This window comes from Canis lupus, chromosome 17 (assembly GCF_003254725.2).
Source record: "Canis lupus dingo isolate Sandy chromosome 17, ASM325472v2, whole genome shotgun sequence".
Classification (NCBI taxonomy): domain Eukaryota; kingdom Metazoa; phylum Chordata; class Mammalia; order Carnivora; family Canidae; genus Canis; species Canis lupus.
Window position 1 is genome coordinate 4,048,223 of NC_064259.1, and position 144,179 is coordinate 4,192,401.

The 144,179-nt window shown below is 41.4% G+C and overlaps 2 long non-coding RNA genes across 3 annotated transcripts; one reads left to right on the forward strand and one right to left on the reverse strand.

The window, feature by feature from the left end:
• Positions 1–17,883: 17,883 nt before the first annotated feature.
• Positions 17,884–90,858, forward strand: LOC112664892 (uncharacterized). Of its 2 annotated transcripts, XR_003140085.3 has the most exons (8): positions 17,884–17,939; positions 24,129–24,185; positions 33,464–33,525; positions 35,228–35,431; positions 38,313–38,531; positions 69,899–70,028; positions 76,310–76,440; positions 90,640–90,858. It is a non-coding gene; the product is annotated as an uncharacterized LOC112664892 (long non-coding RNA). The 2 variants fall into 2 exon arrangements; XR_003140086.2 differs by lacking the exons at positions 69,899–70,028; positions 76,310–76,440; positions 90,640–90,858 and adding an exon at positions 43,454–44,703.
• On the reverse strand, positions 56,179–67,526 carry LOC112664893 (uncharacterized). Its single transcript, XR_003140087.3, has 4 exons — positions 67,369–67,526; positions 61,158–61,299; positions 59,748–59,817; positions 56,179–56,261 (listed from the first exon to the last, which is right to left on the reverse strand). It is a non-coding gene; the product is annotated as an uncharacterized LOC112664893 (long non-coding RNA).
• Positions 90,859–144,179: the final 53,321 nt, after the last annotated feature.

The following is a 144,179-nucleotide window of genomic DNA, read 5'->3' on the forward strand; positions in this document are numbered from 1 at the left end:
GGTCTCAGCAGCCAAGCTAAGCACAGAATTACAGCAATTATCTGAATGATTTACACACACACAAAGCCAGCCCTAAGCAAAATTGTCAAGGAGGCTGGAAGTCGGCTGTCCCTCCTGCCTGGCACGCCCTGCTTCCTTTCAGTGTGCCCGGCAGGGGCTCATGCTCTCTGCCTGCCTGGGAGTCCCTTGTGCCAACCTTCTCCAACCAACCCTCCTCCCATAACCACCCCTACTGACAGTTCTCATGTGACTCAAGCCTTTCCCTCCAAACTCAACTGGCTCTATTCCCTCAGAGCTTAAGTAGTTAACCAGCCAACTGGCTAACAAATCTGACATTCCAGTTCATGTTAAGGTATAAATCTGTCTTGCTTTTCCATCTCACTATCTGTTATTGACATTTATCCTTATTTAAAGGCCTTTGGTTATAAGTTTCCTTAACTCAATTTCAGGTGTAGAAGACTGTAAATAGATTTAGTAAATAATTAAATAGATGTTGAAGGGTGGCAAGAGCCTGATGATGTACCTCAATATCACAGATCAGGGAGGAACTATATTTAATTCAATGTTCCCCACATTAAGTTTCATGTGACATTAGTAGATGATTGAGTGAGTAATAAAGTATCTATGACCAAAGCAAAAGGGCATCTGATAGGTTAAAAGTTATTTACAGAAAGATTATTAAAATCATTATTGTGAATCTCTAAAATGTAGGCATACCTACATTTCCTAAATTTGAGTTAATCATGTACTCAATAAACTTGTGTTAATCATTTCCTAAATTTGAGTATAAAAATTCTTCATCACAATATAGCTATTACTTTAAAAAATTCTCTTCTATAGAACTCTATTTGGAAAATGCTATTTTAATCCAACTCTTTATTATCTAGGTGAGGAAACACACTAGAAAGGGAAAATATCTGACCAAAGGAACACACTTGGGAATAGAGTACAGATTACCTGTCAAGTAGATGCCCCATCACCTCATCCAGCCACTGTTCTCTTTAATTTGCTTTATTTTAACAAGAGATTTAAAGGCCTTAATTTAAAGTGTACATTTGTGACAAAGTCTGCTAGTTGTACTCCCAAATCCATTCTCTTACTTAAATGGTACAATAACATTTTTCTGGGCACACAGTCACCTTGACTACACTTCTTAAGCATCTTATTACCAGATGGGATCTTGTGACTAAGCTGTAACAATCAGATGAGAATGGGAATAACCAGCCTGACATTGTAGTTATTTCATCAAAAGGAAAGAGCACATCTTCTCATTCTCTCTTCCTCCTGAATGCTTCCTGGAATGAAGATCTATTGGTAGAAGCTGGACCAAAAAAAAAAAAAAAAAAAAAAAGGAAACATATGTAGGAAATACAGAGAACAACAACAACAAAAAGGAATCTTGCCTAACAGTTCATTTGGTTAATCCTGGCTGATTTTAGCAAAATCGTGTAAAAGAAAGATAAATTCATGTGAAATCTAGGTGATCTGTATGCAGAGAGTAAATGCAATGAAAAAAATATGGAAATGTTTTCCTTTTGCTTCAGATGGCTCCAAGTTAACCATAATTTAGTGATGAGACGTTGGGTAGACAGAATTCAGAGACCAGTAAATACAATGAGCCAAAACTACAGCTCTATCTACCAATGGGTCTTGACAATAATTACTGCATGTGGAAATTACCAGAAGAAAACAGTCCAGAAGATGCCATTATGGGTTGAAATATGTCTCCCTACAAAAATTCATACATCTATGTCTCATCCCCCAGTACCTCAGAGTGTGACCTTATTTGCAAATAGGGTTCTTGCACAGGTAATTTGTTAAAGAGTTATTTATTTGAGAGAGAAAAAAATAGAGCAAGTTATGGGGGGAGGAAGAGAGAAAGAGAGAGAGAGAGGACCTCAAGCAGACTCCCCACTGAGTGTGGAGCCTGATGTAGGGCTTGACATGGGTCTTGACATAGGGCTATATCCCACAATCCTGAGGTTGTGGCCTAAGACAAAAACAAAAGTCAGATGCTTAACCAACTGAGCCCCCCAGGAGCCTCTGCAGGGATAATTGGTTAAGATGAAGTCATGCTGAATTACGGTGGGACCCTAGTCCAATACGACTGGTGTCCTTATAGAAAATGGGAATTTGGACATATGCAAGCTTTGGGTTAAAGTTGAATTGCCACAAGCTAAAGAACTAGCAGAAACTAGAAAAGAAGCCGATAACCAAGCCTTCCCTAGAGTTCTGAGAGTGAGCATGGATGACACTTGATTTCAGAATTCTGGTCCCCAAGTTTGTGAGACAATAAATGATGTTGTTTAACATCACTCAGTTTGTGGTACATCAATAAGGCACGTTGAGAAAGCTCCTACACCTACCAAGTTTTTGAGGAAATAATATTTTAAAAGATGAAGCCTTCACAAGTGTGTAGTTGGTGACAATGCACCTCTCAGCTGCCGTGCAACAGCAGTCAGCTTGGCAGATGGGGCAGCCCTTCAGAAGTGCATATTCCCCAATGAGAGAAGGAACTGGACAATGAGGAACTTCCCTGGGGGCAAAGCTAGGACATCAAAGGATGACTCATACATTTGTTCTTTTCAGTGAAGTACCAGGATCTTTCAGATGGGTTTCCCAAAGAGCTTTCTTTGCTGCCAGGCCAGGGAGTCATTTACAAGAGTGGCCCAATACAACCTGATTATAGTGATAGATAGTGACCACTATGGGTGTGTCTCAATGTTTTTTTTTAAATATTTTATTTATTCATTCATGAGAGACACAGAGAGAGAGAGACAGAGACACAGGCAAAGGGAGAAGTATGTGGGGAGCCCAATGTGGGACTCGATCCCAGGACCTGGGGATCATGACCTGAGCCAAAGGCAGGTGTTTAAGCACTGAACCATCCAGGTGTCCCTTAAAGTTTTCTTTTCTGAATAGGATTTTATATCATGAGTATTTCTTTCCTCATATGCCATGGACTACTGGATATAAATAGTAGATCATTGACAATTTGGTTTACAGCTGGCTAAATGTGAGAAGCCACATTCAAGCCATATTCAAGCTTGGGTAATGGACAATCCTGTGAGGATATTCCATCACCCAGAGACCATGGGATTTGATCTAGATGAAGTAGTGGGGTACTTAGGTGTTCTTTAGGGGAGAGAATGAGTGTGTCCTATGTGGAAAGGGGCAAGCATAGATAGTTGGATGGCTAAAGGGGTAGACTATGGTAAATACTTCCAATTGCCTCCTAATAATCCATACAGCTAAATCCGTACAGCTAACTAATCCACACAGCTTCTATTAAGAACTATATATGGCCTGTGACTTACTTACACTCCATGGGGCATGTGCAGAAGATACACATTCAACTACAAGATCCTGCCCTCATCTTTGCCTTGTATGAGCCCATTCTCTGCAATGTGGGCATGCTGGGAAATGCTGGAGTAGTCACCATGGGCCACAGGATAGAAATCAAGCACTAGGGGCACCTGGGTGGCTCACTGGTTGAGCATCTGCCTTTGGCTCAGGTCATGATCCTGGGGTCCTGAGATCGAGTCCTGTATTGGGCTCCCTGCAGGGAGCTACTTCTCCCTCTGTCTGTGTCTCTGTCTCTCTCTCTGTGTCTCTCATAAATAAATAAATAAAATATTTAAAAAATCAGGTGTTGAATCTGGGAGCCAACATCAGAGGGCCCTATTCCAAAGCAATATTCAGAGGAGAAAAGATTAGGTCAGATGTCTCAACAAGGTTAAAAAATTGTCCATGCCAATTAGAAGTGTCAGACCTGGGTTGGACTCTGGTTCTTTTTCTTATTGATTCTCTCTACACCATATAAAGCAGTGGTTCTTCTAAAAATAACTACATCGTGAAAATGAATTTAAAGTGGATTCCAACATTTAAGAACAACAGTCTTTGAAAGAAAATATAGTCTTATATATAACCAATCAATGGTTATTTGTTATATACATGGAATTGGTGCATATGGAAAGTGCTAATTTTCAAGTAAGTAAGTGAAAATAAAAATATCTGAATAGGTAATTAACAACAGGAGAAACACAAATGGCCAACAAGCCTATGAAATATACAAAAATCTATAAACACAAAAATATCAATGTCATTGCTACTTATATTGACAGATAAATCGGAAATCATCTAAATGTCACAAAAATAATGCAATGATTAATTTGTGATTCACAGATGAATGCAACAGTATTTGTTTATTAAAAATATGCTTATAAAGACAAATCAATAATACAAAGAATCGTTTATCTTACGATTTTAAATGAAGAAATTGAAAAATAATATACATTACATCTTGTATGGAGTTGTTTTTACACCACTGTGGAATAAAAGACGTGAAGGGAAATTTCCCAAATATTTTGCATCCCCTAATGGTCTTACAAGGGGTTTTTATTTACCTCTGTCTCTATTTTTCCACATTTGCTGTAATAGCACATAATCAATTCATGTCAGAAAAACAATATTTAAACTCACCAATGCTTCCAAATTCAGAGCAAAGAGAATGTCACCCTGACATTTGGAGCTTTCACAGTCTGACTCCTACACGTTTCCCTCAGACCTGCACCAATCTCTTCCAGAACTTCCACTCCCCTGGCAATTATGCGATATTTGATCTCTACTCAGTCTGAACTGTCCATATGCTCTTGGCTGCCTCAGCCATCTTCTCTCCCCTCCTCTGAGGAAACTACTTGAAGGGTAATGGTCGCCAGGAAGGAAGAAGGAAGTAAGTGTTAAATATGGGAGGCAGGTGCCGTGGATCACTCTGGCAGCGCTCACTGTTCGAGTCCTTGTCTGCAAACCCAGCCTCAATGCTCCAAACCTAAGTGTGCAAGTGGGATTGACAGGTTAGTTTGACTCTAAACTCCAATAATGATGATGGCGGGGATGGTGATACAGTTAGTGCTCTGCCATTGTATTCAAATTTGAATTTTCAATATAGTTCATTGGGATTGTATTTTATAAGCGTTATCTGTCCACACAGACTGAAATTTAAAAATAAATAACAAAAGACTAAGGCACACACATACCTCAATGCAGATACTCAGAGGCGCAGCGATGAGAGCACCAACTTTGTGAGGCCAGAAGGAGGGAACCCTTCTGATTAGACGGCCCTGGGCCTAGAAGATGCCGCAGAGGACAACCCAGGCCAAGGAGGGCTGGGAGGGAACCAGAAGAATGTGGCTTTCTCGGGAGGCTTTTGCCAGTGGGCAAATGGGGTCTGACCAGCCATTCCGTTCAAAATAGAAATCCACTAGCAACCAAGGAATCTTTCTTTCCTTAACTCTTTCAACCACGTCTTTCTAAAAGCACTCTTTACCGTTGTTAAGAGTGAAGTGAGTGCCCAGATGTGCAGAGAGATCGGGTTACCCTCACAGCCCCCAGCACACACCCTGTCCCCTGGAAAAGTGATACCGGATGCCGTTCAGGGGGAAACACAGGAATGATTTCATGTTTGTGTCCCTGGGGCGCCGGCAGAGTAGGTGCTTCCTACGTGTTTGTTAAAAAGAATCTTCTATTTTAGCAAAAACAAGAAACACCAGCACTCTCTGTGTGAGCCCCTCATTTCCCTTGCACTGCACAATGGTTCAGTTAGAACGCAACTAAGATTGTGTTGCCAAATCAAACTGGGAGAATGTGTAAGATTTTATCTTAAAGAAGAATAGTCAGAGCGTTATGACTTAACGATGGAGGTTTTCCGGACCCCCGAGATTGGAGTAATCCCTGTATTTTGTCATGGGATTAAGTGTGAATCCATATTCTTTGCTTCCTTTGGAGTTTTGAGGCATCACAGTTTTTGTTTTTTAGTGCCTACTTTTATCAGCTAGGAAGTATTCTAATGCCTTCTCTGCTTTCCTGTCATGCTGTCACTGTATTTAAATCAGTGAATTTTGTGTACCCCCTGAAAACTGTCTGGCAAGGGGAAGGTACTTGAGATTACACACACAAGTTGGGCACCAGTGGCCCTGACCCCCAGAAATACAAAGAAAAGTGTGCTAACAAAGGGCGCCTTATAGCTGGTCTGTCCCTTTCACCAGAGGATCAAGTTAATGAGTCCAAGGTCAGGGGATCAATCACCATATGAGCCACTTAAGCTGAGGCTGGAGCAGGGCTCTGTCCCCCAGCAAGAGCTGCGCCCTGTCATAGCCATCTTGTAAATGTCAGCCACCAGCCACAAATGGAACCAGGAAAGAAAACAAGGGTACTTTTAAACAGTTTCTAGCCAACAACTATGAGATAATTATAAAATAATAACCGTCACAATCATACTTCCTCCCAGCTACGAGATGTCCCATTTTGTAAAATATACGTGTACACATTTCTTCATTTTCTTCAGATACCGGCTATCATGATAGCCCCCCCAAGGAGGTAAGTGAGGCATTATTATTTAATTTAAGAAATGAAGAGAATGAAACAAAAGAAAAAAAAAAGGTTACTCAAGTGATAAGTGTAAAATCCAGGACTCCAGTCACACACACGTGGACAAATATGGCCCAGAAATTAATGTTTCAGCAAAAGGAAAAGGAGGAATGTATTTTGTGCATTAAAGATGAATGTCTCTGGTTGGTACAGCTTTATCACAAGGCAGGTGGAGATCATCACAGAAGGTGAGGGGAATGTATGTCTGGGGGAGACCCTGTGGGCTACACGAGGGTGGTCTCAGTCACTTGACTGTGAGGGCCATGGATGGGCTGATGGGGACAAGAATTTGCTGCTTTGGCACAGATGGACAGGGGCACCCCGTAACTCCCCTTGGACATCGCTTCAGCACTCGAGGCAGGGGGATCTGGAGAAGGTGTTCTTTCTAGTACTTGTCCCTGAGAAGTAGCTATAGTCCTATTTCTAATGTTCAAATAGGAACACGCAGGCCTGGCTTGGATAAAAAATTAGTATTAGGAGAACATTAATCACAGACTGGGCTCTCTGGAAGCCAACTCAGCATTTGGACAAAATTTCAACTAGGGGTCACCTTTGTAAAGAAGGGGGAGGAGCAGAACTTGGCCAAGGAAAAAGTAACGCTCTGGGGCAAACATCACACAGCTTTGGCCAGCCCTTCAGGGAGCCCTGAACAATAATGCTCATTGTATTGAAATGCCTGGGCCTCTACACCCTACCAGTTTCAACCACCAACTGAGGACTACCCTGGGACACATGACCCAGATGAGGAAATTCTCCTTAGCTGAGGCCAATCCTGAAGGAGGAAAGAGCTGGGGACTGTCGGCTGACCACAGTCACGTCAGGTGGCAACACGGTGGGATCCAAGCTAGCATGTCTCAGTGGATTCATCCCAACTGGTGGGGCAGACCTGAAGGAACCAGGAAGAACAAAATATTTAAACTCATATAAGTGGCAGAGAAATTTGAAAGTAAATCCAGACACAGCAAGATAAAATCTAGATATGCAAATCCAGGAGAGACAAAAGAAAACAAAACCAAGATTTAGTGGCCCCAGACAAAAGTTTTGGAAGTTAAGTCCAAAGCCAAGCCATGAACCATGGTAGCAAGACAGAGGGTCCAAAGGGATGCACAGGGCTCTTCCTCAATACAAAAATACCAAGATGTTTATGAAAACAAGCCTAATTTCTTAACCCAATCCCAATATACTCCCATCTTCATTGAGACTGGCTGAATAACACAGGCGCTGGAGCCTGAAAGAGGAGACCCACATGATAGAACTCAGGAAGCCGGTGAACAATGGGATCTTCTATTTTTTTTAAGACTAATGTAGAATATCCATTGCCATATTCTTCTTTATAGGAATAGAGAAGACGAGATCCATACATCTTTACCATATTTCCTTCCTTTCAAGAAGTTAACAAGTTATGATTTTTCTACTTAAGAGACTTACTCTAAGATCTGGCTCATGTTTCCTAGAAGGATCTGTCCACAGCCTGCAACAAGTAGAATATGTACAATTGTGAAATTTCTGTGAAACATTTCTGCCCTACATTGTGTCCATCAGCTATGTAATGTCGATTGTCATGAAACAGAGTAGAATCATGGTAAGCGATAAAATGAGGCCATCAAACTGGAGTTTACCAAAGTCCAATTGGACCTCATCACAAACTAACAACTTCGTCTTCAGAGAAATTGCACATGGGTTAGAAATTTCCCCCTTTTCTTCACGAAAATCATCCAATGCTGGAGAGAATCCTGTGTCCGTTATTCTTCCCCTTGATGAAGGAAGTGGAACATGCAGATCGTCTAGATTTTGGGATAATTTGCTTCACTAGCAGACAGAGGGCTGACATCACGCAGCCAAAAGCTAAAATCCATGGGGAAAAGCTGAAGGCACCTCTATTTGATTTCCAGGCAAAAGTTAATGGTCAATGGAGCAGCCCTTTGACAGATCTCTACATGTCTCTGAGTCTTAGAATTTCAATTATTTGGTAATTTTTTAAAAATTGAATTTAGTCTCATCTCTACAAGTGGGTAGCCCTTCTATTTGTAATCAAAGAAGACTTAGAGGTCATTACAAGAAGAAAATGTGCTACCACTGAATGAGTGCTTAGCAGATGCCCTTCAGAGTGCATAAATTCATTTGATAGATGTCCTTGAAAAAGGACTCCGCTCCATGGCTTCAATTTTCTATTGATCAAGCAAGCTTCCCATTCCTGCTTGTTTTTTAAGAAGTATTTTCCTGAGTGAATTGACAGCTTCACATGAGCATACTGCTCATTCATATTATTTGTTTTTAGCTAACACATACAGAATTCCTCCCATGTGCTAGGTACTAGAATAAGTGCTTTTACAGTGATCAACACCAGGACCTACCTTTGAGGCCCTAAAACACTCGGTGCTCTGCACCCAAGAAAAAAAACAATGAAGAGTAACGTGCCTCACAAAATTTGGGTGGATCCAGACACCTGCTGATTCACATAAGTGATCATACAGACACATTCTGGTCTAAGTTTTTACAAGTCACACAAATACTTCCTCCCATTGCAGTACTTCACTGTCCTCTATCTTTGCCATAACAACTCACATCACATGTGGTTGCCATGACAAGCAGAGGAGGCATTATTAGCAAAGGTAAGAGCGGAGACCTTCACATCTAATTCAACCTTGATAGTTTATTTTTTTTTTCTCTTGAGTTCTTAGTGTTTTATGACCTGCTTCATTTGCCCATGAACTCCAAATGGTTTCCAGATGGATCTGGACTTTATCAGATATCTGGGCAACAAAGGTACTCCTCATTTTCCTGCATATCCCACAGCAATAGATAAAACCAGTACCGACACCACAGAATCTGTGGACCAATTATGAAAATGTGGTGCAAAATTATTATAAGACAAAAGAAGAACAGATTTAAGCACCATTGGCTTTATAAAGGTTTGTAAGGGGGTTTAATAATGGAAAAACAAGTAAGAAAAAATAACAAATGTTAATCAATAAAGATTTGGCTCTAGATTTAAGTAGGGAATTCCAAATAGCTCTTCTCAATTCCAATTAAAAGCACTTGGCAAATATGAATATGTCAGCTACTTTAATAGAGTAAAATTGCAACCCTGCAGCAAGGCTGGTACTGTCACATCCACCTTTAAGTAAAATAACTGTAGTTCAGGATACGTAAGCATACTTGCTCAGGATTGTTCCAGGTGACAAACAATAGACTCAGCTCTCCAGGCCCCGAGTCTGGCACACTGCACAGCATTTCCTGCTGTCTCAGCAATATTTTTCTTCATAGATTAATAATTTCCATTTGGTGCAAGGTGGTCTTTTGCCAGTTTGAATGGCATGAGCAAGATTTGCTGTTGCAAAACCATCCCTGGGGATGTCTCTGCCATGCAGAGCTGTGATATTACACTCCTTATCCAAGCTTCTGTAAGTGCAGCCAGAAAGGACCCTTTGCCTTGCACATTTTATCCCAAGTCTACTTGCTGCACATTGGAAGCACCTGTTAGGATCTAAAAATAGTGACTCCTTGGTCCTGACCTCTTAGATTCAGATTTAATTGGTATAGAGTATAGTTTGGGCACCAGGCTTTCTGAAAATTCCCCAGACAATTCTAATATGAAGCAAGGTTATGGAAGCATAGCTCCAAAAGTTTTAAGACAGGTTAGGTTCTATAATAGAAACTCAGAAGTGCATTGGAATCTCTGGGATACCCAGGAAAAATACACATTTCCAGGACTATCCTGCTGATATCAATTCAGTGGGCTTGGGATGGAAACCTGATGACTCTGATATAGCTACCCAATAGTTGGTATTTGGGAAACTAGTGATCTTTGGCTCCTAAAATGTGGACAAATTAGACACATGGATTATCTCAGATCCCTATAATCAGTGGACCCTCATAATCACAAGGACTTCTAAGCAGGTTTATTTCTGAAACTTAATAGCAATCACACATACTCTCCTCATCATAACTTGGCAGATCTCTCAGAGAAGGAGTGTATCATGTACCCACCAACCAGCATGGAGAGAAACACCCTGTGCCAGCAGCTGTCAGTCCATGGTTCCTAGTCCATCCAACCCTGGAAAACTGTATAAAATCCACATCACTGCCCAGAAATTGCTTTTTCTCCAAAATGCTTGCTAATTTCCTTTTTTTCTCTCAACTGCTTCTTTATTCTAATTATTTTGACAGGAGCTACTAGTGACATTAAATTGAGGCAAAAATTGTGGCCAAGCTCATTATCTCTAAACAAAGACTTCTAGAACAAGAATCAGTGTCTGGATTGCTACTAAAATGTCAATTGAATCCTGTCAAAACTTGGGCAATTAAAAAGGTCTATCATCACCTCTGCTTTCTTTGCCTCTTTTATTTTTAATGTTGGAACCAACACGTGCTCCCCTTTCCATCCAGTGCCTAAGGCTGGATTAACTGATTTCCCTCATCAAATTAAAATCTATTCTAAAGAAAAGAGCTAAAGCTTGATCTGTGATATGAGATCTTGAGAATAGCTTGAAACATGGCCTCTCTTGGTGAAGTTCACATCTATACTTAATTTGCAAAAAGATGTACAAGAAAGTTGAACACAAATTAAATATTTACTATGTACCAATATATACTGTATGAGAGACTAGAAAGAAAAGAATACGGCAAAGCTCTGTTTTCAAGAAGCTTACAACTTGCAGAAGATAAGTATTAAAGGAATGCATTCCATATGGTGAACTCGAACGGGAAAAGTTTTAAGGGCCGTGGTGTTTGGTCAGCAATGTCGCTGCTTTCTCACCTTGGAAACCCTTGACTTCACACTGCCTCTGATCCTGTAAGATAGATAAACAAGTTTTTCTCCATGTAGTGTTCAGCACTTGATGAGTCAAGCTGCGGTAGGCCAAAAGCTCTTTAGAGTCTTGGGCCTGTTCTCATTCCGACTTTGTCCCTACTCACCCAGATCTTTTGATTGTATTAATCAAAAGACCATATCATCCCTTGGTCCTTTGGACTTGATGTCAGTATTTGGTACCCTAGCTTCTTGCACCTTGACTCCAATTACTTCCTCATAGACTTTGCTGGCAAACTTCCTGTACCCCTCTTCTTCCAGCCTTCCTAGCTCTTCCTGCAAGGTCCCCATAGGTTCCAGCCATGGTCAGATTCAAACAGCTCCTATTGGAGGATTGCTTAAAGGGTCTAGATAAGCACTTGTTACGGAAGTTGAAATAGGTTGTCCTCCCTTGCCAATTCAATTTGCAATAGAGGATTCCACTGAGTGACCCTAAAGAGGTCATTCCAATATGGAGAACCTGGGTTCTAGGGCAGATTTAGTGACCAAGGAAAGAACTTTTATCAATTAATTCAAATGATTTCTGCCCAAAACATACACAGATGTTCCTTAAAAATCTAGATGAAGGGGATCCCTGGGTGGCTCAGTGGTTTAGCGCCTGCCTTTGGCTCAGGGCATGATCCTGGAGTCCCGGGATCAAGTCCCATGTCGGGCTCCTGGCAAGGAGCCTGTTTCTCCCTCCTCCTGTGTCTCTGCCTCTCTCTCTCTCTCTCTCTCTCTCTCTCTGTCTATCATAAATAAATAAATAAATAAATAAATAAATAAATAAATAAGTCTTTTAAAAAAATCTAGATGAATTACCATCTTAATGTTTTTTTTGAATTCAGGAAATTCATGCTATATTATTATATCCTATTACTCAGAAATGTGACAATAATAGAGTAAATTACATCTAAAGCTAAAATACTTCCTGAGAAATGAGATATCCTATAGGATGAATTGTGCCCCTCCCCCTAAGATTCACATAATGAAGTCCTAACCCCCAATGTGATGATGTTTGGAAATGGAGACTTGGGGAAATAATTAGGTTCAGATAAGATCACGAGAGTAGGATCCTCATGAGATTAGCATCCTTATAGTAGGAGACACCAAAGAGCTTGCTTTCTTTCTCTCTTTCCCCCATGTGTGTGTGTATGCGTGTGTGTGTGTGTGTGTGTGTGCAAGCCCAGAGATAGGGCCACGTGAGGACATGGTGAAAAAGTGGGCACATGCAAGTTAGAAATTGGATCAGGAATTGAATCAGCTGCCACTTTGCTCTTGGTCTTTCCAGCCTTCAGAACTATGAGAAATACATTTCCATTTTTAAGCCACTCCATCTATGCTTTTTTGTTATGGTAGCCTGAACTGACTACTACAAACAGTAAACAAAAGTCACATCTTCTGTGACAAGTCTGACTCAATTTCCAATATTCCCATTTATTAGAGTTTGGTGAAAATAGAACCTTTGGCGTTCTTTTGCTTTAGAATATTTCATTTAGGAACCAATGTACCTGTGCTCAGTCATATTGTACTGCACTCATTCATCACCTGTCTTTAATGAAAAAGAAATTTAAGTAAGTGAATGGTAAGATGGATCAAATTATTCTCTAGAGCTGTGGAGGGTGTTTCATGCTCCCTAGATGGTATATAAATGCCTGAACATTTGTATACAAATTGAGCAAACATGCAAATCAGTAATCTGAGACGAAAAAGACACAGAAATGATCTTGGAAATTGCATTTAAGAAAAAAAATGACAGTATCAAGTTGATAGACACAAAAGAATTTGATGAAAGCAGCTGTTAAATTGTTAATTTAACATAAAGATGGAGCTGATGATTCAAAAATGATCAACTAGGTTGCAGATATTCTGCACTCTGAATAGCATACACTATGCAGCATTCAGCCCCAGCCACTGCTATAATTTGGGGTTGCATTCTATCTGCATTAGCAGAACTGTTAATAAATCACAGAAGCAAGAAATGAGGAATTGAAAATCTCCAGGTGTTTGATAATGCCTCAAATATCCTCACCACATGTTCTGTAGGAGTCATGTGAGTTCATAGACATGACTTGGTGATTACTCTCTATATTGCTCTGGCTATTGCCTAGTTCTTCTCTATAAGATAAATTAAAATGCAGGTTAGGATGATTATGGTGATTTCTTTCGCCCAACTCTCAGGACATTCTTAAATCCTTTGTATACATTACATATCTGGGCCCACTGATCAATTCACTATTCCTTCCTTGATATTTTTCTTTCAATAGCAAATTCACACACACACAGAGGGATATTTTAGCTGAAAGTAGAATGGTGAAGGAGCTGGTTATAAGAGATGTGTTTGATGGAGAAGCTATTATTCAAAGAACCATACTTTGTGTTGTAATTGAGAAAGTAGGAGGTGAAGCCTGTGATTAGAATGTAAACTCAAGCCTTGGGACATGGTAGTAACTGATTAATTGGGCATCAGAAGTGAAAAGATTCCTCAATCTTACAAAGTAGGTATGGTTTTCTATGAGATCTGAAAGACAAGGGACATGGGGACATTTAAAATGTAAGTCTTGAAATATTGGGGTTTGGGTATGGTGTCTGATGAGTTTCAATATTCTAGGAGCAAAACATGGTAAGGGCAGAGATGACTGACCATTACACGAAAGTGGTCTGACCATTAGGATGATGTTCTTATTCTTATCCAACAATCATGTTAATGGTAAATCCTCCTTTTCTTTCTCCAACCAGTTTCTGAATAGAGATAATCCATCCTTGTTCTATATTTCCCAATGATCTTTATTTAATACTTTTTAAATGACCAGGGAACAGGAGCATCCTTAATAGTTCTCGAAAAATGTAAAGATATATAAATCAACATTCTTGACAAGCTACTATACATAGTGCTTTCCACCAAGGAAGTCCCCACCAAGGAAGGGGACATCATGTAATGTTAGCACAGGGTTCATCCTGCCTTTAGACAGAGAGGGCAACTGCCAAATGCCTAGTTTTGAGAAAAGACTGGGGGTCCCACCTGTCCACAGCTGTGCCTACCAACATGTAGGTCTCAGCTTAGTCTTTTTCTCTTAAAAATTCCAAGACTTATAATAGATTCAAGAAGTGATGATATTACCACTGAAGGACCCTCTAAATTAATTGGAAGTGGAAGAAGGAGTCATCCTACTGACAATAGTTTTTGGTGTAGAAGACACTCAAACACTTCTGTCAGCACTCCCAAACGTAGCTGATGCAACTACCATTTTCCTGGTGGTATGACATATATGGAACAATGAGTGAAAGGTAAACACATTTTGACCCTAAGAATATCTCACTGAGTGAAGAGATGACTATGAAGAAGTTGTCAGGAGCCCAGGATTCTGAGGCAAACTGCTGGTCTTATCTCCCAAAACCTCAATATTCTCATTTTCTCATTGTAGAATGGGAACAATAACTGGTTTTGTATTATAAAGTGGTTGTGGGGATCATATAATGCATGTAAAGTATCTACTGCAAAAAAGTACACCCAAAATATTATTGGTGTTCTCTCTCTCTCTCTCTCTCTCTCAATTTCATATATCCTTTTGCTCTATCATCTATTTATTAGGGACAGATATAAAATTCTATATTTAGTTGTGCTCTCCCAAATTACAAGAATACTGTCAAGATAACCATGTTAAGAAAAGCTAGGGTTCTATTTAAAAGAAATCATTTTGATGTAACACAGAGATGTGATTTTAGAAGTAGCCAAATATATGTGAATAGTATTACTAGCATTAGTAGAAAAATTGTATGAGAGCAATAGAAATGATAGTTCTCTTTATTTTAGCTAAACATATTACCTCAGAGTACTACATCCAATTTTGATTTCTACTTATTAAGATATATTTAAGAGATATCTGCAAGAGCATGTTCAAGAAGAACGATGATGATAATTAAATTTAAAAGCAAGATATGAAGAAACTGGTGGTGAGAATAAGCGTATAGAAAAATATTAGGAAGCACAATATAATTATTGAATTGAATGGGAGAATGGGTAGACACACTTTAAATGGTTTTATGCAGTAAATGATCTGGTGGAAAATGAAAGAAGCAGAAATGATCTTAAAATAGGGAGAATATTTCTAATATTTGAAAATATCCAAGATAATACAAGACACCTTAATGATACAACATCTGCTCATTGTCAGTTTAGGCAACAAGAATTTGTTGGATGCCTATTCTTCTCAAGGCACCAATTTAGCCACTGTAAGAATTCCAAGAAATCTGTAAGATATTGTTTTTGTCCTGAGGAAGTTGAGTCTTGCCCTGACATGGGCACTGTATGATTCTGTGATAAGGTAGGAGATGCTAACTGATGTACACAAGGTAGACAGACAGTGTTGAAGGAGTAGAAAGAAGATGCTTCTTCTTGTAGTTATTAAAATGGCATCATTCTCTCCCTAGTCCCCAAAAGAAAAGTCTCTGAATTTTAGGTGAGAAAAAAAAATCATTTTATTTGGGATAGAAAAAGATAAATGCTGAAGTCAGACATAAGAATAAGACTCAACAATTAACAAGAATAGAAGAAAGATAAGTATCTTCTATTCTACATTGTTCACTATGCATTTTCAAAGAATGCCTTTCAAAGGCTGTAATTAGGGGTAATGAGGTGCAAAATTTCATGTACAAAAATGATCTTGTTAAGGGCAGTTTAGGCAGACAGTGCAACTAAAAATGAATTTTAACTCTCTGTTAACTCAATACCAATACTATGTACTCTTGACTTTTCCAAGTCCAGTGGGATTTTAAGAAAATCAGGACTTTAAGTAAATCTGCCATACTGCCATACAAATTTTCATCTAATCACAATTATTTGTCTGCTTTTCTTCTCTTTTTTTTCTAATTTAAGAAGTGGCCAAATCTTACTACAATCTTGAATAATCACAATCTTGAATTATACAATGCCTATTGTTCAACATGTATTGGCCATCCACTTTCTTATCCACATTTATCAAGTTCAAAGACTTGGACAAAATAAATGCTCATCACAGAAATTCTTCCTCCCCAACTGCCATTATGGAGGAAGTCAGCCTGCGTAAATCCCTGGAGGTGAGCTCAACAACTTAACTCTCCATATCAAAAGACAGAATAACAAATGAGCTGACTCCACACAGGGATGATTCCAGAACTTTTAGTTTCTAAGACATGTATCTGGACTCTAACCTTGTAGCTTCTGCCAATGGAAAGCTAAATATTGCAACACATAAAGTCAAATTAGAATGCAAATAGTTTTAAGCATTTTAGGGAAGCAAGCAAGGTAGTAATGCAAGATTATAGAGGTAGGAACATGGAAAATGTTTTCAAAATACCTTTAGAATTCTCATATTAAGTTTAGTCTCTATCGTAATAAATCTAATGAAACCCAAAATGGTCCTTATTTTAACATTAATTTCAATAAAGATTTTATGGAATGTTTACAATATGCGAGGATTTGCGAGGTGCCAGATAAATTCTCACAAATGCTTTTAGGCTAAGGAGAAACAAACAAGGAGACCAATGGCTCCTCTGCAGTATGGTTTGTTGTTCATCAGAGATTTCATACAGTGTTGAGGCAACAGAAGGGAATCTAACTCCCTTGGGACTTGTATGACAAACTCTCCTGAAAGTGGTTTACACACGCTAGCTTTCGGGGGTGGTGAGGGGGAGTGACCAGAACTTAAAAAGAAAAAAAAAAAAAAAAAGACAAAGATGAGGGACTCTTATTCCTTCATGGACTATAGCCATTTCTGACTCAGAATATTCACTTGCAAAAATCACTATTTACTCAAATCAGATGGGACCCTGTCCTCTGTTTGTTAGAATGCATTACATTGGGGGAGGGTACTCATTCCAAAGATGGAGGCTGATTTTCATTTTATGATTTTGTTCATGGGATGACACACAAAACAATTGAGATGTAAGACTGTTACATTATATTTCTAATTATTTCATGTTTAGAATTACCTTATGTTTTAAATTATCTTGTATTTAGAATTATGTAGCATTCAGGATTTCTTATGTTCAGAATTATTTTACATTTACATTTATTTTATTTAGGATTACTTTGTTCTGGATCATTTTCTGTTTAGAATTACTCTATGTTTAGAATCACTTTTGGGATCCCTGGGTGGCACAGTGGTTTAGCGCCTGCCTTTGGCCCAGGGCGCAATCCTGAAGATCTGAGATCGAATCCCACGTCGGGCTCCCGGTGCATGAAGCCTGCTTCTCCCTCTGCCTGTGTCTCTGCCTCTCTCTCTCTCTCACTGTGTGCCTATCATAAATAAATAAAAATTAAAAAAAAAAGAATAACTTTGTATCTAGAATGCCTCTTCACGGCCAGAGTACAGTGTGTGCAGGACTGCTGAGAGAAGAGACTGGACAAGCAGTGCCAGGTGAGGTTGTGAAGCATTGTGGACTAAAGGTTTGGACTTTATCTAAAAGCTATGAGGAGGTAATGAGAGGAGCTCCAAGGCTGAAGAGCACTTCATGGCAAGTAAAAATAACTTCAAACTAAGACCAAATTGTGGAGATAGTGAAAAGATCAGTGGTTGCCAGGAGTTGGGGGAGGCGATGAGCAGATGAACCACAGAGGAGTTTTAGGGCATTGAAAAGACTCTGTGTGATGCCATAAAGGTGGATGCGTGTCATTATCCATTTGTCCAAACCTACAGAATGTACAACACCAGGAATGAGCCATTAAGTAAACTACGGACTTGAGGTAATTATGATGGGTCAATTTAAGTTCCTCAGTTGTAACAAATGTGATAATCTGGCAGCAGATGTTGAAAATGGGGAACCCTGTGGATGGGTAGGGCAGAGGGAATGTGGAAAATCGTAGTATCTGCCTCTCAATTTCGCCATGAGCACAAAGCTACTCTTAAAAAAAAAAAAATGTCTTTAAAAAGCAACCCTAAGGGACCCAGGGTGGCTCAGTTGATGAAGCATCTGCCTTTGGCTCAGGTCATGATCCTGGGGTCATGGAACCAAGCTCCACATTGGGCCCCCTGTTCAGTGGGGAGTCTGCTTCTCCCTCTGCTCCACCCCTCCCCTTCTCTCTCTCTCTCTCTCTCTCTCTCTCTCTCTCTCTCAATCTTTCTTTAATAAATAAATAGCAACACTAAATAATTTCAAGCTTACTAGAATATGTGCTCTCACTTTTGATTTGGAAAGCATGAGCTGCATGGCTGTTCTCCTTGACTCTTAGTCATATGTGCCCTGCTGCCTCCTTCAGATGCCCTGCTCCCTGCCCTCACCTAGGAGGTGAGTGCCATTCCCACCTACCAGTCTACCAGTGGTATATGGCTAGGATCCTTTTCCCTTCATGAAATTTTTTCCCTTGACTAGGTTCAGCTGATCATCTCCTTCACAAGCATACCTAGATGCGGTATTTTATGATTTTTGTTAACAATGGAAAACTTAGAGGGTAAAAATGTGGTTTTCTCTTCTCAACTGATCTGTAAGTACAGGTTGGAGGCTCAGTCTTTGGGGGGAAGAGAGATGGTCATGTTAAGTAGGAACTAAGATAGAAAAAAGGCATCAACAATGTCATTTCAATAATATGAAGGTCGCCATCTCTAATTTTCTCCACTTGATGTCCCTTCTGTGCAACTTGAGAAGAGGAGGAGGGAACATCCGAGCTGTTAAGAGAGCTCACCTGCCATGAGTGTCAGCTTTTTACAAATCGAAGCCATAACGACACATACAGGTTTACAGTAAAATATGTCCATCTTGGAAAGGAAAGAAGTTGACAGCCAACCTTCTGGCTGTGCTCACTGCTTGCTGAAATGTGCCTGGTATGGACATTTTCTGAGAATCTATAGAGTTTGGGTAAAATATGAAATGATGATGATTTCAAATCCCAGGAGACGATAGTCATGTGACCTGTGGATCCGTAGAGATAGAAGCCACACACCCAGTATGGAGAGGCTTGGAATGCACCAATATTTAAAACAAGCAGAGACTCAAATTGAGGCCCTTATCTGTCTTGCTCTGCCCTTCTCCCTTTTCAAGTTCAGTAAAGAGAAACAAACAAACAAACAAACAAAAAAACCAACAGGGTGACCTTGAGTTACAGACCTGGGTTCAAATAAAAGATCTGCTATACTCAATGCTATTGTGGCATTGTGCAAGTTTTTTTTTTTTTTTTTTTTTAAGATTTATTTATTTATTTGGAGGGAAAGAGAGGTTGAGAGAGAGCATGAGTGGGAGGGGCAGAGGGAAAGAGAGAGAGTCCTCAAGCAGATTTCCCACTGAGTGTGGCCCACTGTGGGGCTCAATTCCAGGACGCTGAGATCATGATCTGAGCCAAAATCAAGACTTAACCAACTGAGCCACCCAGAAGCCCCAACATTGTGCAAATTATCTAACCTTTCTGAGACTCGCCCCCCTGATCTGAGAGACAGAGATAATAAAACTTCTTTCAAAGAGTTGGTATAAAATAAAATAATGAGCTTAAGGAACTTAGAATCTAGAACATTTCAAGCACACAATAATTTTTAGTTTTCTGTCCATTTCTCTATACCTTTCTCATTTGCTATAACTGAGAACAAAGAAAGTGAAGGTTTTAACCTTGGGATATATAATTTTTTACAAGGTCTTTGCCCATTTGTTTGTTCTCGGAGGTATATAGAAAACAAAACGAAAAAGAAAGAAAGAAAAATAATTCTACTGTTTGCTTTCCTAGAAAAAATAAAATAAAATTCAAAACAAATTCATGGCTTTCTCTCCATGGGTAACCAAGTAGGAAGGATCCAGCTAGTTCTCATCTCTGGAGAATAATAGGTAGATCCACAATACCCCATAGTGACCTGGGTAACAATGGGCTCTTTGAGTGAGTACCCACTGACCCAATACAAGCAGTCATTGACCTTCAAAATGCTGCAACCCATGAAGAATGACTAAACTGTTGGGGTTTCAAGTAAAAATTAAACAAAAATAATTGTGGATATATTACATTATTCTGAGGAAAGCTATACATTTTTTTTAAGTTGAGGCATTGTTTAAAACGGACTGTTAATTATATTTTCAGTTAATCAATTGGAATATATTCTATATTGACCTAAACTTTGGGCCCCATTCCCTGGTAGCATCTCTTTGTATAAATTGTATAAATTTGGCATGTATTTAATACTACACGCTCTATAAATTCTATAAAATCCTCTTTTGCTAGCAGGATGAATGTATATTAAAACATGTATATATTTATAGCTGAATTAAGTGGAGTCTCATGCATTACCTTTTCTCTCTGGATATCTCCAGGAGGAAAATATAACATTTTTATAAACACACGCAATGTTTTACTCATCACTACAAACAATGTTAAGAATAAATACCTATTTTTAAATATTGTTTGTTCAATTAAAAAATGCAATAAGATGAGAAGCCAAGTATCTGTAGAACCCAACAGTGCTACAAAATTCATTTTGTACACAAACCACAGACCTCATAAAGGTTCCAACTATTCTAGATGCACATGCTGTGTATACCTGCCAAGACCCTCAGTGCCACTGCTTACTTGCCATCCACCTTCTTTTATGAATTTTACTTGCAAACATCAGACCTGTTTCAGTGTGAACTTTGGGTAGGGTTAAAGGTCTTTGCTATTACATTCTCTGGTTTTCTCACACACAAATTTCCAGAAATACAAAAATGCTCATGCTGAACTCTATGAATATCAAGTGCTTCTGTTAGTAGCATTCTTGGCTATCCATTAGAACTGTCAAGGGGATTCCAATAGACAGTCAGCTTTGAGGAACACTGATTTAGAAGAAGGAAGACAGACACCAGCTGGAAGACACCTTGGTACTGGTCACTCCTTCAGTCAAGTGGATCCCAAATATGAAGACCGAGCTATTTCTTTCAAAGAATGTTCACTGGTTTCATTTTTTATTTGCTTGGCTTTTAGTTTTCTAAAGGATCCCATTTTAAACCTAACCTTAAGAATCTATTTTGGTTACAAAGCTAAATTCACATTTTCCAAAGGGACTATCATGAAAGTATATTGATAGTGGTAGGCCTAAAACTAGAGATTAGAAAGAAAACTAGAGATTAAAAAAAAAAAAAAGAAAAAGAAAAAGAAAACTAGAGATTAGATGTGCCCTTGAACTGACCTTCCTGGGTAGACCAAAGTGAACCTAGACACTGAGGCCTTCTAAAAGGTCAAAAGATTACCTACCGGAGACACTGCCTCACTGATGACGAATAAGATAAAATAAAATAGAATAGAACAAACTAATTAAAATGTAAAATATATACATTAAAATCAAGTCAAACCCCTTGGGCTGCCTGCAGGCCCCAGGATGCCAGGATAGAGAAGTTCCCAAGCCTGCCACAAGGTGGCAGGTGGGCCTTGCAGGCAGCCCTCCTACTGGTCCCCGGGGAGCATCCCAGCTAAAGAAGCCAGAAGTGCACGGGAAATTGAAGGACGCCCTTGGCAAGTCCCAGAGCATTGGTAACCAAAGAAGGAAACAGAAACCCTACCATTCTGCAAAGCAGGAACGAGAGTTAGAAGCTCAGGTCTGAGCATGCTACACTGGGGGCTGCGTGTTTTGGAAAAAACAATTTCAGTGGAACCGTGGGGATGGCATAGACAGGAGATGGGCTCAGTCCCAGATTCATCGTGTTTTTAAAGAGACAAAGCCCAAATGGATTAGTTCTAACTTTACTTCAAAACATAATAATAATATTAGGTAGATCTAAGTTTTTTAAACCTTTAAAGGGAATATGAGTTTGAATCTTGATTCAAACACCATATTTTTCCAAGTATTACCTAATAATCAGCACATAACAGAAGTTTGATTAGTATCTGGGCTTAAATGAAACTAGTTCCCAAAATACTACCATAACGTAAACAATGACGAAGGTATGATTTGAGTTGTCTTGGGCCAGCCTGAGATACAATTTAAAAACACATAAATTTTAAGCCAAGGTAGATTTAGGTTCTAATCCCTACTTTATCACTTATCTAGATCTTGGGCAAGATACCTAATGACCCTAAGATTGTTTATTTAGCTTTAGAGTGTGGGCTAGTATGTGTAATAATGCTGTATCTCAGACTTGTTGCAAAAATTAAAGAAAACAGGAGGCAAAACACAATAGTGTGTAGTAAGTGCTCAAAAACCATGAGACACCTCCTCTCCATAATTTCTACCTGAGAAATTCATTCTATCATGCTAAACAACCATCTTTGACTTTGAGGCCAGAGACATTCAAAATTGTTCTGTGACCTGAAAACACATTTCCAGATTGTGAGAATCACTGGAACATATGCTATGGTCATCTGGCAAATTCTCATTATACCGCATTTGCAAGTGAGTACCCCTTTTAGTACCTCAAAGAAGCCCTGGAAGTTGGAATCACACAGGTTTCCAACCAAGCATTCTATGAATACAGTGGGGTCAGGACATCCTGTGGAAAATCATGCTGTCCCCAGCAATTTGTAAAGAGTTAACCAAAATCTATGCAACACAAGTCTCCTGTAATCACAAAGTCGGACTGAGATGATTGGTTCTGTCAAAAGTATAAATGCTGAGGCTCTTCTATGAATAAAATATACCTTCGGTAGTTTCCATCTAATAAAATATTACATTCAAGAATTTAGAGGCTCCTGCATAATTTATCATTTTGCAAGTATAAGTGATCACTAATAATATTGCATTGTTATTTATTAACATTTATGCCCACCACAATTCTATTATGTAAATAATATAACAGATTGTTCAACTACATATTTAATACTTGGGGTATTTATTACTAATAACTGAGCATATATGACATGATGTTCAGTGAGGAATGAAGATGAATGAGGATTTCAGCCTAGTGAATGTTTTATAGATGCAACGTGCATTAGGTATTTTGGGAGAGATGTCTAGGCAATATCAATGGTGGATTTTGTTTTTCCAGGAGAGAAGTAAAAGACAAAGTATGATTTGTTTAAGAGTCATAATAAGTTCTACAAATACACAGGGGCATTATGGAAATAAAATATGGACTTTAGGTCATCAGTGTTATATATTTGTCATTCGTTCATTCATCCCAGGAAGTTTTACTTGTTATGGGCTAGGCACTAAGAATATAATAATTATTAAAACAGACAGAGTCACCAGGAAACACCAAATAAAATACGGAAGCAATGACAATAAGGAAAGTGAAGAAGATATGCAGAGGAACTATGGAAGGTCTGTGTGAACTATGGAAGGTCTGTGTAAGGAAGTGGCTGACATTTGAAGCATAGCTAGAGATGAAATAATGAAAGGAATAAGGAAGGTATGTTTCAGGCCTGAGATGGAGCACAGTGTCCTTTATTATTAGGAAGATCCAGACACACTTGGTTAAATATTATGTCCACTACGTACTAGCTTTGTCACCTAAAAACATACATAGTCTCTTAGCCTCATCTTCCAAATCTGTGAAAAACAGGACTGATCATAGCAATCTTGAAGGACATGGGGGATAATTCAAGAAAATAAGATGTACTAATTTGTCTAGTAAAATGTCTGGCACATAGTATGTATCCAGTGATGATTACTCCAAGTTTTCCTCCTTCCTAACTTCTTCAACCCATCCCTCATCCCCCACTACACAGCACCCTCCTTTTCTCCAGTTATTCACGTGAATAGTACATTTGGGCAAGTATGGAATGTGGATATTTCTCCTGTCTACACTTTCTATTGAGTTTCAGGTTAACCTTAAAAAGGCTTGATTATGCATAAAAGGCTTGTGATAAAGAAGAGAATTTGCTGATGTGAATTGCAGTATCTTGTGGAAGCCCACTTCCCCAGATGTGAATAAGCCATCCCTGTGATGAAGTCTGACTGCAGTGCTTCATTTGGGGGCAGTGGAAATTCATGCCAAGCCAGAGGGAGGTTTCCTCTCAGCCTCAGTCTCTCGGCTGTTTTATCACCTACAGGTCCTCACGGAGCTTCCAAGGGGCTGGTGGAGCCTGAAAGAAGACACACCAAAGTAGGTGAGCCTCCATTCAGTAGGGTGGGGTGGCCCTGGGCCACCTGCCTCTGTCTGACTGCTTGGTTGAACACTGGGTCCTCAGCTGGCTCAAGCAAAATGATTCTCAATGATAGAGTCTCAATTATTTCAAATGATCGGACCCACACTCACTGGAATCCTGGTGGTAGATAAGAAGGCCATCTTCCTCCAGCCCCTCTCCTGGGCTTGAAGACAGAAAACTGGTGAGCCCTCTTCTTGGGCACTCCCTCATTCCTTCTTAGCATCAGGTAGACACTATTAAGCCCATGACCAAGACTCCATCAGCACCAGGCCAAGGAAAATGTGACTTGGCGGCTGCCTTAACAATAAATCAGACACCCACAAGCTGCAAAGTCCCTGAAAGAACCAAGTCTCTGCAAATGGAAACATAAAAACAAGTGAGCTGAGCGTAAGTTCTCTAACCTTTGGTGTGATGGAGGACATCTGCTGGCAGGATATCAAATTCCTTTTTTTTTTTTTAAGATTAGTTATTTATTTATTTGTCAGAGAGAAAGCGCATGTGAGCAGGGAGGAGGGGCAGAGGAGGAAGCAGACTCCCCACTGAGCAGGGAGCCCCACATGGGGCTCCATCCCAGGATGCCAGGATCATGACCTGAGTTGAAAGCAGATGTTTCACTGACTGAGCCACCCAGGTGCCCCAGGAAATAAAATTCTGCATTAAAGATTTCTCTTTGGGAGATTTTAAAGGCATCAATCCAAGGCCTTTGACATAGTTAAATGGACTTATTTTGCTTGGGAGGGAAAACAGAGGGCACTTTGGGTGACACAGCATTCCTTTGGGGCTCCGTGTGCCCCACCACACGGGACAAGCATCCTGGTGAAGGAGATTTCTGTGTGTCTACAGGGGCATACATTTGGTACTGTGCCCTCAAATGGTTCAATATGTTACGAGTTGAATTAGGACTTTTCAAGTCCTTTTAGCTATATTTTTCCAGTACTTGATATCATATAAACTTTAAGTGATATGGTTGCTTCCCCCCCATCACTTTTGTCCCATCCAGACTGGTGCTATTTCATTGTTCTTTGTATTCCTTCTGAGCTCTGGTCCTACTCCTAAGGGTGTCACAGTTGCTGTGGCCATCCTGTTCTGTGCTTTTATTCATCATGGCTCATTTAAGGGAAGTGGCAGGAACATGCATGGCACCCTAAACGTGAGGGAGATGATGCATTTATTTTCACAAACTCAATCACTTTGTAAGGAGAATAAGGGGGCTGTGTGGCCTCCTGCTTTTCCACCAGCCTCTGCCCTCACTTTGGGATCTTCCAGAGGACACTCACTGCCTCTCATAGTTTCTTTTGAGCTAAGCCATGTGCTTCCACCAGCACCAGTTCAACGTGGCTTCCCTGGGCCATCCCCTCATTTGTTAGCCTTTACTCCATTGATGAAGTTGTGTGAATGGAGCAACATTTTCTCCTCTTGCTGCTCTCAGATATTTATAGTTGTCTGCCCTCTTCTTTAGCTTTTACTGGTTCTTTCCCCCTCCTCTGTTTTTCTTACCCTTTACCAAAACTCCTGCAAATTCTCACTGCCTCATCAATTATTTGAGATTTCTGAAAAGCTGAGCAAGGTAAAGCAGTGATTTGGGTGTGGGAGGGAGGGCAGGGCCACCCAGGAAGGGGCAGCACTCTGAAATGCTAGCAAGTGGGGGGGGGGGGGTCCCTGCAAGATGTAGAGCTGCTTTGTGTAAGATTATAGCCTCTGGTAATCCTGTGGTTTTTGAAATATAATTTATTAAAATGAATAAAATTTAAAATTGGGTTCTCTAGTCACACTGGTCACATGTGGCTAAGGGTTAAAATTTTAGATAGTGTAGATCTAAAACATTTCCATCATCCCAGAGCATCTTATTGGACAGCCCCTGTCTGAAGGACCTGCCCAGGTAACACCATTCAGGGGCATAAGGACTCAGCGGCTGGGGCAGGAGGCTGCTGTGGCACCTGTGCTCTGACACCCTCAGCCACAGAGGCACAGGGATGCTGAAGGGATGAGGGGCAGGATGGATGCGGAAAGTCCTGGGGAAATGCTGGAGTAAGAAGAGGAGCTCTTCTGTATGGGTTTGGTGCCTAAGGCATTGCCCTATGGTGTACACGTTTGGGTGCAAGGGGAAAGCACACATCTTGGAATTTGTTTCAGAATTATGTCTGGCACAGAGTGGGTACTCAAAAAATATCCATTAAACACAGAAGTGAATCAAATGAATAGATTAAATGCCTATAATACATACAGAAATGCTGAGGCCCTGGGGAATTTAAGTGTTAAAATCAGTTCTCAGGGTTTCTATGATCCAGTCAGCTTATGTGCTTGTGCGCTGAGTCATCAGTGTTGAAGGATGGCTGAAGCAGACTGCCTGGCCAACAGGGACAGCCTCAGGGACTGGGTGCTACTTTTGCTCCTCTTTTGCTGGTTTCGACTTTGACCTGTTTCAACTACTTGATCCTTCCTTCCTTCCTTCCTTCCTTCCTTCCTTCCTTCCATTCATTTCATAAATATTTAAGTACTGCACTTCCATTTATACCAGATAAAATGCAAGGCGGAGCATTCTCAGTTCATCTGGGCTCACTTGGTTTCTGTTTCCTGTTTGCAGCTTCTTTGTCTGAACATCACCACCAGATCTGGATTGCTCCCCAGCTTCTCCAGCAGTGGCCCCGCTAGGATTCCCTAGAAAGCAGAATCTGGGGGAGAGGTAGCATGGTCTTAGGGAGCAAGAATGAAGGAAGAGAAACATGCAGCCAAGGAAGAAAAATTGGAATAAAGGCACATTATTACCTGGTAGCCACTTTAAGTTGTTGTTGGGCACCCAAGGACACTGAAGCAGCACGAGCTGCTTCTCAAGACCACCCATTTGAGAGCATGGCACTTAGCAATACACAACCCAGAAGTGGGAGGGGTAGAGACACCAGATGGATAAACTCTTCCTTCCTTCTGCCCTCTGATGAGTGATGCTTGCTGTTCCACCAGGATGGAAGCCACAGGAAGGAAGTGGTAGGCAGCATGTGTCCAGGAGGAAGGATGCTGTTGGGACACACATGAAGTGCACGGTGGACCTAGACCAGTGACCAGTGCAAGGTCCTCACCTACTGAGACCTGAAACATGAGCACACCACTCAGGGCTACTCTAGTAGATGATACACAACTAAATCCAGGTCTGGACTGAAAGGAGAATACCTGCTACTCCCCTACCCTGAATTCCACATCAGCTGGGCCCTCTCCTTCTGCTCTGAGGAGCACTTCATTCTCTGTTTCTGCCTTTAGGAAGTTTTGCACCATGTCACTCATGGAGGCAGTGCATAAGCCAACAAAGATGGCAGGACAGTCCATCATAGTGGTGCTGACTGACTGGTGCAGAAGTCAGAGTGGAAGCCAGCATCTGGCAGGAGACCATCAGAAGGAGGAAGGGATCAGCTGGGTGATCCCTGTTTCCTCTCTGACCTGCCCCTCATCCCAGAGGGCAAAGGGCAAGCTGTGTTCTTTGTGGACACTTCTCCATTTGCATTTTCTCACAATCTATATATATATATATTTTTATTTTTTAATATCTAAAAATAATGACTTGTTTTGCAGTGTGTCTAGGCAACTTCAGAAATGGGCAACCTTTACTTTTTAAAAATAACTTTATTCTCCATAGTTAGTTAAATGGGAATTTCAGGAATGCTAATTAAAAAAAAAAAAAAACATAGTAAACTTCTTGGGCCTCATTGAAGAAATGGCTAGATCAGTGCCCTTCTGTGTGACCACACAGCTTTGTCGGGCACACCAGGCTCTTGCTTTGTGGTTCTGCTGCCAACGGTTCTGGGATGTGTTCTGTCCCCTGAGCCACCTACCAGAAGACCCCAGGCCACTCAGAGTTGGCTCAAACTCTGAGATTTTGGGGTAAACTGAGCATGGGAAATCGTAGCGACCAGAGTGAGACGCATCAACGGAAAAGGAAAACTCTTGGTCTCTGGGCACTCTGGGCATAGGAATCAGGGAGAAATGTTTTTAAATGATTGGATCAGAAATCTTGCAGATCACTGGTGCCACTGCTGTCAAGGGTTTATTTGAATCGATAAGCCAGCCAAATTCATTAGGAACATGTAGCAAATGCTTATGAGGTGTTAGCATGGGGTGGGGCGGGGGTACTGGAGCCTCCAGCACCCTCATGGTATAGTCGGTGAATCTGAGAGTCAGCACAACAAATTTTCCAAATTTTCATTACGGCTCTTCAAAGGATCCTTCCAACATCAGAATTAAGAGATTTTCAGCCTGATGAATGGTGGAAATAGGTAACACTAAGTGCATTGAGTAAATGCTTCTTAGTCAGATTTTCCAAAAATACCACTATTCATTGTTTTTTTCTCTCAAATTAATAAAATACTATAAATCCATTATTAAAAGTTCTGGAAAATATAGACAATTATTCTTAAAACATAAAAAGACCTATAATTCCACCACCACTAGGTAAGTTTCCATTTTTTGTTTCTATTCCTCTAAATATGTGGGCATAAAACCATGCTATATGTACAATTTTATATCTTGTCCTTTTCACTTAAAATTATATCACTAGCATTTTCCCAGTCAACTAAAAATTGAAAACTTCATTTGAATGTCATTTATGTTTTAATTATTTTATTTAGCAAGGATGTATTGATCTTCACGCATGTGTGTCTGTGTGATTTTCCTATGAGCATAAAGTTCTTGGACAATGAGTCTGGTCAAGATACCACTTCTTTTTTGGAGGAAAATGTGACCCAATAAGAAAAGGCAGCAGGACTCCCTTTAGGCTAACAGAGCAGGGTGTTTCTTCATCTCACAATGAGCCTGGACAAACCATCAAAATTTGGGAGTGGCACCAGGGAGAAATGCGTCCATTAGCATTGGGCAGGCTCAGGGCATGGGCGCAGCAGCCCGGGGGGCTCCCACATGGCCTCCCGGGCCCCATGCCACCCCCTCAGGAGCTCTAACCTCGTGGGTGCGGGGAGCTGAGACGGCTCGGTGGCTTGCACTGAGGAGGTGTGGGGACAAGCCTGCAGAGCCGCGGTGGGCAGACCCCTTCCAGGAGCCCAGCAGGGAGGAGTGGGCCCTGGGCGGCCTTCAGCGGCGCTACGATGGGCTCTGAAAATACTAAGAAAAACAAAGAACCATGCAGCCCTGACTCGGCGCCAGGGACTGTTCCAAGTAGCTTTGCAGACATGAACTCAGTTAATCCTCACGACAGTCCGCTGAAGTGAGTGTTGTCATGTCCAAACCTCAGCTGCAGAAACCGAGACAGGGAGGCGGAGGCGCACAGAGCGGGGAGGGGAGGGATGCCAGAGCGTGGTCCTCCCCCGGGGTTCTCCAGGGGTTCTCCTGGCAACCTCCCCGCGGTCCTCCCCCGGGGCCCGACCGGCCCCCGCCCCGCAGTCCTCCTCCCGGGGCTCCCTGGTCCCCACCCCGCTGTCTTCCCCCGGGGCTCCCTGGTCCCCACCCCACGGTCCTCCCCCGGGGCTCCCTGGTTCCCAGCCCGCTGTCCTCCTCCCGGGGCTCCCTGGTCCCCACCCCGCGGTCCTCCTCCCGGGGCTCCCTGGTCCCCACCCCGCGGTCCTCCCCCAGGGCTCTGTGGTCCCCACCCCGCTGTCCTCCCCCGGGGCTCCCTGGTCCCCACCCCGTGGTCCTCCTCCCGGGCTCCCTGGTCCCCACCCCGCTGTCCTCTCCCGGGGCTCCCTGGTCCTCACCCCGCAGTCCTCCTCCCGGGGCTCCCTGGTCCCCACCCCGCTGTCCTCCCCCGGGGCTCCCTGGCCCCCATCCCACTGTCCTCCTCCCGGGCTCCCTGGCCCCCACCCCGCTGTCCTCCTCCCAGGCTCCCTGGTCCTCACCCTGCTGTCCTCCTCCGGGGCTCGCTGGTCCCCACCCCGCGGTCCTCCTCCCGGGCTCCCTGGTCCCCACCCCGCTGTCCTCCCCCGGGGCTCCCTGGTCCTCACCCCGCAGTCCTCCTCCCGGGGCTCCCTGGTCCCCACCCCGCTGTCCTCCCCCGGGGCTCCCTGGCCCCCACCCCGCTGTCCTCCTCCCAGGCTCCCTGGTCCTCACCCCGCTGTCCTCCTCCGGGGCTCGCTGGTCCCCACCACGCGGTTCTCCTCCCGGGGCTCCCTGGTCCCCACTCCGCTGTCCTCCCCCGGGGCTCGCTGGTCCCCACCACGCGGTCCTCCCCCGGGGCTCCCTGGTCCCCACCCCGCGGTCCTCCTCCCGGGCTCCCTGGTCCCCACCCCGCTGTCCTCCCCCGGGGCTCCCTGGTCCCCACCCCGCGGTCCTCCCCCGGGGCTCCCTGGTCCCCACCCCGCGGTCCTCCCCCGGGGCTCCCTGGTCCCCACCCCGTGGTCCTCCTCCCGGGCTCCCTGGTCCCCACCCCGCGGTCCTCCCCCGGGGCTCCCTGGTCCCCACCGCGCTGTCCTCCTCCGGGGCTCGCTGGTCCCCACCCCGCTGTCCTCCTCCCAGGCTCCCTGGTCCTCACCCCGCTGTCCTCCTCCGGGGCTCGCTGGTCCCCACCACGCGGTTCTCCTCCCGGGGCTCCCTGGTCCCCACCCCGCGGTCCTCCTCCCGGGCTCCCTGGTCCCCACCCCGCTGTCCTCCCCCGGGGCTCCCTGGTCCCCACCCCGCGGTCCTCCCCCGGGGCTCCCTGGTCCCCACCCCGCGGTCCTCCCCCGGGGCTCCCTGGTCCCCACCCCGTGGTCCTCCTCCCGGGCTCCCTGGTCCCCACCCCGCGGTCCTCCCCCGGGGCTCCCTGGTCCCCACCGCGCTGTCCTCCTCCGGGGCTCGCTGGTCCCCACCCCGCTGTCCTCCTCCCAGGCTCCCTGGTCCTCACCCCGCTGTCCTCCTCCGGGGCTCGCTGGTCCCCACCACGCGGTCCTCCTCCCGGGGCTCCCTGGCCCCCACCCCGCTGTCCTCCTCCGGGGCTCCCTGGTCCCCACCACGCGGTCCTCCCCCGGGGCTCCCTGGTCCCCACCCCGCGGTCCTCCTCTCGGGCTCCCTGGTCCCCACCCCGCTGTCCTCCCCCGGGGCTCCCTGGTCCCCACCCCGCTGTCCTCCTCCCAGGCTCCCTGGTCCCCACCCCGCTGTCCTCCCCCGGGGCTCCCTGGTCCCCACCCCGCGGTCCTCCCCCGGGGCTCCCTGGTCCCCACCCCGCTGTCCTCCTCCCAGGCTCCCTGGTCCCCACCCCGCTCTCCTCCCCCGGGGCTCCCTGGTCCCCACCCCGCGGTCCTCCCCCGGGGCTCCCTGGTCCCCACCCCGCTGTCCTCCTCCCAGGCTCCCTGGTCCCCACCCCACGGTCCTCCCCCGGGGCTCCCTGGTCCCCACCACGCGGTCCTCCCCCGGGGCTCCCTGGTCCCCACCCCGCGGTCCTCCTCCCGGGCTCCCTGGTCCCCACCCCGCTGTCCTCCCCCGGGGCTCCCTGGTCCCCACCCCGCGGTCCTCCTCCCGGGCTCCCTGGTCCCCACCCCGCTGTCCTCCCCCGGGGCTCCCTGGTCCCCACCCCGCGGTCCTCCCCCGGGGCTCCCTGGTCCCCACCCCGCTGTCCTCCTCCCAGGCTCCCTGGTCCTCACCCCGCTGTCCTCCTCCGGGGCTCGCTGGTCCCCACCCCGCTGTCCTCCTCCCAGGCTCCCTGGTCCTCACCCCGCTGTCCTCCTCCCGGGGCTCCCTGGTCCCCACCCCGCGGTCCTCCTCCCGGGCTCCCTGGCCCCCACCCCGCTGTCCTCCCCCGGGGCTTCCTGGCCCCCACCCCACGGTCCTCCTCCCGGGCTCCCTGGTCCCCACCCCGCGGTCCTCCTCCCGGGGCTCCCTGGTCCCCACCCCGCGGTCCTCCTCCCGGGCTCCCTGGCCCCCACCCCGCTGTCCTCCCCCGGGGCTTCCTGGCCCCCACCCCACGGTCCTCCTCCCGGGCTCCCTGGCCCCCACCCCGCTGTCCTCCCCCGGGGCTCGCTGGTCCCCACCACGCGGTCCTCCTCCCGGGCTCCCTGGTCCCCACCCCGCTGTCCTCCCCCGGGGCTTCCTGGCCCCCACCCCACGGTCCTCCTCCCGGGGCTCCCTGGTCCCCACCACGCGGTCCTCCCCCGGGGCCCACCCGGCCCGCATCATGCGGTCCTCAACCTCCGTCACCTTGCACAGACTTGAAGCTGGAGAAGCTGCAGGAAACAGGCAAAGGTAGACGAGATGGTCTGAAGCAGACAAGGGAGAAAGAACACCTTTCACAAAAGATCTAAAAATATCACCCCAATAATAAGGTTTAAAAATACCTTCACTTCCCTGTGGGTTCCTCTAAGTGTGCCTGTGGGGGAGGAAGGGGGTCCAGGTCCCTGGGGCCAGGCTCTGGCACAGGAAGGACGTTCTCAGCCCTCTCCAATGCTGACCGTCCTTCTGGGTCCGTGGCTCTCCCTGGGGCTGTGGGGTGCTCCCTCTTGGTGCTCACAAACCCTGCTTGCTCCCTCATCTGCACACAGGAAAGGACAGAACAAAAGCAGAGCTCCCTGGCCCTCAGTCTCCCTCCACTCGCTCTTGTCCAGGGCTCCGTGCAAGAACTGATGCTCCCCCACCCTCCGGGGGGCTGCAGAGATGCCCGCATCTCCTAAGCAGAGCACAGCTGCCACGAAGTTTTGGTCTTTCAGCATGTCAGTGTCACGGCCTTAGTTATATGTGCTCTTTCGAAATTCAGCAAAAAATATTGTCACAGTCTACTCCCAGGGCACAGATAATTCTCAGTGACAGCTAATGGAGAGGCACTTTTCTTAAGGGATTTTCTGCATGGAGGTATAAAATGATTATACCCCATTCAAATCCAGCTCCCCACCTGCATCTCTGCCAGAGCATGAGAACAGCCGTCTGCTTTTGGAGTTTTTATTTTTATATATTACTAATTACATCATCAGCACATCTCCAAATTAACAGTGCCTGGAAGCATCTAGAGATTTACGATCAGCTTCCATTTAGCTTTCAAGAACAGAGATTCCTAACTACTGAAGGCTGAGTTTAATCTCCTAAAGCTCATCCCATGAAAAAAAAAAAAAAATACAAGAATGCACCGGCAACTTTTTCCATTAGCAGCATTTATGTTGCCAAACCTGATTTCGACAGAAACTAACAGTATTGGAAAAATCAGCAAACTAATCCAGGTAGACTTCATTTTTACTGAATTATGGAAGGATAAATAAAACACAAATCCCCAAATCCTTTCTTATGGTGATGTAGTCCTGATGGTGGTGATGACATAAATGGTAGTGATTATCTCTTTGCTCCAGCTGGAAGAAGCTGCCGAGGCCATCAGGAAAGTGTGTCCCCAGACTTCTGGACAAGAACACAGGTGAGGAATCAAAGATGGACCCTTGAACCTGGGCGTGTCCAGACCACAGGCAGTATAGGAAACAGTGGGACTGAGGCAATTGCTGGGAAGGCCTAAGTCAAACAGAGTTGTCCTCCAATTGTTTCCATCTCATTCCCACTGCTCTTTCAGGGGTTTTATAATAGGTATGCAAGAGATATTCTACAAGTTAATATGCAATTTATTCAGCAAACATGCCTACCAAACCCATGGCATTCACCTCGTTCAGTCTCCATGAACATTCTGGAGGTATATAATGTGTAGGCACCTGTTATTTTGCCAAGGCCCCGGTAAGAATCTTGTCTGTAAGATCAGTGTGTGGGAACAGGTCACTCAGCAGCCGTGTAAGCCTTGGTCACCCATGCCCTTGGTAATTCCCTTCCGCTGTGGACACTTGTACACCTTGGTGGCACTGGTTAGATCAGGGTGGATGAGTCTGCACACTCCTAAGCTTTCAGGAGGCTTCCCATGAATACAAGCATTCCCCATAATCTACTCCATTCTGTGACAGAATGAGCTGGAGCCATGCTCCAGGTTTCCTTCCTGTTAGAAATGAAGTCTTGGCATCCATTCCCAAGGCCCATCCCAAGGCTCACAGGAAGGGAGCTGGACTATGTGTCTTGTGAACTGCAAGGATAAACACAGCACTTAGTTTGTCCCCCCGGAAACTCACAAATGAGTAGAAATACAACAGAAACAAATTTCTGCAACACAAAGTAAAGAATGGGTGAGGCTCTCAATAGACACAGTAGTAGGTGCAATGGATGGGCCATCCAGGTGCCCTCGACTGGGCTGCAGTGAGTGTCAGCCACTTCCTGGCTAGATGCCATCTCGTCCTCTGAAGAATATCTATCCCTCAGTTGAATATGCAGAAGGCTTGCTGTCTTTCCCAACAAGTGATGCAGAACCTAAAACCAATAATTGAGTGACTTCAACATCCGAAGACTGATACTCTTGCCTCAAGGCAGGATCAACAACGCAGTGATACAGTTAATGTTCCAGGACATCTTGTGTGACCAGGCCAGAGCCAGAGTCTTGCTGAAATCACACCTGTCATTAGCTCCTCCCCGGCTGGATCCCACCTCCCCAAGCCCTGCTTCTGCTGACATTCCCTCAGTCAATCATGCTCACCTGAATCTCCATTTCAAGCTTTGCTCCTGAGCAACCTGATCAAAGATAGGTCCAGATCAAACAAGAGTAGTTCTTGCAAAATGTTTCTGACAGTGAGATGAATCAGGGACAGTAGTTATCACGGAGGTGGGGTCTTTCTAAGATAAGAAGGATGTGGGTAGGGAGAAGGAGTGGAGAGGTCTTCCCACATTAGTCAAGAGGCAGAAACACACTGAAATCGCTGTAGAGAATGAGGACCATGTGGATTTTAGTGCTAATAGAGTGAGGATCGACGTAACTCAGTCTTGGAGCAGTGTTGAATTCGAAAGGGCACATTCTAGGAACCGAAAATGCTTTCATAACAGTTTGCCTTTTAATTGTTTTTCATAAACACCGTGAAAAATGTGAGTAGACCGGCAACCATGCTGCCTCATTTCTATTTCATTTCTCTCTTCCCTCCCCCTCCTCTGCTCATCTCCTTCCCTCTTTCATGCCTTCCCTGTACCCAAATACCCCACACCCCTTTCTATCCCAAGCCCTCCACCTCTCATTCTTATCCTCTTCCTGTTTTCAGGTTATGCTGCACCTGACCAAAGGGACCATGCCTGGTGAGACAGAGGTCACCATCGAAAACAAAAGAAGGAAACAGATCCAGGAGGTCAAGCTAACATGCTCCCTACTGGGCAAAACCAGGGAAAAGCCTAAGGACCACTAGATATGAGGCACGTTTGCTTCCTCATCCTTACTGAGCTCTGCTAGATGCCAGGCACAAAGCTAGGTAATCTATATACATCTGTACTTCATTACCTCCATTTGATAGACAACAAAACAGGCTCAAGAAAATTATTTGACGTTTCTAGGCCTTTCTGACTCATACCACTCTTCCTCTACACCAGTCTCCTAAATGTTTCTTTTTTTGTCTTACACTTCCCCCAAAAAAGTAATACCAATTTCACTGCTAGAGCTTTGGGCTGATTTTTTTCTTCAGTTGGAAAAAGAAAACAACAACAACAGCAAAAATCTATGTTAACATTTTTTAGATTAATCTGAGTAATTTCCATGTCTTAATATTTCCAAGTTTTTCATCATCACCGTTAAAAAGCTTCAACTGAGTGCCTGGGTACACATGGCAATTTAGTGAACAACAAAGTAATTTAACCCTTTCCCTGTGGAATTTAGAAATAACCGCACAATGCTCATTACGGTTAACTACATAATTCAGTTTTACCCCATGACATCAAAAAAAAAAAAAAATCATTAACTGTGATATTTTAGTAGACCCAGCATATAGAAAGCAATTGTCTTTGTGTAAAGTCAGGAAAACAGGTATAGTGTTTGATATTTTAAGTGGAGAATTTGTGTTTATTATTCTGTATTTGGTCGATCTTTTGTTACTGCTTCTATTTTTTGATGCCTACCTTGTCTCTTTTATTATATATTTCTACAAAATAAATATATATTTCGCAGTATTCTCAGTTCTTATCATAGGAATGAAACAATAAAGAAAGTACAAGTAAAGCATTTTAGTCTTTATTCCAATGTGGCATTTTACCAATATTTTCCAATATTGGTAAAATTACATTTATTTTATAATGAACATTTGCTTGTTCATCATTATTTTTACTTGGTCCAGTTTTGTTTATATGTCACAGGAACATTTAAAAATTATTTTGGAAATTTTAATATCATCTATTAGAATTTTTAGGTTCTTTTCTGAGCAATGGGTATGTTGTCATTGCATATAGAAAAGTCAATGTGAAGGAGAAAACAAATACTTTGTTGTTTTGGGTTTTTGTTTTTTTTTTTCATTTTATGGAAATCTGTGAAACAGATTGTTAGTTAAAGAATTAAAGAGTTAGGATACTTGGTTAATGAGAAGTACTAGTTAAGCTCTACTTTTTTTATCTAAATATGTCATGTTTAAATGTAGAAATCATTTTATGATCAACTTAATTTTGTTCAGAGTGAGCCACTGACAGTGGATGATGATCTCATCACATAAGTAGAAAAAACGAAGATGTGTGTGCCTCTGATGCAGAGTATTTGGGTTAATAAGACATTCAAAACAACCAGGTCCCAGCCAGCTATAGAATAACCCTAGGATATCAGGGGGGCGGGCGGGGAGTTCACATTCATTTCTAATCAACTTAGATCTAATCAAAGGAATTATAAATTCTTGAAACACACTAAGAAGTCTAAAAAAATAATATACTTCTAAATCCAACCTGAAAAAAATCTAATTTTGTCACCACTATAAGCTCAACTTATAACATTGTCTGCTTTGCCCACACCCAAGTGAGGACTTCTTTCTCCCCAGGACCCAGCGTGGCAACCACCCTGCTCTGGGGTGGGAGTTTCCTGGGTCTTAGATCCAAGGCAGGAACATCTATGGAAGGGGTCAGTGAAAGGCAAGCAGCCGACTGGTGTGACACGGACATCTGGCAAATAGTAACTGCATTTAGGAAGCTCATAAACAGCGCATTTTGAATGACTCCTGAAATTGATTCTAATATGAGCAGTTGGGAGAGAAATAAGCTTTTAGGAAGGTCATTTAATGTCATATAGAGTCTTTCTCTATAACCCAGTTAAACTGGTTAGCAATTGACAAAACAAATCCCAGCCTGATTTTGATCTGCTAATTAATTGAGCCTCTAGTTGAGCAAAGTCTGTGCACAGGAACTGAATATGGCCATACTTCTTTGACCTTAATAATTCAGGATTTGAAAAGCAGACATTGGGCAGCCCCAGTGGCGCAGCGGTTTAGCGCCGCCTGCAGCCCAGGGTGTGATCCTGGAGACCCCGGGATCGAGTCCCACATCGGACTCCCTGCATGGAGCCTGCTTCTCCCTCTGCCTGTGTCTCTGTCTTTCTCTCTAGCTGTGTCTCTATGAATAAATAAATAAAATCTTAAAAAAAAAAAAAAAGAAAAGAAAAGCAGACATTGCACCACACATGCACGGGCTGGTTAGCCTTCTCAGGAGTGACACAGAAGCTTAGTGCTTGTAGCTATACCCCCTGCAAGTGTAGACAATTGAAATTCTCGTGTTAATTTTGCAAACATATTCTTAAGATTTGGGAAAGACTGAGGACATAAAGGAGGTCACAAGATATGATGAGCACTGGGTATTATAGAAGACTGATGAATCACGGACTTCTATGTCTGAAACTAATAATACATTATATGTTGATTGGACTTAAATAAAAAAAGAAAAAAAATTAATAGATTTTTATTTTATTTATTCATGAGAGAGAGAGAGAGAGGCAGAGACAGGCAGAGGAAGAAGCAGACTTTATTCAGGGAGCCGGATGTGGGACTCGATCCTGGGACTCCAGGATCATGCCCTGAGCAGAAATCAGCTGCTTAACTACTGAGCCACTCAGGCGGCCCAAAAACTTTTATTTTTTTTATTGTTTAAGATTTTATTTATTTATTCAAAGAGACAGAGACAGAGAGAGAGAGAGAAAGATGCAGAGACACAGGCAGAGGGAAAAGCAGGCCTGTAAGAAGCCTGATGTGGGACTCGATCCTGGATCCTGGGATCAGGCCCTGAGCCGAAGGCAGACACTCAATGACTGAGCCACCCAGGAATCCCTTAAAAAAAAAAAAAAGAATATTTTAAAAAGAGTATAATTAAAATGGACTTCTGTGTGGTTTCCAGGTCCCAGTTTCAGGAGAGAATCAGATCTCTTACAGAAGTTTAATGCAAGGAACTCCCTATCTATATAGGGACTGAGTGAAGAAGGATGTCCCAGGCAGCAGGAGGATCTAGCAAACTCTATCGCCAGCAACCAGGAGAAAAGCAAGGCCTGGAGATGCCAGCAAACACGAGGAGCTCAGGAGTGAGATGTCACCATGTCGATGGGGATACCAGTGATAGGTAATGGTATTAACAATATATTCATGTTTATTAAAATACTTCAATCTGGATTATTGCTTTAGTGTTTGGGTTTAGGGAGCTCTTTGTTTTGGTTGTCCTCTCTGACTTGTCTTGCTAATTAATCAGCAAGAAGTTTTGAGGCTTTTTTTAAAAAAGCTTCATATGTGAAAATTGTTTATCTTCTTAGGGGATAGACGACAAAGTAAAATTTGAGAAAAACATTCTCTTCCATAGCAAGTCCTGGAAGGAGATGCAGGATTTTACGTAAAAAAAAAAAACATGAATTTTGGAGTGAGATAGATTTATATTTAACATTGGCTCTTCTATTTGTTAGTTGTGTGACTTTAGACAAGTTACTTTTCTTCACTCAGACTTGGGTTGCTCCTTTGAAAACTGGGAATTTAACTATATACCTAATTGGATGTTGTAAGTACTAAAATGGGAAAATTTTTAGCACATGGCATGTGCTAGTTAAGGAGTTCATAATCTCTTTAACAGACAAATGTAAATTTTTTAAACTCCTGGGTCTGGAGCAATGGAGAAATGGAAAGCATTGAATTAAAGTTAATATAAAGAATGTGTGAAGTTGCACTTTTAGTATCTATATTGCAATACCATTCTAACACTGAATACATTCATTATTGAAAATAGGTCAAAATGACATAGAGACATATAATGAACTCTCAGGTGCAAAATATTTCAAAGAAAGTGTAGATGAAGGATTTTAGACATAAGTGCTAAGCACAGGAAGCACAGGGTGCTAAGGTCAGTTTTACATTTTCAAGGCTGACATACAGTTGGTGTTTTGTTATGTGCATTTGGACTGAGACAATGAAGAAAAAAAAAGAAGTCTCACAATTTAAAAAGGGCTGAGTATGAAGACAGAGCCAAACCCAGGCTGGGAGACAGTGCTGTTAGAATGACCACCGCCTGGACCAGGCTCAGGGGAGGCCGAGGACATGCAGCAGCCCTGCTCGAAACAAAGCACAGCTCAGTGTTCCCTCGTCAATCTTTTACGGCTCCAGAGAGAACGACCTTGCTTAATACCTTATTTCGCCATAAAAAGGGGTCATCCTAAGGTCGGATCATAGAAATCCCACGGCCCACTGACACAGAGGCAGCAGCCTCTGACGAGAAATGGTGGGACCCTCTCTATGATTCATCAGCTAGCCTAAAGCCCTCGGCTTCCTGAAACTGCTGATCAAAATTCTAAATCCTTGGCAATATTTTGAGTGTGTAATACTGTTTAATGTAAAGTATTCAGTGGAACAGTCATTACCATTCTGTCTGTAGTACATGTGGTAGTCACTTGTGATTTAATCTAAAAATAATTTGTTATAAAAATAAAGAACAGTTTATGAATGGTAAATAGTAAATTAGAAAATATTTAAATTTATTCCTATAACAGCATCCATTACTTACATTGTCATGTGCTTTCTTGAGTGGGAGAAAAATGGATGGGGTTTTAGATAGCACTGCAGGAAATGCACATATTCCAGAATCATTCTAAATGGAGCAAGTTGTGAAAGTAGAAGTGTTTTCACATATATGATTTGGTGGCGGGGAGGAGATGAAGGACACAATCAGGGCCTGTGGCATTTGTTATGGTTATTAGGCCCGCATAATTTTTTTTTAATAATGTCTTAATATCACTGATGATTTACAGGACTAGATCAAAAATCATGATAGTTTTGGTTCATTCCTTGGAAATGATGCCTAAACTACTTCTGATAAAACACTGACAAGGATTTTACATTTTTACAGCTTTCAAAGAAGTAATAAAATCTAAAAGGCCAGAATTAAATGAGGCAAATGGGGCATCCAGGACACAGATGAGAAGGAGGAGCTCATTGTTAGATTCCTACAGGTATAGACCTTGAGCTTACAGGACCCCAAGAGAGAGCACCTTTTAAAATTTTGTATCCTGGGTACCTCTCTGGCCTCACCCTCATCTTCTCTCTTCTTGTCCCATCATAATGTAGAAGGAAGAAAGGGAATTCTGAATCAGGTCAGTATCAAAGCAGAGAAGAAAATACCAGCCTGGGGGATCATGAACCCTATTGGATTTAAATGTGCCTATTTGCTTGAGGCTTTCAGGTTAGCGGTTTAGACACTACAGTATAGACTGCTTTTCCGGAAGATAAGTGGCCTCAGGGAAAAAAGTTTTTCTCCCTGTAAAAAGTGAGATGCTATCAGATGATAATCAGTCCCATCTCTCCTGATGGGAAGACATCATTCACGTAGGGCAGTAAGGTGATGGAAGGGAGGGTGAGGAGGGCCACTAGTATTCACAGCTTTTAGAGTAAAGCTGGAAAGTGACATTTATAAAAATGGAAAAATTCCTTGGAGGACACAAATGACCAAAGATAAGTCTACAACCATTAGATAAACATTTTATTTATTTACTCATGAGAGACAGAGAAGCAGAGACATAAGCAGGGGGAGAAGCAGGTTCCCAGCAGTGAGCCTAAAGTGGGACTCAATCCCAGGACCCTGGGATCACAACCTGAGCCAAAGGCAGATTCTCAACAACTGAGCCACCCAGGCAGCCCAATAATGTGAGTAATCTTAACTCCACTAAATCGATTTAATTTGGAGTTAAAAACATTCCATAAAAGAAAACCCAAGACCCAAGATATGGATGAATGCACTGATGAATGCTACCAAACTCTTCAGGTAAAAATTACAGCACTTGTACACAAATTCTTCCAGAATATGGAAGAGGATGGAATACTTCCCAACTTGTTTTTTGAGGACCTCATTCTGCTGACACCAAAACCAAATATATTTCAAGAAAGCAAAACTATAGGACAAAATCACTTATGAATTTATTGGATGCAAAAATGCTCAACAAAATGGTAATAAATTTAATCCCACAAAATACAAAATAAAGGAAATAAATTTTTAAAAGAGACTATAACGTGACCAAGTGGGGTTTACCTCAGGAATGCAAGGCTGGTTCAACATTCAAAAATCAATCATACAGTTCACCATATTAAAAAAAAATAAAGGAAAAAAACTAGAAATACATGATTATCATGATACATGCGGAAATAGCCTTTGATAAAACTCAAAATCCATGTACTAAAAAGTCAGTAAGTCAGACATAGAAGGAAACTTCCCCAAGCAGAGAGAAGTCATCTCCAAAACAAATAAATTGAAACAACAACAAAGGTGAAAGAACAGCACTTTTCCCCCAGAAGATCAGGCAAGTACGCCCCCTCTCACTACTCCTGGTAAACATGGGATGAACGCTTTACTCTCTGAACTCTACCACGGTTGGGAAACTCAGCTCCAGTGCTATCTTCCCATGTTTACTCTGTCATTTATTTTAGTTATCAGTAATGAAAATTATAGTAATTAGAATCACAGAATGCAAGAATTAGTAGGAATCTTGGAGTTATAGGACAACTCCAGTATTTTTTTTAATAGATATGGAAACAGGGACCCGGTGGAGGAAGTGAAGCCTATGTTTTATTTGTTTAGATGTCTTTGATCTTCTTGCTACACCCACAAATGAAAGAAATTCAAAATCATAATAATTTTGTTTGCTACATAATTAGTTGAATATCTCTGAGACAAAGTCATTGCTGGACCAGCGTTGGTTCAGTTTACTTTTCTTTGGGCAAGTAAGGAGAACATGTGGAGAGAAATCAGTCAATGATCATAGAGTCTATATCCTAGAGGCAAAGTGGATTAAATGTCACTAAATCCAAGCTTTTCTCTCCAGCTATTATCCTTATAGAAGTTAACTGATAGTATGACTAAACAATTGAACCCATTGATATTTACCTTTAGGAATGTGGGTTTTTTTAATTATTAGAAATAAAATATAAACTGTATTTTAGGTAAATATGAAAAAACAATCTTGACATACCCCCACCAGGCAAGTTGAATTGTTTTTATCTTATGCATTTCCATGTATAATGGGACTTCTCTTTTTATACTTCATTTTCAAGGAACTGTATGACACAAATATGTCTCTTATTTTTATAGCCATTATACTTTTGGATAGGCATGTATTATTTTTTTCAAGATTTATTTATTTAGTTTAAAGAGAAAGAGGGGATCTCTGGGTGGCTCAGTGGTTTGGTGCCTGCCTTTGGCCCAGGGCATGATCCTGGAGTCCTGGAATCGAGTCCCACATCGGGCTCCTTGCTTGGAGCCTGCTTCTCCCTCTGCCTGTGTCTCTGCCTCTCTCTCTCTCTCTCTCTCTGTGTCTCTCATGAATAAATGAATAAAATCTTTAAAAAAGAGAGAGAGAGAGGGAGGGAGAACATGAGCTGGAGGGGCAGAGGGAGAGGGAGAGAGAGTCTCAAGCAGACTCCTTGCTGAGCACAAACCTCTGATGCAAGTCTCCATCCCAGGACCCTGAGATCATGACCTCAGCTGAAACCAAGAGTCAGATGCCTAATGAACAGTGCCACTCAGGTGCCCCTAGGTATCTATTATCTATTTGTATTAAAATTATATAATGTACAGTAACATTCTTGTAATGTAGGACTGGAATTTATTGCTAACAGTTTCTTGGCATTCTAAATAGTGCTACACTGAACATTCTCATTCCTCGGATGCCTGGGTGGCTCACAGGTTGAACATCTGCCTTCAGCTTAGGGTGTGATCCTGTCCGGGGATCGAGTCCTACTTGGGCTCCTTGTGAGGAGCCTGCTTCTCCCTCTGCCTGTGTCTCTGCTTCTCTCTGTGTTTCTCATGGATAAATAAATAAAATCTTTAAAAAAATTCTCATTCCTATAAAATATGTAATTTTCAAAGATCACATTTGTTAAATAATAATCAGGAAAAAAGGAACATTATCCTGAAGGCTCAGAGGAAGTTCATATATATGAAAATAATTTGATGCTGGAATCATCCTCTCTCTCTCTCTCTCTCTCTCTCTCTCTCTCTCTCTCCTTTTTTTAAAGAACATATTGCATTGCTCAGTATGAGGAAAAACAAAAAGAGCTTCTCTTTGAAATTGGGATCTAAAGTCCCAAGGAAAGGAAAAATAGTAGGGGCATAATGAAAGCATAAAGAAAAGCATGAGAATTGAAACCTTCAGTGAAGACACCCAACAGTGGAATTGCAAAAATAATGAATCATTGATGTAGAGGAGAAACATGCTACTCTCCCTTCAAATATGAAGAAAGAAGGACAAAATATAGGAGATCCTCAGATAAAATGTGATAGATTTAGAGATTGCAAATGAAGATCCAATCTAAAAATTGAAGTTTTTGAATTAAAAGCCAGAACACAAAGAAATGAGAGTCAAAGGCGTAATGTAGAACTTTTGTAAGGAAATAAAAATGAGAGCTTTGAAAGTGGTGAGTGGTTAGAAAGCACTTAGGGCATTCTAGGGAAATTAAATAAACTCACTTGATCGGACTTCCCTCTCCAAAGTCTTGCACAATATCCCTCAGGTCCCACTGAAGTCAGGCACAGGTGGGGTGGACAGTTCTGTGAAAAACCAGCATTGGGGGGTCTTTCTGCTCTTCCCTTCTCTGACCTGCAAGCTTGCAGGGCCTGAAGAGGAGGGGGTGCTGACAGCTTCCTGGGGGCAACCTCAACAATGCGGGACCAAGACGGTGGTGCTGACTCCTCTGCATAATCCCCTGGCACAGGGTATTGAAAGGCCTCCAGGACTCATTCTGCAGAGGGAAAGCAGTCTGCCAAGTCGATGTTCAACTTGGGAATCGTATAGTAATGGGTCTCAGGACATCATCAGCTAAGCAAAGCTGCCCAGAGCCAGGAGCTGGGCTTTAGACATGGAATTGGCAATTCTTGAGGACTGGCCTTTGATCTGGAGTCATCTTCCCACTGATGAGGTTGGGGGTTAAGTGGCAGCTAGGATTTGCTGATTATCCTGACTTTATCCCAGAATGCAGGTGGCTTCATCTAGCCTACCCACAGGACCAAAGTCACTGAGCTGTTCTTTTTGTGTGCTCTCACAAGCCGGATGGAAGAAGACTCGCTGAAATCGTAAAATACTGAGAGGTGGTAGATAGTGCAAGCAGAAGATATAAACCAAGAAGATCAAGAGGACTTTCTCTGCCCTGCGAGTGCTGAAAGTGTGACAGACTCTGTTCTCAAACAAAAACACAAATCACACCTGACCCCTCTGAGCTCCTCTACCCACCGAGGAATCATCAGAGTTGTTTTACTGTATACCTTTAGACTGGAGTTGGGACTTATAATTGTTTGAACAAAGAAAATGATATATGAATACACATAATAAAAATCGAAATTCTCAAATATTGAAGTAGGCATCTCACAAATTGCCTCTTTATCAGGTCGCTCTGGCCTCATGAAGGTTGTTGAATTTGGCATTATTCTGAAAATCAAAGAGAATGATCTCTTTCAGGAGAATTTGAGTTTCTAATTTGTTTAACAGTTTCTAAACTATTTTTAATCACCCATATTTTCTTTGGCATCAGGCATATGGAGCATCCTTTGTTTCCCCAGTTTTTCAAGGAGCTCGGGAGCCCCTGCTGGTTCTCCTGATGTTGAGGTTCATGACCCCCAGATACCTGTGGCCCTCACCTCTCACCCCACCTTCCAGGTGGCACATTCAGAGGGCGAGAGAGATGCAGAGTTTTGCATTTGCTGGTCTCCTGCAATCCAGCGCAGCCCGGAACCTTTTCACAGTTTGGTCTGTCTGTAGATTTTGCCAAAGACACATAGCTATTAATCCCATGTTCCCAACAGCGGCCGGCAAAACTATCTGGACAAAAATATATGTTTCAGGCAGCCCGGGTGGCTCAGCAGTTTAGGGCTGCCTTCGGCCCATGGTGTGATTCTGGGGACCTGGGATCAAGTCCTGTATTGGGTTCCCTGCATGGAGCCTGCTTCTCCCCCTGCCTGTGTCTCTGCCTCTCTCTCTCTCTCTCTCTCTCTCTCTCTCTCTCTCTCTGTGTGTGTGTCCCTCATGAATAAGTGAATAAAATCTTAAAAAAAAAAAAAGATGTTTCCTGCTTTCACCTCTGTTAACATGATTGTTAGCAAATCCCTATGTACAGGATGCTTTGTATTTTTCTTGCTTCTACCTGTGTAGCCTTCTAGATCATAACCCCTCCTCTCCTAGGCTCTCCCCCCAGATGCTCTCCCCCTTCCTCCTTCCATCCCATCCCTTTGCTAGGCAAGGACAGCCTGGTACCCCAGCCCCCAGCTATGCCCTCCCACATTGAGAGGGGTGTGCAGCGCTACAGAGCCCAGAGGGTCTTCCACAAGGGCAGCACTTAACCTCTGTGTGCCACACCCAGCATCAATCAACACTTCCTGCCCTTCCTTGGTGGAGCCAACTTTAATTTGGTGCCCACAGATCTGTCCAATTCACGTGCATTCCGCCCTCCCCAGCTGTCTCATTTCCCATCAGAATCTTCCCATCAGACATCCTCACCAACGCACTCAGGTAAGCAACGTTTGACTTCTTATGTTGGGGACTCGTCCTCCCAAATTTGGGAGTCCTTCAGGTGTCCTGGCCACACAGCTTCAACCAGAGATTTCCTACCATGAGACCATTCCGCCTCCTCATGTATATCTCTGCTCTTCTCATCATTTGGAAATAAGCAGTAAATAATTCTTCTGAACCCTCCTTTCCCAAGCACGAAGGTTAATGTCAGCCTCAAGTCTATGTGATGATCATCCTCTTGCTTGAAGTTCTTTCTGTCTTAGCCTCCCCCAAAGGACTCCTGCTCATGTCTTCTCTTACCTCCCACCCATCTTTCTTCTTCCTCTTCCTTCACTTATCACTGAAATGTGGGGAGTCCCACAACTGTTTCTCAAGCTTCTCTCAGACATCACAAAGGAATCCAGACATACTTTCATTGGGGTGAAAATATAATCTGATAATGTTAAGGCAATTTTTCCCCAATCCATTGCTTGCATCTTTGTTTTCCCAATAATATTGTATTAAGTGCCATTTTAAGTTTGATGAGATCTAATTTATTTTTTTCCCATGGGCCCTGTTTTGGTGTTGCCTGTAAGAACTTTGCTCAACTCAATGTCTTGAAGATTCTATCCTGTTTTTTTGCAGAAGTGGGGTCATTTTAGCTCTTTCGTATAGTCATGTGATTAAGTTAATTTTTGTGATTAATATAAAGGTCGAAGTTCATCTTTTTCCTTGTGAGGATCCAATTGTCCTAGTACCATTGGTTGAGCAGACTATCTTTTTCAAAATGAATTGCCTTGGCACCTTTGTCAAAAATCAATTGGTCATCAATATATGGTTTTATTTGAGGACTCTCAATTCTCTTCTATTAGTGTCTAAAAATTCTGTTCTATTGATTTATATGTCTGCCCTTACTCTAGTACCATGCTATCTTAAGGACTGTAGCTCAATAATAAGCTTGACATTATGACATGAAAGTACTCTAATTTTGTTCTTTTTCAAAATTGTTGAGACTATCCCAGGAACTATGTATTTTTTTTTCAAGCAGGAACTGTATATATTATATATGTTTCAATACAAATAATATGTTATATATACACTAAATATATTATAATATAAATAATACATTACATATATACAGTGGATATATATATATATATATATATATATATATATCCCTAGAGAATTTAAATAAAAAACCTCTATACTTCATTTTAGAGGTGTTAGAGAATAGAATTAAGGAATATTTACTCAAAATCCCCACATTTTATTCAAGAAATAATAAAAAAACAAAGGCCTGCCCTATCCAATGTACCTGAAGCCTCAAGTCAATAGACATCACTCCCTCCCTTAACCTTGAGCTTCCAACACATTCATGGGCTCAGGAAGACTGTCCTCCCTCCTCCCAGACTCTGGAGGGAAAGAGACTCTTAGAGGAGGTCTGCTTGACCAAAAGAGAAAAATAAATAAGCATCATTAAACTAATATGTGCATTAGAGATTATTTAATGGCCTTGTGGTCAGGGAGCCATGAGTATACAAAACTGAGCACCCAATAAATTCATGTCAGTGATGTAATTGGAAGGAGTACACCAACTTCTGAAGTCATTCTTCTCTTCAGAACTGGGGCCTAAATATTTTTTGATCTAGGAAACTCCTAGGTCCATGGAGATGATCTTTTCCAGTGTGTGTGGCCAGATTATAGTGTGTAGCTCCTTAGGCATGCACTTTTTCCCTATCCAATAAAGCCCTGTCACCCTAAATTTTCTGTTCTCCAGATAACTAGAGAATCAACTCTTGATAGCAGCAGAAGTCCTGCATCAAGGATGTCTATGTCTTTCCAGTAAGAAAAGTAAAAAAAAAAAAAACAAAAAACAAAAAACAAAAAACAAAAAAACAATTTATTCCTGAAGGCTGCTAGAGCAAAGGTAATGACTAGTATGGTATGGCAAAAGGAACACTAGGATTTCTTTGTCTGTGGAGATTGATTGTTCTAGGAGCTGATTTTAGGAAGTGCTCATTGGCTAGAGATCCCACAGCACAGCCAGAAAGAGGAAGTTCATTCACCTAACCAAAGGAGCATATGGGTAGGAAAAGGAAGTGGACACACATTTCATTGCTAGCTACGTGAAGGTTACCACCATCGGTAGACGTCCTTTCTGCTTCCAATCCATGTTTGGTCCATTCTACCTGAGAGGCATAGCTCTGTGAAGTATTAGTCTGTTAACCTCTGCACCCCTGAATTTCACAGCACATGTCCTAACACTCTGCTGCTAGTGTTGTTATGGACTATGTTATGGACCGTGTCCTCCCAAGATTCACAGGTTGAAGCCTTAACCCCTAGACTGGATTTATTTGGAGACGGAACCTCTAAGAAAGTAATTAAGGCTAAATTGATATCATAAGGGCTAGTGTCCTTATAAGAAGAGGAAAATACCAGAGGTTTCTTTCTCTATCCACACAAGTACAAAGAAGAGGTCATGTGAGCACATAGAAAGATGGCAGCTGTCTACAAGCTAAGACAAGAAGCCTCAGAATAAAACCTATCCTGCCAGGAACCCCAGCCTTCAGAACTATAAGAAATTAATGTTTGTTGTTTAAACCCCCTAGTCTATAGTATTTTGTTATGGTAGCCCTAGCAGAGCAATGTGAATGTTGAGTTGAAAAAATGGAATTGTCCGAATTCTGATGTCTGTACTTTTTCCAAACCTGAAAATGTCCTTCACTATCAATACCCAAATGCAAGAATATATTATATGCAATGAGCAAATAATTAATATTGATCTTGTATACAATTTTAATCATTTTGTAGTATTTTGTCATTGGTGTGAATTTGGCTCTCACAGTTATGTTTTGTTTTTTGTTTGTTTTTTAGTATCTTTTGTCATGAAGCAGTGTTAGCACTTATCTAGCCTGGAATTTCTTTTTGAATGATAAAATGAAGTATTTGCAACTGTCCTATTAAAAAGAATAAGAGACCAGAATCAGGTAAACAAGATTGAAAGCACAAGTTTTAAATGGGTGTTTACATAGACTTTAAACAAGTATACATGCAAGAGATGTAAAAAAAGGAAGAAAAAATATTTCAAAATTTCAAGTTTGAGCAACTGACAGGATGATAGCACCAGTGGCAGAGAGCTGTAGCTATGCAGTGTGATATGCATCTGTCAATGGGCAGGGGAAGGTTGGGAAGGAAAGGTATGTGCAATGAAGTTGCCAGTAAATGGGTGGAGATGTGACATTGACGCACACCCCAAATTATTAAGGATAGAGTTGGACTTTGCCATTAGTAGATCTTAAAATTAGCTGTTGTTAAAAAAGAAAAAAAAAAGTCTAAGGAAATGAAGAATCAGCCCTGGAGGATTCTGATATCTGACCTCTAGCAAGAATGGGAACACAATACAAAGGAGTAAATCATCCACCAAAACTAAAAACAGTTGCTTAAGGGAAGGGGTGGAGGACCATGAGCCAATGATAGTAAGAACTAAGAAAAGCTCTTTGACTTGGCAGTTCATTCATCATTAGTGCCCTGGAGTATGCAGACATGGCCAATGTGGGCATCTCCAAACAACTCTACACAAAATGCAATGTTGTCCTCTTGAGTCACCAGTGAGGTCATCCCGATGATGGTGGTGGAAGTCATTGCAAAGAATTTATTATGAAACCATGTGTAATTTATGTGTGGGCTATGGTCTCAAGACATTTGGTAACTTTTTTTGTTTTTTATAAAAAATGGTGAGTAGTTGGAAGCAAGAAGAGGGGAAAGATGTCTCACAGGATAGAAAGTATAAAATGCTTTTAAGCTGTGTGCAGAGAAATGAAGAGTCAGATATTTAAAACTTAAGAAGAGCAAAAAAATATGTAGAAATCTTACCACAAGTTCTAATTTAAGGTGTAAAGAAATTTACATCTATATGTATTTAGAGCCTATTTTTCAACATTACAATTTTCCTCTGAAAGGTCTTTCTCTTTTAGGGAGGATTTCAGGATCCCTCAGTTCTAATATTTTAATATTTTAAATTCTTGCTGTGATACAAGAACTTTGAAAAATCTCTACAAAACATCACAGAGAGAAACTATACTGGCAAAGAATTACTCTTGAACTCAAATGTTGCGGCTATTTAGGGATCCAGTCTATAATTGATAATCAGCTCAAAAATTAAACCACTTAGAAGTACAACACAGCTCACATTTTCCAAATAATCAGAAATTCTGTGAAGTAAAAATATGTGAATGCAGAACTAGGACCTTTGTGAGCTTCAAATGAATCTAGTCTGAACAGAACCTGGCCAACATGTATGCACTTTAACAAGGACTACTTTATTAGATGTTCTGAGTCTTCTTAATTTGATCATGCCTTTATGTCAATGACTATAAGACACTAGTGTATTGTGTCTTTGATCACAGCGTCAGGGTCTCAAAGATCTACGTGGCCTTTACTTTTAGAAAAGGCTGAAAGCTCTTCCCGGGAAAAGGTATCCCTGTAAACCAGCTGCCTTTCAAGTCAAAACAGAAGGGATTGTTTTCAGGCTGCACAGATAACAAGCCTCCATTTTTCCCTTTCTTATGGCCGTCCTGCCCGATAGCACTTAAGTGGTATAAAGAGTTTCTCCCGGGCTATATTACCTTGAAATGAATAAAACTCAATGCATTATTGTAAACATGGAGATGTTCTGATTTTGGTAGCATGAGGGCTCAGTGCAGAAGAATAAGAAAGAAATAATGGTAAAATGAGAGGGCTGGCCATAATGAATGAAGAGTCTAGCAAATTATTGTGTGAGAGAGGGACACTTTAGTGAGACAAAAGAAGAATTGTATTGGCTGAGTCACTTCAGATCTCGAGAGTAAATCATTACAATCAGGCCTCTGTCAGTGGATAATGTACCCAGCCTGCCTCAGGTCCAGGCAAGCCAGGAAACACCGTGTCTGTAAAACCCGTTTACTGTGGGTTTATACACCCCTAAGGCTAATTAGCTCAGTCCACTTGGTTATCCCCTACAAGGTGGCTATTTGGCCACTCCTCCTACTGGTAGTCTCCACCTCTTGCCCTTCACTACCTCTTGCTATTGTAGGTCTGACATGCCCACCCACCATTATGTTCCAGGGAGACTCTAAAAAGCAAGACATTCATGTTTCTCAAAGCTACCTCATTCTTGGCTTCATCCTGTGCAGACCTGGTTTGCTTTATCTTCCTGGTAGCACTCTTGACTCAGTTCACTATCTTCAACCCCGAATTAGCCACTCATCTTGACTTTTTTGCTTGTTTTCTTTTTTTTTCCTTCCAGCTTTAGTGACATAGTACTGACAGACAATACTGTATAAGTTTAAGGTGTACCCCATAACCTGACATACATATTGCAAAGTGATGATAGCATTAGCTTACTTAACATCCATCATCTTACATAGTTCCAAAAAAAGTGTTGGTTGTTTTTTGCTTATGATGAGGATTTTTAGGATCTACTCTCCTAGCAACTTTCAAGTACACCATGCAAAGATGTGAACAATAGCATCCATGTGGTACCTTAAATCCCCATGCTTGCTAACCTTATAATTGGCAATCTTGCACCTTTTGACACCTTCACCCAAACCCACTGCCTCTGGCAATCACCAATCTATTCTCTGTTTCTTTGAGTTCTGTTGTTTTTGATTCCACATTTAAGTGAGGTCTTGAGTATCTGTCTGACTTATTTCACTGTCATGGCGCTTTTCTTGCATTCTGAGCTTTAGTGGGCTTCTAACTTCCAGCTTTGTTTCTCCCTCTGGCTGGGAGGTGTAAGCAGCCAAAATGAATTTCCTCACAGTTTTGGAGGCTGGAAGTCTAAGATCAAGGTGTCAGCAGCTTTGATTTCTCCTGAGGCCTTTCTCCTGGCCTTGCAGACAGCTGCCTCTGTGTCTTCAAATGGTCTTTTTTGTGTGTGTATGTGCCCCTGGTGTCTCTCCCTCTTTTCATAAAAACACCAGTCATATTGGATCAAGACCCATCCTAATAGCCTTCTGACTTACTTATCATTTTCAAGACCCCTTCTCCAAATACATTCACATTCTGTGGTTCTGGGAGTAAGGGCTTCAGTGTATGATTTGCATGGATACAATTCAGCCCATAACAGCGCCCAAGGTAAAATTCGAATTTTATCTGCATCTAACACCCACATGTTCTACCCATGATGCTTGGCTCCAGTGGCTAGAGACAGGTTTCTTCCTTTAGAGTTTAAGACAAGCAGATCTAGGGATGTCTGGGTGGCTCAGTGGTTGAGCATCTGCCTTTGGCTCAGGTCGTGATCCTGGGGTCCTGGGATCTAGTCCCACGTCAAGTTCCTTGCAGGGAGCATGCTTCTCCCTCTGCCTGTGTCTCTGCCTCTTTCTGTGTGTCTCTCATGAATAAATAAATAAAATCTAAAAAGAAAAAGAGAAAAGACAAGCAAGTCTATAGATTATCCTCTCTATTCCCTAAAACCTTCCCAATTAGTAGAGGAGGGAAACAAGCTGACATGTTATTCTAATGCAAAAGAAAATAAAATCATAATTAAATAGGAGTACTCAGAATATAGTGCAGCATATAGATCAAAATCCTGCATCTGAAGTCAGAATACTTGAGTTCTGCAATTCATGACAGTGAGTAAAGTGAGAATCAGATCAATTTATTCAAAAACTATGCACTGAGAGCCTCTCATGTGCTATGTGTTGTTCTAGGCTCCTGGGACACATTATATCATTTTGAGTGATCATTCAGAGCACTGTTTGGGGAAAAAACGAGGCAATTTATACAAATGGTCCATGTTCCTATCATCCTTGTACACAATCTTTGTGGATAATCACAATTAGCTGATTTTTTTTTTCTGAAGTTAGCTGTTTATGGGTTAAGACAGGGTGTTTAGAGTATTTATTGTTAATTTTAAATCCTTTCAAAGCAAAAATAAGATATCCGCAATTATACAATTAGAGCAGGTGAGACTAACCAAAGCATTTGTAGGAAAGTTTTCTGGCCAACCAGCTTTTAAACGTGTATAAAGACTGACTTAATATTGGTTCCAACTATGAAGAATTTGAACAAAAGGAAACAGAGATCTTTGAGATAAGTAATCTGGTATGGCCAAGAAAATCCCGATCTGGTTCTCCATTCAGATCTGTGGCTCTCTCTCTCTCTCTCCCCGTGAAAACTCCAGCTCTTGGGACAGTCCTGGGGCCTTTGAGCACCAAGAACATTGTCAAAACGTTCTATAAAATGGGAGGCTTCATTTGATCAACACAGTAGCACAGTACACAAGTGAGTGGCAGTCCAGAGGCCTCTCTATGTGTTGGATGTTTATCAGTTTTGAAACAGATGCTAGGATTAAGATGTTTCACTAGGTCACTCTTTGGGGATCACTGTAGCCACCTTTTGTATGATTATAAGGGTATGAGACACCAAGCAGGTTTCCAGAATTTCAAATAAGAACATAGAGCCCAGGAGCTCTGCACAGCATTCAATTCAGCCATCTAATAAAACACTCTTCATAGTTGTCATGACAACATCCTCATTTTTCCCATGTGAAGTGTGCTTCTTTCTTCTAGATGGAAGTGTTTACTTGATATCTACTGGGAGGCTGTAATTTTTTTATTGGAAGATATCGTTAGAAAAGCACGGAATCGGAATTCACCGAGCTTTCTTTGAGATGACAGTATATGAACCACGCTCAGACAGCACACTGCATCTTATGGAGGTCCTCGCATTGTGTCCTGTCACCTCTCATCTGAAGGCTTTGCTTATTCTCTTAAGAGTATTTTAAAAGGCCTAATTCAAAGCCCCAAGGATTAGTTAGCCTTGTTTTCAGTACTTTCAGGACCAGGTAATTCAGTTCTGGTTAATTAGTCTTCTACAGCTTTTTTTTTTTTTTTTTTTTTTTTAAGATTTTTATTTATCCATTCATGAGAGACACACAGAGAGAGGCAGAGACACAGGCAGAGGGAGAAGCAGGCTCCATGCAGAACCCAATAAAGGACTCAATCTGGGGACCCCGGGATCATGCCCTGAGCTAAAGGCAGATGCTCAACCACTGAGTCACCCAGGTGTTCCAGGCTTCTACAGTTTTATGAAGAATGAGTCTTTGTGATTGATGCTGGCAAAGGGATCCCTAATTTATTTATCTGGAAATAAGCACCTGTTCTTACTCTTTACACTTCCATCAAGGACTAGATTCCTGCCCTGACAGAAAGATGGTTTGTGCTGGTAAATGTAGCTGGTGCTTGACACCGTGCACACCACCATGGGGCTCTCAGGTGTTGCCTGTTGGTCTATCCACCCTCCTTTAACTTGCTCACCCAGGAAACTTGCTCACCTAGGAAAACTTGCTCACCCAGGAAAAACTCAGTGTATTCAAAAGCAAATGCTAATCATGGAGGATCTTGCCCTGATTCCTTTTTAATTGTTGCACGTATAGTTAAATAAAAATAGTAAAATGTTATAAGAACAAACATCATAAAAAGAAAAGAGAAAAAATAACAAAGGAAAATTTCCATGTAGCAAATAAAGGTCTCAGGCCTTATAACTCAAATAACTAAATGAAATATCCACCTTCACAAAGTCAGCATGGAAACCAAAGATACAGCATTACAAATGATATTTGCCCTAGGACTTTTGTATAAAATAATAAGACTTTTATGTATAGTTATTCTTCATTCAAATCTTCTGAGGTTTATTTTAAAGGCTGAATTTTATAAATGCTTTCTCCTGCCTCTCTTGAGATCTTTTATCTTTTACTCCACTAATCTACTAATATATTGACAGAACTTTCTGGTACTAAAATGTTTTATTTGAGGGCTAAACTGTATTGGATAATTTATGTTCTTATGCACAATTTATTTAGCTAGATAATATTTTATCATACATATTTTTTTTGCTTCCAGGTATATTTAGACTAAGTTTAAATGTTCATACTTGACCTTATTTTGAGCTAGTTTGAAAAATAGCTTGTTGTGTATTTATGTTCAACGTTTCTGCATCTCTGGAGAGTTTTGGTAGAAAATACATTACCTACATGAATGCATTTTTCTCTGTTTCCTTTTCCTTTACAAATATGTTAATTTTATTAAGGTATCATTGCATGTCATAATATGAATACTTTTTAAGTGAAGTTTAGTGAATTTGAAAATCTATCCCTTCTTGTGACCACCACAAAAATCAAGATACATTCCCTCACCCCAAAAATTTCCTTCATGCACCCTTGTGATGAAACTCTCTTCCTCCCCCCAGTCCTGGGCCACCACTAATCTTTCCATCACTATGAATTAGTCCCTTTCTTATAGAATTTCATTTCAATGAGATAGTATGGTGTGCACTTTTTATGTCTTGCCTCTTTTTTTAGCATAATGATTTTGGAATACATCCATGTGACTTTTATCATGCTCATTGCTAAATAACATTCCATTGCATGGACGTATCACATTTTGTTTATCGGTTTACATATTAATGGACACTAGGAATTTTCTAGTTTTTTGGCTGTTGTGAATAAGTCAGATATCAACATTCTTTGTGTGGTGTGGGGGCGAAGGTACCATTTCTCATAGGTAATAACCTTGGAAAGGTTTTATGCTCTAAGTGTTTGTTTCACTCTAAGAAACTGATGTGTTGTTTCTGTGATTCTTCTAGAGCATCCTTTGAATAGGTTTAGGGCATTATTGCTCTCTCCTGCACATATTTTAACTTTTTATGTTTGTATTTTTGTTGTTTTATTTTACTCTTTCTCTTTCTCCATGCCCTTGGGAAAAATTGTAGCTAGTATTACAACTTGCTGATTTGTTCTTTGACTCTTTAATAAACTCATCTATAGACACCTTTGTTTAACTACTATATTTTCTATACGTACTGTATTCTTCCTACTTTATAACTACTTGTTCTTGCTTCAAATATAAGATATTCTCCTTAAGAACATTTACTGTGAATTCCTAATCTCCCTGCTTTCATAATTATGCTATCTTTGGAATAGGGCATTCAGTGAATTATCCTTAAAATGCCTCATTATTTGTCTTCGAAGTTTATATTCACCTGAGATTTTTATTTTTTTTTATTTATTTTTTTTGTTTTTTTTTTTCACCTGAGATTTTTAGTTATTTGGCTGAGCACCTATGACAGGGAAAAAGAGAAATGCTAGCGTGTGTCCTTCCTCGTCTAGGTCAGGAGAAGTGTAGGCAAACACCTGTGCGAAAAAGCCTATGGAATGAGCACCTGCTCCTGAGACTTCACTACTGTGTTCTAGAGTCATTTATCTTACCTGTAATCAAGTCTTACCTGCAGGCTTGATGCTCTTGGTGCTGAGGAGCAAATGCTCGGAGGCTGCAGGTTACAAACAAAATTTCTTTTTTTTTTTAAGTCTTGAAAGAATAATAAGATTGTCAGTGGCATCTCCAAATAACATCGTAAGGGAAAGGGACCCACCCACAAAGTGTTCTCTCACCTACTTCCCCACTGTGACCTGCTAGCCAATTATTCTCCCCTAATACCTCCCAGCCCTCGACACACACACACACACACACCTTCACACTCACTCACACTTACACCAGAACCAGAGGCTTTTTTCTGACTTCTATTTAGTTTGTTGTACCTTAACTGACTGGCACTCATCTTTCCTTTGGAATTTCCAGAACTGAATGAAGGAGGTGATGGGGAGGCACTGAGATTTGACCTTGAAATGCACAAGCAAACTGCTTTAATACCTTCTTCACTGTTGGACTCATGTTTATCACAGATGTGACATTATGCTAGGACAAGTTTCAAATCTCTTCAGTTTTCTGGAACAATTTTTTTACCTTCCTCCTTTTCTTTTTTCCTAACTTGTCCATGAAATTACCTATTTTTTTTTAATTCAAAACCTGGTTTCAAGAGCTGCCCCTGTCACCACATAGCTGTGTTACCTGAGTGTGAAATAATGGCCTCATATATATTCCATAAGTCCAGAATCCCTCCTTTACAATACGAGATTGATAATGTCAACCTCATTGTTTTGGTAAAATAATGCACTGGGCAAAATGTTGTGGTATGCTATTCAGACCTCCAAGATGAAGGTACGTATTTCCTCAGGCGCTGGAAGAACTGGCTCATTGCTAACAGGTAACCACCAATTCAGGAATCGCTGGGTCCCTGGGGTACAAACCTCTGGTGTTTTGCCTTGATTCAGGACGACTCCCTGGGCCACACCAGCTCCTGAGCTCCCTACATTATTAGCTGAGGTCTCTGTGGCACTGCATTGTAGCTCAATAGTGCTTTCTGTCCAGTATGCTCCCCTAATTCCCTGAATGATGCTGTTTCTGAATGCACTTCCCCAAAATCTCTTGCACAGAAATCTCTCCTCCCAAGTTCATTTTCTGGAGAACCAAACATAAGTAAGAAGTCTATACATATCAAAGTGCCATCTTCTATAAAGACAGTGCCACCTCCTGCATACCAACTGGCAAGCATCAGAAACTAGACATAGGAGAATCTATGGGAATATTTCCATGAAAGAATGGCCACTGAGAGTTTACGAATCCAGGCAGAGTTCACTAGGGATGTGAATCATGAGTCACAACTTTGAAAAAAGGTGAAAATCTAGATGAAGAGCGGAAAAAACAAACCCATGTTGCATCTACTTTTGAAGCTATAGTTCTAGCTACTTTTTTTTTCTAGCTTCTTGTTTCAATTACTTTGAGTATCTGACTCCTTTAAGCAAGATTGTGATCATTGGATTCATGACTTTAAGTTTGAACACCCCCTTTAGTTGAGAGCCAGCAAGGCTTGGACAGGGTCCTGTGAATATGACCTTTTTGTCAAAGCCTCAGATCTCAGCTAAATCTTGGCTACCATAAGTTTTTATTTTAATTATCCAACAAGCTGAACAGTATCTATCACAGCCCCACCAGAGCTCCCTTAAGCTGCTGCGTTGGTACCAAATCTGTAGGAGGTGGTGTCAAGTAGAAAGACTAACAAACAGTCTGAGCATCTGGGACTAATGAGCGATCAGCAAACACTTGGCTTAAACATGACCAATCTGTTTTTGAATACTGCAAGTGTTGACTGTATCAATAAAGAGAGGCCATGATGGGAAACATTTGCTATTATTCAACAACATGCTTGAGTACTTAGGTCAGAAGGAAGGGGACCACGAAAAGGAGGGCAACAGTGGAGTGTAAAAGGGGGCAGGATTAATGAAGGATGGCAATGTGGGAGGACAGGTGTGCGAGAGCTCAGACACGTTCATTCTTTCCTTCCATCATCTCTCTGTTCTTCCATTCTTATTTTCTTTCAACATTCAAAGAACATTGACAAGGCACATATGCTCTCCCTCAAGGAGTTTAGAGTATAGTAACATGATTAATTCTATATAATTTAGTTTATTTTACATAGTTGCTTTAAATAAGCATTCAAATCCTTTAATAGGTGATATTCAGACATAGTTGTATGGTGCTAACGAGGCAAGAGACTAAAAGAATCATAACAATGACTTCAGAACAAATACCATTTAGGAGCGCCTGGGTGGCTCAGTCCATGAAGCATCTGCCTTCAGCTCAGGTCATGATACCAGGGTCCTGGGATTGAGCCCCAAGCAAGGATCCCTGCTCAGCGGGATGTCTGCTTCTCCCTCTCCTCCCTGCTTATGCTCCCTGTCTCGCTATTTCTCTCTCTCTTTCAAATAAATAAGTAAATAAATAAATATAATCTTAAAAAATATTATTTATGTTTATTCAAAATACACACTCTTATTATGAAAGAGCACATAAAAACAAAGTGACAGGCAAGAACCACATTTGAGTGGTTAAAAAAAAGTGGGAGGGATGAGAATAGATCATGAGTATCAGAAAGGATAAAAATAGAATTTTAAAAAAGGACTTTTGCACAAATCGATAACAATAGAGAACCATGAACTGAAGAGTATTATGAGCTCAACCTCTAGACCTGAAGAATACACACACACACACACACACACACACAGGAGGATTCTGCAGAGTTAAACCCAGATCCTCCCTCCTCCATGAAGCCAAATGCTATTGTTCTGTGTTGTCAATCCATTTCCAGGGAGGAAATTCTGTCAGAGGGATCAAGAAAAAAACAGATAATAAGGAAACAATAAAGCCACTGGGATAGGGGAAGGAGCTTCTCCAAAGAACACAGATATTATAAGACAACTAGAAAATATCCCTTAGCTCTCTTGCTTTTTCCTTGACCAGTCATTTATACTATTTTTTTCCTTCATTTGTGTTGATGCAACTTGTGGCCACCTCCAACCAAGGTCTCCCAACAAGGAAGGGTCCGAATTCAGATCACAGAGTGGTGAGCCCAGGAAGGTATCTCAAGCCAGATCCTGCTCTAGGGTGACTCTTCCGCCATTCCACTCAGGAAACTGTGCTAGCTAGTAGGGCTGGAGAAGACCCTCATCGTAGAGTTACTCATCTTTTCTGTTGTTGGGTTGGAGTTTCTTTGAGTTTTGTTGTGGTATAATTCATATGACATAAAATGCATCCATTTAAAGTGTGCAGTTTAGTGGCTTTGAGTATATTCACAGAGTCATGCAACTAGCACCACAATATAATTCTAGGATATGACCATCACTCAGAAATAAGCCCCTTTGCATGATCAGGTGTTCTTTCCACCTCTTCCTACTCTTTCTACCTACCCCAGGCAACCGCTAATACATTGTCTGCATCTGTATAGGTTTTCCTGGTACCTTCCATATATGCAAAATAATGCGAGATATGGCCTTTGTGATTGACTTCTTCCATTTGGCATGATGTTTTCAAGATTCTTTATTATCGTATCTGCTTAATGAGTAGCCCAATGACAGGACCAGCAGGTCAAGCACAGACTGTGTTTCTGTAATTGCTTACCTACTTTGTCTTTGTAACTTTGCTCTCCTTTTCCAATGATTTTGGTTATTTATGCCTCTACCCAGCCACTCTGAAAGAAGGAGAATACTTATGCTTACCAGCAACCCCAGAATCAAGCAACTTACCCTGGCTCGTATAATCCCTTTGAGTCTGTTAATAGCATGGCACATAACCACTTGGTAGAGGGGAGAAAGAAGAGGGAATTTAAAATCTGTTTTAAGTCATGGTTCATATATTGGAGATGTTTCCCTAGTCTCTCCATTCATGAGAAAACCAATGCTTCTATTTCCTCTGTTCCTTAGGCTAGGTTATATACAAAACACAGGGTTATTTTGTCCATCATGAAAGGGAATCTCTCGGTTTAATTTTCCTCCAAATGTGTTTTTTTTAAGACATGCTATAAATAAAGCCAATAGAAGAATCAAGTGTGTGAGGAGATGGAGTTCTAGTTATGTTCAAATGCTGAAATCATTTGCTACATACCTTTGACTTCACCCTTTATCTGCCAAACACACTCTTTTATCATAAATGCACACATTGAAACTAACCAAAAATCATGTGTTTCATTTTTACTCTGAATTCAAGTGACTGTGACCAATATGTTGTCCCAGGGCCTAAACATTGTCCTGTATTAAGCCTGGCACGTAGTAGATTTTCAACAAGTGTGGAATGAAAGATGAGGGGAAGGAGGAGAAGCGAGGGCAGGGGAGTAGATGAAAATAAAGCCTCAAACCAGTCAGCAACCTGAGACTGGAAGAACTCTTAAATTGGCTTACATATGAACATACACAGGTCTCATCTCAATGTTTTAGTTGTATTTATCTGGATGCTCTTAAGTGAGATATTTTCTCTTTCTTCCTGAGAAGTGTGAGGCAAATTAAACACTGAATATAAAGCAATTTGGTAAAGTGAATGCATGCAAACTACAAAACATGCATTTTTATGGAGTTGATTCATCCATGGCCTCTAGCTTTTCCTTGGCTACAAAGGCACTCAGAGATGTCTACACTTCCTAAAGGGTCCCTAGGTGCTAACTTCAAGTTCCCTTGCCTGCTCACCATTCCACTATGATATTCAGCTAACTCCAAGAGATCTCATAATTAGCATCTTTACGTGGATGGAATTTGTTTCAATACTGAATTGTAAGCACCACAGGTTTAGAGTTTGTGTTCTCAAATCTCTAGGGCTGCTAGTCTAATTGATTTTGCATGGAAGGTACTGAAAGCTTATTTTTAACAGCTAATATATACTCACCATCAACATTGTGCCCATTTTAATAATAACCTGAAGGGTTAACTAGAACGATTAGAAGCAAAACTGTTAATTTCATTTTAAGATCATCTGACAGCATTCATATCAGTATGAGAGTTATTATTAAGCTATTATCTTAAATAATAAATATACCCGGACCTCTAATAAATGTGGTGGAACCCTCAACTCCAGTGTTGATGAGAAGTGGACATTAATCTCAGCTCTCATGTCACGTACTACCTCCATAACTTTGAAGTGACATCAATGCTTAACCATTTAGTTCCCAGATATGTTAAGAGACCTAAGAAGAAGAAAGAAAATGTTTTAAAGATAAACTAAATGATACTATTTCTAGGCATAATGGGTTTGAAAATTTAATCTTATTTTTATCATCATCAGTCTACAATTAGGAAAACTGTTTTGATCTGACAATTGGCTCAAATACTTTAAAAAAAATCAATGAATACTGTTAAGAGAAAAAGAGGCTGAAAAGTATATATAATGTGCTCCCATTTACTAAAAAGTAAACAAAAAAAAGTGAATGATAACCTTTTTTCGCAAAGCTTAAAATAAGAATAGCTGAAAAAATACTGTGTAGAGTCACGTATGATAAAAGTATTAAAAAGGAAAACAAGGTATATAAATATAAAATCTGAAACAATGATTACCTTTGGTGGGAACACAAAAGTGTGAGCTCCAGGAGGGATAGAAAGAGCGTTGGTAGGATTTTTCATAAAGGAATGCACAAGCACACATATTTTGGAAGGTATATAAGTAATTGCTGACAGTGATTGCCTCAGAGGGAAGAAGTTTGGAGGGTAGAGTAGAAAATTTAAGGTTTGGTGTATATTCTCAGTATTGTTCAAATACTCACATTTAAATATATGTGTTTTCAAACATTAAACAAAGAATATTAACCCATCAATCAAGGGAACTAAGAATCAGCCAATAATTATATTGAGCCAGGAATATAAATTTGTGCTAGTGGCCATGAGATCATAGGCATGGCAATGATACAACAAAACAAGATAGAATATCTAAAAATTGTTGAGAATTTATTCTGCCTCAGACATTATTCTAAACACATACTACGGATTAATTTTAAAAATCACCAAAACCTTTTTAGGTAAACAGTCCTTTTTTTCTCATTTTACAAATAAAGAAACTGATATGGACACAATCATATAATTTGCCCAGGACCATGCAACTGGGAAATGAAAACACTGAGATGCTGAACTTGCCTGACAGTAACCATTATGCCAACACTCCCTTTAGACAAGGAACTGAGTTTCTGGAAAGTCATTTTTGTTGTTCAGATGCTCTGATAATGCTGTTGATTTTTCCACTTGAAGAAATGGCAAGGACCATTCCTCTCCACATTGTGTTCATGGGCCCCTCCCCAGTAGTGGAGAATCCAATCATTAAAAACAAAACAAAGGTAGAGAAAATCACCACAACATTGGCAAGCGTTGTCAGTCAACTCTGTAAACTTCCAGTGGAGAGCGAGCTCTACATCCTGCAAGGAATTTGTCAATGAAATGCTGTGGTTTGGCTGAATAAGAAAAAAGAAAAAATGCCTGTGGGTAGGGGGTGATTTCCACCAGTTTGGGGAAAAGAATATGAACAAAAGTGTGGTGTGAATACAATGAATACATCACCATAGTAATTCATCAGCACAATCTTTGCCCTCCTAGAGTGTGTTTGGTGGGGAGGTAAAAAAGCATCACTGAATTTGACAAACTCCAGAAAATATCAACGATGTCTTTCAAAGATGTAACATTCTGGAGGCTTTACTATTACTCTATTACTGTCAGCTTTGCTTTAGCTTATTTACTTTTTTAGCTTCATTCTGCTAAGAATTTCCAGGAGAGAAATGAGAAGCCAGGAGAGGGAAAAGAGGTAAAGGAAGGAAAGATGTTGAGTTGAATGGTGACGGTTGGCCATGGTCCATGGCATTGCCGACTTCTCGCCAACTCAGCCCCTCTGCCAGCTGGTAGCATAATTTGTGGGGAGGGCTAGAAGGTAACCCATGTGTCAGAGCACTTCCCAGACCAGATGGAAGGAGGGCAAAAGAAAAGAAAAGAGTCATGCATGGCTGGTGTCACAGTCCCTGTTCCATTTGGCGTGGAGCAGACATGGATGGATGGGAGGCGGACAAGGGTGGAGGGCCCCACACACATCTTAGCGACTCCCCGTTTCCCCGACTGGCCATCTGGGCAACCATCATGAAAAATCTGCCCTCTGTTCTCTAAGAACTGAGATATGAGGGGTGATTATTTCTCTGTTAGCACCTCTTCGCATTGCTCATACTCTAATTTCTATAGCAGCCACATACAGAAGAGACTATTAACATGTGTACTTCCTCAATTCTTAAGAAAGTCATATTTGAATAATTGACTGCAATGTTACTTTTTGTCACATAAACAGTTTTGAAAAGTATATACTGTTTAATCACTACCCCTTGACTGCTTCCCTGAAGCTGATTTAGTCTATTGAATTCTAAATACATATGCAAGAACTAATTTAAAGAAATGGGTCCTTGACACAATGGAGCTTTGACGGATTTTCAAGTCTCCAGGGCTGATCTGCATATTGAAACATCTATGACAAACATTCCTGAGCATTCTTAACTGGCAATTCTCAATCCCTGTAGAAAGTGGCTTGGGTGGGGGTCACAGGGATTGCCTGAAGAGGAGTCTGAACTGGTAATTACCTCCCAACAAATGTACGCACTGGGGACGGCCGCGCCTCCTTGTGCACGGAATCGTGATAATACTCCACAAAATAGGCAATTCTGAAGAGCCCTGTTGTGGAGCTGTTCATGGAAATCCCTTCTTGGCTTCGTCACACACAAGCTCCCTCCTCGCCTCCTGCCCCACGTGAGTCCTCGTCCCAGGGACAGCGGTGTGGCCCTGATGCTTCACTCCACCTGTTCCCTGGAACAAAGTCCCAGAAGATACAAGGAAGAGCGAGGTGGCTGGAACCGCCACGCACCCAGGGCCACCGTGTGGGTCTCAGGCTTCTGTTCTCCTCTTAGCCTGTATCTATTTTGTCTCTGGGGGGCAAAAATGCTGGCAATCAGAGATCAAGATTATTGAATTCAGGGTAAAATAACTGGGGCACTTCAACCTAAAAGAATTGAGTAATTTTCTACTGTTGGGACAAATGATCGCATAGAGGTGGCACAGACAAAAAACAAAACAAAACAAAAAAAAAAAAACCAAAAAACTGCAAATACACGCCCCACGGTGGCCTGTCCTCTGTCCCTGTGATCAAGGGCAGCTGCTCAGTTCTACGAAGGCTGTGATCACCGGTGTTGTCCTGTGTTGCTGTCACTGGACCTGGGTCCCTGCTAAGGAAAGGATGTGGCACTTGAAGACATGAAGCAGATTTCTAGTTGCTAAAAGCACCGATAAATTTAAGGAGAGAGGTTTTGTGACTCAGAAAATGCCTTAATAGACGTCAGATTCACGATTTAGTCCGTTGCAACTTTGGGATAAAACAGGAGCCTCGGCCCGGTGTCCTGGGGCCACCTCGATGGTCTGCATCTGGACACCTGGCCTGCAACAAGCCAAGGGTGAGTGGTGGCGGTGTTCTTGACAGATCTGCATTCAGATGGGCTGTCTCTGTGTCACCATCTGCCTCCTCTCTCCTTCTCCATCCCTATCTCCTCCCTCTTCTCCCCTTCTGAGTCCCTATCTCCTCCCTCCTCTCCCCTTCTCTGTCCCTACCTCCTCCCTCCTCTCCCCTTCTCAGTCCCTACCTCCTCCCTCCTCTCCCCTTCTGCGTCCCTACCTCCTTCCTCCCAGCCTGGGCGCCTCTACCCTGCTGCCTGGCCCTCCCTCCCCGGGCCACCCTGGCACCTCCGTCCCACCCTGTCCCTGCACTTGTGCTGCCGCCCCGCAGGCTCCTTCCTCCTCCTTCCTCCCCTCCCCCTAGTTCCTTAGTAATCGTGCTGCTTGGCGAATGTCTGCCATTCCTTTCCTGGAGGCCCTGACCTTCAAATGATTGGGGCACTTTTCCTCCCGATTCATCTGGATTCCCTCTGATCTATTCAAGATGCTCAGAAATCCCCAGCCTCTTTGTAGTTGCTGCTTAGGAAAGTCTGTGGGAAGGGGAGCTGAAATAAGGCCCTGGCCCTCGCAGAAGAAAGGCTGTGTGTGTGATGTCTCAAACCCTAATAACCCCGGCTTCCTTTTCTCCTGACGCCTCCCTTCTCCCAGCACCCTCGTCTTCTGTTTTCTGACACTTTGGAGGGTTTCTTTCTTTCTTTCTTTCTTTCTTTCTTTCTTTCTTTCTTTCTTTCTTTCTTTTTTTTAACTGTAACACATGTTCTAAATAATCTTGATGAAGGCTGGACTGGGAAGCAGGGAACTTCTCTGCCCGTGTCTTCACTAGGTGGGGTAGTGTCTTAAAAATAATGTGCCGTCTCTGAAAAGGAAAATCACAATGATTTTGGAGAGCAAAAGATGCTCCGGATGCCAACTTTTTTGTTCATTAAATGCCTGGGCCCAGCCTGGAGCAGCTGAGTGGCTCTTGGTTTTTGGAGAATATGGAACTTCCTCACCCCTGTGAGCCTATTCATCTGTGTCTAAATTTCTCTTTAATATGTGGTGAAATTTGAATTTTTTTGATGGTGCTACTTATAGCGGTATTGGTACAGCATCTGCTCTTGTAGGAGACAGCTAAGAATGTGTTTCACAGTACTGGCTACCCTGCCCCATTCCGCTCAGGGCTGCCTTCCAGCATGTTTCTGGGTGCAATTACAGGATTTTTGTCAACAAAACTCTATGTATTTAGATATCCTGTTACCTTCTTCTTTTTATTATTAAGATTTTATTTATTTATTTGACAGAGAGAGAGAGCACAAGCAGGGGGAGCACCAAAGGGAGAGGGAGAAGCAGACTCCCAGCTGAGCAAGGAGCACGATGTGGGGCTTGATCCCAGGACCCTGAGATCATGACCTGAGCTGAAGGCAGACACTTCACTGATTAAGCCCCCCAGGAGCCCCCTAGTTACTTTCTCAAGCACTTGGTCCACTCACGTGGCCAGAGAGCCACCAGAGACCACCTCTTCAGCTCTGCCAAAAGGGGTCATGAGAAAGGAATAGGTGCTCTTAATTTTTAAAAAGCTGCTATATCTTAGAGTTTGAAGATATTCGCACCCATATATGAATGCATGTGGTACCTCCACACATATAACTAATATGCAATAAATACAGACACATTTTCATCCTTTGGTTTAATTCAGAAGAAATCATCACTTCTCAAAACAACTGAAGCCAACTCTTGGTTATCTTAGTTTTTGTAAGTTAACATTTGAAGGAAATGTTTTTGCCTGGAATTCTGAGAATTTGTTGATTTCTCAGTTGGTAAAGATGTTAGTGAACACACTTATTTAATATTAGTAATAGGCACACTATCAAAGGACACATAAGCATGAAGGTTATAGAATGCTAGATCTTGAAGAAATATTGAGAGCAAAAAAATTATTTCAAAGTCAATATTTTAATGTAATATCCATATAATAATAATATGATGAGTAAGTATCCAATTATAACAAGATATAATAAATTTCTTGGTATTTTAATGTACTTTTTTGCAGCTTACATATACATTTTAAAACATCGCTATATAAACATGTATGACATGTTTACTCCAATTCACAAAAAAAACCCTTGATTCAAAAATGCATTTTAAAAGCCCATTGCAGGGGTGCCTGGGTGGCTCAGTCAGTGAAGCATCTGCCTTTGACTCAGATCATGAACCCAAGGTCCTAGGATAGAGCCCTACACCAGGCTCCCTGCTCAGGGAGGAGTCTGCTTCTCCCTTTCTCTTGTTCTCTCTCTCTTTCTCTCTCTCTCTCTCTCATAAATAAATAAATAAATAAATAAATAAATAAATAAATCCCATTGCAGGGGTACCTGGGTGGCTCAGTCAGTTAAGTGTGGAACTCTTGATTCTGGCTCAGGTTGTGATCTCAGGGACCCTGGGATCAGGGACCTGGGATCTCAGGGTCATTGGGCTCCATGCTGAGTGTGGAGTCTGCTTCTCCCTCTCCCTCTGTGCCCCACCCCCTGTGCACACACACGAATGAACTCTCTATAAATAAATAAATAAAATCCATTGCAATAACTCCAGATTCCACACTGTACTAGGACTTTGCCCACCGAGGAGTAAACACTCCCATACAAAAGCCAACTTTGCTCCTGTTTACTCAGAGGAATAGAGGAGGGACCCTAAGCCGCCCCCAGCCGGGTCCCAGCAGAGGTACAGGTCTCAGGAGAGGGCTCCACATCAAGCAGATGCAGGAGTTGCCCTGTTTTAAAACCTTCTGGGTTTAAGCCTCAGGCCTTCGAAGAAGTCAGTACCTTTCACAATTCACAATTTCACAGGCATGAGGACAGATCAGTTACAAGAACTGACATGGGAAAGCCCAAAGCATGGTATCCTTCAGGTATTTAAGGCTGATTTGTTGTTTCTTCTCATTCAGCTGCAAGGTCCAGTCAGTAGCCATTTTATCCTAAGGAGGTTGCTTAGGAACATAAAGGACAATTGTACTCCTGCCAAGTTACCAGGGGAACTGAGCCAGACAACATAACCAAAGGTCAGCCTGGAATCCTATCAGTGAAGATCCCACGGGGCTGAGGAAGGAGCTAAGCCCAAGCTTCCTGCAGTGGGGTCGCCCTGCCAGCTAGTGACAGACAGGGACTGGCTCTGCAACTCTGGACTCCTTATTCTGAACTTCCGTTAATGCATAACATTCATATGAAATATTATATCAAGAGTTACTACCCAAACAGCACCCACACCAAAGCACAGCTACCTGAGTGTGACTACATTTTTCAAGTTTATTGATGAGCACATCTGCAGAGATAGAATCCAAGGCTTTGCTCTCTTTGAGCTAGATTACATTTCTCACTTCCCTCTGATTTATCAGAGTTGTCACCTGGTTGTATAAAATTAGATCTGAATTTATTAAATCTCTTACTTATATTAAGACATTCTGAATTTTAACAGGAATTTGCCAGCCTATGCCACGCTTGGTGTGCACATTCCAAAGTGGTTTTCAGCCCATTAAGAAATGAAGATTTATTTAGCTGTTACTATGAGCAAAACATGATCCTAGGCAGTTTGTAAAGGAAGGTAGATATTATATTAAAAATCCATGTCTACACAGAGCTTTCGAGTTTCAGTTTAGGTGATAAATTAAAACATATGGGGGGATTGACTGAATAAAAGAGAATATATACTGAGAACTAACAACAAACCTTCTATGATAAGATACTATACCTACAGCAAGGATCAACTACAGGAGAGCACCAATGACAAGTACTATAAGAATCCCTAAGAGATAGAGATTTTGATCAACATGCAACAGAGAGCCCTTCGGGGGGGAGGGGGCATGAGAATTGAGGTAAAGTTTAAATAACGCATACGAGTCCATCTCAGAACCATATAGATTTTCTCTAGGCAGTAGGAAGATGTGGTTTTTCCAGATTCAACACGTAAATGAAAGTGAAGCTTCAGGCTTGAAATCCAGAGTGTTTCCTTTCTTCCTACTAAATAACAGAGAATTGATCACCTGTCTCCAGGAAAAGTGAGGAAATACTGGGGGATACTAGCCTCCACTCTGTCCAAATACACCATAGGGACAAGAGAGCATGCCTGCCCTTCCATTCTGAAATCTCAGGCTTCATGACAATCCTCCATGCCTTATGAAATATCTCTGTTGAGCTTACCAAACTACCCTGCCAGGTCCTCCTTCCTAGCACCTGTCACAGTGCTTATCACACAGCAGGCATTAATGCACATAGACATACCAGAAACAGCAAGGTCAGGATTCAATGCACAGCACCTCCCCCAATACCAACCTAAGAGTCAGGTTCTGCTCATGACCAGGGGTTCTCGAAATGCTAAGGATACAGTGGATGACCATATCTCCTGGTTTTCTAGGGAGAGTTCCAGCTAATGCCCATTTCCCTGCAAAACTAATAATAATGCCCCTCTTCACTCTTAAGGCTGTTAGAATTTAGAAACTAAAATATGTGATCACCTTAATTAAAGTTAGTTCTAAGATGAAACGTGCCATACATCTAGAGATAACTGTTCTAAATATTTTAATGTGATATTTCCCATTAAACACATATATATGAAAAAAAAATCTAGGGTGATACCTTGTGTATAGTCATGTGTAATCTTATGTTCTCATTTTCTCTTGCTGTAAAATATCCTCCTGTTTGTGAAAGAAACGGGTGTGCCAGTGGTATGCTAGAGGCAAATAGGGGTGTCTCTTCCTAGTGATCCATTCACTGATGTCATGTTGATAACAAAATAAGCCATAGTTGGAATATTTACACCATGGAAATTGGTAAACACTACAAATCTGAGTTTGCTTTTGTTTATCTGTTTAGAGAGTTGGTGGTTAAACTCTTACCAGCATAGTACTAACAAACAATTTTTAAAAAATTGCTCATTTATAAGCACAAAAAATAAAAAATCACCCATAATCCTACCATTTGGGGAAGCCCCTTGTCAATGTTTTGATGTTTTCCCTCTTATCTTTTCTATGCTAACACATAAACACACACATCAAAACACATAACCATTATAAAGCAATGGGATTTGTTTTGAACAGATGTCATAAAATATACCCATGTAAATGGGTATCATCCTTTGAAATAATCATCTGATGAGTCTGAATGTTTTTTTCTAAGAATGATTCCATTGCTCTAAATACTTTTTGGATCTCCTCTGTTTTGACTGTCGGAGAACCAGTTTAAGAGACCCACAATGAAATCACATCTGATTTTCTTAAGCCTAAATTAGAATTCCCAGATTTATCACTTAATTTATACATGAGACTTGACTCTAAATGAAATTTGATTTTTCCAAATATAGCCATAAAATGAAGACTGAAGCTATTCAAAATAATATTTCCAAACCCTGAAGACAACTTCTAAACAAAGAAGGCATGCTGTTTTGTGGTGATGCTGGTGGTGGGAGGCAGAGTCATGCAAGATCTTTCTTTGTAAGTTGTCCATTTCGAAAGGAATATCCTTTGGGATGTAAATTTCTATCCTGAATCTTGAAAATCTACCACATTATTTTATAAGTTCATCTTCTGTATGAGTATATTCTTGTGTATAAACAGTTATATATTTTAAGAGATAATTTTAGCCATGATTTATATATTTAATGCAACTCAAGTTATGTTTTACACATTTTAAGTTAAGTTTGATAAAAACTCAAATGTATTTTCCTAAAGCCCTTTTCTCCATAATTCTTAATCCCATGTGCATTTTAAAGGAAATGAATTCCGTGTGTTTCTTATTCCATACACTTAACTCGTCAAACAATGTTTTGTAAGGACCCTTTGATATCCAAGAAGCCCTTTGAGTCTTTTTATGAGACTTTTTAAGCCTTTCTCCTCAGAAACAGGAAGTCATGTTTGGCCAGGACCAAAAGAACTTGCATACCAAATGGTTTAAGTTCAATTTGAAAAGGCCACACCACTGGGCTTGGATGGGCTCTCAACATGGCCACACGTGTTCTCCAGGCCCAGAGAAAAGGGCCGGTCAGGGTTTGATCTACTCAGAACCGTGCACTGAAGAGCATCTATGCACCATGTTGGAGTCGCTTAGAAATTTTAAGAGATGGCAGGATCATTTTCAAACAGAAAAAAAAAAAAAGGAATCTTTCTAAATTCTATTAGCTTGCAGAATTTTTATTTACTTATTTTTGTGCGTTTTACGGAAGGTGATGCTGGTGAGCATTGAGACGTCCCCTGCGTCTGGTTATCTACTGCCATCTGATTACATTTAGGCAGATTGCATCATCTAGTATTTCTGATTCTTTTTCTTCCCACACACTGCTTTCAACTTTCTGTTTTTCTGCTGCAATCACAATCCAACACCCGATAGGGGTAAATTCTTCAGGGAATTGTGTTCCTTAATCCATGGATTCCTATAGCTCATTTAACAGAGACATCTGTGCCCAGACGTCAAAATGTCCCTATTAGTCTGTGGTTCCATAAGAATGCTATAGGATGTTGGGAAATCTTACAGGGATATGCACATAAACTAAGGAAAGGTACTTTCTCGAAGCCTAAACCACGCTGAAAAATAAAGTCTGTTTCTCTTCATATTAGGTGTCGAAATAAAGCATATGCTCACATCCTCAAAGGGTGAGGGATACATAAATAAACATATGTTCAGTTTAATACCAAATAATACAACAGATTTAAAAGGGAAGATTTATGCAATTTTATCATAAAAGTTGTATAGCAAAGGAAGAGAAAAGACTACATGACATAACAGGCAGAAAACTTCATTTGAAGTTGGGAGGAAAAATCCATGAGGTTCCTGTTTTATACCTATATTGACAAACAGGAAGAAAACCCTGTTTTTAATACAATAGCATCACTGCAATTACTGCCATCCCTGGAGTAGAGCAACAACCAGTCTGCTTCTCCCCAGCGCCCCCTCTCTGGTGTAGTTACAATGGCTGTCATTAATCCTGGCAGCTTACATTTGGATATTTTCCAAATGCTTTCAAGTGTATTATCTCATTTGACCCTTATAAAAACCTCTAAGTGTAGATAAAACAAGTATTAATATTGCTACTTGACAAGAAGAAAGCCAGTCACAGAGAAGTTAAGAAACTGCCCTAAAGGTCACAAAGCTAATTAATGGCCAAAGGAAAAGGCTTTACGGAGTATGAGCACGGGGCTAGGCCCTCTACATGATTCCTTCCAAATGATCCCACACGACAGATGCTGTAGGCCTCAGATCAGGAGGCTGGCACTCTGAGAGCCCAAACGACTTGGTCAAGTCTAAGTCACTACAGATGACACCCTCACCCACGGCGACCTCACATCAAAGCTCGTCACCACATTCTCTATCTACATCTGGAAATAAGAACCTGTGCTCTTAATCTAGGAAGGTCTAGCTGACTTTTTACACACAATCGGCCAGTTCTCCTTCCCACTCGTGCCATGAAGGACCCAATACAAGCTGGTCAGATGGAGTTTAAACTGAACCCAGCCATGTACCCAGATAATGATATCAATTCCTTCTATCAGCTCTTAATAAAACCAAGAGCAAACCAAGAACATTTTTATTCTTTAAGTGTGAACTGATACAAAACTATGTAAAATATATCATTAGATAAGCAATTTAGAGGAGAACTAAAGTTATATAAAATCATGAGTAACAAAACAGGCCCATCAGCTTAAGCTGGGGTGTGGGGCTGTGGCCAGGTCTGAGCTGGGGCGACTCTGACCAGCTTTGGAGTCCCTGCACTGCCCTCCCCAGCCTCATGTTACAGGACAAATCACCCACCTTATTTTGCTCTGCAAAATAAGAATTAAAAACATATATATATTTTTAATAATGACATTTTCTCTTTCTTTTTTGAAAAATATTTTATTTATTTATTCACAAGAGACACAGAGAGAACAAGAGAGGCAGAGACACAGGCAGAGGGAGAAGCAGGCTCCATGCAGGGAGCCCGACATGGACTCGATCCCAGGTCTCCAGCATCAGGTCCTGGGCTGAAAAACCACTGAGCTACCCGGGCTGCCCTAAAAACATATTTTAATAACACATGGTAGGGTTATTGACACCTTTAAAAGAGAATTTAACTCTGTCTGATACAAAGAGAGTTCTAAAATAATTGTTACCAAAAGTTTTTTTTTTCAAGTGAAACTAAAATGATTAGATATCATAATATTTTATCCTTATTCAAAATAAGATAAAAGAAAAGGAACAGGGAGGTGGGAAGGAGCCAATCATGCATCTTACACAATTAATGCAGGTGATGGTCATCTGAATATGATGCGATCAGCCTGCATAACTAAGTAGCCAAGAAATATATCTTTAGGGAAACCTAAAATTAGGGTCTATCAAGGAATTTTTCCGCCAATTATATACAAGATGTCATCTCTCATGAAATAGAAATTAAAAAAAAAAAAGAATAGTCACAAAGGTGAGAAAGGATATCCTGTGGATCTCCCAATTAGGGTCCAGAGTAAATAGATAACTTATGTTTGGAATGTGTAAATAGGGGCCTTCTAATCCCAAAGTAGAACACAAAGGCACACATTCCAAAATATTAAAAAGGGGGAAAAAAACAATTTGAAACATTTAGAGAGGCCAGTATACATTGGTGACAAGTCTTAAATATGGATTATTCTTTTTAAGGAAAAAAAAAACACTTAAAAAAAAAAACAGGAACTAAAAGTTTCCCAGTGAAAATCTCATGTAATTACTATAAAGAGAAGGGGAGTGTGATTGCTTTGAAAGGAAGCTCTGTGTCGTGAAGCTCTGCGTCGTGCTGCATCCGTTCCAGCCATGAGCATCCAGAGTTCCTATGGGAAGCCAAGTCCTGGACCCAGCCTCACTGGGCGCAGAGGAAAAGGGTACAACAGGCCTTATGAGGAGCAGAACCCCTTTCGAGGAGCCCATGGGAAATGGGAGAGACAGACGAAGGAACTCAGGTGGCAGGTAATAAGTAGCCTCGTAAGGGTAAATTCAAAGTACTCAGGGACTCAATGGAAATAAAATCTGGTGTGAACCTTAAGTACAGAGCAAAGGTTTCCTGGGTTAGAAGGAAGGAAGGAGCATTTCAAAGGGAACAGTGCATAAAAAGGTACAGAAACAGGGAAAGGCATGGTGCGGCTCCTTCACAAAATGAAAAGTATCTTGGTATTGTTAAAAACAGGGTATCTGACAAGGAAAGAAGATAAAGAAAAAGTTATTCTGACCCTTATGAAGATAATAAAGAAGAGTTTGGTCAATACAATGCAACAGGTGGAGGGACTGTGCTGAGCTCCTCTTGGGGCAAAGAGGAGGAGGACTGAGCCAGGGAACAGTGAGAGGGGGCCTGCCCACGCAGAATTGCTAATGGAGGACATCAGGGTGGAGGGTTCTTGCTAAGGCAGACCAAGGACCTAGACATGATGCAAGAAAGAGCAGAGCCTTCGCTGGGCTGCAAAACAAAGACGGGACAGAAGAATGCTCAGAGGGGCCTGATGGAAGTTTCCCCAATGTTGGCCAAACAGCAAGACTTAAATGTTGATGGAGAAAGTGTGCAAGGTCAGCGTCAGAAAGGCTGGTGTGTTAAGAATTGGATTTAATCATTAGGGGGAAAAGTGAAGCCATTGCAACATTATGGGTTTTAGAAATATTTTTGGAAATTAATTTTTAGAAATGCCTTTCATATTTAAAATTATTTTCTTCCCAGTGATAATTGAGAAAAAGAAGAATTTACTAAACGCAGGTCAGAATCCATCACATACCATTGGAAACCTTTGATTGATTGAGAATCAAGCCTTTCCCATGTGTGCACTGGGAATTTCCCCCAAAATAAGCTGAGAAACTTTTCTGCAAATAAGTAAAAGTCTAGTCTCCACAGCTCTAAAATCCCAATGACAACTAACTCTCCACTGGCACCCTTGTGGGAACAGTTTGTTGCAGGCACAGGTCATCTTGGAAGGTTGTCGAAAATTCATCTGGGAAGTGCCCCTTGTAAAGGCTCAGTCAACTGTGTGCAGAGGGGCTGTTAACTTGCCTTGATCCTACTGCTCCTGCCACTTTCATTTAAAAAGAAAAATGGAGGGTCTTCCCTGATCCTCTCAGTCCTTCCCTGAAGGTTATCCTTCTCACATACTGACTTTGACACCCCAGGTTCCTGGACAGTGGGAAGGTAGATGCCCACCAGTCTAGGAGGGCCAGACCAGAAGCCCATGTTAGTGGAAGCAGCTCACTGGATTAGTGCAAAAATGTGACCACCGAGGACACATACTGAACCCAAATGCATGAAGATGGACTTTTGCTGGCCACACTAAGGCTTATTCAGTTATCAGAAACAGAATATGTAAGGCAGCATCATTGGATACATCTATCTATCTATCTATCATCTATCTATCTATCTATCTATCTATCTATCTATCTATCTATCCATCATCTATCATCTATTTACATAGTATTTCTGATCCCTTATGCCATCTTCCAGCTCCACACCAATCCCGGCTGTGTGAATTACAGGTCATCAGCAGCTCTGAAATTTAGTTTCTTGATCTGTAAATGACAATAACTACCCCCAATTTGTGGTGTGTTGTGAGTAAATTAGATAAGCCTTCTAAAACCCCTACCACCTTGCTCATGATAGGCAATGAGCATCTCTTATACGTGGAGCTGGGCCAGATTTGAATCTATTAATCTTTTTGTTTGTCTCTTTTCTTTCAAGGATTGCATTAAGACTGGAAAAAAAAATCTCCTTACTTTTTTATGCAGGAGCCCAGTTTTCTTGTGTTCAAAGCCCATAGGACCCTGACTGAATCCTGGGGGAAGCAACTACTCCATTGTAAAACAATCTTCCCTCCTGGCTCTCACCCAGGGTGTACTTGTCCTAGAAAACAGACAAAAGGGTGCACCTGGGTGTCTCAGTGGTTGAGCATCTGCCTTTGGCTCAGGTCATGATCCCAGGGTCCTAGAATTGAGTCCTACATTAGGCTCCCCAAGGGAGCCTGCTTCTCCCTCTTCCTGTGTCTATTCCTCTCTCTCTCTCTGTCATGAATAAATAAATAAAATCTTAAAAAAAAAAAGAAAAAAGAAAGAAAGAGAGACAAAGCTCTCACAACAATTGAAAACTACTTTTAAAAAAGAAAATAAACCAACCAACCAACCCACCAACAAACAAATAAATAAATATGAGTGCAAAGAGAAAGAGTCTGCACAATGCAACTGTGTAAACTGTAACAAGCAAATGCAGCATTAACTGTATGGATAGTAAAAGTATGAGCCATGCTCTCCATACATTTTATTTGTCAGATCTCCCTGAAAAGGCCTATAAAAAGCTGGGAGCTTGGGCCACTTTCTCTAGGGGATCTGTAAGCTGTGGCAGCTGACACTGGTAAAATAGGTTATATGGAACTTTAGAAATTACAGCTTGATTTGGCTGGTATTTATTGCCTGGGTAATGCACAGAAACACTAAAACAGAAAAGCACACGTTTCCATCTGTGCCACATTATAGCACCATGCGTGAGGAGAAGAGACATTTTTCATTTAAAATGGCGGCAGTGGCCCCTCCTCCTCTGATATCCTACCCTACCACATATGACATAGCAAAAACAGACTGACTATAAATGTGAGTCTACCATCCTGAAAGCGGAAATATTCCAGCACTCACGTCTCCCCCCCAGTACACCTTCCAAAAAAGGAGTTGGATCAGGTGTTCCCATTCTCTCTCCTTCTGAAACTGATTCCTTGTTGCTTGCTTGCTTCTCTTCTTTCTCTCTTTTTCTTAGGGACAAAACAGCTACAACAACCATGTCTCCAAAGAAACCTCTGCAGTACATACTTCCCTGTGATACTTAAGGTGGAAGATAAATCGTTCTTCAAAACAAGGCAGGGGAATAGAGATGTGGTTCCTGGCCATGTAAGAGTTAAGCCTTCATTTCACATTCTAAAGCTCTGCTGAGTTCCTGACTTCTCAGATTCCCTCTAAGCCTCAGCCCGAGAGATAGGAAAGGAGCCCTATCCTGCCTTATCAACAGCCATTTGAAAGGTGATCGAGCTGGTTAAAGCAGATGGCCATCCCTTCTCAACAGGGATTTTAACAGCTTTTTTTTCTTGGGGTTGTTTTAGCAAGCCTGGAGGCTAGGCGGAGATTGTGAGCTTTGTTATTCCATCTGGGATTTCTCAAGGAATCCAGTGAAAATGAGAGTCAGGTTAAAACAAACAAACAAACAAGTTAAAAAGAAAAATCCAATCAATTAAGTTGCTGGGAGTGAAAGAGCTGGGTGGGGGCCTCCTCTGCTTACCTCTCCTTTTACCTCCGTCCTTCCGGAGAAGAGCTTCTTTCTTTTGCTAAAATGTGCTTTGTCTTTGGAGGAGAAAATCCTTTAATGTGTTTGAGACCTAAGATTTCCATTTTCATTCAGTTGAGTTCATGATGGCCCCTGAAGGGAGTTATTAGACCCAGGCTGTAAATGTCCCTGAAGATGGCCCCTGGAACTGAGGCAGAAAGAGGTTTCATTTACCCAAGGGCACACAGTTGGGAGTAGCAGAGCTACTGAGTTTTACAGCGACAGGGAAGAGGGGCAGAGGCTCTGGGATCAGTTGGAATCATTGGGTTAGCATCCACTGGCTGTGTGATCTCGGGGAAATGATTGAAATTCTCTGAGCTCTCCTTTCCTGATGCACAGCAGTGGGAGGTCCCTGCACTTGAGAGTTTGTTCTGTGTTGACAGGTCTTGGGACTATCTTAAGGCTGCAGAAACAGCTTTTAAAAATATTTCGGGTCATTCTAGTATTCTAGGTTGCATCTTCTAGGTTATTATAATGACATCTGTGCCTTTGTTCTGGGAGAAGGAAGCACGTTGATGGGCTGTAGCCTAATCACTCTTCTTTGGAACACTCTTTTTCTTGGGTTTTCATGACAATCCCCGTCCTGTGCAAAGCTGTCTTAGAACTAAGAACAAGGAAAATGGAAGCCGAGTTTAGCTTGTGAGTCCTAAAATCGGGAAATCTGGAAGCGGCTAGATGGACTGTCTCCAGTTTCAATGAATATGGCTTAGAGTGAAACTGTACCCGCAACAGCTGCAATGGGAGTGCCGGTCCCAGGCGTGAGAGAAAACAAGGCAGCCATACTCCGCAGGTGAGGACCCAGTGAGGACAGCCATAGGAATATTTGGTATAGAAGGAATGGGACCACCAACCACTTGAAGGACACCAGGAAAGATAGAGATGCCAAGAACCAAGGAGCTGAAAAGCAGAAGTCAACCTGCCAGGAAAATAGAAATGTGCCCTAGGGATTCCCATAGGGGTCTGGAAAGAGTTTGGTAATCTCACCAGGAGATGGGAAGAAGTAAGAAAAATTGTAGTGGTTTCTAGGTTCCACTTTATTTATAGCATGCAGTATCCAGACACCCACAAAGTTTAGAGGGCAAGGTTTTCCTTAGTTTATTAGACTTTAATTACTTATTCTATATGAATAACATATAACATATGGCAGCATATGAAAAACCTTCACGTATTTGAAGATGACCAGGCACAAAGGAAGTCCCTGGCAAGAATCAGCAGGGAATATACAGAAGAGCAAATCCATATCCCAGTCTTATGCCACCTGAAATCAGTGTATCCGAATGTGAGGGTTCCCATCCTGGTTCATTAATATACTGTCACTTTTGGACTGAATGCTATTTGGTGAATTTCGCAGGTTTATTGCATCGCAGTCTCCTTGACTATAACACAGAGATTAATGGGAATATTTATCTCATAAATCTTAAGGATTAGATAATTAAGACATATAAACACATGTTAGGTCAGTGCATGCACTTGGTAAGTACAAATGCCCATAAAACCAGTTGTTTATTAAAATATATTTCAGAATCATTACTGGCATCAAGGGATAATACCTTTCAGCAGCAATGGAAACAATAAGCTGAGGTCTCAGGTGGCAAAAAACCTTCTGCCTCAGGTCCTTTGCAAGAGGCACATAGAACGACTTCCTGACTCCCCTTGGACACTACTTTTTGCCCCTCGAGAATGAGCCGAGCTAGTTCCTCCCAGGACACAGAAAAGGTCTTCTCCAGACACCTCTGGCACTGCTGGTCTCGCCCACTAGCCTCAGTAGGCTCTTGACTCATTGCCCCATTAGACTGTGATTTTTAAAAAATATTTTATTTATATACTCATGAGAGACAGAGAAAGGGGCAGAGACACAGGCAGAGAGAGAAGCAGACTCCCTGTGGGGAGCCCGATGTGTGACTCGTCCTGGGACCCCGGGATCATGACCTGAGTCAAAGGTGGACGCTCAACCACTGAGCCACCCAGGTGCCCCTAGACTGTAATGTTGAAAATAAAAGTTGAATCTCCTTTGCATTTATTCCTAGCACATATTCCAAGGCTGACCAGACCAAGTGCTCAATAATATCTATTACATTAGTGACCAGTAGTATCCAAGAACTGAATACAGAAGATGGTGATTTTGTGTATGTGTGTGTTTGGGAGATGTTGTATTCATGCACTTCTGTGTGCAAGTTGTTTCACTTTTCTTTTTGGTTTTTGTTTTCCACAAGATGTTAGCAGAGACATGGTCTGTTGTCATTTATTTTGTTTTGTATAATCTGTATATCTTTTACTGATTCTGGTATAGTACTTTTCTTTTTTAAAAATATTTTATTTATTCATGATAGACACAGAGAGAGAGGCAGAGACATAGGCAGAGGGAGAAGCAGGCTCCATGTAGGGAATCCAATGTGGGGCTCGATCTTGGTACTCTAGGATCACACCTTGAGCTGAAGGCAGATGCACTTAACCGCTGAGCCACCCAGGCATCGCTGGTATAGTATTTTTCTTATGCTTACTGGCACTTAAAAAGCGTGGAGTGCCTTCATAAGGTATATATACATGTATTCCTGACATGTTCATATCAAATAAGCAATTAAACTGTAATTATTCTTTTCCTCCAAAATCTGTGCATGTTGTAGAGTTATTTGCATATCCAAGGATTAACTTGGTTAAAGTAGCATTTTGTCCACTCATCACAATTTATCGGTCCCTTATGCACTATGGTAAGATAGGAAAGAGGCAAAAGGATGAGTTGATAACCACCATTCCAAATGAAAGGTAGATTCTTAAGAAGCATAGACTAACAGATACATTACATGCACAAACATCATTGTGTTTAAAGAAGAAGCACTAGTACCTCCGGCCTTGTGGTGGGTGGTGTGGGAAAGAATCACAGGGATTATGATGATTAGGATTTTTTTTTAAGGGCTAAGATTCTGTTAGGTGGTCAAGTAAAGGAGGCATGGTGTGTCAGGAGCACTGCCAACATGTGAGCGACGTTAGGATGCATGGTGAGTGGGATGAAGGGCTAGGTGAGAGCACAGAGGTGAGACCTCACATGGCCCTGTGCACCATGCTGAGGGCTTGAACTTGACTTTCTATGGCAAGATGAGTGATGCGCAAGTTCTACATGATGAAATTATGTAATCAGTTTTGTGTTTTAGAGATATCCCTACTTTGTGGAAGGTTGTGTGGTGGGAAACAAACTGAAGTTAGGAGACCACCCAGGAGAGCTCTGGGATGCTACTGATGCCAAAAATTAACACCTCAACTGAGGTAGATGGAAGCTCAGAACCTTAATGTCTGGATAAATATTTCATGATAGCAGTAAAGAATCTTTTCTCTGGACCCTAAATAATGCTAGATAGTCCAATACCCAACAATTGCACATGGACCTGCACATGGACCCTGGCACTAGGACTATGAACATTCCATTCAAAAAATTCTGCAAGCGACCTCTGATTTGAATGATATAAAATTTACTTAAATTTTGGTTTACAAGTGGAGCACATCATATCATGGTCTTACTATAGAAATAGAGTAATTTTGTGATTCTCTATAGACAAAGCTTATTTTGTTTTGGTTCTACTTTGATACTATTTAGAAGAATTGTATGGACAGTTCTAAGGTGAGATCCGCAGACATGTTCTAGAATAAATAATATTTATGTTGGCCCCAAGCTTTCTTTTGTTAACATTATTGACAGGATCTGTCCCATGTATGCCACATGTCTAACAGGTATTTTAATAAAAATGTGTGTATCATGGCCTCAGTTTAATCAAAAGCCTAGTTCCTCTCCTGGTCCTCACATCTCCTTGACCCACTTGGAACAAAATGCTTCCTCATCCGTGTGCAATGGGAAAGACACGAGGAGATCTTCCCTTCTTCCTCACATTGGACTATGTAGGCAATTGCTCTTACATTGACCAGAAATAGTTAAGAGGAATCTGCTGACTGGTGTGAATGTGTCAAGATCACCTTCTGGCCTAGGATGAGGCAGGATACTAGAACAAATTGGAGTTCTGTTTGGAAGGAAGGAAGAGAAGATGTTGAATAGATATCACCTTGGACCACAACCAAGTATAGAGCATCCTAGACTACATTTAAGAAGGTCAGTAGGATAAGGACAATTCAAGAAGAGAGATCTAGCTAGACAGGCAGGCACAACCCTGTCCTAGGTCCCCAGCCTTTAGAGAGGAGGCTCTGTGGCGCCCATGGGAGCTCTACTTTGGACAGGATGGAGCTCCATTGTAAAATGTGCCTCTCACTGTACAGGGTGGATTCACTGTTTTTACATTTTGTAAAATCTAGATTTATGAGCCTTGTAAATATTAGTTTAGGCAGGTACATGGAATTGATGTGCTCTACCTAAATCCTAGGGTCAAAACACTGGCACTCAGCAGGCAAACAATCAGAGAAATATAATTCTTTATAGAACTTGTAAAATTCTGTAGGCACTGCATTCCCTAACACACGCAGAAATGCAGTGAATGACATAAGATACAAATAGTCTTACCACCTTACAATTCATTGCCTCTGTTTTATAGTGTCACCTAATGTAAACATTAGGTGTTTACATAACTCACTTCTGTCTACACTGAATCCACTGTTCCCTGGTTTCAAACAATGGCATTTAGAATATTCAGTATATCACCAGCTACAGCAGAAGTCTCCAAGAGCATAGCACCAACTCAGTTAAATTTTGCCTTAGGAAAACCAATTTTTCATTAAGTCGCCAAGATCACACACATTCCAACATAGAAATAGTCTCTAATTTTGGACTTTGGAAACATTAGGATATAGTACTTTGGCTGCTATCAGATCTATTTAGATACCTTTCCTGCTTGCAATGACACAATTTTTATGGCAACACACTCAGGGAGCATATTGAGGTTTCCCATCCCTTTATTCCCCATCAGCTGAATATATTCAAATATATTCAGATAGTGCCTAGGCTACTCTTGCTCTCTGCTCGAAGATGGGAATCCAATGATGCAAATGGTACAGGGCCCATGCCCTTATCTAATCACGTGGTCTCTGGAGTCAGATGACCTGGAGAAACGTGAAACTTTAGAGCTGAGCAATCAAAGAGCAAGGACCAGCTCTCTGCAAGCATGGCTGTGAACTCTTCAGTTGTCATTCTCAGAGCAGAAACTATAAGCCACCAAGGACTCTGGTCATATCCTCATTTCTCACAACTGAACGGCACACATTCTTTCTTGTTCTTTCTCCTCATCCAATTCTGCAAAAGCTAGCCAACATTTTTTTTTTTTTATAACAACAACGCAAAGAACTTTACACAGGGAATTAGCAATTCTCTTTCTCTGTGAAGGACATAGCCTAGCTTCTGAGAGGAGTTGAACTTTGTCATAACACCTAGATGAAGAATAATAGACCCAGGTTCAGCTTTCTGTGGGAAGAAAGTCTCATTACAGGATGATGTCAGAGGGCCTTGGTTCTTACACAGAATTTTCCCTTGACGATTGCATCATATTCCCCTTACTCATTTATTAATTAATTAGCTTTTCTGTCAAGCAGGGGACCAAGCAGAGGAGATATTCTGAGAAATAACACTGCATCAGACCTGGTCATTCAAAGTAAAATGAAAATAGATCCCGGTTTTTATTCTCCTTGCTTAAATTATGATTGTAAATTTAGGATACACCAGCCAATGAGCAAAAGAAACTATCAGGAGCAAAAGAAGAATTTCTCCCTAGCAAACTGAAAGACATGACCCACAGTCTCAGATTGGTTCCCCTTTTGACCAATACAGTATTTAATAATTGTTGTTGATAAATTTTCAGGGGTTTTTGTGGCCTTTAATTCTTTAAAATTTTCAGGGGTTTTTGTGGCCTTTAATTCTTTACTTTGTTACAGAAACAACTCTTGCACTGAGGTAGGCTGCATATTATTTTGACTTGTATCCTGGTCACAAGTTTTTACCAATTTTTAAAAATTCTTTCTGAAGTGTCCTAAGAGTATACATCAGATACCCTCATGATTTCAACTTCTTTATTAAAAGTTTTATGATTGGGGATCCCTGGGTGGCGCAGCGGTTTGGCACCTGCCTTTGGCCCAGGGCGCGATCCTGGAGACCCGGGATCGAATTCCACATCGGGCTCCCGGTGCATGGAGCCTGCTTCTCCCTCTGCCTGTGTCTCTGCCTCTCTCTCTCTCTCTGTGACTATCATAAATAAATAAATAAATAATTAAAAAAATAAAATAAAAAATAAAAGTTTTATGATTAATCACTTGTATTAAACATTTTACACCTAGTTATATCACCAAATATTTAAAGAAATGGTTCCATGAAATAAAATACAATAATTTTTAAGGAGATAGCTTGTACCTTATTAATTTTGTAATTAATTTGTAGCCATACAGCATCGAATGTGAAAAATATTTCTGCAAAAAAGTATTATTATTTTATTTTATAGGTTAAATAAATAAGGTTAGATAGTCTAAGTGATAGGCTAGTAAATTCTAGAAATTGCATTTGATCCCAAGTCTATCTGACTCAATGATTCAAAACCTCCCTGTCTTTCTATGAAAATCAATGTTTCTGTTTATAACTAAGTACAGGAAAATCAAGTGTTTTATTTTGCTTTTTAATTCTTAAAAAGTGCTCTCTTGGAATACACTTTTTAGTGAAATATTTAAATTTTTTCTCAAGTTTAAATGGTGATAAAATGTTGATATACCTCAAAGGGATATAATTGCCCAGTTTTCTTCTAAGAATCTTCAAGTTTATACGTCATGGTTAAAGAAGTATGAATACATCATTGCTGCTTTTCCAGAAGAGGTTGAAGGATTTGGCAGCCACCAAAGGAATGTGTGTTTCTTTACTGTGAAATCTCCCAGTCATCCAATTATATTCAATAATCACTTATAAATTTGAACCATTTCAAAGTGAGCAATAACACTAAAACTATGGCAGAAAAACTCATGCAATTTATCTGACTTCAACACACACACACACACACACACACACACACACACACATCACTGCCTGGATAAAGGATTGGCTAAATAATTAGCAGGACCCAGCGAAAAATGAAAACGGAATCCCTTTGTCTGAAAATCATTAAGAATTTCAAGCGAGTGAGAGCAAAGCATTATGCAGTCCTCAGGGATGTCTGACCATGGGGTTTTGCGTGACTGCAGGTCACGTATCTTGAGGCAGACCCTGCCGTGGACTTGAGGTCCATGACTAGTTCTGGCTCCAGCGTGACCTCCCCCTGGCTCGATGACACTATCAGGTCACCAATCCCCTCCAACCCTCAGTTTCCTTGTGCACATTCTGAAAATAGAAATGTGTCCCTCTGAAAGTCAGTGTTAGGACTAAAATAAGGTAATGATGCAATGTTTGCTCATCAACACTGATGCTACACCTACCATAACTTTTGTCCTTCACACATTTTGTATATGTTTTTTTTCATAATTTTAACACTAACCAAAGGAAAAGGCCAAAAGACAAGTCAGTGTTGTGTTATTCTTCTTTTCATCCACTGTCGGACTTATACAGTAGTCAGCAATAAGTCGGCTTGACAGAGTATTTGCTGACTTTTCACATGGCTTTTAGAATCTACTTGGTATCTCTATTTTTATAAAAATAAATATAGACCTAAAAGTTGAAATCCTACTCTAGCAATCAATTTTTTTACTTCATTGCTGACCTTTATAAAGTCACATTTTCTCTTCTACCCTCAGCACGCCTTTGGCTATCTTTCCAACTCTATTTTCTACCAATAAGCACAGTTATTTGAAAAGAAAGATCAGCAGACATACACAATCTCTCTGAGCGCAAAACCAACTACATTTCCTTTAAACCAAGCTTTTATTGAGAAATAACAGCTTCTGTAGATATGTGCACCCTGCTTTGTAAGAGGCAGTCCTTGTTTCTTTCTCTAACTACACTCTGAGAAATGCCGAGCTTTCATGAAGTCCCCCCTAGAGACAGCCTGCACACCAAGAAGATAGACAGCAGTGGAGACCAAGGTGGCAGATTTTAGGGTTTCCCACTCTAGCTTCAATTCATTTCATAGGGAAAATACCTTGAAATGTGAGCTGGAATCTTCCAGTCATTCAGTTTCCCTGGACCTATATACTTCATATCCCAGGAAGATACATGGATTCATCTGCTAGAGATGCCATGGCAAAGCACCAAGGGCTATTGGGCTTACACATAGGAACATGTTTCTCACTGGTTTGGAGGCTGGAAATCCAAAACCGAGGTATCTCAGGGCTGGTTCCTTCTGAGGACCAGGAGGAGGACTCTGTTCCAGGCCCCTCTCCTTGCCTGTGAATGACCATCCTCTCCCAGAGTCTCCACATCATTGTCCTCTCATCTATGTCTGCCTCCATATTTCCTGTTCTTCTAAGGACACCAGTCATATAGGATTGGGGCCATCCTCATGACCTCATTTTAACTTGATCAGATACAAAGATCTTTTCTCCAGATGAGGTCATGTTCTGTGGTACTAAGGATAAGGATTTCAACTCATGAATTTGGGGACACAATCCAGCCAATAATATGTCACAACAGAATCTCCAAAATTGGAAGGAATCAACATTGCTGTAAAATTTCAAAAGTCTAGTCTTGGATTAGAAGGAAGTGTAGGAGGGAAGGAAATTGGGACACAGGGTAAAAATTAAAATAAAAGGCATGGCTGGGAGAAACAGAAATCATTACAAAGCTGAGATTTGAAACTGGCAGGGTGCACAGGTGGTCTGCAGGGTCTGGGAAATCAGCACACTCAGGCCTGAGCAGAGCCCCCATGGATGTGGCACGCTGTCAGCATAGAAATGGTTATGTGAGAGGGTCTTCAGGAGTCTCTTGGAATTTCCCTCAATTCATCATGACTCAGTGGCTGTCAAAAGCACCCCAAAAAGAAATATGTTCATCTCTTGCCCTTAATTTCTTCCTCTATTAGATGAAACAGCCACTTCATAAAGTGCTGTGATTCCAAATGTTCACTGTGTCCTATGAAGAAAAGTCATGCTATGTGTCACCTGAGCAATCAGGTGTCTCTTCCCTTCTAAAACTAAATGCCAGTGGAATCATCTTTCTATAACCCAAGCTCTCTCTGATGTCAGTCTAAGGAATGGGAACTGCAGGTAGAAAAATATATCTATTAAAGGAAGTATTTAATGAACAGATTTAAGGATTCTGGGAAGATGCAAAGAGAATGGCAGATGGCAGGATGGAGAAGTAACACCTAAAAATAAAACAAGACAGGCAGAGGGAAAGAGAGACTAGTCAAGAAAAAAACAATGAAAAAATTCAATAGAGAAAAACCCTTTCCATGAGAGGTAGCAAAACTCTCTCTTGACCAAACTTTATCCCATTTTCACGGAGCTGTCTTCTACAGGAGGCCTCAATCTTGACCTGTAAAGACCTAAACAAATAGGAACAGTTTCTAACAGCTGAAGGGCATGTCCCTAGGGCCACCCCAGCCTCCCTTAAATTGCCCGAGAAAACTCAAGGCAGACAGATGACCCACTATGTGCTGCAGCTGACACCTGAAGACAAGGTCTCATTGCCCCATCTCTGTAGAGGGCAGGAACCTACTTCAGTGAGCACCAGTTAGCACACCCAAACCACCCCCCTTCCAGCTCTTAATATTTTTTTCTTTCCTTGGCTCCATGGAGCTCCTGTTCACTTCATCCCCTCTATTCTCAATTTTCTCTTTAAAAAGCCCAGTCATCTCGGCACCAATGGAAGTTGAGTTCAGCTCACAATGGACTCTTTCCCTATTGCATTAGTGTGCTATTGATTAAAATCTATTCAGTCAAGGTGCCTGGGTGGTGCAGTCAGTAAGCATCGAACTCTTGGTTTCAGTTCAGGTCATGATCTCAGGGTCATGAGATGGAGCCCAATGTAGGGCTTTGAGCTCAGTGGGGAGTTGAATTCAGATTCTCTCTTCCTCTCTCTCTGCTCCTTGTTCTGTGCTGTCTCTATCAAATAAATAAATAATTTTTAAAAAAAAATTGTTCTGTCCACTTTAACAACTGTCCAGGTTTGTCTTTGGCAGTGGTCATAGAAAATCAGAGGACATTATTCTGATGGGGATGATCAGCCTCATAGCATCCAGATCTCTTCTTTATTTCTGTTCATCATCCGAGAGAGCAGACAGTGGGAAGTGGGAATTCCAGCCCTCTCTTGGCTATGACCACAGAAGGCTTTGCCTTTCATGCTAGTGACTCAGGGTGCTGGTTTCTCTGTGGTCAGCAGCTCAAGACTTGAGTTATATTGAGAAATTAACACTAAGAGTTGGAAATAAATCTTACAACTTCTGGTGTTTTCATTTTTCAATATCTTGATCTAACTTCATCTTAAATAAAGTGAGACATAAACCTGATTCAGGGTCATGTTTACATCATGCTTACATTGATTTAATACAAGTCAATGTCTTACATTCAAAAAGCACAATATATTTGGAGAGAAGATAGAGAAATATTCTTCCTCTAGTCTTTCATGCCTAAGAAAAACATGGTTCAACCCAAAGATATCAGCCCCACACCGTTACCACACAGCCCTGCTTACTAGAGGCCTTGTGTGCCCCAGGCAGTAGAGGCTTTGTAGGTGGGGAGTCATGCCCACCCTGGCCAGCTTCATAGGAGGAGTCACAATGGCTAGGTGACAGCCAGCTTCAGAATACTGGTCTCCAGATCTTCATCAGAATGCAAAGCCTCACAATTGCAAATGTCTCATTTCTCTTAAAGAGGTTATTTTTCAATAGTATTTTATAAAAAAAAAATGTAGGATAGTCACACCTAGAAGCATGTTAAAAAAATAGATTATTTAGTCAGATAGGAGAACTATCACACACACACCTGACTACCTAAAGAGATGAAACCCAGGGACAGATCTATAGTCTCCAGTGGATGGAGACATTAGACTAAGCCTAGAATATCAGAGAGTGCTGGATGTTTCGAATTCCCACCTCCTTGAGGATAAAAGTTCCAAAACAACCTTTTAGAACAGGTTCTAATGACCTAAATTATCTTAACCTTGTTTTCTTTGGTGGTGGTGATGTTACCAAAGCAGCAGAGTATCTCTGTGTCAGTGCATTTATATGGTGGTTTTAATTAATTCCATGTGTGGCTAATCTGATGATTCTTGCACATCCCACTCTCTCTCCTAGCACAGAAATATCTAAGAGTAACCGTCCAAGTCACTGTACTGTCATCATTCACCTCTGATGTATAAAGATGAGGTGGTAAAAACATATTGGACCCACAGAGGCACCACCTCAATGATATTGCTGACCATGAATGGTCTGCATCTAACCTCAGTGGATTCTGCAACCCAACCCACAATCCATCCTGCTACTTCCAGCACCTTCTTGTCTTTTATCATTAGTTTCAGAGGTAGAGTTTAGTGATTCATCAGTTACATATAACACCCAGTGCTCATTCCATCACGTGCCCTCCTTAATGCCCATCCCCCAGTTACCCCATCTCCCACTCCTCCAGCAACCCTCTGTTTCCTATGATTAAGAGTCTCTTATGGTTTGCCTCCCTCTCAATTTTCATCTTATTTTATTTCTCTTCCCTTATGTTCATTTGTTTTGTTTCTTAAATTCCACACATGACTGAAACTATATGATAATTATATTTCTCTCACTGACATATTTCATTTGGCATAATACCCTCTAGTTCCATCCACATTGTTGCAAATGGCAAGATTTCATTCTTTTTGAAGGCTGAGTAATACTACATTGTGTGTGTGTATATATATATATGTGTGTGTGTGTATATATATACACACATCTGTGATATATATAACACATCTTCTTTACCCATTCATCTGTCGATGGACATCTGGGCTCTTCCCCGTAGTTTGGCTGTTGTGGATATTGCTGCTACAAACATTGGGATTCAAATGCCCTTTCGAATCACTGTTTGTATCCTTTGGATAAATACCTAGTAGTGCAATTGCTGGGTCATAAGGCGGCTCTATTTTTAATTTTCTGAGGAAACTCCATACTGTTTTCCAGAGTGCTTTGCATTCCCAGCAGTAGTGTATGTAGTTTCCCCTTTCTCTGCATCCTTGCCAACATCTGTTGTTTCCTAACTTGTTCATTTTAGCCACTCTGACCAGTGCGAGGTGGTATCTCATTGTGGTTTTGATTTGTATTTCCCTGATGCCAAGTGATGTTGAACATTTTTTCATATCCAGCGCTTTCTTTTAATATGAGGTTTTCTGCAGATCTATTCCTAGGCAACCAAGCCAGGGCAGTAGTCCAGGGCTATATTCTGGAATCCTTCAGTCATTGCCAAAACCAAGTGTTTAGGAAAAAAAAAAAAAGGAAAAAAAGTCTAAGAGTCTAAGATACCACAGTTTCATAGAATCCAAGTATTGTGAAGGATCTCAGAAACCACCTATTCCGTAGCCCTCTGATCCCACCTGAGGCTAGAACCTACCACACAGCAGTGTGCCTAAGGGACCACCTGCTTCTGCTGCAATGGACCCCCTCCAAGGAGGCGACAGCCCTGGCCCCAGAGAAAACAGATGTGGTCAAGAGTTAATTACTTCCAGATGATGCTTTCCATATCATCTTCAGAAAGAAGCTTCCTACATCCCAATGGCTCATTGTCTCAGAAAGAGAGGCTTGCCTTTTGGTGTATTGGGGTACCTCAAAATTAAATGTGAATGAAGCTGGCGTAGGTGTACTATAATGTAGCCCTATAGGGTTAGTGCACTGATTGGGTGAATACAGAGCCAGGGCAAAGGTCAGAGGCATGCCACAGCTGAAGATTTAAAGGTGAAACATTCCTGAAGTCCACCTGAAGTACAGCCCTGCAAAGGTGGCTCCTGTGGTCTTATGAAGGCTGCTGCTTTTCGGTTCTCCCTGAGATCTGTGGTATGCAATCTGGCCCTGGCTCAAATAGTATTGATGTGGAGCTAAACTTTGGTATATTTTGGACTAGAACTCTGTGTTGCATCAATTCCTAACTGCATGACATGAGACTACTCCATCAAGCTTACTTCTAGTGGTGGTAACGATGACCACAGGGCCACAGAGTTGATTAGCGCACTGGCTGCTAATGCCTCCATTCCAACTGTGCTCATTTTACTCCTAATGGTCAGCGCAGCTTCCTGTGCCTTCAAGATGAGTGTGCTATCTATTGCTGGTGCACCACCCTCCACCTCTCTCTCTCTCTCTTTCCTGTTGAACAATTGTTTTTAATGTATAGTCCTGGAGGACTGGAGACAAAAGTCCACTTGTAAATAAACAATGCAATTATTTTGGGTTCATCCTACTTTGCATTTGGAGTGTGATACACTAATGCACAATCTGTAGGTTCACCTGCCCTAGCTTTTTGTCCTATGTTGGTCACTATCATCTATGGGTCTGGTTGGCAATCAGACCTTCTAGGGGGCCACACTTGAGCACAGGAATGTGACATTATCATTCCACAGAGTCACTCAGCATCCTGACTACAGAGCTGCATAGGAGCCATTCCCTTTGTCTCTAGGCAGCTTAGAGGACTGAGCCCAAATGACCTCTCTTCACACTGGGAGGTTTGGAGGGACAGGGAAAAAATTTTCTAGATGAAGCTCAGCCCTTGGGAGACAGCCTTTCTCTGTTGCCTTGTCCTATTTCCTAGGAGAGCCTTTCCTTCCCTGATAATTTCATCTGAAGGATTCTGTAACTCCTCTTCCAGAAGAAAATAATAATAATGTCACTCATTCATTCATTTTATAAACATTTATTTTTTTTCAGACTTTCTTTAATGCTTCCTAAAATCTCTGATTTTTGCCCACTTCCTTCTAGTTAATCGTCTTCAATGGGTTTGTCTCGATCCTGACACTAGCTTGCCTCACCTTCTTTATACTGCTGAACAAGACTGGCAACACCACTCTGCAGGATGAGCGATGCTGTCTGTGATCATGACATGGTGTGTCCCATGTGGCACAGGAAGGCACATCCAGACAATGAGTCTAGTGTTTTCCTTTATAATGGCAACTTTAGAATCAACTATTAAAAAATAAGAATGGGATATACAAATATTACAAGCAATCATTATTTCTAGCTTTTTCCTTTTGTCCTTTCTGTGGCAATATCCTACCTAATGAGGCCCAATGTGCTACAGAACTTTCACTGTCACAAACAAAGCAACAGTTCAATACCACCCTTTCTTCCTTTTCTGGCCTCAAACTCAAGTCATGCACCATATTAACTGCAAACAGCAGGGTCTTAATCATTCTTAGTTGCCAAATAGCCTAGCAAATTACATATTGCACTGGCTCTGGGTACTGCTAGAGGAAACAAATGCCTATGTTTATGTGGAAAATATGACCATATAACATAATTGGGGGTATTTAAATTTTTTTCATGAATATATAATTTCAACAATGAGTACGATGGGTGTTGCTTGAGAATTCTTCAGATAAAATGAATAACAGATCTACCAAAATTGTTAGAAACTGATCACTGATTAGTGGCAGTTGCTTTTATTAGTGGCAGTTGCTTTATTAATGGAGCAAAATAATCAAGGTATTCATTTGTTTTCACTCATTGAGTACCCATATGCTATTTCCATTAGGGCAGCCTAGAGTTACTTAGTATTTGATTCTGCATTGTGGGGCGAGCCATGATCCTGGGTAGGCACAGCCCAATGGTAAGGCATATGGGAGAGTCACTCCTTTTCTCTGAGCAGATGGAGACTAAGCATGTCATAGAAATAATGTGTTTTGTCTCTAGAGGGAGGATGCTGGCTGCTTCGTTCTTACAGGACATTGCTTGCCAAGCCTTCTGCTCAGGTTAGAACTTGTACATTTTGGGTTTCCACTGACTTTGCTTCTTTTGAAAAGAGTTTCCACAATAGAGATCCAGAAACACAAAACACTTGCTTCACAAAGTTCCAAGAGTCTGAAGTCCATGAACGAGCTTCGAACATTCCAAAGAGTGCAGTGTTTTCCCAAGAAAGGCCAATTTCATCTCATATACCCTCCGGAGGTTGGTGTGGGGGAAGGGAACAATGGGCCATCCTGGGGATGCAGAAGCAACTCTCCTGTCTTAGTCTCTTCTGGCAGATATCACAAAATAGCACAGACTGGGTGGCTAATAAACAGCAGACATTTATTTCTCAAGGTTCTGGAGCCTGGAAATCCAAGCACATGACATCAACAAATCTCGTGTCTGGCAGGAGCCCACTGAAGCTACTTTCTCACTGTAACTCACATGGGTGAGGAGGTGAGTAGTGTCCTTTACAAGAGGGCTAATCTCATCATGGGCCCTGCCCTCAAGACCTGATCACCTCCCAAAGGCCCTACATCCTACCACTCTCACCATGGGGATTAGGATTTCAACATAAGAATTTGAGGGGGACAGGCAGCAAACATTTTAGGCCACAGTATGACCCAAGGTCATGTAGCTGATCTGATCTAAAAACTTAGATTTCATGACTCTACTTACAATGTGATAAGATAAATTAGGAAAGAATGAACAACCTGCAAGTTGTGAACTCTTGGTGTAGGATGAGTGTGTGCAGATTGGGGCCCCAGTGGCTTTGGGCTGTCTTCTGCATGAAGCCAATGCACCTGCTACCAGTGCTCAGCTTTTGGACTGCGTCAGATCATATATACACCAGGCGTCATGTTCGCAGTGGCCTCAGTGCTTAGACTTCTGAGGTTAATTTCAGTTACAAACAGAATCACAAAGATGCATGGCATGATGCAAAGCAGAAATCACTCATGCAACTTTAAATGATGTCACATTCCCTTTGGTGAACACTTATTTGGGTTTCCTGGGGCTGAAGTAACAAAGTAATACAGAGGGAGAGGTTTCAACAACAGGAATGTGTGGCCTTACAGTGCTGGAGGGTGGGGTCTCTCTCTTTGTCTTGCAGATGACCGTCCTCTCCTGGTGTCTTCACATCAAACTCCCTCTTTGTATCTCTATGTACAAATTTCTCTTCTTCATAAGGACATCAGTCAGATTGGGTCAGATCCCACCTTCATGCCCTTATTTCAGCTTGATTCCCTCTATAAAGACCCTTTCTCCAAATATAGCCACATTCTGAGATACTGGGGGTTGGGGCTCCAACATATGACCTTGGCAGGGGGCACACTATTCAACCTAAAACAATTGACTCTGTTTTTAAAATTCTTTGCTATATGAATAGTTTTGTGACAGATACTCCGAGTGGATTAATATCTTCTGCCCCTAGTTGACAAAATCTCCCAGAGAAGCTACATGGCACAGAGATGATGGTGGGGTCCAGACCTAAGGTCGTCCCCTGTCTTAGGCATGCTATAACACAGATTGGCTTTAGGTGCATTTCTTACCCTTTGAGGAACGCAGTTTCTCATCTGTAAAAGGAGGTCCCAGTGACAGCTGCAAGAGCTAACCTGTCAATGCCAGGTACAGAGCACACGTTTGACAAGAATGGATTCCTATCCCCATGCCTCAGTAAGTGGAATAATCGCAGCTACCTTTCATTGTGCCTGCCAGTTGCCAAGTGCTTTATATGCATTATCTTATGTAATCTTTGCAATCATCCAGCAAGATATACATTATTACATTATTATACATGAAGAAATTCAGGCTCAAAGAGATAATACATAATAGCTTATTTTCACAGATGGAGCTGGAAGAGGAACCTTGGTTTATAAAGCTGATGGTCTTCCCAAGAAGACCATCAAACCGAGGTTTGTTTTCTTTTTGTTTGTTTGCAAATTTTTGTTTGCTCCCTAGACCATGGCTTTCTAATGACCAATGACCTCTTTAGATAGTACCAACTTAAGAGAGTGCTACCCATTACAGGAGATTATATAGGCAAATTACACTACTAGGCATTTTAGGATAAGTACACTTTAAATGCACACACGTGCACCTGCCTGCACATATAGACAGACAGACAGACAGACACACATACACACACATGGACATTTAAACAAGCTTACAATACAGGGAGCTGATTTCCGGATGTGATCAGGAAAGCTACACACAGGGAAGATCCTGGGTGCACAGTAGGAATTTGGGAATGGGGAGTGGGTATAGGAGGTTTCAAGCAAGAGAAATGATGTGCATAACAACATCATTATTTAAATCTGCCTGTGGTCTGCAGATAAAACATAAATTTGGGTCAATTGGTGCAATCTTTTGAACACTAGAAACATTATAGCACATTTTTTAAGTGTGGGGAGCCACCAGCAGGTCCTACAGCTGCTCAGACCAATGGACAACGTTGCCCTTTCCTTTGAGACATCCACACACACTCCTCAACAGCTACTTTTGTTTAGTTCTGTAAACCAGAAAGTGAGGAAGCCCCTGTGTTTACAATTGTGGAGGTAAAATACGAGCCTCCGTCAGCTATATCATGCCTGGCACATACTGTGCCTTGTTTTAATCTTAACAATGATCTGGGAGGTACATTTTATTAATTTATTTTCTATTAGATTGTAAATTGTGCTTGGATATGCTATTTAATGATATAAATAGCTCGACAAAGGCACACACAAATCCTTCAAGGGGGCATATGTTGGAAGCATGAAAGCAAGCATACCAAAACATTCTCATGCCACTACCTATGAAGTTACCAGACAACCAACTCTGGCAGCATGTTAGTACGTTACAGAAAAATGATGTAGAAAGAAGATGCTACATATATACATGTAGACATGTCTTGAGGGCCCAGGAATTCTCCAAAATGCATACATGTACCATGAGATTGTATTTATGATACTCAATTCTGAACAAAGTCTTCCTGCTTTTTTGGGGAAGATAACAGTCCAGAAAGAAGCATTGTTTCCTAGTTTTAACTGGTTCTATGACTACAATGGGAATATAGTCAACGGTGGCTGAGACAGATGGAAAATGAGGCCATAATGAAGCCTCCTCATTATTCCTTGTCACTGCTGAGTTCCATTAGGAAAATTAATATATTGACTATTTCTCTTGAGATGAATCCTAAGAAAATGATCCATGCAGAGGGAGGTTTCAGAATGTCAAATATTTATGATATATTCAGTGGTAGTTTTGGCATATTCCGTGTCCAGCAATCCTGGAGTCCTGGTAATCTTGACTGCAACGTGCTGGTGCTACCACCAGCTCTCCTCCTCAGAATGCCCCTAACAAGCAGGGGTGGAATTTGATCACAAGAGAATACGTTATAGTTGCTTAACTGCCACCAAAACCTCATTTATCATTTTAATAAACTTTCCAAGGGAGAGGAAGGATTTCCCCAGATCCTCTTTATCTTTGGCATGGAAGCGTAATGGGTAATCAAGTGTGGATCAGCATGGACCTATGTTAATTCCTCTAAATCCCCGTGTGAATATTTTATTTTTATTAATAATCACACTAAAACCACCGAGCATTTTTTTATTTAATGATGTGTTTGTTTGGGGAAGGAAGGGCTGGCCAAAAAACCCCCAAAATTTAAACCCAAAGTTCAGTTCAAATAAACAGAGGAGATCATGAAAAAAAGCAAAAACAAAAACAAAGATTACCCCCATACACGCACTCTGAAAAATCTAATAAGAATGTGGAGGAGGAAGAAAAGCTTGTGTCCTTCCCAAGCACCGGCAATGGATCATGTGCCTTACCATGTGACTTTATACCACAGTATTGTGGGGTGTGTATTAGTATCCAAATGTGAAGGTAAAGAGGTTCAGCTCGTTGAGCTGTGGAATTGACGTGTCACATTTGGACAAAGGTGTAATACTTCAGTCTATGCTCGTTCCGTTGTGTCTTGCTGACTTTTCAAGGGATGATTAAAAATATAGTTTTATTTCATAGCTATGATACCTTTTTCTTTCCATAATTTCCATACCCTGCCCCACCTTCCCACCCCCTCCATCCTGCTTCAAATGAATCATACCTCTATTCCTGTGAAACCATATCTGCTAGACTTTCTGGGTTTCATACTAATATATAGATCCACAAAAATTGTTAAATGTTTCAGAAAACTAGGCTGAAAAATGCAAAGCATGGTCCCTGAAAATTAAGAGCTAGTCCTATAGAAAGAACACAGGCTGAAAGGGTCTGGTACCCAAAGGGCCTTCCTTGAAAAATTAAAGGACTGGGTTTTCTGGGAAGTAAGCTGCCCCCAGACTCAGGAGCTTAGGGTGGCCCATGAACTGGCTGTGCCTCCTCCATTCTGCTTTCTAATGGCCAGGACTATTCTTGGGTGAGCCCCTGGTGGTGGATATTCTCCATCTCTGCATCAAGCAGGTGTAAAGAGAAAGTCAGAGTCAAACCTAGGTAACCCTAGGTAACTGAGAGTCAGTGGTCAGGGCCAGGAAAAAAACAAAACAAAAAAACAAAACAAAAAAAAAAACAAGCTTAGAAGAAATTAGAGGAATAAGAGAAGTAGCAACAGTGGAATGGAGTGACATGGAGGAAGCAAGCCGTTGACATGACCAAGAGGGGCCGGGCCTCCCTGCAATCCTGGCTGGCGCACGTCAAGGAGCTAGCACAGTCCCGGGCTCTTCGAGGCCCCCCAAAGAGGAGTGGGTCAGGAGGGGTTCAGACAGTGAGGCAGAAAAACCAAGAAGACAGGGAAGATAACAGTGAAGAGAATAAAGTGGTAGACCCCAGGTGTACTTTAGATGGCTGAGCCTCTCCCTTGAAATGCTCCATGCTGGACATTGACTCCTGCTCCCCTGGGAAGCCTGGGTCCGGGCTGTGAAGTGTTCTCCAAACTACAGGTGCCTCACTAGGTCCACGTGTGCTCTGTGAAGAAAATTCTCAGACTGTTTCAACGCTCTCTGTAATACCAGCACCTTAGCAGCTGACAAATGAGGCCAGCTCTACTCTGTTACAATGAAACCCTACATGCTGTGACCTCCCATTTCCCAGCCCCCAAATAAGAAGAGGTTGGTCCTTTGCCTGTGAGCTACTCTGGGCAGATGGCTCCCTGCCACGGGTGCCGTCACCAGGCATCATGGAGGCAGGTCCTCTACCCTCCAGCGGCCTCTGGGTCTCCATGGAGCTCTGCGTGCTTGTCCTTGGCATCGGACGGCCTCCTTTCATACATGATAAGTTCGACTGTGTCTTTGGCCCCTGCCATTGAGAGCCGCATTTCATGGGGCTAGAAAAATAAATTGACAAAAGGAAGAGTCACATATCCCTTGCTGGCAATGAATCTTGCAAAACCAAGAGAAGAAGAAGAAAAAAAAAATGACCCCATTGTCCTGCCAATCAAGAAAAAAATTGCCAGTTTCCAAGCAACATTTATTATCATTTAATTAATAAACATTTCTCATTGAATTTGCAATCCTTCCCCAGTTATTCTTCATAACAGCACTCTGATATAAGTCACCACGATCACTGCACTCTACAGCGAGGGAGGTAGTTCCTCCCTTCCTCATCCTAATGAAAGCAGACAAAGGGTCTTCCTCTCAGGCTTGCCATTCTCTTCCCTGATGCTGCTCAGACCTCATCTCAGCAAATGGGAATCAAGGCTTAGCTGAATGACGAGGATTCAAAGACAAAAGGAGGCCAAGGTCCTCCCGACTACGTGTCCCGTCACTGCTTTCTGAGGGAGCAGCCTCGTGTACACACAAGGGGGAGAACATGACCTAAGCACAATCCCGAAAGCCTTCCTGAGACAAAGCCTCACCGTGGGCACTATTGTCAATTGTGTGCTTGGAAAGGTGTCCTTCCTCTTCGGCACCTGTAAAGCAGTAGCACAAAGGGGAAAGCACAGACAGCTGACGGAAGAGCCCACCAGCATAAATATTTCCCCGGTGCATGTCTTGCTCACTGTCAGAAGAGAACTCTCACTCCATGGGACCTAACTAATTCTGAATTTGGACTTTTCTGGTAGTTAGCCTTTTGTTGCCGCTATTTTAATGAAGCTCTGAATGCATATCACAATGTAACACATTGGGGTGTTTAAGTATGCGTTAGCACATTTTAAATATACACATATGTCCATCATAAAAAGCTGTGAGAAAGTCATGTAACAAAAAAATGGAAGTAAGATAAACAGAGAAAAGAAATCTGTACAGATGTACCCAAAAAAGAGGTCTTTTCTGTACAGACTTCCTCAGGCAGCTAGAAGCGATTTGCTTTGGATAAGGCTGTCCCCCTTCATCTTTATTCTCCAGTGTAGGTTGATGAGATGCTTGCCAGACTAATTCTCTACTTAAATCATGCTGATGTCTGGGCCCAACCTGCAAAGGTTGACACAGGGCCTCCGCAAAATCTGTAAAACCGATACTTGGTGAGTCTATAACCAAGGATGAACTCAAAACAGAAACAGGCCACAGAGATGAAATACAAGAAGGTGTTTTAAGACCTTAAAAGAAGGGTTCTTTCCCTTTTTCATCTATTTCTCTGGTTTGTTTTGGTGATTTATAGCTTTTCTCTCTAGCCAGGAGGATTTGGTATTTATAGAGAGAGAGGCCAATTTAATGTTCATAAAAAGTTCGGAATAGACTTGTGCAGATAGCGGAGCTCTTTGCTCTGACCAGAAGAGTATATGCCATTGTATGTGTGGTCCCTAACTTACTCTCTGGTCTTTGCAGTGACTTGAACTAGCTGTGAGGGCTCTTCGTCTTTAAGGAGTATAGCACTTCTCATTCCAGAGACGCATGTTGTACCTCCTCCATCGTTGGTCATTGGCAGCTCTGCTGAGGTGGAGATAGGAAGTCGAAGTTAGATACTCTTGGAAACCTAACCCACCGCCACCCCTGAGACCAAGAACTGAGCTTGATATTTAGCTACCAAGTCAAGCCTACATGATTTGGCTTTATTACTAATTCTACCATAGGTTTATTAAAAACAATTCTTCAGGATCCTTTTACGTTAAGAATCCAGTGTCAAGCAGTAGTATGAAAAGTGGATTGACGTTGGTGTTCAGTAGATGCTTCATGCACGACTAGCCCAATGAATAATAATATGTCACCGTGGAAGCATTTGGTTGGCACTTAACTGTGAGTAAAATGTTAGGTAGACACTGAGGTAATACTGAGATAAATCATTTACACCTTCTGACCTTGAGTTGCTTACAGTTTAGTCTTGGAGGCAGACCCAGGTGAAACAGGGAATTAATGAATGTTCAGGAAAATGTGGTGTGCGTGGTCTGAAAGCCATCGTGAGTTGCAGCCCGGGGGACTGGACAGAGAATGCCAGGTTTTAATCACAAGGTGACATGGAAACCTGGAGGGTGTGCTTTGAAAGAAGTTGAATGAGCAGCAGGAGTGGCTGAAGGAGAGCCAGAGGACCCCGCCAATCTGTGATCACCTCCAGAACAAACCTGTGAACTCTGCCCATATGATCTTATTAACAACTTTTTAAATGAAAGTCAGTCCTTTTCTTCTCTCTTTCACAGATGAGGAAACTGTCAAAGGTAGACAACTTGCCACAGTACTAAGTAGTAAGCCTGCAAGCGAATCTAAGTCTCTCCAGAAGCCTGAAATGCCCCACAGGGGAGGGAGAAGCTCTCCTGTAGACTGGCACATGCTGGGAGAGAGCTGAAAGGGAATCCCTGGGCTCAAGAAGCTTCTGGTACAACTGAAGGATATGCACACGACGGATGATTTACTGCAAGGGCAGGAATGATGAGTGCCAAGCAGACAGGTGTGCCACATTACACCTCGCCAGCGCTCTGTGCCCAGAGGGCGGGAACCACAGCAGAGCAGGGTGTCTCCCTGTCCTTCCGGTCCTTCTCTTGGTCTAAAATGAGGAAATCTGACTAATCGAATTATATGGGTCTTTCCAGTTCCAGATTCTGAGTCTAAAAAATTTTCACTTTGGGTTGGAAGCAAGAAAGAAGGGTATGAAGGAAAGATGAGGCACAAGACACCATTCAGGGATAAGCAGGGAAAAGAAAAGAATATCAAACACCAAGAAGTCAGAGTATGTGCAAAACCTCACTTTTCTCTTCCTTCTCCCTTCAAAGCAAGTTTCTTCCAACTGACTCTTCGACAATAATATACTTGAGTGGCTGATTGTCAGGCTTCCCAACAAGGCTGGAAGCACCCGGAGTGACGATCACATCCTTCCTGCTCCCCTTCCTAGTTAGAGAGCCTAGAACGAATTTGGCCAGATATGGATCAATAATTCAACAAATCGTCATTTGAATATGGAACGCAATAATAATCATGGTAGTTTTGACTAAATGTAAGTGGACAGAAGATTAGCCACCTGATTCTTCAGCCATACAGGAACACTATTGGACAGACACAAAGTTCATTCAGTGAGAGGAATTCTGGAAAAGACCGGGCTATGTTTGCTGGGTGATAGTTGACACAGGTTGGAGAACTGGGGAAACAGCAAAGCTTTTTATCAGACATGCAGGAGAGGACTTGAGCGAAGGTTTTTGCAATTTGGCGGGGGGGTGTTGCAGAATTCCATCTACCTAAACTGATCTAAGTTGAAAAACAAATTCTGAATGAATTAATTACGTTACGATTTCAACCTAGAGATAATGTTCGAAAGAAAGGAAAAGAGAATAAAAAAAACTTAAGAGAAAGGAGGTGGGGAGGCTGGGCAGAAGGGAGAAAGGAAGAAGGAAGGCGGAATGTGATCCTGAGCTATTGCTGCTAATTTCTCTTTTCTATGGTGGAAGGACAGCACTTCACCTCCCCATGTAAGGCAGGAAGAGAAATAACAGAAGAATATTCCCTGTGCTTGTCACTGAGCTCTTAGGTGGCTGTGATGTGTCCCCACATGTGCCCCAGGAAGAGCCTCTCTCTGGTTAGTTTCTCAGACGTTATTATTTTAGAGACCAGATCCCTTGCAGATTGTGCTGATGATTCACCTTCAGAACCAGACTCTGCAGCCTCCTTAGCAGGCACTTAAACGCTTGGGAGAGGGGGAAAACGTTTGCAAATTACAAAAGAGAGATTGCTACTCTCAAACTATTAGAAGGTCTTTTACATTTTCTCAGAATCTATATGACAAAATCAGAGTTTCATTTAAATATGTTTCAGTCACTGTATTGAAAGCTGAAAACTTTCCAAATTTCCATTCAGTTCTTTATATCTTCCCTTTTCTTTTTTTATCTGCTGAGACTTTCTGTTTCTGGCTAAGATTCTGTGTTTATTTTATTTTATTTTTATTTTATTTGTGTGTGTGTGTGTGTGTGTGTGTGTGTGTGTGTTTTCTTATTCCCAGCATATTTGTAATTGGCTATTGACGTATTTTAACAATGGCTGCTTCAAAATCTTTGTCAGATAATCCTGACATTATTTCTGTCTTTTCCCTCATCTATTGATTGTCTTTTGTTTGAGATCTTTCAGGCAGGTGGTATGACCTGTGATTTTCAATTAAAGCCTAGACCTTGTAGGAATTGTGCTGTGAGACTCTGGATCTTATTAAAGCCTCTGTTTTAGTAAAACAGAAAATATACCAGTGACAAATAAAGGCATTATATATTGGTTAAAAAGAGAGAGAGAGAGACAGACAGACAGACAGACAGACGGAGAAGTTATAACTGTTAAGAACTTACATGCCTTTAACAATACAGATTTAAACCCTATAAAATGACAACAGAAATTCATAGGAAAATAAATATGTCCCTATTTTTATCTGAAAAATTTAATATATGCTTCTCACAAATTAATAAAAAAAGACAAATATGTATTATGCTAAGCAAAATAAGTCAATCAGAGAAAGACAATTATCATATGATTTCACTCATATGTGGAATTTAAGAATCAAAACAGAGGATCCGAGAGGAAGTGAAGGGAAAATAAAATAAGATGAAATCAGAGAGGGAGACAAACCATAAGAGACCCTTGACTCTAGGAAACAAACTGAGGGCTGCTGGAGAGGAGGGGATGGAGGGCTGGGGTAAGTCAGTGATGGGCATTAAGGGGGGCACATGATGTGATGAGCACTGGATGTTTACATAGCTGATGAATTACTGAACTCTACCTCTGAAACTAATAATACACTATCTGTTAATTAATGGGATTTAAATAAAATTAAATTAAAAAAGACAAATATAAGAAGGAGAGATAAAATTATCTAAATGGTATATAAATTATGAAATTTCAAATTTCAAACCATCGGAGCCTTTATGAACTCAAAACCAGTATCACACAGGCAATGTGTCAGGGCATAGTATAATAAAACTAGAAAACAAGAGCAAAGGATAGCCTTTCATGAAGGTACAGCTACCTGTCCACCAAAAATCCTTTTCCCTGCCTTCCTGTGTTCATGATTTATATTTCATATTCCTGTCTCCTCTGTAGGGCATGATTAAATCTCTAATGAGATAGAACCAGATATGGAGCATGCCACCATGACACTTAGGGCCTAACCTTGCAGACCTAAGTCTACTGTATGTCCTTCACTTTCACCTTCTTAAGTGGCCACAGCTCAGATGTGGGGGCTCCTGGGTAAAGGGATACCTCAAGTTCAGTCATGCCACTGGTAGCCCTGCCACAGTGGATGGTGGAAGACCTGAAACATATGCGGGTCTTGAAAAACTCCTGGGAACACATGAAAACCAGATTTGCTTGCCAGCCTAAAATGTTCCACTTTGCTGCTATGTGAGAGAAAAGTAAGCTCATCAATTCTTAAAGCTACTGTATCTTTCAGACTTTTTAAAATGAAAAATAGCTTTACCCTAACTAATAGCTATAACTAAAAAATCTAATATATGTCCAGCAATTAAAAAATCAATAATGTACCATGACCTAGTAGAGTTTGTCTCTGTAACACAAGATTCAATCAATCATTCAATGTAATGCACAATCTCAACAGAATAGAGAAGGAAGGAAAAAATATAGTTATAACAATCAATATAAAAATGGTGTTTGGCCAAACCCAACACTCTTTTATATAAATCTCTCAAGGAACAAGGAATAGAAGAGAAAAGTCCTCAAATTGAGAAATGGCATTGGTGAAGAACTTACAAGTAGCAACATACTTAATGTTGGTAGACTGAACACTGACTTCCAAAAATCAGCAACAGGACAATGATACCTGCTGTTACTATGTTTATTCAACACAATACTGGAAATTCTAGCAAACATGATGCAATAAGAAAAATAAATTAAAAAAATAAAATAAAAGGCAAACATATATTTTCCAGTATCTCAGCAAAAGACATGATTGTGAATATAAAAAAGTCCCTAAACAATATATCCATAAAACCTACTGAAACAAACAAGGGGTTTTAGCAAGGTCACAGGATGTAAACTCAATATGAAAAAAAAATTATGTATACACTAGGAAGTAACAGTTGGAAAATATAACTTAAAATATGTTTACGATGGCTTTGAAAATATGAAACATCAGATCTTTTTTAGATATATAAGCTATCAAACTACAGAAAACTGTTGAGAAAAATTAAAGATCTAAGTAAATAGGTGGGAAGTAGATTAGTGTGTCCGGGGTTAAGTGTGGGAGGAACAATAGCAATTGTTTTTATGTTGTTTGTGGTAGTATTTACATGAGCATATTATTTTATCAAAGATCATCAAATTGAGGAGCTCCTGACTGGTTCAGTCAGTAGAGCCTGTGACTCTTGGTCTTGGGGTTATGAGATCAAGTGCCATATTGGGCCTGTAGAGCTTACTTAAAAAAATTAAAGGTCATCATATTTTATACTTGAAATACATGCCCTTTATTTATAAAAATTTTACCTCAGTATCATTGAAAATCAGTGCAGCAGGAAATCAAACACTTGAATAAAAAGGAAGTATTAAAGAAATAGAAATAGTTAAGAAATATATCTACTTCGTAAAAGTCCCAGACTTGTAAGAGATTGCTACCAAACCTTGAACCGAAATTTAACACTTGTCTTATAGAAAAAGTTTAAGAAAATGGTAAAAGAGTAAAAACTAGATAAGCTTGAATCCAAAACCATGGATACAATGAAACAAATATATATCTACTTCAATTATGAACCAGATATACAAATCCATAATAAACTATCAGTTAATCAAATCCAGCAATAATATGTTTAAGACACAACAAAATGTTAGTAGGATTCATCACAAGAATAGATATGCTTTAATATAACATAAACCTATTGGTATAATTCACTGCACTTATAGACTAAAGGGAAAAAAGAGTTATGATTATTTTACTAGATGCTTCCTGTGTATTTAATAAATTCAACAGTTGTAATAAAAAATACATGTGAAATAAGAAATAGAAGATTCACTTGCGGGGATTGTATTCAGCTGAATGTAAAATCAAGGAAAATAAATAAATAAGCCATGATATAAACTCCATAGAGCCCTCCTCCCTCCCCTAAAAGGGATCAGGCAAAAAAAAAGAAATGGCAGCTCATGATGCCAGGGACCCAGCACTCCTATTTTGTTACTCTGATGTTGTTCTATTCCAACACAGCACTTAAAAATAGACTCGGAAGGATGAATAGCAGTGGCTCCAGTCCACCTCTTCTGCTCCCCAAATAACCATCCTTCCTCTTGTTTTCACACAGAGTATGTATATACCCTCCCTAAGGGAGACAACCACAATTTCCCATCCAGGTACTTGGTAAAATCATCTGCATTTGCAAGTAAAATGCTAACAAGAAGAACTTAAAAGTCCTATCTTTTAGATGTTCAAAGTAAAACATCTGTTTCCATGGAACCGCCATATTATTGTGATAATGTGTTCCATCTTATTTGAGCTAACTGTGTCTTTCTTTATGACATTATTTAAAATGAAAGGAAATTAACAACTCAGTGGTTGAAAATAATTTTGACTATAAAAACAAGGTAAGTACATGTATAGTTATATAACTTCCATTTATGTAAATTTTAGACTGAAAAGACCTTGGAAACCATGTAAAGTCTGCTCTATATTTATAGATTAGGGAACTGAAGAATGAGAAAATTACATTCCAAAATTCTACACAAGTTAATGGCATATCCAGCACTTGGGATTCAATGTTCTTAATCTTCGTTCATTGCTCTTTCTCTTAAAATCAAAATAACACTTTATAACAGAATTAACAACCCATTTCTGGACTTTCCAGCCAGCAACATGAAGTACAGTGAGCAGATTCATTAGTTTGCACTACCATTGCTAGTACTTAGGAGTGGCATTCAGAAAGTTAGGTCAATTATCACTTGTGTAATTTGCACTAAGTACAATTTTCCTTATAATTCCATATCCATGTCACACAAACAATTTTGCTTGGGAGTATTTATTTTCCTTTTACAGCAGTAGAGGATTTTTTTTTTTAAGATTCTATTTATTTATTCATGAGAGACACAGAGAGAGAGAGAGGCAGAGACACAGGTGGAGGGAGAAACAGGCTCCATGCAGGGAGCTCAATGTGGGACTCAAACCCGGGACTCCAGAATGATGCCCTGGGCCTCAGGCAAGAGCTAAACCGCTGAGCCACGCAGGGATCCCCTACAGAAGAGAATTCTTGAACATCTTTACAGACTGATCTGATCCTATGTGAAAGCCCTCAGTAATGATTTGATAAGTAATTATTGCTAATTTAAGAATAGACATTAATGACTTAAATGGTTATAATGATGAGAGGAGTTGAGGTAGAAGACACAAAACCTTCTCTCACAGGTGCTGCAAAACACAAAACATTTTCTGTAGAAATAAAGAGAGTGTTGTAAATTCCATGGTGATGATCATAATGGTTTCGAGAGGTTTCCAAATCAGTTGAACTCTGAGCTGTTGACTTTTCTCATAAAGAGAAAGGAAGATCTTAGTACATAAAGAACATGTATTTCTAATCAGACAGATTTTTGAAATCTTGGCTCTGCCACCAATTAGCTATGTGATTTTGGAAGCATGTCTGAACCTTGATGTCCTCATCCTGGATTTGATATATCACCACCTATTCAAGCTTGTGATGAGGATTAGAAGAATGTAAAGCACTTACTGGAGTGCCTGTCACCATTTGTGTCTGATAAATTATATTAATTGAATTCACAGTAGAGAAGTGATCCACACACCATCAATACAGAAACACTCCTCGGAGAGGAATCAAGACTTGAGTTCAAGAACCTGATTTAATAAGAAAGAAAAGAAGTATAGATTGTCTGAAATCACATTTCTTAATCTCCTCACACCCAATATATACTCTTTTCCTCAGAGGGCATGGGGTTAGGAGGTTCATACACATGTAGAATAGCTGAAGGCAAGAAGTTCTGAAGATCAACTGACTTCTGTTTCTAGTCCACAGTGACTACCTTTTGGGAAAAAAACAAACAAACAAACAAACAAAAAATAAACAAAACAAAACAAAAAAAACTTTCCAGGCCTTTGCCCCACCATCTTCCTATCCACATTAGAAGGGCAAGATGACCTTCCTTAGGCCCATTCTCTCCCTAGGCTCTGATGCCCATCCATCCTCTACATGCCCATTAAGGGGTAGGGGACCTCCAGCCGAGTATCTGAGTATTCAGTCCCAAGCCTAATCAGGTTTGAATGTAGCAAATCAACTTTAGCACCTGGGGTGTGTTGCTGAACTAAATCTCAGGTTTGTAACCTGATCTCCAGATTTTACTCGATTGCTGCTTTAAGTCCAGGTTTTGGTAATGATAACATTTATGGTAACTGTCCTAGTCCACATGGGCTGCTGTAACAAAATATCACAGATTGAGTGACTTATAAACAATAGACCTTTATTTCTCACTGTTCTAGAGGCTGGAAGTCCAAGATCCAGGGTGCCAAGTGGTTGGGTGAAGACCTTCTGGGTCAGACTTCCCACCATGTCCTCACCTGGTAAAAGAGGCAGGAAGCTCTCTGGGATGGCTTTTATAAGGTCATGAATCCCATTCGTGAGGGTTCCTCTCTTATCACCTAATCACCTCCCAGAGACCTCACTTCCCAATACCATTACATTGGAGTTAGGATTTCAACATATGGATTTGAGGGGGATACAAACATTCAGACCATAGCAATGGTCACTCTTATTCTAGAACTAGGGATCTGATGCTGAATCCAACCATGAGCTTTGGAATCGAACTTATATGAATTTTTATATTTGCTTTACAGCCTTACAGGTTCCTGATTCTAAGCTAATTTACTACAATGGGCTTCTGCTGGATAATTTCTAAGATGGAATAAAAATAACTGCCTCAAAATGTTTTGGAGGGGATTGTGATACTCCATGTAAACCATCTGGCATATCGCAGGTACTCAATAAATATTAATAGCCAACTCTCCTAAAGCTGTCACACACCTCTTCATGTTCCTGTGCGATGCCACCCCCACCTGCTGGAAAGACCAGGACCTTTTTTGATATTCCTGATGTCACTGGAAGGTGTGTTCCTTTTCCCCAACTGCTCTGTCATGCAGATGCCCTCATCTGGTAGTCAGATACCTGGCCATGTCATGAAGTAAGTACGAGGCCTGCCACTGGAACCATCACAATATCATCGGCTGCTGGGTTTTGCTTTTTTTGTTGTTTTTTTGTTTCTCTTTTCTTTAAATTCTCTGCGTCTGTATCAAAAACTTGCATCCTGTTTGTGTTGGCACACTTGCCAACAACTTCTCTGTGGCTGAGATAAGTCGCAGTGTGGTTTTCCAAAGTGTTAGGACATATTTCCTTATTTGGACGATCTCTTTATTATTGGTGTTCTTTTTTTTGATGATCAAGTATAATTTGGGGGCATAAGAATATTCTAGGCATCCTTACTAACACTACTTTAACTTCTCACCCTTTACAGTATCTATGCCCTTTGAAGTGTAACTTGGAGTTCCTCCTCTGTAAGTGGAATATATTTCCCTGCCCTTCAGCTGGGGCTCTGTTCTGTGTCTTGCTCCCTAGAAAGGGGGAAGTGACAGTGTGTCAGTTCCACACTGAGACTCTAAGAAGCCTTGTGTTTTTCTATGTGCCCTCTTACACTGCTACCATCACCATGGGATGCATCCACTTGGGCTACTCTGTGAGTCTGAAGAGGATGATTAAAGACTCCAGGGCAAAGGTACTCTACTAAGCCCATTGAGATCAGCCACCTTCTGGTCAACCTACCAAATCTTAAGCAATAATAATATTATAAAATGTGATTTTAAGACACTTACTTTTAGGAAGGCTTGTTTAATAGCAAAAGTTAACTGACAAAACCAATATAGATAAAGTACAGTGTAGATTAAACATAATGTGCCAATTATACAGGAACTCTATATACTTTGCATCTATTATTGTTCCCACTAGTTTGGAAGGTAAATATAAATTTTGCAAGTATGATTGGGTTTGGTAGGCCAAAACAAAAACAAATTGGATTCTAATGGTCCTTTTTAACAGGAAGGATTTTCCTAAACAGTCAAGTCTTTCCTGTCTTTTCATTTCACTTGTATCTCCTGTCATGTTTCCTTCAGGAACACATTGAATGAACATAAGCTGGGGATGCATCTTTAAGAATAGAGTAGTTCTCCAAGGGCTCCCTAGAAAACTGAAGTTTTCCAAAGTGCCAAGCCAAGCTGATTGAATTGCTGAAAAGAGAAATGGGCTAGCCTGGCACTGGCTGCCTGTCTCCACCGAGTACAGCCATGATTGTGAAACAATGAGGAACAAGGGGACATCTTCGATTTTATTCTGTGCACAATTTGTCTTGAGGTTACAGTGATCACCCGAGTTCCAGCATTTTATGAGGACTTGCAGGAGGATACGTTCAAAGTGAATTCTAAATGACCAAAAGCCACTTGATCAGAAAAATTCAATTTATAACAAGATTCACCACTTCAAAGTCAATTCTATACCTTTTATTATCCAGAGGCTATGGAATGAATCATTTTCTCTGGATTGCAGCAAGTTCATATGCTGGATACTTACAGGGTTACAATTATTAAGATCCACCGTCTGAAACAATTACCCCTAGAAACACATTTGGTTTCTCTCCGTGGCACTGTTGTGGTCTCAAAGCTGAGGTTAGTTTTAATTTTAAGTTTCCGCACACAAATTACTAGCCACTCCCTTGCTCATTACAATTCAACTCTCATACACACCCTTTCAGATACAGTCTATTTGCTTTACAGCCAATCCCCCTAAAATTTCTGACATTATACCAGATTTGTTCTTGCTATGTAAATCATGGCATGCATGACTGTATGCTTCAGTAGAACCTAAATGAAAATCCCTAAGGGTCACAACACCTCCCCACCAATTCCCTACCACACCTGACCCAAAGTCTTTGTTGCAAATCAGAGGACACACAGGGAAGGCAGAAGATTTAGACCAACAGGAGAACTGCGAATTGATTGAAATTGCTTGACTTTATACTTTTTTTAAGTCCTAGGTAATTGGGCAAAATATCTGTTGTGATTAAATTAAATCCAGTTACAGATACATAAAGTTAATATTTTTGCACATCGGCCTTGGTGTTTGAGCACTCTGCATCCACTAAACACATGATTCCAATGAGAATATCCTGGGATCACAGTTATTAATAGGAACATAAACGTCATTAATGCAGCATAGAGGAGGGGTCAGAAGTAGAGTGGTCAGGGAGGACTTAACTTTGGAAAAGTGAAAATTCTTCAAGTGGAAATGTGGCCCGGGAAGATTCCAAGCAGATCAAGCAGCAGGAACATATATACAGAAGAATGGGATCATATATTCTGGAAATAACTAGTAATTTGGTATATCTAGAGAGTGATTCTCTCCTTTCAATTTCTTCCTATCTCATTCCTTCCTCCATGCCTTAAGAGGAGCTGGAGCCAGAGCATCCCTCACAACTTACTGCTAATGAGTTGTTAAGGTTGGTGAAAAAATGCTATTCTGGGAAATCTAAGGCTTATGCTTTCACAGCAATATCCAGCATGCCTATACCTACAAAATTAGCTTTACTCTATCTTAGAAAGGCACAGGAGTATGCTCCCTCAAGGTTGGAAAAAGGAAAAAAAAAAAAAGGAGAGATCAGAAAGCTTCATATGATGGTTCTCAAGTTTTTTCTTCTCAAGTACACTTTATATTCTTAAAATGTTTTTGGGGTCCCCAAGGAGATTGTGTTTATATGACTGATATCTATCGATATCAATCATATTCCAAACTGAAACATATGGCATAATATGGCTTTTAAATGCTTATTTATTAAGCAATTTAAAATAATGACATATCCATTACTGATATAAATAACATATTTTAATAAAAATATTTTTCAAATATAAAAACAATGGTGGAAATATTGGCATTGTTTTACATTGTTGCAAATGTCTTTAATGCCTGGCTTTATAGAAGACTGTTGGATTTGTATGTATGCACTCATCATCTTGTGATAGGTTGTTTTGGTTCCAATGTAAAAGAAACCCAGGCTCATGTAATATGTAGAGGGGAAGGAATATTTTAGTGGTCTTTTCAGAGAATGGTGGATGTTCTTCTCGAAAACCACACCTAAATTTGACAACTGGTAGTTTCTCAAAGGCCAATTCCTGTGTGGAATCTGAAACCATATCAATATATTTTTTGCAATAAAAAACTTTGTCACAATGAAATTCGTTGGTCTGTCTTGAACTTTGAATCGATCTTTGCCCTTGTTTGTGGGGTCATGCACTAGTTATTTGAAAATTTTCAGCTTATACAGAGTTTTAAGTCACATTAAAAGCATGTGGATTAATAACATTGTTAATCTCATGAGAAAAGACTCCCCAATACTTATGGGAAGCAGAATCAAGCATTATTTAAAAATCCTAATTTTCACTGTAGGGCTCAAATTTTCTTACCTGAAATACCATAATTTGTTTTCCTTGAAATATTAAGTTCCTTCTACTTATTTGTAAGGAAATGTCCCCCAAATGCTCTAATTTTAACAATTCACGTTTTTTCTACTGTCAATTGTTCCCTCAAATAAAAATTGAATTTCATGTAAAAGATAGTTTGGCTTGCAATCCCGATTGCCCACATGCTTTTCCTTGAAAGCACTATCATATTTCAGTATGTAGCAAAGCGCTTCAGGTATACCTTCCATTTCATCACATAGAATATTAAAAAGACATGCCCAGAGGGTCAAGATTTAATAATAAAATTCATCATTGTAACTTTTTAAATCAAGAATATTTTTTTTTAAATTTTTATTTATTTATGATAGTCACACACAGAGAGAGAGGCAGACATAGGTAGAGGGAGAAGCAGGCTCCATGCACTGGGAGCCCGACGTGGGATTCGATCCCGGGTCTCTAGGATCGTGCCCTGGGCCAAAGGCAGGCGCCAAACCGCTGCGCCACCCAGGGATCCCAATCAAGAATATTTTTGATAAAACATTTCTCTTTTCTGTGTATCTGTCATGAAAAATACAACTGTGATTGCAGTTTGCTGCTACTGATTGGTTTGTGCCAAGACACCAACAGAGTGCCCGTGCATGCATTTTGCATCATGACTGCAAATGTCAACATAGTGAAAAGGGACAGTAGGTACTTAGTGGTGTCAGGAGAATCACTGTGGCCTCAGGTGTCCCCTGGAGGTGTGGTCTATGATCTGTGGACCACACTTTGGGAATTCTCTTTGGTGTAGAGAATCTAAAGATCAAGGATTTTGGTGTAAGCACTGTGATGTACTGATGGGTAGAACATGGATCTGCTTCTCACCAGGACAAGCATGTTTGGCAGTGTTTTTTAGAGGTTAGAACTAATCGTTTTTGCCTTATCCAGTGGATCTCAAATTGAGCTGTGCATCAGCCTCATCTCAGGAACTGTAGAGGAAAAAAAATTAGGGAGTGGTCTTCTCCAGTGGATTTAAATGTAAAGTCCAGCATGTGTTCTTATTGTGTCTTTGGTGATGCCATTCAGTCAGATTATGAGATATATTTGGAACCCCTGGATCACGTGGCTATGGAAAGTCTACTGGGTGTTACAGATTATGTGTTGTTGTAAGAGTACTCATAGGTACATCCAAGATGCCAGCTTGACTTTTCTATTGTTTCTAGCGGTCTTGGAAACTACAGTTACCAGGGAATCAACCACAGGCTTAAACTGCAGTTTTTAGAAAATGTGAAGAGGTTAACAAGAAGGAAATTTCTATTTATTTTCTAGCCCTAGCATCATGTGAGTTTCCAATAAGACCTTGTAGACAAGACAAGATTATGTAGACATCCTTTAAAGTCTTTTGGACAATATGGTTTTGGATTTTTTAAAATATCTTCCTAAAGTTTTGTGACCCTCTTGTAGGTGTTAATTGGGATAAAAACAACGTTTCAATATAATAAGGGGAATGGCTACGTCAAATACTGGAAAACAAGTGACAGATAAACATAAGGTTAAGATCATTAAGGAAGAAATTATATGAGTGACAGAAAGGGGGCAGCTTTGAACAAAAGCTTATTTTTGTTTTTATTTTTGCTTTTTAAGATTTTATTTATTGATTCATGACAGACATAGAGAGAGAGGCAGAGACACAGGCAGAGGGAGAAGCAGACTCCGTGCAGGGAGCCCAATGATGGACTCTATCCCAGGATCCTGGGATCACACCCTGAGCTGAAGACAGACGCTCAACCACTGCCACCCAGGTGCCCCAAAAGCTTATTTTTAAAGAGATAAAAGTGGGAGAAGGAAGAGCTGAACCTCAGAGAACCATGACCACTCCCTTAAACACTGAAGCTGCCAAGAGATCCTGTGGAATCAGCCGGGGAAGCCACTTGTGTGTATCAGGGGAGGGCTGGTGGTCAGTTCCCAGCTGTACCCATGTGCCTCTGTTTTCGCTCATGGCCACTAAAGATAAGAAGAGTCACAGAATTGCTATAAAGTTTAAAGGAAATAATGTATATAAAAAGCTTAAGACCTTTCCTAGCCTGCTGTAAACTTTGAGTATTTTTTAGCTGTGATTATTTTTCATGAACTTTCCATGTTGAGATACTTATCTCAATCATCCTTTTATACCTAGTGGCTATCAAGCAAAAGATCCTTAGTAAATTTGTTTAACACTTATTGGGTAAATTAGAGCTGGTGGGCCAAGGAGGTACTGTAGGAAGTAGATCATTGCTTAAATGCCAGAGATTTTCCCTGTTCTCATTGGGGCTTGGTAGATTTTATTGAATAAATGTTTCTTTATGTGCTGCATGCCCTCAGGACAATTTCCCATGACTTTAAAGTTCTTTTTTTAAAAAAATAATTTTTATATATTATGGCTGTTCCGTTGGGCATCACATCAATGAGAGGAGCTCCTCATGCCAGTGTACTATGTATCATCCTCCTGACACGTATCTTTAATGATTTAATGTGTCAAACATTCATCCTGTTTCTTCCTCCTCTCCCTTTTCATTAGGAGACAGTGGGAGAGACAGGGTGAATAAACTGATACTAATATTATTATTCTTAGGAATGAGTAATATATTGAGTAATGTTACATGGCAGGAATTGTGCTGATGACTATCCTGGACTCTCGTGATTTCCCGTTGCTCTGGAGTGACTTATTCTTGCTTTATGACATCAGCTCTTTACTGTGGATACTAGTCCCTCCACTGTCATTTTCAGGATCTTCGACAATCTTATTTTAAAGCTGTCTTTAGATTGCTTTGTTATTTTAAGAGAGTGAATTCTCCTCTTCTGCTGGTAGATTTTTTCTTCTCTCATTAGGGCTCTATGCACACTCTAGGCACCTGGAGGAGGGTCCCTGTCTTTCTCACTCTCATTTAAGGTTTCCCTCTGAAATCTCAAATCTTGTGGTTGTCTTCCTGGTTTAGATTTAAATTTCTCCTATTGCAATGTGGGGCTCCCATCTCTGAAAATGCTTTAATTCGAGTAGCTGAGGGGAAGAAGCTGGGCCTGGTGGCAACCAGGACAGCTTCACACTCACCCTTCACCCCAAGTAGGCAGCTCACTTACAGCCATGGGGCTGGTCACAACTTCCTCCATCCTTGATTCAAGAATGGAAAAACCCCACTCGCCACCCATTCAACCAGGGAGGGGCTTGCATGAGTAATTTGTCTCAGGGACCCATAGAGCTCTGTGAGTTGAATTCCATCTACCACTGACTGGTTCCAATTTCCACATTCAGGGCAAGATAAACTTCAGGGCTCCAGACCAAGCTTATCAGTGGATTTGCACTTTTTTTCCTGGTTGGGAAGATGTGTATCACTTTGTTTTTCTTGTGTGTGTGTGTGTGTGTGAGTGTGTGTGTACATGTACACATACATATACATATATGCGTGTGGATTAAAGTGTATTGATAATGGTTTGACATGCGGTAGTGGGATACCTTCTATATGAATTTGGCTGCCTCATTTTGACTAGAATTTTCACAACTACTGTATATTTATCATTTTCTTTAATGTTTGTTAAAAAAGAAAACAACAATTTGAAATGGGTGATGACCTGCCTCTTTTACAATTGGATAAAATGAGCTGAGAATAAGTTGTGTAACTTTCCTGCAGTTATAATGCCAGTTTTTGCTAAAGCTACTATTTAAAGCCAAGCAGGTTTTAATCAAATACCCATGTTCTTTCCATTTCACTATGCTGGGGTGAAGTCTAAAAATAATCTTTTGAATTAACACATATTTGGCATTTAAGTATTTTGCATTTTTTTCATTCAACGATACATATAATAAATATTTTCAAGCCAGTTTTGCAAAAGTCACTTTCTCCAATATAGGCAAAAAATATGCTATTCCAGAGCTGATCTTTCATGAATTGCTTCACTCATAATTTATTTACTTTTATTAGATACTCTTTATAGCTGTCTCTGGACAAGGAGGCGAAAAATCTACTGTTGTCTTCTTAACACGTTCTGAAGAAAACTAATAAAATTCAGGAGTTGTCAATAGTCCAGGAAGGTTAGTATTAACTGCTGCAGAAAAGAAGAATATTGCAAAGAAAAGGCACCAGTATTTATAACTGTCAAAGCCACAGAAGCAGTAATTTGAACAGCAGGAGCTATAGCTCAGTCACACAGTTTGTGCACCTCTCTATCCTGGCAACTCTGTGATCCACATGGTCTCAGCATTAAACTCAAATGGAGATGGGGAGGAATTTTAATGCAGAACTGAAGTCATTCTTCACTGAATTAGGCCTGTTGTTTAATCAAGAAATTAAACTCAAGGAGAGTGCCAAGAGCCTACACCTCGTGCATTTAAAATTCCCTTCTGAGGTGAAGTGGCCAGGTGTGGACTCACTGGCTGCTCGCTGGGATTCAGGGTCATAGGAAAGGGACACTTAGCATAATGGTACTCAGGGAGGCAATTATTGCCGCTCACAGGCTTCGATGCTGAGAAACCACAGTTTTAAATCCAGACTCTATAGCTAGTAGCTGCAAACATGAGACAAGCCAGTGAAATTTGCTGAACCTCTATGTCCTGACCTAGGAGAGAGGACTGCAGCCTGTCGTGTGCTCATGCAGAAGCTCGAGAGCCATTACTCTATCGTCTAGCAAGGGTGGCACTCAGAAGGACTCAATGCATGGTAGATGCGCCACAATCACCGTGTTCACTTACAGGAAGAGGATTTATCCTTCTGCACACCCTTGACCTTGGAAATTTTGTGGAAAAAGAGTGAGATATGTTTATTTATCTGTCAAATAATAATCTCAAAGATGGGCTACTTGTTATTTTTATGACTCCTTTATAACATAAATGGATATAAGCAAAAGAAATGCCATCTCATTGCTATGATTAAAATGATTAGAATATTCCAGAAAGAGGAAGAAAATATCAAACTACCCAAAAGACACACACACACACACACACACACACACACACAGTGACAAACAATTTTAGAGGCTTCTTGGATAAGGGTCATAGCCAGTTGCTCATTCATTGGTTACCAAGGGCCATGTATGTATTTTTTTTAAAGGTGACGCATTTTATTTTATGTTCCTTTTATTTTATTATTATTTTTTTATGTTCCTTTTAAATGAACACTGGTGTTCCTTGCATTTGAGATGATTGGAATGTGTTGGTTATGTAGGCATCTCTGGAGTAAGTGACAATCGCTTTCAGGTAAGCAAAGGAAAACAGCCAAGAAAGCAGACATATAGTGACAAGAAGCACGCTTGACCCCAGCTATGAGTTCCGAGCCCACCAATCTGATGAAAACAACCCACACCTGCAGAAACGTGACCCGAACCAGAGCCAGGTCATGGACTCCTGCTTGGACAGAATCACCAAAGGCACAGTCAGAGGGGGTCGGGGATGAGGGGCTGTCCTTGGAGAAATCACCTAGGACATAAAACGTTTTGCCTAAATCTTCTAAAAGAAAGGAAATATGCTGCTGAAATTGTTGCCACTTGCCTGTCTTCATCCCAGGAATTCCCCTTTAGAGGATTTCAAGCTTCTAGAAATCATGAAAGAGAATGAGAAAATGCAAGCAATATGCAACCTCTCCCCTCCCCCCAACCGGTTCCAGTGACAAGCCAGGCCCTGCATTTCAGTGTTTTAACATCAAAACAAAAGAAACATGCTGTTTGGAGAATGGTGGGGATATCCATAACCTTCCCCGCCCCAGATGTACAAAATTCAATGTTGTAGATTTTTTGCTAAATGAATGGAAATTAATTTGGAGCTCCAGAGAAAAAAGGAATCAGCACAAGCTACTTTGAAAGGAGGAATTTGGCCGGGACACAGGCTGTTTCTCCCTCTTCATGTGCTGCTTTCTCGGTTTCTAGAGTGCAATGAGCAAAGAGGGTCTTAAATATCATCTAAATAACAACATTCCACACTGAACCCCCCATTCTCAACAGATACCAGCTTTTGCACAAGCCCTTATTGTCAATCAAATGCTACCATGAAATTAGTCTGAGTAACAGCAGTTTTATATACCACGTTTTCACAAGGCACCATTTTATGATTACATATCAAAGACATTCACGATGCCAACCAATCTGTCAGCATTTAAATGAGGCATTTTGGAAAAAAAAAGTCAGACACAGCGTAAATGTGAGTAATGCTGCAGCATTATAAACCGTGCTCGGGTAGGAATTTAATGTACCTGCGCTCCCCATCGGTCCCATGCTATTTCTTTTGATGAAGCAAGATTAATTCCTCAACGTTACCTGTGTGGGAGAGATTGCATGTCCTTTTAAGAATATGCACTAGAAGTATGTCTTAAACCTAGCCCATCCCCCCACCCTTCTCTTTAAACACCTACATCCAGAGCTTGATTCAGGCAAAACCGTAAAGGGGACAAATTTGGCTTTCAGGACCATGTTTTGAAAGCAAGTGGCAAAATGTTTAGGAAAGGGGTTTGGAGCCAGACAGACCTGGGCCTGCCCATCATGTACTGTCCTATAGTAGGTGCAGCGTATGCTGAACAGACGGCTCAGGCAGCCCGCTGGAGCCCTCTGGGCCCCAGCCTCCTCTGCTGCAGAGTGGAAACAATTATGTCGACTCCATGTGGACAAGTCCAAGTTCCCGCATCCTGTGGCTGGGTTGTTGCCTATGATCTTTAAAATTAAATTTAAAATCTACATCCTCCTTTTAGGAAACAACCTTCTTCATTCTGGTGAGTCTTCCATCATCAATTTCCACACGTTTAATGCATTTATTTTACCGTGTTACCAAATGTCATCGTCATTCTCTCACATCCACGTGCAAAGGGAGAATGTGTAAATAAAGGGGAATGACATGCCCACAGGTTCTCAATCCGCAGATCGGTGTAACCCCGTGTGGCGTGATTTACCAGTGGGGTGTGCATTTTCACCAATCATTACACCTAAGGGTTAAGTTCTCCCTAACGTTCTTAGGGAGAAACTTTCAGCAAACTTGGAAAACGTGAAAATTGTAATAATGGACATGTGGGTAAAGGGTGAGCAAGGAGAGGCATCTGGGTGTCTCCACCGCCTCTGAAATGAGACCATATGGGAGGAGGTTTGCTCACCCTCGAGTCAGGCCAGCCCTGCCAGTACATGACACGGAGCCCACTGAGATTTCATCTGCCCAGCTGGATCAAAACGGAAAGGATCCGTTCAAAGCAGATGGACCTGGAAGCTGCAGCCATTGCCTGGGGGGGGTCTCTGTTTGAATTTAAAGAGCTTGGTACCAGCAGGGCATGAGGGGGCAGAGCAATCCCTCCTACTGCCCTCTAGTTGACCAGCGGCCCCCAAGACCAAGCCTCCTCTTGGGCAAAGGCCTGTCTGCCACCCTGCTGCCTCCCGAGGCCAAGTTCACAGCTTCCAGAGCCTGGCTTCTGGTGCGTTTCCGAGCGTGAGCAAGAACAGGATGAGCACGGCATGGGGAAGCCCTGGCAGCAGCCAAAGCAACGACTTTCGGGGCTCAAATATTGAAGAGATTAAAGTCGAATTCTGAGCTCGTTGGCCAGGGACAGGAGACGGGCATTGAACTCAGAAGCTGAGAGAGGATCAGAGTGGATGCAGGACGTGGGTCCCAGACACCGCAGGTGCCACGACCACGCAGGTGCTGCAAAGCCACTCTGAAATGTGCTGGAATCATTAGGAAAATACATATGCTCCATATGACCAAAAAGAGTGTCCGTGAGTGAAAATACAGTTAACGAGCTTCATTGACCCATGTCTTCTTTCTCAATGTTGCAGACTGTGATCATTATCCCTTTTTATGGATCAGATGGTGTAAGAAATGTGGGGTCCAGAGAGGTTGAGACACAGGCCCAAGTAGTCACCACTCAGCCTGGAACACGGGAAGCTGCTCCGTGGTCCTTACCAAGCTCCTTGAATTGGGGTTTGTTTACTCTAGCATGCTAAAAGTTTACCATTAAATTAGTTTTTTTGTCAGAAAATATAAAACCATCGTTCTCTGAGTTCTCTATTTGATGAAAGCACCAAAACAGAGATATAACTTCAAAACGTAATGGAAAGAAAAGTAAATAAATATATTTAGGGGCACCTGGTGGCTCAGTAAGTTAAGTATCTGACTCTTGATTTCAACTCAGGTCATGATCTCAGGTCCTTGGATGGAGCCTCAAGTCAGGCTCTGTGCTCAGTGGGGAGTCTGCTTCTCCTTCTCCCTCTGCTCCTCCCCCTGCTCTTGTCTCTCTCTCTCTCTCTCTCAAATAAACAAATACATATTTTTTAAAAAATAAAATAAAACTAAATTAAATATATTTATGGTCAGTGTCTATACACAAATTATTTTCACAGTATTTGCATCCATTCAGTTTTTGTCGTAGATCTTTTTATATATTTCATTATTACATCAATTTCTAAATCTTTTGCTTGTTTTCAACAAACAAATGAGTCTTATGAAAATGAGCTTTTGGTAAGTTACTTAATTCTAAACTTCTAGGTTCTTCCTTAATATAGCCTATTAATAGTATATGAATTCAGGAAATTTTTTTTAATTAAGTGAAATATTGTAGAAATCAGTAAGACCCTGAGTGGTAAAGAATAATGGAATGCACTTGCTATAAATCATGTTACCCAAATCACCTATCTGGTTTCATATATTAAACCACACACCCATAATCATAAATTTAAGAGTGATACATTTTATTATCTGATTTTAGAGATATCAGCTAAAACTTACCCTTGTTCCTGTGACCACATTCCCCTTTATTAAGTCAGTCTCTTAATATTTACTATGAAGGGTATGTGGCTTTTCAAAAGTGGTATTGTGGGTTGCCTGAGTGGCTGAGCCAGTTGTTTAAGCCTTGGATTCTTGGTTTCGGCTCAGATCATGATCTCAGGGTTGTGAGATCCAGCGCTACAACAAGCTCTGCGCTGGGCGTGGAGCCTGCTTAAGATTCTCTCTCTCCCTTTCCATCTGCCCCTCCCCACATGCTCTCTCTCTCTCTCTCTCTCAAAAAAAAAAAAGTGGTATTGTGTTATTTTGGTTATCACTCAAAGCTGGTCTTTTAATGGCTTTACTAAGTCAAATAAGTTAGATGATAGTAATATACTAGATATAGGTCATTTGTGATTTTGTGTGATTTGATTCTGATCTCACACATTATGGTGTATGCAGAATTCCTTCAAAGCTTTGGGGAGGGCACCTCTCCCCCACCCAGCCCCAAGCATCCTGCCATGGGCCTCTGTGGCTCATCGCTGGCTCTTCCACATGTGCTAGAGCTTTGAGAGACAGACTTCAAAGTTCAGGGACAGGAAGTAGAGGAAAGTAGATTGAGGCAAATTGCCCCAAACTGAAGCCATAACAAGATAAAAGGAAATGAGACTGCGGCCAGATCTCGAAAATGACAAATGTCTCGCTTCCCTGGCACCATCATAGCTTGCTCAATGCACCTGCTTCCACATTGTGTCTATGCGCCAAGAGGTCAGTCCATGTATCTTGTTTCTTGTTTGGAAATATTAATCATCGGGATCCCTGGGTGGCGCAGCGGTTTGGCGCCTGCCTTTGGCCCAGGGCGCGATCCTGGAGACCCGGGATCGAATCCCACATCAGGCTCCCGGTGCATGGAGCCTGCTTCTCCCTCTGCCTGTGTCTCTGCCTCTCTCTCTCTCTCTCTCTCTCTCTCTCTCTGTGACTATCATAAATAAATAAAAATTTAAAAAATAAAATAAAAAATAAAAAATAAATGAAATATTAATCATCATTTTAGCCATTCCAGCTGCTTTCAGCTTCTTCACACAATTTCACCCGGTGACAGAGAAGAGAGAAAGATTTCTCCTTATAAAAGACAAAATCTTGCTCAAATGCCCCTGTCATCTTTCCTCCTTTGCCATTGGCCAGCACCGGATCCCAAGGACACCCTTCGCTGCAGAGCGGCTGGGCAAGGTGAGCATCTAGCTTTGACACCTTGGCCCCAGGTAGAAGTTCCATCAGTAGGAAAGGAAGCCAAGGGAAGGGCTCCCAGAGTGTTGCACACCCTAGAGAAGGTCTTATGGAAATGGATGAAACCCCCTTCACCGGTGGGGCAGAAGAAAGACCGTGGATGGGTACAGACACGAAAACCACTGCTCCGAGTAAAGGGGCAGAGCTAGGGACACCCACTTCCCCTGTGGATGCCACAGCATGTCACCTCCCCACATACCTGTGGAGATATTACAAATCTAATCAACCATCTTCACGTGCTGGGGAAACGTCATGGTTCATATCCCTGTAATGCACCTGGTCTTCTTGCAGGAATAAGACCCTACAAAGTTTAGGCCGGTCCTGATTTAAATCTCGGTATGCCTTATTTGCATAATTTGACCTTAGGTTGTAGATTCAGGTGAAGGTTCTGACTGTTAGATCACTCTCTTCATTCCATGCTTTTCTCCAGGAAGGTGTCAGATGCCCATGGAACATGTTGCTGCCTCCCTTGGCACCGATTCCTGGTGAATATTTCTGGTTACGGCTTCCTCTCACCACTGATTGGACTGCCCTCTACCCCTCTACCCCCTGGGTCTCCCTGTTTGGCCACAGTGACGATCTGCACCCCTAAGAAGTGCTGAGACCTATGAGGCTGCGCAACAGGAGCTTTGTTGAGGGAACCGGTGGTGAAGGATAAAGGGGGGAGGAACAGGCAGGGCAGCCTTCAGCCTCCATGCTGGTCTCCCCCTGTGAAAGGAGACAGGGAAAGAAGGAATAGGTTAGAAGAGCCCCCGGGGAACAGGGGAGCTCTGAGGAATTCTCAGCCAAGCTAGTGTGGGTCCCTGCACAGGATCTGCCCATTAGGGGGGTTCCTGGTCAGTATCCTGCCCCCACCATGCTCGGTCCAGGAGCAGCCTAGGAGATGCAGGGATTCGGCCTCCGTGGGTGCAGTGGGTGCAGACTCTAAGCTCTGGTCCCTGCAACAGCTTTTCCTGAAGATCTGAGCGACCAACTTTTACACTTACCACACAGTCTGTATCAAACTAGTACTAATCCCAAAGTCTGAACACTTCAGTGTTTAGTGTCCCACGTGGGCTCTCAAGGTCCACTCTAGGGTTCCCAGGCCAACCTCATGCCACACACCCCTTTCTGCCTCTCTTCACAGAGTGTATGCATCAGTCAGGTTAAGAAAACAAGCCAGTAAGAAAACAAGCCAGACAACCTCAGTCGCGTACCTGAATCAGTTTTATTTCCGGTTTATAAAAAAGTGCTGGGGAGGGGCACCTGGGTGGCTCAGTAGTTGAGCATCTGCCTTTGGCTCAGGTCATGATCCCAGGGTCCTGGGATCGAGCCCCACTTTGGGCTCACTGCAGGGAGCCTGCTTCTCCCTCTGCCTGTGTCTCTGTGTCTCCCTGCGTCTCTCATGAATAAATAAATAAAATATTTTTAAAAGTCCTGGGGCAATTATCCTCTAGTCAGGAGGTTCAGTGGATCAGTCTGTTTCACTTGTGACATGTCACATGGATCCACACCTTGGGGATCACCACGACAGGGGCAAGTGTACAGAAGGGTCTTCAGCTCAGAAGTGGCACATCCCACTTTTACTCATATTCTGTTTTCCAGAGCTAGACCCATAACTAGCATGGAAATATGGGAGCAAGATGCATCTCTGCCTAGTGAAAGAGATGAGAACTGAGCTCGGAAGTCCCCACCACTAGATTCAAACAACCGCGGGACTCAGTTTGTCCCCCAGGACAGCCCTATAGATATTAAATGGGACTCGTGAGTGTATCACATCCCCCAGAGCTCTTCTAGAAAAGGTCTAGAAATTTCTAGAAACACCTGGCTTGCCATGGCTAGAAGGGAGACATGGAGGTGCTTCGGGGCAACAGCATGCACATACCATCAGTGGGGAGTATTGCACAAAATATATATTATTGGAGAGCTGAGAGGAACAAAAATTTCCATGCTAAATGCCTACTATATAAAAATATTTTCGTAAGTTTGTCCTGCTTTTAATTTTGAGAAAGCTAATTGGTATTTATATAGTCAAAACACTTTTCAAAAGATCCCCACTAATAATGGTGATGTAAAGAGGAGAAAAGTGCTCTGTGTTAGGAATACCAACCACATGTTCCATATTAAAAATAATAGTAATAATAATCCTAAATGTATCTCTTTCCATTCACATTTCCATTCCAGTACTCAGTGAAGAGAGGTGAGAAAAGTAATAGCATAGCCGGAGAAGGGCCCGGTGTGCTCTCTGCGCTGCAGGCTCTGTGTGCCTGGCTCCCGCCGGGCCGCACCCTGGTCAGGCGAGGCTCACCAGGCCGCCTCCTCCCTCCCGGTGCCCCGACATGGCCAGCACCCCACAGCACCGCCTTCCTGACTGCTTTACAAGCTGTTGTCAGGAATTTAGTACCTTAAGGCTGACTTCAACACCTTTCTTTCAAGTTTTATGTTTTTTTTCCAGGTTTATAGTCATTACACAGCTGCAGAAAATGTGTACAAATCAGACGAATGACTTCACGCGCCGCAGGGAGGGGAGACAGCTTCCATGCCCTTCTACAGGGCGCTCTCAAAAACTGGTAAACGTTTATTAAAACAATAAGTAACATTCTGGCCTGGGGTGGGATGCATATTCTGTTTTCTGCTGACCATTTGCTGTAAGTGCAATGAATGTCTTTTCCCGCCGCCGCCTCCGTGTCGCTGGAGGGGAGGTGACAACACGGGCTCCCTGGGGCCGGTTGTGGCTAGGGAGGGCCTCCTCTGTCTCCAGGGGCAGGTGGCTCACTGCAGAGCAAGAGCACTGATTCCAACGCCTTCCACACTGTTGGTGGGTACCCTACCCTTCAAAAATGTAATGTCCTCGTCTCGGTGTCTTACCTGCTGTGTGTCTAAAATCCTTTGTTTTCCCAGAAAGTGGGATCTGGACATGACCATGCACCCATGGGAACCTGGTGCAGCTGGCTCGGGCTGGCTTCTTGGCCTGAGGATTTAGGGGCTTCTAGCGGGGGAAAGGCTGAAGGAAGGAGCCAGGCATAAGCTATTCCAAGGGAGAGGACAAACCTGAGTGCAGCTCAGTGTCTGCCGCTTGAATTTATCACTTGGCCAGAGCCTGGTGCAAAGGCACTGACTGTGGGAAAGTGCAGAACTGCATCCCATCCACGGAAGGGGAGATGGAGCAGGGGACACAGCGCCAGTCTGGGGCTCTGTGTACACGTGCACAGGTGTGAGCAGACAGGGCTGGGCAGGCCTCGGTGTCCAGCAGGGCCGTGCAGGCACCAGGGGGATACAGGTGAATGCAGAGAGCATCTGCACTGCCGGAGCTGTGGCCCCGACGGGACCCTGTGCAGCCAGCACGCGGCAATACAGGCACCACAGCAGACAGCGACTCCTCTGGAAGAGAAAGCTCAGGATGTGAGAAGAGGAGCCTTCTGCCGGTGTTCAGGGCATGGGGAGTAGGGAACTGCTTCCGGAGATGCGGCATTGATGACTGATGGCAAGACCGCGCAGGTGAGAAGTTTGGGGGCAGGAGAGGAGCCTTTTGGGCAGAGAGGGTATAACTGGCTAAGTCCCCAGGTCAGGAAATGCCTTTCATGTGGTTCAGCAGTGCTTTCTACCTTGACTCCTGCTTCTCTTCCTTTTCTTCTTTCTCCCCCCAAAAGGAATCCAGTAAGGAGCTTGAAGCAGGAAAGCCATGACCCCAACCGCTTGCTTCCCATCCAAACAGGCATCCAGTGAAGTGTGGGAGGCTGAGGCCATCGATGAGCATTATTTTCCTACTCCTGCCGGAATAAAGTGTCACAGGTTTAGTGGCAAAAGCAGCACAAATTCATCCTTGGAGTTCTGGAAATCCTAAGTTCAAAATCAATGTGTCAGCCGAGCTGTGTTCCTTCTGGAGGCTTCAAAGAAACCTTAAAATGTTTCAGAAAAAACATACGTTATCACACAAAATTGTAGAGAAGAATATATCTAACATGGCAATGATAAAAGCAATACCTATGTGCCCATCATCGGTCTCAAGAAATAGAAAATTGCCAATAGATTTGAAATCCCTTCTTTGCACTTTCCTTCATTTCTCCCTCCTTCATAATCTGGAATCACTACTATCCTGTTTTGTGTTAACTCCCTCTTCTTTTTCCTTATAGGTTTATTACACAAATAATGATATAGTAATAATGCTGTTATTTTCCAAGGTTTTGACCTTCATGTACATGAAACCATACTCTATGCATACTTCTTTTCCTGATTATTTTACCCAACACTACATTTTCTCAATTTGTCTATACCCATGCACCTAGAAGTAGCTGATTATATTCCATAATGCAAACAGTCCACCATGTATTTATCGATTCTAAATTGGATAGGGAGTTGAGTGGTTGTGTTCTGGTTTTTTGCTGTTAAAAGCAATGCCTTGAGCATTCCTTTACAGACCTTCATTCTCGTGAACTACAACTTCTTCTGGGCATATACGTGAGAGCGTCATCTCCAGGGCTCGAGTCTGTGCACCTTGTAACTGTTGAGAGAACTGATTTATACTTCCCTAGGATGGGTACAAGAGTCCCGCTGTTCTGTATCTCACCAGCACTTAATACTGTCACACCAGAATGTCCCTGAATCTCTTGGGTGTTAAATAGTAACACGTTTAGGATTTTCGCTAGCATTTTCATGATTATTAATGAGGTTGAACACCTTTTCATGCATTTATTCATAATTTGTGTTTACTTTTCTATGAAATGAAATTGTATGTTTTTGCCAACTTTTTCTGATGCGTTTGGTCTTTTTCTCATCGATTCATAGAAATTTCAAATATACATTCTGATAATAATTCTTTTTGGGGGGTGCCCGGGTTGAGCGGTTGAGCGTCTGCCTTTGGCTTAGGGTGTGATCCCAGGCTCCAGGATCGAGTCCCACCTTGGGATCCTGCATGGATCCTGCTTCTCCCTCTGCCTATGTGCCTATGTCTCTGCCTCTCTGTGTCTCTCATGAATAAATAAATAAAATCTTTAAAAAAAAGTATTTTGGTTATATATGTCAAAATCATTTTCTCCCAAGTTATAGTTTGTCTTCCATGTGTTTTGATTAACGAAAGTTCCTCATTTTAATGTCATAAAATACAGTTTTCATTCTGTTTATGGCTTGATATCATAAAGATATTCTAAAAGTTTCAACATTTTTGTCTTTTACATGGAAGGTTTTCTCCATCTGAAAGTGATTAGTATGTGTGGTATGAGGTAGGGATACAACTATTTTTTAAAGTTTTATTTATTTAAGTAATCTCTACATCCAGTGTGGGACTTGAACTCATGATCCCGATATCCAGAGTTGCACACTCTTCTGACAGAGCCAGTCAGACTTCCCAACAATTTAATCTATTTTTCATATAATTAACCAATTTTCCCAGCACTATTTGTTGAATATTTCTTACTTTCCCCAATCTCCATTAATGCCAATTCTATAAAATGTGGCTTCAAGTATGAAAGAGGATTTGGGGTGGGGAGTTAGATCTTCATCTTGTTTCGTTAAACTTTGTGTTATTATTAATATTAATTAATGAAATGATATCAGTTTATAATAGATCTCAACACTGAGGGAAAAAGCAGGACATCTCTTTTCTTCTAGCTACTTATTTTTTAGAAGGACCAAAAGTAGTAGGTTACATCACTGAGAATCCTTTTGATATGGAAAGAGCCATAGAATCAAAAACAGAGGCTTGAAGTCTAGTTTTCCACTACATAATCTTGAAAGGTTGAATTAAATTCTTGGATTTTAGGGACATCTGGGTGGCTCAGCGGTTGAGCAGAGTCTGCCTTCAGCTCAGGGCATAACCCGAGTCCTGGGATCGAGTCCTACATCGGGCTTCCTGTGAGGAGCCTGCTTCTCCCTCTGCCCGTGTCTCTACCTTTCTCTCTGTGTCTCATGAATAAATAAATAAAAACTTAAAAATCAATCAATCAATCAATCAATCAATCCTTGGATTTTAGTGCTTCCTCCATCGTGAAATGAAATTATGCTTTCCCATCTAGGTTTTAAATTGCACATCTCCTGGAGTGATATCTTTCATACAGATAGGACTCTGGATATGACCATTTCCTTTTGTCTCCATATTAAATGTAGTATTTTTCTGCCCACAGGGTCACATAATGTCACCATGCACACGATAAACTAACTAAATAAGAGTTTCTTTAAGCCATTTCCTGGAATAAGCCAGGTCCTTGTTGGAATTACTCCCAAGAAACTGCCTTCTATCCTTTTCTGTAGCCTCTGCCAACATGATTACATTAATGCTATCATTAAAATATTTTTTAAGTCAACATGGAATTGACCTAATAGGAAAGATTTAGTTAATAAACAGATACATGTGCTATCTCTTTCAGGAAGACAAAGTCTTCTTGTAATTACTTTATACATTTTTGAGAAAAGCAAAATTATTTCAGGTCAAAATATGACAAAGAAAACTGAAGACATTCTTGCCATGAATGTTTCAGTTACAAACACTACTGGGAAACACACAGCACATGCGGATTCCAGAATGGAGAGGATATTTACTACCATGTCCTTGTTTGTAAAAATAGAGGCAGTTGCTGTTTTTCCTATTATCCTCACAGATGGTGAGTGGGCTGCTGTAAACCCATGAAGGGAACTTCTACCCACACATGGGAATAGAGACGCTCTCTGCGCGGCCTCCCCACTCCCATAGTCTGTAGGTTGAGAGAGAGAGAACTAACACTCATTGAGTCAGATTCTATGTGTTAAGAATAGCGTGAGATATTTTACATATTATATTTCATTAATCTTTATAACAGCAATGCATTTGTATTCCCATTTGAAAGATGATCTAAGTAGGTTTGGACTGATTACCTTCTCCAAGCCCCATAGTTAGTTTATTCATTTCCTAGGGCTGCCATAGCAAACCACCATCAACGTGGTGACTTAACGCAGTAGAAATGTATTCTTTCACAGTTGTGGAGGCCAGACCTGATGTCAAGGTGTCAGCAGGGCTATGTTCCCTCTGAAACCTGTAGCAGGGGGTCCTTCTCTGCTTCTTCCCAGTTTCTGGCCTTGCTGGCAATCAAGATTGTTCCTTGGGTTGGAGACACGTCACTCCAGTCCCTTCCACCCTATTGGCATTCTCTGTGTGTGTCTGTGAGTCAAATTTTCCCTCTTAAGGAAGCCATTGGGTTGGTGTCCACACTGATCAAGGAATGGCCTCATCTTAACTTAACTTGATTACGTCTGTAAAGACCGTATTTCCAAGAAGGGTCACATTCACAGGTACTGGGGCTTAGGAGATATCTTTTGGGGGACTACAATTAAAACCACAACAGTTAGTGAACAGCATCATTTTTCTCTGTGTGTATGAATCAGATAGTTCTATAGCTATTTTTGCAGTGAACTATGAGATAATGTGCATTTGTGTTCCTGTTTCTTTGAAAAGCAGGAAAGAGAGAGTAACTAAACCCTTCCAAATAGCCAGCCATTCTAAAAATGACTAATGTGAGAATTATCTCATGCCAATTTGCAGAAGTCCAAAAATCTAAGACTATAATACTATAGTGGAGAAGATTTTATATAGTAACTTTTGACAGGCAGGCTTATGGATTTTAGTCAACAACAAGCTTAGTAGAGATCAACAGTGTGATTTAACTGCCTCCACAAAGTTTAGATGATGTTGACATTAATAGAATAGCTTCTGCTGTTCTAACTCAGTAGGGAATCATCCTATTCTGCGCTACACGGAGTTAACCATATCAGAAGTAATATGCTCATTTTGGAGCATGTACTATGTAGAAAAAAGGCCAAGCTGTTAAAATAAATAGATGCAAACACATTATCCCAAGTCAATAAAAATTTATCCTCTATCATATAACAAGTCACAATGTTAATGACTGAATATGTCTCCCCTAAATTCATACGCTGAAGCCCTAACCCTCAATATATAGTATTTTGAGGTGGGGCCATTGGGGGGTAATTAAATTCCAATTAGGTCATGAGGGCGGGGACTCCATGACGGGATTGGTATCCTTACAGCTCTCTCTTTCTCTCTGTCACTTGAGGACACAGTGAGAAGGCAACCATCTGCAAGCCAGAAAGAAAATTCTCACCAGAAACCAAATCCTACTGAACTTTGATCTTGGACTTTCCAGCCTCCAGCACCATGAGAAAATAAATCTCTGTTGCGTAAGCTACCTGAGCCCGAGCGAACTAAGACAGAGGTAAGATCATGCTACAGAGCCAATAAGCAACGGTACTCCACATGGGTGTACAGAGACCCAGAGCCTTTTTCCTGTGTTGCTCTATTATTTCCAAGAGTGTTGACATCTTTCTGATGGTCAGAGCACAGATCTTTCATTGTTCTTCAGGATCTATTCTTCTCTTTTTCTTTTAGTAATATGATCCCACTCATTTCAGCAAAGGCAATGAATATCCAGTTACAGACTTCATCTCCAAGCCCCGAGCCAAATGATTAAATATGTACCAATGGGATATGAGTAGAAGTGATGTGAGAAACATCTGTGTGTCTCTCTGAAAAATAAATAAATAAATAAATAAATAAATAAATAAATAAACTCACCCCTTCTTTGCTGAAGCATGAATGTGGTAGTGAGTCAGTTTTGATCGGCAAAGTGCAACACTAGATACACTACTTATGGTTGGGGCAGAAGGGTGTCATCTTTCAGAAAGAAGAACAATAGAAAATTGACCACCATATGCTTTCAAAAAGGAATGTTTATTTTTCTTATTTTTTTAAATATTTTATTTATTCATTCATGAGAGACACAGAGAGAGAAAGGGGGAAGCAGAGACATAGGCAGAGGGAGAAGCAGACTCCATACAGGGAACCTGTTGTGGGACTCGATCCCGGAACTCCAGAAACACGCTCTGGGCTAAAGGCAGACGCTCAACCACTGAGTCACCCAGGCATCCCAGGAATGTTTATTTTTGAAACATTTCAAAGATAGGCACAAACCGGTTTCCCTTTATCCGCTCCCTTTAGGCTATCACTATACTATGGGTAGACTTTCTCTTCCAATGAATTGGAAAAAAATAATAAATTAATGTATAGTTGAATAATGTGGATTTTATGACTTTCCCTACCCTCCTTTCCACAAAGCAATCTTAAAAATCAGATATTTAATCCAAAAGTCAAATAAACAATGATGGTTTATTGAAAAGGAAAAGAAGGGATCCCTGGGTGGCGCAGCGGTTTGGCGCCTGCCTTTGGCCCAGGGCGCGATCCTGGAGACCCGGGATCGAATCCCACGTCAGGCTCCCAGTGCATGGAGCCTGCTTCTCCCTCTGCCTGTGTCTCTGCCTCTCTCTCTCTCTCTCTCTCTCTCTGTGACTATCATAAATAAATTTAAAAAAAAAAGGAAAAGAAGATCTCCTCCTTTCCTAAAACATTATGAAAAATAATCCATGTTTATGGAAGATTTAAAAAGAGAAAGAGACAGAGATAAAGAGAACCAAATCTCAGTTGAATATATAGAAATACTACATGTGACCAGGCAAGGAGCTGGTAGTAAATATTCTGCTTATACATGTCTTTCCAGATATTCTGGAAAGGCTATACTTCCATATTTTCCATCCAGGGCAGACTAGCCACTACATTAGTTTTTCAGTAATTGTTATTCATATTCATGAAGACAGTATACTGTCCAGCATGAAACATGAGTCTTCTGATCTCTCCTTAGCCACACAACTAGGAAAGGCTGATGTCCTCAGCTAATGTTGTTTCTGCAACAGCTAGCCCATGAGGTTTGCTATGACGTTCAGCAATGAGACTCAACTTGACCATCCTGGATGGAGAACAGAGAAAGTGACCACCTAATGCCAAAAGAGACTCAGCCAACCTCATTCTCTCTACTTCTTGCCCCAATTTTTCACACCCAGACAAAGCAAAGTACTGGACGTATAGTCCCATTGGAGCAGAAATATCTGTTCTCTTCTATTTAATGATGCTTTCTCCTTCTTATGAAAAGAATTTCACTGAAAAACAAGCAGAATTAATAGGAGAAGAAGCATCCAAATGTAACTAATGAAATGATGCCTTCCAATTTTCCCTTTAAAGAGTTATTCTTTAAACATTTATGTTCACAAACAGGTGAGTTAAAACTCTTGTTTTACAGGTAGGTCTAATATGATACCTAAGAAATGATGGTCACCATTTGAGTTATTGTTGTCTCATACTAAACTCTCCACAAAACCTAATGACTTAAACTAGCCATTTTATTTGACTGGCAAATTTTCATTTTTGGCAAGGACTGCAAGAGCTGTTCTTATGTGGGATCTATATATAGTGGCAGTAAGATCAAGGGGAAGGCATATCAACACCACTTCTTCACAGGAGCAATGTCAAGAGATTTGTAGCTGTCTTTTAAAACCATCCATCACTTTCCTTGAAGACCTTCCCAAGAAATAGAACTTCCATCTTGGCTCACATTTGATCAAATTTTTAAGTCATTTGGCCCCAGCCCAAGGGGGGGGAAATGATGTTAACTCATTTATCAGAAACATATATGTCCCACAGAAATTTCACTCTTCTTCCTGGATGGACATAGATATTTTATAGCAATCCTTACATAAGGCTAGGAGTAGGAAAAGTAAAAACAAAAACAAAGCAAAACAAAAGCAACCAGTAAATAAAATAAAAACTCACAAAAATCTTCCTATTCCTTTGTGTTTGATAGAGACAATTATAATGCAAGTTTCCCAGGTTAAACTACATCCCAAGCAAGACTTCTGATTTGCATCTTCACAGAGTCTATTCTGAGGGAAGCTAGAGGAGACATCACACTTGAAAAGCTGGTGTGTTTTGTTTGCCAGATTATATCTGGAACAGCAGCTCACAACTTAAGGCATGCTGTGTCTCCCTCTGAGTCATTTTCACATCTATGAGGTAGAGATCTGAAGAAGGGTCTTAGCGAATACACAAGACACTTAGAAGAATGCAACAGACAAATTGGAGCCTTTGCCAAGCAGCCAGCACTGTCCACCAATGAAGATCCACTTATTTCCTCATTAGTGAAAATCAACATACACATGCTTTGATTTCTGACCAGATTCTCATTTTACCAAATAGCAGAACAAAAAATTATCTGGGGTAAATGCGTCAATTCTGAAATCTTGGGAAGTCTGGCCCAGAATGCATTCCTGTGATTTTTATCTTTCTTCCCTTTAGAAGATGAAGAACAGGGAAGTGATACTTATTGGACGCCAATGGTTTTTGAGGGTTCTTCATGTTGTTCTCATACGGTCACAGCTCTGTGAGGCAGATGGGGAGTCAAGACAGGAACTCGTCCAGTGTGACTCACCCCATGTCATTACGTGGCAGGATCAAGCAAGCATTATGCTGCTACCCAGTTTCAAAACCCAAACCTTCATTTAGCACTATTCAAATTAGCACTTCAAGGAGAAGGTGATACTCATTATCCTCTGAGACATTAGGAAGATGAAAATACTTTTTGGAGTAAGTTTGGTCTAAGAGGGAAAATGTGCATCTGTCTCCTCATCTATATGAATTAAGCAGCATGAAGATAATAGTATCATGCAATATATTGGCCTTCTTGCCCTCTCCCTCAGAGATGCATCAGGGAACAAGAGTAGCTTTCTACCATGGCCCCGTTCCCTCGCACAAGGGCAGATCACACATCACCCTCAGAGCTCACTCTCACTGCGCCAATGTACATTTATTTCCATCCGTGTGTTTTGCATCATGGATGTGCAGTTCTGTCGGTTAGAATTTCTCCATGCCAGGCACCGTGAGAGCACTCAGCCAAGAGAAGGGAATGTGGGCTTTGTTTTCCAAGAATGGGAATACGAAAGACAATGTGAACACTTCTGTGAGAGAAGCTTGTGCTATGTCATCTGGAAATATATTCAGTCACACTTGGGGTAGTCAGGGCCACTGCCAGGACACAAAGCCTGAGCTGGGTCTTGACACATAAACAGGAGCTGGCCAGGTACACAATGTACCCGGTGTGACATGGTGTGATGTGGAGTGGTGTGGTGTTGTATGGCATGGCATGGTGTGGTAAGTAGTGTGATACGCCATGGTGGTATGCAGTGTGGCGTGGTGCAGCAGGTGGCGTGATGGGGCGTGGCGTGGTGTAGAGTGGTTGGCAGGAGAGCTGGCAAATGTGAGAAGAGTCCCAATGGAGCAGCATTTTTCAAAATGTTTGCTCCTATGCTCTGAAAAGTGCTTTAAAAATCTACATAATTTGTTATATATTTTCAGTTATATTTAAATTTTCATCATAAATTATGTAATTGCAAAGGACACAGTTTCCAGTATATTGAAATATGGGTACTTTAAAATAAAAAGAGTACCTCACGCTAAAAAGGATCCAACCATATCTAAGACTCATAGACGTTTGGTCCTCAGCAAGCTCTTCTTTGGCAGTCTGATATTTGATCAGTCCTGTTGCCCCTGGAGCTTGTATCTTCCTTTCACTTTGATGAAAGTATGATACACTTTTGTGCTTGACAGATTTTTATTGAGACTTTTTTCATATATATGTGTGTGAGTGTGTGTGTATGTATGTGTGTATATATATGTATACACATATATATGTAAGTCTATCTTCTATTGGTTTTATTTCCACTAATACGGGAGTCTTGATTTAGGATGCCTTATTTCACACTCTCTGCAACATGCTAATGGCATATCCTTGGGCAAGTCACTGAGTTTTTCTGAGTCTCACTGTCCTCATCTCAAAATAGTAATAATTCTGATGCCCACCTCATTGTATTATTGTAACAGACAACTGAGTTCATACAAATATCAGGAAAAATAGGAAGTGGTTGGTAAATGCTAGAATTTCCTACCTTATTTCTTCCTTCTAAAAAGAATTAACAGGTTTCCTATCACCATCCACGGGGTTCCTCAGATCAGCTCATGGTGCGTTTTGTGGAATACTGTGACATTTGTGTGCTTAATTCCATCCTCTCAACTAGGACAATGTTAGTGTGCATTAAAAAAAAGGCACATGGTCCCACAAAACAAAACAATAATGATGACAAAAAAACCTGTCTAAATAAGTATGATGCATTATTTATGGTTTTTCATTAATATTCATTTGCAACGTGTTCATTCATTTGTCATCTGCTAGCACAGAGAAGTAGTAGCAGGTGCCATGATTAAAAATATATTATGGAAGGAAAAACTAGAAGTGAGAAAATCCTCTCCATTCATTAAATTTGTTTCTGCCAGTTGGGGAAAAAAAAAATCAAACTACTCCATTTAGGAGAACATGTCTGCTTTATGTAGCTCATGCTGCAAAGTACTTTAAAAACCATTGCCCATTCCATAAGATACCACTTCCTTCCAGAAGCCTTTCTCAATACTCCAGACAAGACTTTTCTGATCTGTGCAATTCTATCTTCATGCCTGTAATGACATAATCGTTTCCCTGTTGTCTATTTTCCTCACCAGAATATGAACTCCTTATTTGTGCTCACTCTTTTTTCAGGGAATCCCACATTATACCCCAACATTCCATAAATATTTATAAATACATGAACCAAGTGTAAACCTCTTTGTTTGACTTCCAAACTACTTCTAATTTTATTAATCCCACGTGGTCCTGGGGGCACATCACACTTGCTCCACCTCCATACATTTCCTTAGAAATCCCTTTGTGCCCTAATTTCCCTCCAAAATATCCAGTCATCCTTCTATGCCTAGTGGGGCTGTCAGTATGATACAGTCCTCTCCTGCTTGTAGAAAGAGAAGCTCCAGAGATACATACAGAGGTGTCTCAAGTGTTTAAGCATTTGACTCTTGGTTTCAGCTCAGGGGATGATCTCATGGGTTGTGAGATCAAGCCCCACTTTGGGCTCTGCACTCAGTGGGGGAGTGTATTTGGAATTCTCTGTCTACCCCTTCTCTCTCTCTCTCTCTCTCGGTCTCTCTCTAAAATAAATAAATAAATAAATAAATAAATAAATAAATAAATAAATCTTTTAAAAAACAGAAAATAGCTTAGTTAGTAGAGCATGCAACTCTTGATATGGGGATTGTGAGTTTGAGCCCAGATTGAGTATAGTGATTACTTAAAATCTTTAAAAAAGAGAGAGAAAAAGAAAGTAGATACTCCCTTCAGATCAGGTGCTCTTACCTGGTTCTTGCTTCTGACAGATAGCACTCTCTGATGCCAACAGCTAGACTACTTGGCTAACTCCCTATAGATTAAAGCCAGACTGTTCTGGCATCACAAATCTAGGAGAGAGCTGAATGTGAAGTCTTCACTTGAATATTGATTCCACTTTCTGATCTTGGGAAAGTCATATCACCTCTCTGATCCTTGGTTTCCTTAACTGTAAAACAGGAATCATAACAGATAACTGTATTAAATCAGGGATCTCCAGGGAAACAAAACCAAGAAGAGATACATATGTATAAATAGATAAATATATATAGATATGGATATACAGAGAGGGAAAACATTGGACAAACTGAAATATATATATATTATACATAAATATACAATCGTTATATATTTATCAGTTTATCATATATGTCATATAATATATATTTGATTATAAACATGTCATTTATGTTATGTGTGTACTTAGTATATGTATACTGTAAATATAATAGACTGAATCAATCAAAGTATAAAGCCACAATTCAAGTTAAAGAATGTTGTTTGGAAAGGATGTATAGTGACTTGCTTTTAGAATTTTCTAGATTTTTTCGATGTTTCTAGAATATCTAGATTATGCTCACCAAAGACAGTACTGATACACCTTTAGAGGAACCTTGATTTGTGTTCTCTGCAACCCACTTGAAGAGTGTACAGAGTGTCCCTCATGCTTTTGCTAAAAACTGTGATAAACTTATATCTGTCTTGAGTCAGAAATAAAAGCAACAATGGTGATCCCCTTTTTCTCCACACATAAAAATTGATAATTTCAATTAAGAAAGTAGTCCTGCTATAATTTTCCTGGATCTGCAAATTAGTGGCTGCTAAAACCTAGCAACAATTTTAGGAATATGGACTTTAATTTTGTCAAGTGTCACTTGGCTGCCATTAGCCATGCTTATACTCTGCTGTGTGCAAAACCATGAACTATGGTCGATTTTTCTGAAAGAGCAAAAGTGTTAGTAATAAGAGCTCTTAGCAGTGTGCTTAGCTATTCAACCTTTTCTGGGTTTTGGCTATTTGGCTTTCAGAAGAATTATAGGGTTTTTATGTCAATGAAAGGAAATTTCTCTTGCTTCCACTGTAAAATACGCTAGAATTATATGTGATGGCGCCTCTTCATGTACTTAGCAATTCTATCAGCCATTATAAATTCACTGACGTTGAACTCACTCTGAGTGCCCTGAAAGTACCATTGTTAAATTAGGATAAAATTGGATGGCCATTTAAATATGGATGTAGTCGAATAAGAGAATAGGGAAGTAATCAAATTAACTCAGGAAGGAACATGTGATATTAACATGGAAGGAAGTTAAAGCTTGCAGTTTAAATTTTTTCTATTATGGTTCACTCTATTGATATCTTGACGGCGGGACTCCTGGGTGTCTCACTGAAAATGCAGACATATAGATAGAGCTTCATGTCCCAGGCAAGTCTCAAGCTGTATCAACTAAAAACAAACAACAACAACAAAAATCATTTCCAGAAATATTTGACATTAGATTCACTGAATCTAAAGGTAGGTATTATTTGTCGGTTTAAAAATTACACCTTAAACTTACACAGTGGTCTATGTCAATTGTATCTCAATAAAGCCGGAAGGGGATAGATTTTAAAATGCTGTTAAAAACATCAGCGTCTATGTTTTTGACTGTCAGCAGAAATATGTTGAGTACATTCTTTTTTTCAAAATCACATAGCACAAGTGTGTTTATAAAGAGGATATCACAGGAAATGAATTCTGCTCAAATGGGCTCCCCTCCTCTACCTCAGTCTTCCTCATGCATGGGGTAGCAGCCTCTGGGGCTCCGCAGGGCTGAAGCCCGACACCATAAACCCATACTTGATAGAGTGGAAGGACACATCTTTGGATACGCTCTTTGCAATCCTGCCCTGTGTGCCTCTATTTACAGCAGTGTGGGGAGATTTTGGTCCTCTAGGAAGACTTCCAAAATGTCCCGTTTCATGTTCAGAAAAGTGTGCTTCCTCCAGTAAACTTTAGCACTTCTTTTCAGACATAGTTTCCTAAGATGCAGAGAGTCATAGACAGCCAAGCCCTGAAGACTGAGATTACCCTTTAGGCCTCTTGTATTTATCAACTGCCTAAAAGGAAAACAGACAAATCCTGAAAGTAAAGGCTCAGTTTTTTTAGCCACTTGAGGGAGATTTCTGTGAAGGCTGCTCACTACCAGGAGCCCTGTACAGTCAGCATGCTGTGGGGGACACAAGGGCACAGGGCAGACCAGGATGAGCTTGTTCTCTTGCCCAGGGAGGCGGTGCTTGAATGACACGTCCCCTTGCCCCAAGCCAGAGCACAGAGACCTGACAACAGGCTCCATTACTTACTGATTTACCAACATTTTGATATTACATAAACTCTCAAACTCAGATGCTCCTTTTAGGCAAAATGGTGCAAGAATAAATACCTACTTAATGGAAATGTTGTGAAAATCAAATCACATAGGGAAAGGTGCTCTAATTGGGAACTCCCTTTGGATAAGTAGGGTTTTATAATTATTATGATCATCATATTGGTAATCTGTGGACACAGGGACAGAACCATGCCTAGGAAATATGCATTTACTTAGCTTATAGGTCTGAGGTGGGAGGAGTCATTGTGCCCTCAGTGCGGTCCCCCATGGGTCTGCAGTCAACCATGTGCTACCAGACAGTTCCATGGACAGGGCTGGGCTGGCTGGCCAGGATTTCCTAGTCTGGTCTGAGTGATCAGTCTCTACTCCATGTCATTTCCCAAGCCTGAGCTTGCCTTCATGCCAGTGGTGGTTTTTCAAGACAGTGAACAGAAGTCGGCAAGACTCCTGAGACTGAGAGCTGACACACTATCACCTCTGTTGCACTCTCTGGCTAGAACAAGTCTCAAGGCTGGCCCAGGTTCAAGGAGTGAGAGAGAGAGAGAGAAGCCACCTCTTGAGGACACAACCTGCAAAGGGGGTGGAGAGGTGACATGGGCTTGAAGAACTGTGGCTACTTTTCAATTAACCTACCACAATGCAAAAGACAGGACTGTCTTCTCCCCCAAATTCATATATTGAAGCCCTAGTGCCCCCCTCCTAGTATCACAGAATGTGACTGTATTAGCAGATAGATTCTTTAAAGAGGTCATTAAGTTAAAATGAAGACTTTAGGGTAGGCTCTACACCATTATGACTGGTGTCCTAAGAGGAGAGGAAGGGATCCCTGGGTGGCGTAGCGGTTTAGCGCCTGCCTTTGGCCCAGGGCGCGATCCTGGAGACCCGGGATCGAATCCCACGTCGGGGTCCCAGTGCATGGAGCCTGCTTCTCCCTCTGCCTGTGTCTCTGCCTCTCTCTCTCTCTCTGACTATCATAAATAAAAAAAAGAAAAAGAAGAGGAGAGGAAAACACATGGGGACACTTGGGGCAGGCATCCATAGCAGGACGACCATGAGAGTACATTGTGGGAAGGCAGCCATTTGCAAGCCAAAGAGCGAGGCCTCAGAGAAACTAACTCTGCTGACACTCTAATCTTGGCCCTGCAGAAGCCGGTTCTGTGAGGTAGTAATCTTTCATCATAGAAGCCTCCAGCCTATGGTACCCTGCTCTGGCATACTAACACATGCATTTGTAAGTGTGATTTGTACCTGGAGCACTAATATAATAATATGAATTCCAGTTGCATGGCTAAGGTCAAGCTTTCTTTCTGGTTGTACAATGGGTAAGTTTAGAACAAATACACTAGCAAGAAGAAAAATAACATTTTAGAGGTGGTAGGGGATCCTGCATCTGACACACCCAATGACAGAACCCAGGAGATGTAAGGAATGAGCACAGAAGTGAAGGCCCAGAATACATCATAGTTTTATCACTTTATCTGGCACTGGAAAATCCTCTGGTTTCCACATCGAGCATATAGATGGGCAGTGACTATTTAATGCTCTATATTTCTGGGTGTCTTAAAGTCAAAATAAACAATATTTTTAATACCTTCCTTCCTCATATGGGGCTGCAACTATATTTCACGGAGCAGAAACAGATTCCTCTTTACCATCATGTATTAGTCAGAATTGTTTAGTCTATGCTGCAGTAACAAATAAACCCAAATCTTACTGTGGGGTTGTAATAAAAGTTTATTACTGCTCGTATGAGTCCAGGGCAGGCCAGATGACTGTCTTCTGTCTTGGAGCTATGCCACCCAGCCCTTTGTGGAGGGAAGAATTGGAAAATAGTGTAAGATTAAGGGAAATAAAAATAAATGGGATGGTAGTTCATGACCTCCAATTTTTCTACTGTTATCACAAAAAGTTTTGTTATTTTTTCATGTCTGTATTCTTGAAAGACAAGGAATGTAGAGGCAACCCATTTAGGTTTCCTCTGCCATATGGGAAGCAGATTTTAAAGAGAAGAGGGAGGACCCTTGGCTGTAGCTCTACTGTACATGGCAAGACTCCAGCCAGTGGCTAGCATACAAGGGAGACGGGGCACCAGGGGAAAAGGCCAGCCTGAGTTTCTAATTAGAAAACGATCGTTGTTTCCACTGCCTGCCCCTGCCTCCTCTGGCTGACCCGAGCAGGGGCCTCTTGATTCCAGGCTCATGGGGCTTTGGTGGAGTGTAAGGATGGACACTGCCAAGTGTCTGAGATGTTTCTGCATTCAAGAAAACATATTTTGGTTCCAGTGTCATCACATTAGTTCACATTCAGCTGCTTCCAATCTCTATTGTCACTACTACCCCATCTGTGCTAAGTGTGAATGACGGGAAGGACCAGGCAAAAGGGCAGATACTGCCCAACCTCCTCTCACCTGTGCCTTCCCCTCCACCTCACTGTGATAATGGCAGATGCCACACAAGGGTAGAGCAAGTCACTTATCCATTGGACCAAAGGAGTTTCTATTTTTGTGAACTTGAAGTCGCACAACAAACATCCCAGACCCTGGGTTCAAAGCTTCATCCTTGAGATAACACTATAAATCAGGTTCCCTAACTGTTTTTGTAAGTGCACTAACTGAGCCCTAGCAATGAGCCAGTGCTAGGGTGCTAAGGCATATCTGCCTACTGTGTCCTTTCTGTTAGAATATTTATGACGTGACTGCCATATAGTCATGATGGGACAAGTGATGAAGTCTTAAACACTGCAAAAACAATGAAAAGAGCTTCTTTAAATCAATTCCCTCCCCCTTCCTCATTCACATACCCTTGTGCACTTTGAACATGGCATAACCTTTGAGCCACAGAAGCAAGCGAGTTCATCAGTACATTAGCAAGAGGACAGGCAGATGGGGGTCCACTGAGTTCACCACCATTTCCCTGAATCGGTAATTCACCATTTAGCCCAGAAGACACCAATTTGCTAGAGCATAATCTCCTCCAAGACATCTTCCCTACTCAATTACTGCTACTCAGTGACTGGGTCCAGAATTAGTGCACAGACCAAGTGACTCATGCCTGCAGTACTCATGGCAATAAGGATTGATGTGTTCAAGGCAAGGACAAGATTTATGGATCTCCTTACTGATATGATTTACTGAAAGCCAGCTTTTATTACCTAAGAGCCAGCCATGGACATGTGCTGGGTGCACTCCAGATAAATGCCTGGGGGTGGGGGGAGCTCTGTGAGTGGCTGCCAGGAACAAGGAAGAGGAAAGGGGGAAAAATAAAGAAATGACTTTACAGACAAGACACTTGTCAAAAATGCAGGGGTCCAATGCTCCAGGAATAGCTGGCTATGATGAGAAAAAGAAAGGGGAGGCACCATTTGCAGGCAATGGACAGTCAGAGGCCTTGTCACACTAACTACTGAGTGGGCAAGACTGATTTACGGATGGGCTGATAATGGTAAAGAAATAAAGATTGATTTGTTCTAGAGCTCATTTGGAGAAAAGTGAAGATAAAAAGGGGGAGAGAGACTGTGTTCTGGGAAAAGCCTCATCTTGAAGGTACACACACAGGGCTGATTTGAAAATAAGGGGATGCTGGGGAAATTCATTACTGTGTGGGTGTGGCCGGTGTGCCAGGGACATTGTGATGCCTGCATTGCAAGCAGCCACACGTATGACTGTGCCAGTCCTGTGTGAATCTGTGCCCAGGCCTCAACTAGTACCATGTGGGAGAGAGAAGCTTCAGACTCAGGCCACTTCCTCAGAAGACAGGAAAGTTGAGAGTGAGTCTGGACAAATAACACATGCAAAGCTCACAGCAGTAGAACAACCCTAAAGTTCAATACTTCTGGGAGAGATCTCAGCCCCTCTCCCCTCAGTAGTCAGTGTCTGTTTACCCTTGGTCTTAGCACAGTCAATGCTTCCTTGGAAAATTCACAACAGATTATGGAAAATAATCATTTCCTACTTGGCATCATGGCTGCTCCCAGACCCCTAGTGAAGCCCTAGATCATTATCAAGAGAACCAAGAAGTTCAGCTGGTACCCATCACACCCATGTGTCAGAATTGAGTGTAACTGGCAGAAATCCAAAGGCATTGACCATAGGGTACACAGAAGACTCAAGAGCCAAATCTCCATGCCCAACATCAGTTCCAGGAGGAGCAAAAAAGCAAAGCATGCACTGCCAGGTGGCTTCCAGAGCTCCTGGTCCACAATATCAAGGAGCTCTAAGTGCTGCTTATGTGCAACAAGTCTTACTGTGCTAAGATTACTCATGGTGTCTCCTCTAAGAACCGCAGAGCCTTTGTGGAAAGAGCAGCCTGGCCAGCCAGCCATCACAACCCCAATATCAGGTTGCACAGGGAAAAGAATAGACAGATAGCTTGTGAGCATGTTGTATTTTGTTAATAAAACCATACAGCTACAAAAAATACCTGGAGAAAGTCATCCCACCTAACACACTTTCCTAACAATGTGTGCCACTCCTTAACAAATGCAATTAACACAAATAACATAATTGTTATTTCACACTGATTGCATTTTGCTTGTTTATTGTCTGCCCACATATACATTATACTCTAAGGTTACTGACAGCAAAGACTTTATCAATAGTTCCTCACACACAGTAGATGCTTAATATGTATCTGTTGAAGGAATTATCTGGGCTATTCATGTGTCTATTCATTAAAAAATATTTATTAAGTGGCTCTCATGTGCTGGGTACAAAAATAAAAATACATGCAGTGGTGACATATGCACTGTAGAGAAGTAAAATGACAGATAGAAAGGGGGAGGTGAGTGGCTACTTTACTTTGAGGAACTGGGGAAGGCCTGTGATATTTGGGCTGAGGCTTTACAAGAAGTAGGAACCTTTCTGGAAAATAGCAAAACATCCTAACATAGAAGCAATCTTCATCTGTTTGAGGAACAGAAACAATACTGTACAGCTACAGCCAAGTTCATTCACTCATTCATTTCTTCATTTACTCACCCACTCACTCTTTCATGCGAGGCTTCTGGGCAAGGTTCTCAAACTCAGACATACCTAAAGATAATCCTGCGGATGGGTTACTGGCAGCACAGCTCACAGGAGCTCAAGAGAACAGAGACACTGGTTTCTAAGGTGAGGTCTACAGACTCTGGTCATCTCTGAGATGCTTTCAAGGAGGCTAGGAAGCCACAACCATTTCCATAATATGCTCCTATGTTAACCACCTTTTTCATAGTGTTAACATTTGCACTGGTGGTTTCAAAGTAACAGTGGCAAAAACTTTAGTATGCAACACACTGTATATCTGTGATAATGGAAAAATACCAGTAGGAAAAAAATGTTTTTTTTTAAGATTGTTCTTAATCAGTAAAATTACTAATTTTATGAAGTATTATTTTTGATCTCATATCTTCTAAATAGCCTTTATAAAAGATTCTCTTTATTTATTTTAGAGAGAGAAAGGGAAACAGTTCCCATGCATACATAGGCAAGCAAGGAGGGGAAAATGGAGAGAATCCCAAGCAGACTCCACACTGGGCCAGTCTAGGGGCTTGATTCCACTATCCTGAGATTATGGCCTGAGCCAAAAACAAAAATGGGACACCGAATGGACTAAGCCACCCAGGTGCCCCTCTTTTAAATATTCCTTTTGATGAAAAGGGAAGTATCCATAAAGTACTTCTGCTACATGTGGAGGTACAAAGTTTATCTCAAAGAAATCATCTGCGTGACTATTTGAGTTGCAAGCTGAACTAGCCAGTTTTTTCATGGAACACCATATTTACAGGAAAGAGTCTTTGGCAGCAAACTGATCATGCAGACTTGAGAAGCAGACATATTCCTAAAAATGTGCAGCATCAGCCTGTCAATTTGAGGAAATCAATTGGCAATTTCTGTTGCCAACTATAAAGTTCAATCTCAAAAGAGAAAATTTGAATTTTGGAAAACTCAGATCTGTCCCTGTAATCCTGACAGCTTCCCAATCAGTAAAGACTTTTCTGATGAAATTGGTGATGAAAATGGTAAATGTGATTTTTGTTCATGTAAAATAAAATGTGTTAACATTTGCAAGAACTGGGTAACTCAAGTGAGTTATAAAATTTATAAAATGACCAATGCATAATGTTACAAAATCATGCACAGAGAAAAGATGCAAAGTGCAAGAAAGACCAGAGAATTCTAATGTACAAGAATATGGATATTTGTACACAACAAAGCCTTCTGCATTTACTTGAACAGATTACTAAAATACTCTTCTCCTTTCCAACTACATATCTGCATCCAAATATGGAAATCTTACTGTATATATGTAATATATATTATTAGATATAGATAAGATTTATATATATTATATATATGCAATACACTAAAAATGTCACTCTTCTTACTAATTTTGTGTCTTGAAAAAGTTATTTTTCCTCAAGAAATGTCATTTATATTAGCATGTAATAGATTTATTATAGATAGATAAATCCATAAATAATTTTTAAATCTTCATTTTAATTTCAAATATGGTATACATTGATTGATGCAATAGATTCACTATTTATACTTGTAAATAAATTCTTATTTTTGTGAATTTCTGTTTTAATTTCTAATATGGTGTACATTGGTAGATGTAATTGACATAAACAAAATAAAAAATATATAATTTCTAATTACTTGGATTTGTAGGCCCATCTAATAATGACAGTCACTCCCTGTGATATCTATATTGATATTAAAATAATATTTATTCTAAAAATAACAAAACATTCTCACAAATAATTCCTAATAGAAATGTTTTACTGTCATGTATATCATTCATTATTTCACTAGAAAACCTATCTAGCACAAATGAAACGATCTAAATGGGCATATGCATCCCAATGTTCCAAAATAACCAAGGTATGGAAAAAGCTGAGATGTCCATTGACAGATGAATGGATAAAGAAGATGTGGTCTATATACAAGGGAATATTACTCAACAATCAGAAAGGATGATACTTACCATTTACATAGACATGGATGGAACTGGAGGGTGTTATGCTGAGTGAAATAAGTCAATCAAAGAAAGACAATTATCATATGGTTTCACTCATATGTAGATTAAAGAAACAGCACAGAGCATTAAAAGGAAAGGGAGGGGAAACAGAATGGGAAGTCATCAGACAGGAAGACAAACGATGAAACATTCTTAACTCTAGGAAACAAACTGAGAGTTGCTGAAAAGGAGGTGGGTGGGAGGATGGGGTAACTGCATGATGGGTATGAAGAAGGGCCTGTGATATGGTGAACAGGGGGTGTTACATGCAACTGATGAATTATTGAACTCTATATCTGACACTAATGATGTA